This window comes from Tetrao urogallus, assembly GCF_951394365.1.
Source record: "Tetrao urogallus genome assembly, chromosome: Z".
Classification (NCBI taxonomy): Eukaryota; Metazoa; Chordata; class Aves; order Galliformes; family Phasianidae; genus Tetrao; species Tetrao urogallus.
In genome coordinates this window covers 61931582-62075760 of record NC_136816.1, presented here as the reverse complement: position 1 = coordinate 62075760, position 144179 = coordinate 61931582, and the positions used below count along the sequence as shown (strand labels likewise).

Genomic DNA, 144179 nt, shown 5'->3' with positions numbered 1-144179 from the left:
AAGAGCCATAGGAGCTCAAGAGAGAGAAAACAGGCAGTTGTGGCAGAAACGATCTTTTTTCCTGAGGGGGAGAGCCATTAGGAGAGGGCAAGTCCTCTTTCCTACTGAATACGTTCTTCCTTCAACATCATTTTCCACAACATAAAATGTAATAGAACTGCTATATTAAATCCCAGCTAGACTAAGTAATTTCTTATGATATGATTTTCTAAGACAAAATAAAAGAAGCTGAACTTCTCCCCAGACTCGAAACTCACTGCTAAGACTGTTAGACATAAAAGTAAACCTAAGGGCTTTGTTGTGCCTCACTCCTTGCATTGTGCAGCCCGACACATTCCCCTGCCTCTGTCCGTCCACACAGCCCTGTGGCCAGGCAGGCTTGGGCTGTTTGCCCCAGGTGATGCTCTGCATCAAGCAGCAACAGAAGCCTTCCAGGACACACATCCTTCTGTCTCAACAGCATGAGCATAACAGTGGGGTGATAAGCAGCATGAGGGGGCAGTTCTTCAGCTCAGCAGCCTCTTCACAGTGGTATCAAGCTACTGTTTGGAGTTTAAGCATGACGTCGATTGAGACTGGCAACAAGGGCCTGGTCATGCTTGTAGGCACAATGGGGCACTACTGTGGTAATTTCTCAGTGTGGCAAGAAACAAATGGGACTCATGCCATTTCATCATTTAAGCAATAAACAGTATCAAGGACATCAAACGTCCCTTTAAAAAAAGTTGAATTTGAGAATTTGAGTGAAAAAAAATGTTACACTTCTACACTTCAGTCTTGTATGGAATATGGTGCCTTTCGCCCAGCCTGTTCCAAGGGCTCTAATTCAACTATCTTTATTTACTGATTTGCTCATCTTTTAAAATCCAAAAAAAAAAAAAAAACAACACCAAACAACCCTACATATTTAGGCATTAAGTTTAAATGTATGTGTGTAAGACCACACAGTCAAAAACAAATGTTATTTTTTCTCTTCATTATATGATCCTAGTCTTTTACAATCATTCATTAACATAAACTCATTTTATATAAATAAAAGACCAAAATGCCATTTCAAGTCATCATATTACAAATGAGAAGTCCAGAGAGATCTGAAAATCCAGCAAGAGAAACTGAGAGGCACAGTGAAGCCTGGGGGTAAATACCTGTAAATACCAGGAGTCACTCCATCTGCTGCCTTGGCTAGCATATTCCCTTACCCTATCGCAGAGTGTGGATACATACAAGGGCTGCTTTGAAAGCATTCTATTATATGTTGTTGCCACATGACAGATGGCAGCAGACAGGCAGTCTGACAAAAGGGCATTTGACATGGAAGTGCAGATGAAGTAAAGATGCGTCACTGAATTCTTCCACGAAGAAGAAATGGTGCCCACTGACATTCACTGTCACTTGCTGAACGTTGATGGAGACCAAACAATGGATGTGAGCACAGTGAGGCGGTGGGTGGTGCATTTCAGCAGTGGTGACAGTGACAGTGCTGACAGTGGTTCACCTTCACTGCTGCAAATTCTTACAAGTGGGGATGCAGGCTCTTGTTCATCACTGACAAAAATGCATAGCTAATGGTGGCTATGATGACAAACAGTGTTTTGTAGCTGAGTATTTGATCTATCAAATACTGTTATTGTGCTGTTTGTATCTGCTGTATTATGGATGGAAATAAATAGGAGGCATTACTTTGGAAGTGACCTATGGAGTGTTTCAGCGGTGTATCAACATGTCAATCTCTGGTGACAGCTGCAGAATTGTATTCCACTGTCTTTGGAAATGATCAGTATGTATGTTTCCCGCAAACTACAGTTTCAGGGCTCTCAAAGTGAAGTCGGGTTTATTTGAAGTATGCTTTACTGTTTTTCTGTCCTGAGATTTAATCTTGAGGCAAAGACAAAAGTCAAACTTCCAATGACTGGATTGTCTTAGGATAACCTATTAGTTATATAATTAATTAAAACACTTTTTAAAATTACTACGGGGGATCTATGTGGGGGATGAAATACTGCAGGCCTTGAAGAAATGTTAAGCTTTGAAGGTCAATATAGACTCATTTTGCAATCTTCTGACATGCAATGGTCAGTAAAGACAAGTCACCCCTGTTGCAGACTAGGAATAACAAGAATGGATGAAATGCATTTCCACCTCAGACATACAAGGACACAGAGTCTAACAGGTGAAGGTGCTGATAACTGGAACAAAGCATTGAGAGGCAGAGATGTTTGGCTGTCACTTGGTCTCTCTGAATCAAGGCTGGCTATCTTTCTGGAAAATAAATCTTAGATCAATGGGCCAGGATGAAGCTTTATTGCACATGACATATGGGTCAGACTAAATAACTAGCATTATCTTCCAGCCTTAATATCCATTAGTCAGCCAGTCAGAACAGTGAAGGAAAGGAATAGTGTGTGTTCCAGTAAAACCATACACAGGAACTGATTGTCTCCCTTCAGGAAACACGCTGGGTTCAACTCATCAGTACTACTCCTAAATGGCAGGGTCTTTTCCCCAGTAAAGTTTGCTTCTCTGCATTCAGATTTCTGTTGTTTTATAAGACAAAACACACAAACAGTACATGACTTTCTTTTGTAGCTCATGATTTCATATCCTATATCTGAAAATGAAATGTAGCATGAAATTTACTTTTTGTTCTAATATGAAGTTGAATAAAGTAAAAGCAATTTCTGTATCTTAGTAAGGAAAGTTCCCTAAAAATTGGTGAATACGGTTTCATTCAGTTAAAAAAAAAAAAAAAAAAAAAAAAAAAAGACATATTTGTACTTTGGTTCATAGTGATTTGATTGCCATCTGATGTAAGACAGATGATATGGAATTACAGAATTACAGAAGAAACACCATACAAAAAAAAGAAAAAAAACCACCAAAATTATTGTGGTTTTTTTGTTTGTTTGTTTTTTGGTTTTTGGTTTTTTTGGGTTTTTTTTTGCAGTGATGTACTGTCTGAACCTTGGCTCCCTCGGAGTCTGCATGCAGCTCCAGTTAAAAAAACTTCTGTAGTGAAATACTGACTCTGTTTGCAGAAGTAGAAGACAAGTTTTCCTTTAATAACAGAGCTCCTTCCAGTCAACAGGAAACAGCATCAGTACACATCATTTGTCAGAATAAGGAGAAATGTACCCATGTACCTTTAATGCCAGCTGTGCTGTGCATGGGGAACACAACTCCTCTTGGAGAGCAGCTCCATTTGCATTTCACATCAACTTGCAAAGTGCCTTGAAATGCTGTTAAACCACCGAGGCTTGAGTAAATGAACAAGCAGTCCAATTTGTGATTAGTGTAAAGCAGAATGACAACATATAACAAAAAGTAAGATCTCCCCCAGACCATAATGAATTGTTTCTGACATGGTATTGAGGAGTGATTTGGCTGCGTGCAAGAATAATGCAGGATGAATGGCAAACTTTGAGAGCTCTTATATGCCAATAAATTAAAATTATCTGTGTGGAATACATAGACACACAAACTCATATGCACACAGTTTTGGCTGAGAAAATTAGTCCTGATCTATGCCTCTGGAGAAGTGATGGTCAAGTGATCAAAGTTTCAAACAGCGCTTGACTAATCCTGCTTGGGCAGCCCTAACGCAGGAGAGGATTAACCAGAAGCAGCAGCTTGAGCAGATGCAGACTGAGCTCCCAGACAGCAAAGCTGGTATTATTTTGAGGAATACTGTTGCTGTGGTTTCTGCAAAAATATTCCAGGTAGCACTGAAACATTTGCTCATCCTTTTTTGGCAATGTTCCCTCCTTCTGAGAGCATTGGCACAACAGCAGTCCTCACTGTGGTGGCTGTGGCTTTAGGGTTTGCATCACAGGGCTGGTGACCATGGGTCGAACTCCTTGTACTCTGTAGGCAGAGTCCTGGCTGCATCTGGATCAACACCTAGCAGCTGTAGGAAGGGCTGTAGGAAGGTACACTACAAACTCTGAAACCTTGAAAGCACTCTGTTTCTCTCCTTGCCTGTCATGTTTGTTCACCAGCACTTCATTTCCTTGCTGTGCCAGGGAAAGATTCTGTGAATACTAAGAATTGCCCAGAGCCCCATGACAAGGCCTTCCGTGAGGAAATTTCGCCACTTGAGTCAGCTGTACCAGCCTCAGTGCTTCAAACAGCCATGGATTCTCCTGCATGGATCCTCCCATGGACTTTCTCCTGCAGTGAAACTCCAAGCACCACCTTGCAAGGGACCATGAAATACCCTTCAGGTGGTCAGAGTGATTGTGTTGAGGCCTCTCACTCACCAGGTCCTGGGCTTACCTCATCCAGTGACTAATCTTAAGTGGTATTATTATAAAATATAAAAAATGAATAGCTAACATAATATGATTTTTAAGTGTAATGGATACACTAGAATCCATTTGTCTTCAGTATGGGAGAATGCAAACTAGTGCAGATGGAAATAAAGACAGGTGAGAGCAGCAGGCTGGGCTCTGCAACAGCACGAAGTGTCCCAAAACAAACCATGGGCAAGGAGCAGTGGGATTTGTCTCTTGGAATACAGGAGCTGCACATAAAGACACCATGGCAAAGAGCTGTTACAGCAAAGACTTGTGTTTCTATCACAGCAAAAGGCACAAGCTATCATTAACAGCATCAGACAGGAAAGAGATGGAGACTTCCAACCACCAGAGCCTCAGCCTGGGATGGCAGAGCTATGTGTCATAATGGGCCTGGCAGACGCGTGAGTGAGAAAGTGGCAGGGCGAATAGACTTCATGGCACAGGCAGGCTTGACACTTCTCTGCTTATCTGTGGGCAAAAATATTCAATCTGAAATTATAATTTTTCCTCACTGTTTTTCTGGTGCTGATGCCAAGTCACACTGAACTGTGAACTGTGCTTTCATCCTTTCTGTGTCTGTCAGTGATTCATTCCTATCCTTATACTGGGCTTAGTTTTGCTTTCACAGTTCATTACTTTTGCCACCAGAAATATAGCCAGGCAGTATTAATAAAAAAAAGAATATAGTAATACTATACCCTATAGTAAACATTTCTATAGTAAAATATTCTGCAGCTACAGTGTTTTCCTGTAAAAGAACATCACAGAACAGGAAGAATGGCCCATGTCTGAATGGAGTATCTTGGAAACCTCTTAGATACTCCAGAGTTCTATGAGAAAAAAAAAACAAATCCTGTAAAATCTATACAAACCTGATTAGATATGTGTACACAGAAGCAACAAACAGAGTTAGCACCACACATCAGATCTTCTGCAGAAACAAACTGCAAATTGCTTTATGTGGCATCTTGTGAATTTTGCTCCATACTGCTCATAAATCTGAATGTAATACAGGAAATAACAGTCTCCAATTCAGACTTTCAACGAAAACATTGTTTAATGTCATTAATATTTATGTAGGTTGCTCCAAAAGTAGTGCCTCGTATGTATTGCCATGCAAAATAGAGCAGATACTAACAGCACAATGTGCCTTTTGATTAAGCAAATTCTCAGCTACAAAACATTGTTTTTCAGTATAGTCACCACCATTAGCTATGCATTTTTGTCAGCAGTGAAGAAGAGCCTGCATGTCACTCTTGCAGATACCTGCACCAGTGGAGGTGACTCACTGTCACTGTCACCACTGCTGAAATGCACCACCCACCACTTCGCTTTGCTCACATCCACTATTTGGTCACCATCAATGTCTATTAATGTCAGTGGGTGCCATTTTTTCTTCATGGAGGAATTCAATACACATCTTTACTTCATCTGCACTTCCATGTCAAATGCCCTTTTGTCAGACTGCCCCTTTGCTGCCATCTGTCACATGGCAACTAAATGTTGTGGGATATTGGTGGGAAGGTTCAAATTCTGCTGCCGTACCATCAACATCTGCCTCTGATGCTGTGGGCCAACATCATAAAATAGGAGGCATTAAATTCAGAGCAGGCCTTGTCTCATGTAGGAATGAACTACATGCCCAGTGTTTCTAGTGTAAACCTATCAAGCTTTGTAGACTCCAGTACGTGTTTTTTAAAATTCTTTTCATCACTTGTAGTATTTTTGTAGTCACATCTTTTGGAGAACTAATAAAATTATCTTGGCACCATTTTCACAGCCTGACATTGGGAATTTTGTGTTTTTTGCTAAGTAGACTTCCACAAAGCATTGGAGTGCTCAATACCAGTAAGACCCAGGTATTGGAAACATTCAGCCAATGTTTTTGTGTTTTATAAACACAAACTGCAGAGTGCAATTTGTGTGAGAGAGCAGATGGCCATGAACCACAGGTGATTTTGGAGAACAAACAAATAAAACTGGGCTGCCTACTCCACCTGGATGGCCATGGGAAGATTCTATTTTCTGTTCGTAACCCCAAGGTCTTTTGGCAGTGACGCTGGTATTTTCATCACAGTGCAAGTCTGCTGCATGTCCTCTCATGAGCTGAAAGAGGGAACTCATAGAGTCACAGAACAGCTTGGATTGGAAGAAACCTTAAAGATCATTTAGTTCCAGCCTCTCTGCCACAATCGTGGCTGCCACCCACTAGATCAGACTGTCCAGAACCCCATCCAACCTATCCTTAAATGTCTCCAGAGATGGGGAATTCACAGTCTCTCTGGGCTAACTGATGCGGTGCATCAGTGTTGAACAGGCAGGTGTGCCAGGAGCCAGTAACTGGTGTTTGAATGCACTGAATTTATTTATTAAGGTATCCATGATTTCTTTAGTAACTAAATCATAAGACGGTGCTTACAGATAATAAAGTAAGGCTAATTATTCTAAGTTGTATTTCCAAACAAAAAATGTTCTTCCCTACTGAAAGACACAACATTTGTAGGAAATATTATTCTGAAAAAAGGGCACTATTCACAGGGGCATGGGTTCTCATGTACCTGTATGCATATTCACAAACACTTCCATACAGTCCCTGGCTTTGGAAGAGTGGAACTGCCCAGAAACCACCTTGGTCTCCTTGCTGGACAAGTCACCCTTACTTGTGATATGACTCTTTGGACATTTCCTAAGGCAGTTTCCGTGACTGACAAGCTAGTTTGCTCTTTCATCCCCAAGTAACCAAAACTGATTACAGGAGTCTAATTCTGCATGCTATGTCCTGCTCCAACATGTACTACAATGCAAGGAAGTGCTAGACAGCAAGCAGCTGGAGGTTCCTATTTCCTATACTAAGCTGATGACTTCATGATGACTTTATTCACAATCAAGTTTTTCTTCAGCTTTCAACCACTTCTGCAACAGCCACTTGAGGAGTAAGAAGATGGTCATACTCTCTGATCTGTGTTTCTTCGTAGTCCTGGAAGTTGTAGGTGTTGCATGCCGGGCAAATGTAGCTCACTCTCTGTGGTGGTTTATTCATGATGTTTTCAGAGAAAATTTGAACAGGTGACATAAAAGGATACAAAAAGAACCTGCCCTTTTAGGGCAGACCACCCTCTCAGTTATTTTACATTCTGTTCTCACAGAACATTTCAGTCCTCTGACAACTCACTCTTGTTCCATAGTGCACAATACACTATCAAAACTGCCACAGTTTTTTCTTTTATTTTGCTGTTTTTAAAATGACAGACTTCCACATCCAATAGCAGTTGCCTTCACTTTAGTTGCAGAATCACAGAATTGTAGGGGTTGAATTGTAGGGACTTATAGAGATCCTCCTTCCAGAGATCCAAATCCCCCTGTAGGGGCAAAGCAGGCCCCTACAGCAGGCTGCACAGGTAGGCATCCAGGCAAGTCTTGAATATCTCCAGAGAAGGAAAATCCACAGTCCCCCTGGGCAGCCTGTTCCAGTGCTCCGTTATCCTCACTGTAAAGAAGGGTCCTGTCGCATTTTGGTGCAGAACTTTCTACGCTCAACTTTCTGGCCACTTCCCCTTGTCCTGTCCCCACAGACCACTGAAACGAGGTTGGCCATGTCCCTTTGACTCCCATACTTAAGATATTTATAAACATTTATGAGATCACCTCTGAGTCTTCTTTTCTCAAGGCTGAACAAACCCAGGTCACTCAGCCTTTCCTCATAGGGGAGATGCTCCAGGCCCTTTATCATCTCTGTGGCCCTGTGTGGACTGTCTCCAGGAGATCCCTGTCTTTTTTGTACTTGGGAGTCCAGAATTGGATAGAGTATTCCAGGTGAGGTCTGACCAGGGCAGAGTAGAGGGGGAGGATCACTTAAGAGGGCAGAGAAGGAGACTATGAAGTTTAACAAAGACAAGTGGAGGTTCTTGCATGTGAGTTGGAATATCTTCCATGTACAAGTACATGCTATGGGCTGACGTTCTGAAAGGAAGTTGTGCAGAGAAAGGCCTGGTGTTCTGGTGGACAACAGGTTGACCATGAACCAGCACTGTGCCCTTGTGGACAAGAAGGCCAATGGCATCCTGGAGTGCATTAAAATATGTGCCAGCAGGTTGAAGGAGGATCTCGTCCCCCTCTTCTCTGTCCTGGTATGTCCACATCAGAAGTACTGTGTCTGATTCTAGGCTCCTCAGTTCAAAAAAGACAGAGAACTTCTAGAGCATGAGTGTTCAGCGTCCATCCACTGGAGGACAGTGAGGGAGATCAGGGACATTACTCATATTTCTGGCTTTCTGATGATTGCAACCAAAGAAAAACTGCCACTGCATGGATCTACAACAGAGCCCGTAGTTGTGGTAACAGAGAATGCACATGAAGTCCTCAGTGTCCCTCTCATTTAACATTTATACACCATCAAAGCAAACATCCAGCAGCAGGATGCATGCTGGCACAACCCTGTTTCTGCCACGTACTGGTGCCAGCTGGAGGCCAAGTAAACATGCTCATCCCAGCATGCTGAACAGCTGAAACCAAGTTTATTGCAGCACAAATACAGTGTAAGCAGAGGAACCTGGTCGTTCTTCAGATGCTGTTTGGTTTCCATTCGATACAAATGAGGTCTCATGGCACCAACATCATCCCTTTCCTTCAGTGACTCCTCACATATCCTATTCTGCCCCATGCTCAGCATCACAGAGCTACCTCTTGCATACAATCCCGCTTTCCCCAACCAAAGAAAGTTGTCAGAACTTTCCAGATGTCCAGACCATCTCCTAATTTACAGCAGCAATTTATTCATGATCAGTACGTAGCCATTTGATCCTGTGCCAATAACATCCTCCAATTCACAGAGCTCTCCTCAGCATTTACCACCACACACATTTATAAAGAGGTATTACATCCCTTCTAACCTTTGTTGGTCTGGCTGATTACGCTAAAGGCATCATAATTGTTTTAAAATAAAATTACCATTTCTGCCACTGAGAGAGAATAGAGAGACTGCAAAGTCTAGGGGACTTCAGTAGTAACAATTATAGCACAGATATACCTGGAAATTAGCTGGAAATTAATTTCCTGAATTTGCATTTACCCATGCAGTACAGTCACTCAGCAATGATTAGGTCTCCCATTAAAAAAACTAAGGAAAATTCTCTTTATGCTCCATAGCAACAAACTTGCATAGCATGTATCTGCCTGTATCAGAAACACAAAAACAAAGAAATGAGGCCCCCAAACTACCCCATCACCTTCCTCAGAGAGCTGCACTGTAAGGTGGAGGAAAACAGGAAATTCTTCCCATCTGTTTGTGTAGACAACTCTTTGCCCATTGTCACACCCCACCCATTTCCTCCCCTTCTCCAGGACACCTCAGAAGGTGCCTCCACAGGAGGCAGAAGTGTGATATGCTGAGAGGTGATCCTACAAAATTCACTGAATGGCTGCCCACTGATGTACTGTCGGACACGCTTGGTTCTGCTTCCAATCAAGACATTTTCATGAAAAAAAAAACCCCACCAAACATATGTATATATAAATCATACTTTCCCTTCTCTTCTTTTACCAACCTGTGATTTGAAGATATTTATGTTTTTTGTTTTTTCTTTTGTCTGACATACTGAAGACTGAATGGCAGGAAAATGAACCAGGAAATTCAGCCCCACGTTGTGGAAGTGACCTGTCATTAAACAGGGTGCACTCAAAACGACAAACACTCACTAGCCGGAAAGGAGAAAACTCTGAATTTAATGGCTGTCTTATCTGAGGAGTCACTGTGCTACATCCTAATGACTCCTTCAGCATCTCTAAGTGCCTGGGAATTGCATTATATGCATACATCCTCACGTACATATATCGGTATGAAGGATGCTTCCATTAACACTAGAGGAAAATACTTCCACACTTGCAAAGAGGAATAAGGATGCTCTGGCCCTGTGGTCTAATAAGCTTATAAAGGCTGTAGGAAATGATGGTAGCTATACAGATATTTAACAGCAGAACAAGGTCAAGTCAGTAAACTACAAAGTTAATCCACTCTGAGTGCCCTAGCTATTCTAGTTAGTAGCAAGGGTGGAGTGAATTTATTTGGAATTCACTCTCTCCTCTCTTTACTTCCCACAGAAAAGTTACTACTTTTCTTTCTCTTTTTTCTTAAGCATCGGTGGCATTACAAAGTTACCAGAGGCCACAGTGTGCACTCCAGAAATAAGAGTAAGGTTTTGCCTAAGTCATCTTTAGTGAGTTATCACATGCACACAGAGAGCATCAGCTGGGGCAGAAACTTTGCCCAGTTTGGAAAGGAATATCCACAGAGGTGGACTGAGTTTGCACTGCTCTTCAAGTAGGAGGGAGTTGCAGGCATATGTTGTCTCTGGATGTGAAGATGGTGAGATGAAGAAAACAAAGAGTGCTACGTGTGGTGGGTCACTGCCAGCCCCTGTCTAGCCATAGTGTGCCAGAATAAAAGCCAGGGACATGACATCTATTAGATGTTCCTGGCTCATGTCAATTACTGAGGCATCACCATAAATATCAGAAATGTTCGACCCTGTTGCATAGTAGGGAGGTTACAAGAGAGGACATGGTTGGCAGCATCCAGCAAAAGCTACAGGTGGACAAATGGCACCTGGCACACCTGGACATCACATGGACAAAAGAGTTGCTGAAACACTTCTGAATCACACAAAATGCTGGAGTGGCTCAGATAACTGCCCCATTTGTTGCCTGCCCCACTGTCCACCAGGCTGCACACCTGGAAAGGGGATGGGGATGGAAGAACATGGGGATAGAAAGAGTCCTATATACCCATGGGGATTATCTGCATGCACTCCTGCATGGCAGACATTCCTCCCATTGTTAGACTAACTTAAGCTTGGTCTTTGCTCTGATCAAGCAATAATGAGCACTACTGAGTGACACAGCTTTGAGCAGCACTCGAGGCAGGCTGTAGAAATGGGGCACCCATTTGTCTCAGCCTCAAAAGACTCAGATGAAAACAAACTCTCATTGTTACCTTGGTACATGTCTGAAGCAAGTAGGTACAGCCTTAATTAGAGTAGATAATGCCAGAAGTATAAAATCCTGACAAAAGATAATGTCTCTCGGTGGTACATAAATGTCAAGACATTCATGGAAGACAAGTGTTGCAGCAAAACAAATATCTATATTTTCATTACACTGAGTGATGGATGAAGATGCAAATGTCACCATATGGCTGAGGGTGCCAAGCAGATGAATGGAGGTGCTTGCTTCCAGCATTCTGCCTCAGCTGCCTTGCAGGTGCTGGAAGGGAGCTGGGTCTGCCTCAGTGCTTGGCAGTGGCCTGCTGCCTGTACAGCACAGGTATCTGAGGAGGATGGCAGCACTGGATCCTTCCTTGGCTCTCTGTGCTGGAACTGCCCATTAGGGCATACCAGGACTTGGATTTAGCATGTGTGCTGAACAGTGTGTCTGTCCCCTGCTTTCCTTGCTGAATTAATCCTTGTTCCACTGATGAGATGTTTTCCATAACCACAGAGTTTGCCTGTGCAATAGAAAAATAGAGGGAGAAAGGGGAAGCAGGGCACCAAGATCCCCTTCCTTGAAGTTCATAATGTGTGAATATTTGAGTTCCAAGACGCGTTGAGGATACAAAGAATAAATAATAACAGGATGCAACTTGGACACAGGGCTTCATGGTGAAGCTGATGTGACTTCAGATAAAAATCAGCTTTTTTTATTCACAGCCATTTTCCAAAGTCTCTAACACTACAGACAGAAGAGATAATACAGCAAATCACAGATGGATGATGAAATAAGAAATGAAGAACAAAGAATGTTTTTACAGTCAGCAACTCCTTTCTTCCTTTAGCCTCATTTTATTTACTATTGGCATTGAACGGTACTTTGCATTTCAGAGCTTCTTACACAGGCCCTGATTCCATCAGCACACACAGCTATAATTGCTGAACTCAGTGGTCATGGCCCTGAGCAGCCTTTTGGCTCTCTACAACAATGGCAGCAGTCCAGAGCCTTGCTCTTCAAGATATTTTGGAAGGTCTTGCAGTTTTATACAGCTACTGAATCCCCACGGGGAACACTCTGGGGTGGGAAGAGAGAAAGAAATATTTCTGCTTTTTCTTCAGGTATGAATGGATCCATCGAGTAGTGCCGCAATGGAACAAAATCCTCCTGATACTGAATACTAAAAAAACCATTGAGATTTAACTTAAATAAAACAGACCACAAACATACATCATTCAGAGCCAATTGCTGTGAAAAGCAGAGTTTTCTTGAGCAGTCTGTTTAAGCAATAAGTGAATGACTAAAAACATTAGCTGATGGTTTTCTTTTAAGAAATGACAGATTGGACTGGAAAACACTGTGTTAAAACAGACTCTTGAACAAACCAGTCAAACTTTCTCTTTTTTATTACGCATTAATGACTTTCGTTCCTTTAACAAAACGTTTATCATGGTTTTGGATATGGCAGAGATAATTTTCTTTGTAGATGTACAGTGAAATGCTTTGGATTTTGGATGAGAATACAGTTGGTCCCACTGTGGTGTGTTATTGCTGGGTGATACTTACACTCAAGGACATTTCAGCTTCTCACACTGCCTGGCCAGTGAGGGGCTGGGGGTTCTCAAGGAGCTGGAAGAGAACAGAACCAGAAAAGCTGATCCAAACTTCCCAATACTGCATCCCATACTAGATGGCATTGTGCTGAACAGAAAAGCTGGGGTAAAGAAGGAGGAAGGAGGGATGTATGGGGTGATGACATTTGTCTTCCTGAGAAAATGCTATGCATGCCGAGCCCTGATGTCCTGGCAGTGGCTGAACACCTGCTTATAGATGGGAAGCAGCCAACAAATTCCTTGCAGTGTTTTGTTTGCTCTCAGGTTTCTGCTTTACCCTGTGAACTGTCTTTATCTCAGCACAGGGGTTCTTGCACGGTTACCTGCCTGATTCTGTCCTTCATCCCACCTGGACAGTGAGCAAGCAGCTGTGTAGTGTTGAGCTGCCCACCAGAATTACAGCATATTTTTCCAGCAGTGCTCCATGCTGTGAGTAATCCACAACACAATGTGCTTATTTTTAAGGTAAGTGATTTAACAGAAACATTAAAACAAGACAGAGCCAAACAGTTAAATTCCTTTCCTGTAAAGGACCAGAGGTCAATCTTCCTTACTGTCATCACTGCAGTCTCTAATGCATTTATTTCCTTAAGATTTTTTTTTAATCAAATAATCCTTCGGATCATATAGTCCTATTTTTGCTGCTATGACTGTTCCAAAAGAGAATTACTTTCTATACCCCTTCCTCAGTTTCTGCAGGTCTTGTGCAGAGGATATAGTGCTATCTGGCTTTGCCTGCATGTGAGTTTGCCTATCAGCTGCAAGTGTAATAAAATACAAGATGCTTGGTGAACAGTTTCAGTGCTGTTTGTGCACAAATGCACACATGGCTGGAGAAGGAAGGAGGAACACAGCTCCAGTTTTCCCCACTTCCTACAACCTGAGCTCATCTGCAGGCGGACCTGACCCATCCCCAGCCAAATCATGTTTGTTGGGCTGACCATGTTTCATCCAAGATAAAGGAGGGCCACATGTCAGCCACCTGGTCACTACTTGCTCAGGAATGCAAGAAGTTGTGGGAAAACCACTAAAGGCTGAGCAATTCCTGGAAGAAAGGACCAGCTTGCAGGATGCAGGAGAGAAATATGTATTTTTTAATTCTACTCTCTGCTCTGACTGAATGTTGTATTTTTCTTCAATTTCAGAATTTGTTGCTCCAGCTCTGGACTTTGAGGAGGGAGAGGTGCCTTGGCTGCCCTTGAAGCTGAGGCTGGATGGAGATATCTGCGAACATTTCCCCAGAGGCAATATGAAAGGCACATAGAAATAAAAAGAAACACCAGACGTTTTAAAACTCATCATTTGTGATATCCTGGAGCGATTTAGGTGGGAAGGCAGCTCTATAGATCATCCTGCCTAAACTCTGCTCATGCAGGTCAGGTCCGGCGTGGTTTTGGGCCTTCCTAGAATGGAGGCTGCATATCCTCTGAGCTGCCTGCTTATGCATCATAAACGTTTTCATTTCAGCTTTCTCTATTGTGTAACCATGTAAACGTAGTCACTACACCGTGCTTGGGAACTTCCCGTATTTCACCACAGAAGTCAGATTTCATCAACATTTCAATGCATCCAATCAAATACATTTTCCCCTAATGAAGTCAGGAGACATAGAGGAATACATGCACAGACCAGTAGAGGCCATGCGGTTGTATATAAACCACAGCTCCTCTTGCAAGAGGATATTTTTGTCCCACAGCCATTTCCCTTCTGCCCGTTGCTGGGCGAGCAGCCTGCTCTGCTCACACTGTCCTTTGCATGACAGTTTCTGCAGTGCCCAGTCATGCTGACAGGATGACTGTTCACATGGGTGGATAGTGACAGGACAAGGGGGAATGGTTTTAAACCGACACAAGGGAGGTTTAGGTTAGATATTATGAGCAAGTTTTTCACACAGAGGGTGGCGACACACTGGTTGCCCAAGGAGGTTGTAGATGCCCCATCCCTGGAGCCATTCAAGGCTGGATGTGGCTCTGGGCAGCCTGGTCTGGCTGCCCATAACAATCCCCATAACAGGGGATTGAAACTAGATGATCTTTGTGGTCCTTTTCAACCCAGGCCATTCTATGATTCTATGGTCCTATGACCTGTTGAGATCCTGTCTCGCTCCAATTTATAGGAGGGAGATGAGGTTCTTTAATATCTGTATACCCGGTGTGTGATTAAGAAACAACGGTTCATATGTTGTTGCATCCAGTTTATTACTAAGACCTAATCAGGGAGACGGGGAAGGGAAGGAGGGCGATAGAAAAGATGGAAAAGAAGCAGGAGTTGCGTAAAGCGGGGATAGTCACCAGCAGGATCCAGCAGCGGTCCCGTTGCACGGTGTTTGAAGGTCACGGGCAGAACGCAGCAGAAGACGGGGAGCAGCAGCGTGGCCGGACTTGGGCAGCAGGCAGGTAGACGAGGAAGTCGAGGAGCCAATTCTTGAAGCAGCAACAGCAGTCCGGCAGCAGGCTCAGGAGAGTTCAACAGTATGCAGGAATCACCTCAATCTTCCGGAATCCCTCTATCTTCCGGAATTCCTCTCTCTGCCTGAATTCCTCTCTCGTGGTTTTCAGTTCCTCTTTTATCCTCCTTGTTCTCCTGCCTACGTGACAAAGATGGGCTTCGAGCAAGAGTCATTGAGTACCCTCTAAGATGGCCCATCATCCTGAGATAGGTCCACACAAAGGAGCACTTCACAGCTATTTAGCTGCAGTTCATCTCGCTCTCGTTGCCCCTGGCCTTGCCCATCTGCGTTCCCCCAGACAAAGGATTTCACAACCTTTGCCTAGGGCTTGCCTGGACTTGTCCATCTGTCTCCTTAAGACAAAGGTTTTCACCGTCCTTGCTCGGGACTTGTCTGGACTTGAACAAGTCCATCGGTGTCCCCAGCAAACTTTGAGACACAGACGTTGACAGCTTACAGATCCTACACTTGTCTTTTTAACACAAGAACACCATGAACACATACAGAATCTTGCCTTTTGCTCAGACTTGCCCTTCAGAGATTAAGTCCTCTGTTCTCAGTGAGGTAGCTTACAAGAAGACTCAAACTCTTACCACACCTCCAGGCAATGTTGTCATTACCTGTACATAAGTCCAAAGAAGGGCAACAAGGCTTGTGAAGGGCTTGGAGAATATGTGCTATGAGGAGAGACTGAAGGAACTGGGGCTGTTCAGTCTGGGGGAAAGGAGGCTGAGGGGAGACCTTATTGCTCTCTTCCAATATCTGAAAGGAGATTACAGTGAGAACGGGGTTGGTCTCTTCTCACTGGTGACAGGATGAGGGGAAATGGCTTCAAATTGTGCCAGGGTAAGTTTAGGTTGGATATCAGGAAACACTTCTTTACAGAAAGGGTTGTTAAGCACTGAAATAGGCTCCCCAGGGAGGTGGTTGAGTCACCATCCCTGGATGTGTTTAAAAGCCATTTGGATGTGGTGCTCAGGACATGATTTAGCAGAGGGTTGTTAGTTAAGGTAGTATGGTTAGGTCATGGCTGGAATCGATCTTTAAGGTCTTTTCCAACCTGAGCAATTCCATGATTCTATAACATAATGCCAGTCATACCCTGGGCTGCTAACAATTCCTTTTTCCACACACGTAACCTACTAAAAACCCTATCTAAATGTATCTCTACACAACAATCAGAGTGCAACCTTCAGTGTGTCAGTGCCCACCAGCACACCCTTGTCACATTTGATGAATATGCAGGAGAAAGTGACTACTGAGTCACTGAATTCAAGTTACTAGAATTTATTTCAGGGACCTTTTCATTCAGTATTTCTACAAGGACAGAAGAGCAAATAAAATGCAAAAAAGAATCACACCTGTGCCTTCTGGTTTGAACAAGGCTTACCTGAGCCTGGAGTTACTCATGTTCCTTCCTCCTTCTTCCCTGAGGTGCTCAGTGGCAACACTTTGAAGAAGTCTGTTTGGACCCATTAAAAAGCCATGAGCATCTGCCTGGTTCCTCTGCTCTAACGCATGCAGTCACTGCGGGCTGACATCAACAGCTGTGTTTGAGCTCCCCCAGGATCCAAAAAGTAAAATTTCAGTTTCCATGCTTACAAGCTCCATGGCACAGTGTTCACATACAGTGCAGTACATCACATTATGGATAAGGTAGCTCTGTGAAGAAAATGGGATTTTTCTTTCTGTGTGCAGATGTGCTGAAGGCTTGACTTCTTTCTTCCCTAAACATCTCCAGGAATGTGAAGCACTCAGTCTTTTGAGTCAAAACCCAACACCAGGAATAGCCAGTTGTCCCAATAGAGAAGGGCAAGGGCAAGATTTAATGATGAGGGGCTGTAGTTGCATCACCTAGAATCAAAGCACCATAGAATACCTTGAATTGGAAGACAGCCACAAGAAACGTTGACTGACTACAACTCCTGGCCCCACATGGGTCCACCTAAAATGTAGACCTTATGTCTAAGAACATTGTCCAAACACTCTTTGAACTGAGGCACAGAGCCATAGCAGCTCCCACTGCCCTGCAGGCCACGCTGTGCTCCCAGCTCGGGTGCTCCCTTGTGCAGCTGTGCAGGCCCCATCACAGCCACCTCCTTTGCCCATCCAAAATACGAGAGCTATTCGAAAATATATGGACTTAGGATGCATAAACCAGAGATTGAGCAAATCCACCCCTGTTAAAATTGATCATTGTTTTCAACCTGAATTAACATTCACTAAAAATATCTCTTCTGTCTTAAAACTGTTCTGTGCATTCCTTACTGTTTCTTTCACATTTTTAGCCCAGCCAATAAAATATGTTCTCTCAACACCACACTGATAACTGAATCTCACTGAATTTTTAACCCATTTCCATGACACCACTCCTTTCTCTTTCTGTTGCAGCCACAGTAGCACTGACTAGAGGAAATTCGTGTTCTACAGAGCGTGTTGTAAGTTTATCTAGATGTGCATGGTTTCTGGAAAGATTCTTAACAGAATTTAAAAACAAAACAAAAGAAAACCCACAAACAAGAACAGAAAAAAAACATCCAGCCAACAAAAAAAGTTGGCACATTTTGCTAACTGTGAGCAAAAAAATTTTTGTGTTGCTTCTCCCTGGCATTTCCTATTTTCTCTTAAGAAATCTAACTTCGGATCATTATGCCATAAAAATTTCATGGTAATTGCTAATTTCACCGGCTTTATGTACAGAGAAAATGCTCCTTAAAATCCAGCGATGAGTTGCTCTGCTAGTTGTTCAGAACAACATTGTTCAGAAGATCTGAACAATGATATGTTCAATTAAACATATGACCCTCAGAAAATAAGAAAGGGCCCATGTAGAGTCTGCAGAAGAAGCAGGATAAATTCAGTGTAGAAAACTGGAAGAGTGAAACAAACATGAGAAAATTAGCCCACAGTATCAAGGAGTGGTAAGTTGTGGGAGGAAAGGTGAATCATGTTGTGGTAGGAAGGCAGCAATTAAAAAAGCTATGAATATTACAAAGCAATTTAATTTGCTTCCATCAGTCACTGCTGCAGCAGATACCATATGACACCCTACTGGGAGCTATTAGTTCAGAGTGCAATTTTGCTGTGGTGCACCTCCCTGCAGGATGATTCCCACCACCACCAGGCACTGACAAGCTCTGCTGACCTTCTACCTCTGCACAGGACGCTTGGCCACTGGCACAGACTGAATCTGTCAGACTTCTAGCCACCAGGTCTCCTTCCCCATCACTGTGGAGCCAAACTACAGCCACATCCTTCCTGCCAGACCACCACTCTATGAGGGAGGGCATGAGAATCTGGCTTTTTCTTGTGGGAAAAGAGAAAAAAAGCCAAGCCTCTCAGACTATGAGGGCTGCTCTGAAGATAATGCCTCCTATTTTACTATATTGGCCCAGAATGTTAGAGGTGGATGTTGGTGGTATGGCAGTAGAGTCTGAACCTTCCCACCTGTGTCCTGTTACGTTTTGTTGCCATGTGACAGAAGGCAGCAGAGGAGCAGTCTGACAAAATAGCATCTGAAATGGAAGTGCAGATGAAGCAAAGGTGTGTCAATGACTTCCTCTATGCACAAAAAATCCTGGATGCATTTGAGTTGGAAGGGACTCTTAAAGGTCATCTAGTCCAAATCCTCAGCAAGGAAACACGGAAACCTCCAGCAAGAACAGGCTGTGCAGAGCCTGGACAACGTGACACTGAATGCCTCCAGGATCCTGGGCATCCATTACATCCCTGGGCATCCTCTTTCTGTGCCTCACCACCCTCACTGAAAAACACTTCTTCCTTGTATCCAATCTAATTATCTTCTCTTTTAGTTTGATATGTTTTTCCCTTCTGTCACCACAGACCCTGTGAAACAGTCTGTCTTCTTCCTTCTTATACCCCCCTGTAGATACTGCAAGGCCATTCCCAGATCAGCCTGGAGCCTTTTCTTTGGCAAGCTAAACAGCCCCAGCTCTCTCAGCTTCTCCTTGCTGTGAAGCTGTTCAACTCACTGCACCATTTTTTGCTGTCCTCAGGATGCACTATAGCAGCTTCACATCCCTCCTGTGCTGAGGACTCCACATCAGGATGCAGTACTCCAGGTGAGGTCTCACCAGGGCAGAGTAGAGGGATAGAATCACCTCCCTCAACCTGCTGACCACAAGTATTTGATGCAGCCCAGGATATGGTTGGCTTTCTGGGCTGCGAGGCTACAGAGCTGGCTCATGTCCAGCCTGCCATCTACCACCACCATCTACCAAGTCTTTTCATCAGGGCTGTGCTCCATGCTGGTGTCCCCCAGCTTGTACTGATAGCAGGGGTTGCCATGACCCTGGTGCAAAACGTTGTGCTTGGAAAAAATGGCACCCCCTGACATTCATCAACACTTGTTGAACATTTCTTGGAGACCAAAGAGTGGATGTGAGCACAGTGAAATTGTGGGAGTATGTTTAAGCAGTGGTGACAGCAGTTTACCTCCAGTGGTACAGATTTTTACAAGCACGGCCTGCAGGCTTTTTTAATGACTGGTGGAAGTGTATAGATAATGGCGTTGACTGTTGAAAAACAGTATATTGTAGCTGAGAATTTGCTCTAACAGTGTTCTTCTGCTGTTTGTATCTGTTGAAGTTCCATGGAAACAAATAGGAGGCATTATTTTTGGAGCATCCTACATATTTGGTGGCACATCAGATTTGATTAAATAAAACACAAAATCTGCTCTGAGGCTTGCTGTAACCCCTCATTTCAGGATTGCCCATTCTCTCCGCCCTGTCCTCTGACCATGGAACACTGAGGAGGCTCTCAGTGTTGGCATCCACATGGCCACACACAATCTTGTTGGCCATTTCCACCAGTGCAAATGGTTTGTGGTAGAGAACAGATGTTCAGTGTAGTCTCACAAGAAATCTTGGCAGTATAGTGAGTACATAATAAGAAAAAAAGCTCGTTAAGCATGGTTTCTGTGTGAGCTGTGATGTGTCGGGGCAGAAACTGAGCAGGGCTGAGGCAGTTTCTGGGAAGGTTGTTGCCTTATTAGCCCTGGGAACTCTGAGCATGTGGGTGTTTCCAAAATCTATGTATGGTGTTTAAACCACATTTTGGAGTGCTGAGTCCAGATCCTGCACCTCTGCACACATCAGTTATGAAAATGATGCAGTGAACAGACTCCACGTCAGCAAAGGCTGAGCAAAGCTTTGGCATCTCAGGGCGGGTGGTGAGGAATGTTCACAATCTCTCCAGTGCATCTGAAGGAGGACAGACAGCTCATGAGCTCAGCTCTATTGGCGAAGCAGGGCACAGGCAGGGACAGCTTCTGCACATTTTGCTTGATCATCTGCAAGTGCTTTTGCTGCCTGTCTTTGCCCACCAATTTCCCCATGGAAGAAGCCCCCAGGAAAACACCAGCAGTTTCTCTGGGGAAAAGAAAGTTCAAGCAGCTGTAGAAGCAGAACTTTCCAGAGAATATCTGGAAGCTGCTTGTTTTAGTTTACAAATACACTGAAAACAAATGCTTTAGCTGCACTGAGGAGGAGCATTTTGATATTTCATGTTCTCAAGTGGCTTTCACTTCTGAAGTGTTTTATTTTGCATTACACTTTATTAAAAATAGAAAATCTATTTCACTGAAACAAAATGTTTAAATTTAAATCAATTTGAAATTAATTGCTTTTTATCTCATTTTATAAAGGAAACTTTGCTGTGAAAACAGAGACATTGTGGGGCTTTCCCAGGAAAAGGGATATTGAATTTCAACAAGTTCTTGTTAAAAAATTTCAGCTGTTGCATTCACAAGCATATGAATTGAGGAGTTTCATCCATATCTATCTACAAACAGTGATTTTTCATTCCATTTCTCCTGGAATTAACAAAGATTTGTGAAGAAGGGTAAGAGCCTGGGGAAGAGTCTAACTTGTTGTTTCTTAATGGTACAGATCTAAAACATTATCTTCATCCCTATTTACAGCTAATAGCAAGATAACATACCCAGGAGACAAATCATAGTCTCTTCTAAGTGCTTGTTAGCTCAGAAACACAACATCCCACAGCACTCAGCAAATAACAAAAGCTTGCAAAGGCGTTGTTAAGTTTATTTTCAGAGAGTAAAGATGATGTGAATGGACACAGGACTATAAATAATACAATTTCATGAAATGCTGCTGAAAATTGAATATGGCCCCTTCATGGATGACAGTAGAAGTGAACCCTGGGAAGGACACTAGAGGCAGTCCTGCCCCAGCTGCTCCAAAAGCCGGTGGGAGGATGCTCAGCCACGCCAGTAATACTCTCTAAAGGCACTCACAGCCTGAAATCTCACCCAAATCAGTGCTGCAGTGTGAGGAATTTCTACAAATAGTCCTGTAATATTCCCCTCTTTGAAATGGTGGCTTGAGAACTTCCATTTTGAGCACTCTTGGAAATGGTCTGGATCTTCAGTATGAAGAAAAGAGTGGTCAGAGCCTGGAATGAGCTGTGCCGAGAGGTGGTGGAGTCACCGTCCCTGAAGGTGTTCTAGAAATGTTTAGATGTTGTGCTGAGGGACGTGGTTTAGTGAGGAAACATTGGTGGTAGGTGAATGTTTGGACTAGATGATCTTAAAGGTCTTTTCCAATGTTGGTGATACTATGATGCTATGAACAGCAACAAGGTCAGAGAAATGAGCCTTTTATCCTGCCCCATTGCTTCTCTCCTGGAGCAGATTCGTTCCCCCAGAGAATGACCTGCAGTGGAAAAAAAGGGTATCAGTCCAACTTGCCACCCCTTGGAGATCAACGGGACAATTTATTATGTAAAGGACATATCACAAGGGAATATATACATAGCCAAATCTACCTCACACTCAGTAAGAGCTGAAGCAAAGGTTAAATGGAAGGAGGAAGTTTTAATGATGCTGTCAGATGGGAGGAAGCATAATAAATCTTCTGGCACCAGGAAAACCAGCAACAGTTTGCCAACAGCTTCCTTTACAACAAGTTCCATGTGGCTTCTTCCAGACATGGGCAAACACGAAAGCATTCTCTTGGCCTTGGAAACCACTTCCTCTCTGAAACTCTATTTGAATTGTAAAATGAAGTGGTTCACCCAAATATTCTCACATTTTTATAGAATCAAGGAATGCTATGGGACCTTTAAGACCATCTCGTTCCAGTCCCCTGCTATAGGTAGGGACACCTCCACTAGAAAAGGTTGCTCACAGCCCCGTCCAGCCTGGCCTTGAGTGTTTCCAGGAAGGAGCATTCACAGCTTTGCTGGGCAACCTGTTCCAGTGTCTTGCCACCTTAACAATAAAGAATTTCTTCCTAATATCTAGTCTAAACCCTCCCTCTTCCTGTTTAAAACCATTTCCCATCATCTTGTCGCTACATGCCCTTATAAAAAGTCCCCCTTTGTTTTGTACTGTATACCAGGACCCCTTAGGTTCTGTGTACCTGGTTCTCAGAAGAGAACTACATACTAGTTTTCTGATTCCATTTTCCATTCAGAAGGAAAGATAAACCTGTTCTAATATCATGAGACATTTCCTCTTTCCCCTTCTGCTGATCTCAGCAGCATGTGAGCTTCCTAGATCGTCTTGCCTCAGCATTTGAGTAAGGCCTTTAGCTTTCAGACGCTTTCTCTCATTTTATTTGTTTTACTAGCTTCAATCCTAATCATATTGTATTATATTGTATTATAGTGTGTTATCTTCCATTACAACATCCTATTTAGTAAGTTAGTTTTGTTTCTCCTCAGATCACTGTCACTGTTTTGTTTTTAGGCCCATCTCCCTGTCCTTTTCCACTTTTCCCTTTTCTATTCCCAGGGTGTGGGTCTGTGTATTTCCCTGCCCCATTAGTCATGGAACTGGGCCAAACCAGCCAGTAAACCATTGACACCCATCCCTGGAAACATTCAAGTCCAGGCTGGCTCAGACTCTGAGCAAATGTAGGTTTCCCTGTTCATCGCAGAGGAGTTGGACTTGATGACCTTCCAGCTCAAACAATTCTAGGATTCTGTTATTCTCCACTCACTGCCCGTGTGCCCTCACCATGCCATCTTTTTGAGTGGCTTCAACACCAAACCATGGATTTTCAGTCACTACTGTTCATAATATGGTACGCAGCCCCTCTTCCACATAACTCAGCGCTGAGCTGGCTGAAGAGATTTTTAATTTTTTTTTTTTTAAATGTAGCATTTCTAGTCCTGTGCCACTTACCATCATTGTAAGGTGTCTGTCTTCTTCTTCTCTGCCATTAATTTGCACTTGCGCATTAGCCTGAGACTGTGCTGGTAGAATTTATGGAAGAAAACATACAAATACAAACTCTTTCTTGTTCCAAGTGAGAATCTGAAATCAGTGTATATATAAGTTTGCATGCAGTGTGAAACGTGAAAGAAGTTGGTGTGTCTGCACATGGCAGGTAGGGAAGGGAAGTCAAGGGGTAAGGTGCAAAGAGACATTTCTCTGTCTGCACTCTCTTAAAGATGGCTGTCGGCTGAAGGGATTTTTTATTTACTGAGATTAGCAAATATCCCTGAAATCTTATTTTGTACTATGCCACAACAGAGGACTGCGCTTCAGAGCCCTCCAATTTCATTCACCTCTTGGACACAGCAGCTTGCTTTCTCTGTTGTCCTGGGCCTTTGCGGCAGGAGCCAGTTGAGAATTTACCTTTCCTTCTGTCTTTTTCAGCCTGTTTAGACACTGCATATCCATGGGTGCAGACCCAGGTGCTGTCAGCTTTGTCTCCAGCTTTGGCTGTGCCCATCACTCATATGCAAGGTTGCATACGGAATGGATCTCACCAGGGTAACAAACAGCAATAAAAAGTAGACCCCTCAGCAGAGAAGATGAACAGCGAACAGCAAAGCTGATGCTGACAATGTGTTCAGCAAACTAAGTTATCTTTTTTTTTTCATTTTCCAACTTGAAGGTTCAATAACACTAACCAGGAGCTGCATTCATTTTTACCATAGGTTGTTTCACCTGCAAAGGTGCATGGTGGAACTAGACCTTCTTTCCTGGTATGTGTTACCCCTGTGTAATTACACAGGTGAACAATTGCTGCCAGGTATGATTGTCCCAAGTCCTACTGAGTTGTGAAACACTGTGAGAACAGATGAGGCTTGGAGTGCTGGGCAGCAAGGAATTCCCACACAAGTCCCTCTCCTGCCCTCATTCTTTACTACCTTTTTACAGAACTCCTCAAATTACATTTAGTTGTTAGGGTCAGGATTAGGGAGAGAGATCTGGGGGTTCTGGCTGTCAATTCAACCTGCTGTCCCTAGAACCAGACAGGGGTCTCCTTCCCACCACCAACACACCAATGCTGCTGGTCGGGGAGAGCTCAGCTGCCTTATCTGCATCACAGGTAAAACCCTCTTAGGAACAAGCTTTGGGGAGGGCACATTCTCAAAGGGTTTGTTCTTCAAGGGTCAAACAGCTGGGCAGGCAGAGGCTGACAGAGGCAGTGATACAGGCAATTACCCATTGCCACCTCTCTGCCCTCCGCAGTGAGGCTATCAGTGATTCTCACCGTTCTCTGGTTCCCCTGTGACAGTAGAGATTGCTGCTAGATTTTTGTCCTCTTTGACAGAGATTATTTCCAGATTGCAGCACTTTTGCAGCTCTACGCCCAAAGCAGTCTGTGCAAATTATAAATGGGGCTTTGCGAGGCAGTGGTTTATTTTCTATTGATCTGCAGTCTCTTTTCCTCACTGCGGCAGTTAACATATCCTAAAAATGTTGGCTTGCTCTTAATGAGAACATGGATATGCTTTGCAGACTAATTTCACCATATTTCAGTTTTACAGCTAGCAGATTTATGCAGGTTTTTTTATATTATTTTTTTTTCCAAGCTGTTGGTTGCCTTAGGGAGAAAAGAAATGAAAATGTCCATATGAATCGATACAGCAGCAGAGTCAGCAGGCGGCAGCCTGTAAGCTGGAAGAGTAAGGAGATAACAGCATAACCTGCTCATAGAATCAACAGCAGGATGGAGAAGTAGTTCCCCTGGGCCTCAGCCTTTTCTCTGAAGAAGTTCTGGGCTACGCACAGCCAAGGTAGATAGATGTGATACAGGCCTGTCCTGTCACTGTGCAACACACTGGAAGTGTGTGGCACATTTGCAGTTATTGGAGAACTGGTACATGTTGGTAAAGGCTGTGCACTCTCCTTGGAGATCTCCAAAAGCAGCCTGGACACAGCCCTGAGCACCCTGCTGTGGGTGTCCCCGCCAGAGCAGGGCTGGAGCAGATGGAACAGAGTTTGTGCCAGCCTCAGAAATTCTGGGGTTCTGCAACTAGACAGCAGACCAACTCTGCTCTTCTGGTTGTGGACATACAGACACACACTTGCACCTTTCTGCCTGCTCCACGGGAGGAGGCCAAGCCATCAGGCAGGCTGCTGGAATGGAGCAGCCCCAGCAGCATCCCGGCAAGAGGAGCTGCCCCTCCAGGAGGACACCATAAGGAGCTGATGGTGGGAAGAGAGTTACGATTTACTGCAACAAACGTGAGATGGATAGACAGAAATGACTGGCAAGACAGTGTTTCTGATTATAGCTTTAAATTTTGTATTTTTAGGGAAACGTATTGGACAACTTTTTCTGCTCTGGCTCCACATAGCTTGCTTTATTCACAGGCAGATATGAGAAAGTGTTAATTGCTCATACCAGCAGATTTCCCCATCACCACAGGGGAGGGGGAAGGACTGCTTTGCCAGATATAGGCATCAGAAATAATTTCTAGTCTTCACTCACTCACCACCTAAACAAATGAGATAGAATTTGTCCTAAATAATGTATACTTCATGTAGGTGGTACCAAAGTACTCCTTCTGCAGCTTGCCTTTATTTTTTTCAGGTAACCTTTAATTCTGCTTTTCACATTGCTTTTGCTATATTTATGCAAATATTCTAATTCTTCTGGCTGCAGATCTGCACTGCTTTTTGTAACATGTTTCCCTGCATTTATAAAAGTTTTCACTTCCATTTTCTACCCACATAGTGTGTACTTTCTGGCTGATAGATCCAAAGGGAACATTTAGGACTTTACAAAAGAAAAAAAAAAGAAAAAAGAGAAAAAGAAGAGAAAGGCAAAGAAGAAAAAGAAGAAAAAGGGGGGGAGGGGAAGGAGAAAAGGTGAAGAAAAGAAAGTTCTCTATGAAGACACTCGGTAGGATTTGCTTAACATAAGCAACTTCATTGGAAAAGGGAAAGCCTCACGGGGAACTGTGTTGAGATGCCACCGCACTGCACCACTTGGACCGCTAGGTCTGTTAGTATCTTCAGGATCTCTTCTGTGCTTGCTATTCTGGGACAAGCTTTGTGTGCTTTGAATCTTCCTGAGAAGAGTTAGGAACCAAACCGTGACACTCCCCTCACTGGTTTCACACGGAGAAAGAAGCACGATATCCATTTTTAATGAAGTTGTGGCTGTGCCACTTAATGTTGAAATTCGCACAAACCTGCCTACCTGGTGAGAACCTCCTGCAGTCAGGCTGATGGACATCCAGTTTGAGAACCTCGTACAGCCATACGGTTGGGACAAATATGATGCTTTGCTTTGCAGCAGCTGCAGTCTAAGTGCCTACCACAGCTGTACAGGAATTTAACAGTTTCTCTGTGGAGTGCTTGCTCAGGGGACACCTTTCAGAGCACAGAAATTATAGTCCTAGATTTCTACTGGTGATGGTTCTACTCGTTTCTGCCAGACATTACAAAAATAAAATCACAGAATTATAGACTGGCTTGGCTTGGAAAATACTTTAAAACCCACCCATTTCCAACCCCTGCTGTGAGCAGGGCTGCCCCCAACCAGCTCAGGCTGCCCAGGGCTCCATGCACCCCAGCCTTGAGCACCTCCAGGAATGGTGCACCCACAGCTCTCTGGGCAGCTTTGCCAGCACCACAGCACTGAGTAAAGAATTTCTTCCTAACACGTAACCTGAATTTCCCATCAGTTTAAGAACATTCCCCATTGTCCCAGTACAATCAGGTTGTATAAAAAGTCAGTCTCCCTCAGTTGGTTTGAAATAAAATAAAAATGTGAGTATCATGGGAGTCACACTGGGATTCCATTGCCACTGAAGGCAAATGCTTCTTCTGAGGCCTGTATCTAGGACAGTGTATATCTAAACATGTTCTGGAATGCAAACAGAATAGCTACTCTTTATCGGTGCTGCTTTTTGATTTTACTCTCAAAATCCGATGTTACGTAAGTATGTTTAGGTGAAACTTCCTTCCACCCACAGCTGTCTCCTGAAGTTGCACCATATGACCATATGGTGCAGGAATCTTCAAAGCTAAGACCCCTACTCTACAGCAGTAGATTGGCATAGGACTGCACTGCATCAGAAACAAAGGGATACTGCAGAACAGGCAACAAGAGAAGATATGCAAGATGCCACAAAACTGCTCAGATATATCTGTAATTCAGTGGTTGCATTTTCCTCCTTTTATACCTATACTCTGAAGGGCACAGAAGGAGACTTCACCTTCTGCATTCACATGAGTGTATTTCAGAACCACAAGTACTCTCTTGGTGGTGCTATCATTTACCTTAGACTGCGTTCCTGGGGATGAGAGAATGCTGAGTTTTGACCATACACATAAATTACTGAAGAATCTCATTCCAGAGCAAGTCATCAAGGTTTTTTTCCTGAGACCAAACATTTTTCTTCACTTATCAGCTTGCTTTCCTATGATATGGGAGATAAAATACTGTGACACACATACACATATATTCTGTTTGAAACAGTGACCTCATTCGCCACAGACAAGCATTTTCATCACTTTGCAATCATCCAATTTATCATTCACTAGGTGGATAATGGAATTGGCTTTCATTTGTCACCCAGTACTATTTTCAGAGTGCAGCCACACACTAACGTCGATAATAAACATCTCAAATGCCATCATTTCTGTGGTAGTTTCAATCAAAAGGTAAAAAGCACTTCTCTAAGGACTATATATATGCAGTCCATTATTTGACTTGATTGAAAAACAAGTCATTACACAAATGAATGTGATAATTATGTTTGAGATTGACCCAACACAGAAACTGACGAGAAGAGTGCATGTGAAGCACGCAGCCATCGGCTGAGTTTCAAACTTTATTATTTCTATTTAACAGACCCTTCCACCTCCAGCCAAGCAGCTGAGGGTTTTTTATGTGTGCTCAGGTATGACGTGCTGGTATGAACACAAGCTAATCTTTTAATGCTCATAATGGCAGAACAGAACACCATGAAAAACAGTAATGACAGATGTAACCTGGGATTTTTAGTCTTCATTTTATTGATTGTTTTGCAAATAGAAGGACTTTGATGTATAGCTTACAGAGCTTACAGTAAAACATTTTACATCATTTGTTTCTTGCTTTTTCAGGGATGAAGTCAAGAAAAACAAAGTAAGTCTAACATAGGTAACAATAGAACCCCATCTTCTTCCCAACAAAAAGCATCATCTGTCCTTGTCTCAAGAATGCTGTGAAGCACCGATAACCTCAGTGATGCCTCAATAAACGTTCTTGCATATCAGCTCTCTTACAGCCATGGAAGAGAAATGAGGATCTGCCATCTGTCTGATACCGATCATCACAACTACTGCTTAAGAGTATAGCTATGAGCCACACTTGGGTCCACAGAGAATTAAATCACTAAAAGTGTTTTAATTTCTAATCCTGCTTTACAGATCTCAGCTAAAAAAACTGGAGTCACAGCTTGTTGTAATTAGCTGGTGCACATGCAAGCATTTTCATAATACCAGTATTCTACACAAAACAATGTCCTCAAGATAAAAAGTTCAAGTGTGACATGCAGATGTGTGCACCACTGGTGTATACGGAGAGCGCCTGTTCTCGCTTCCCCAGCCCTCAGCACCACATCCATCTTTGCTCTTTTGCATTACACCGATACAAATAAGAAACAGAAATCAAACATTTATCAAGTAAAAAAGCTGCTCATCAAGGCTGACCTCCAAGCTGAAAACATAATGTGTTTCACAGATCTTTGCTAATTATTCTTCCTGTTAGGGAAGAAGCAAAACATCCCCTTTTCCAGGAAACAAGAGCACAGATGACAATTCTCAAGGCAATACATGGAGAACTGGAAAAGCTGAAGTGCAGTTGTTGGCTCCTAATTCTTTGAGCCAGAAACCAACGTCCTGAAGTCCCAAACATTATCAATCATTAGTCTTTTTATAAGCCATATATTACAGACAATAATGGCTTCTGTGCGTATGCCAGCAAAGCATAGTTCTACAGAAGAAGCAGCATAAACTTGATGCCACCCTCGGACATTTCTCCCATACACTATATATCCCAATAATTACATGCTGTAATTACCTAATCAGTTCTATGACTAGCATAACAGAGATAATTGCAACAGAACAACATTTATTTTCTGGATTTCTCTGAGACTCCTCCCACTATGTAAATACATTTTTTTCTGGGTAAACTACTATTGACTCCCCTCTCCTGTACACAGTTTTTATATACCCTTAAAAACAGCATCCATTCAGGGTGCTCCCCACAAAAGCTTTAAATGACAATGAAAAAGAAATCTTCAGAGATCACACCCACCCAACTCTTTGGCCTGAAGGCAATGTTAGGCATCTTTTACTGTGTAAAGCACCACAAGGGTCAGAATTGTCACTGACCTGTTTTTCTGGAGTGTGGCAGAGGTCTCTATGCTGCTCTATCTGAAACCAACACTGTTTCATAGAGCTGAAAATCACCCTTTGTTACACAGAGACTTAATCTGCAAAACCTCTGTGAACAGAAATTCAGTCTGCATCTTAGATTGTTCCACAGAAGTAGAAGTAGCCAAACTTTAAGAAAATTACTAGACTGAGGGAATAACACAGAGAGTAAATAGAGAAAATATGAAAACCAAAGCTAGGTAAAAATGCATGCTAATCCTGGATTAAGGTATTCTGGAACACTTTGATCAATGCAGTCTCATGTCTTGCATACAAATTAGCTATTAAAGAAATCACCTGCAAACTGTGGAACATTAGAACATATCTAGTGCATGTACAAGACATTTCTTTTCATGGGCTCAGCATTATAGCCTTGCCTACACATTCAACCTATTCAATGGCCTACCACCCACTACTACATATTAGATCAAGTCATATAACTTAGTTGTTATGGGATTATTTTTGTATTAGCATGAAGGCGCTAAAACAGGTATTTTGTTTATTCCTTTGTGTGAAGAACAAGAACATATTCTGTTATTAACAAGAGATTATCAAAGAACTGCTTAGCAGTTATATACAACTAAACAAAAGTAATCTCTCAAATCAAAACAGTTGAACTGCTATAAAATCCATGTATGGGTCAAGTCTAATTTTATAACTATCCCATGGAAAAGTACTATTTCTCATTTTAGAATGGAGAAGTGCAGCACATTTTTCCAGTGCAAGGTTACCAGTACAGTCCAAAGGCTAGTAATAGAGCTAGACATTGCAGGAATTTCATATCTGGTTCCCTGAAAATTATTATATGCCTTCTACACATGCACTGAAAGCCTTGTCCACACAGTATTAGAATGCCCTTCTACACCATGATCAGATGATTAGGGTTCTGGAATACCTTCCCTACAAGTACAGGATAAGAGAGCTGGGGTTTTTCAGCCTGGAGAAGAGAAGGCTTCAGGGGGACCTTATAGCAGCCTTGCAGTACCTGAACAAGGCCCACCGGAAAGCCAGGGAGGGACTTTTTATAAGAGACAGGATATGGGGAAATGGTTTTAAACCGAAAGAGGGTAGATTTAGACTAAATATTATAAAGAAATTCTTTATTGTGAGGGTGGTGAGACACTGGAACAGGTCACCCAGTGAGGCTCTGGATGCTCCCTCCCTGGAAGCATTCAAGGCCAGGCTGGATGGGGCTCTGAACAACCTGGTCTAGAGGGAGGTGTCCCTGCCTGTAGCAGGGGTTGGAACTAGATGATCTGAAAGGTCCCTTCCAACCCAAACCTTTCCATGATTCTATGACCATATCCCAACACTGCCTATTGCATGCATGGAAGGCATATTTCTTCATGCATATACTGTTTACACATTTTTAGTCACTTAATCTGTTCCTGTTCTGACATAAAACATACATCAGGAATTATTTTCACTGAAGGGCTTTAGGTGTTCCTATTTAGATGAATGACAGAAATCATCCTATCTGGAAATGACACTATCTTAGTAAGCATATATTTCCCGTCAATTCATGCTCTGTATAAGGAAAACCCATTGTGCTAATAAGGGGTGAGATCTAGTGAAGTCATAACTACGTTACTGATTTGCAGAAATGGTTGTCCATAATTAAGAACAGAGAAAATAAGATCTGAATCAAATAGCAGAACCTGACTTATACTTTGATTGTCTCATGGTATGCCTTCTAGTTATCATGAGTTTGGGTTCCAAACTCTGTAGCTGATTCTCTGATCAGCAAGTGGTGCAAAGTTATTGTTTTTGCTTTTAATCAACTGTATTCCCTTCTGAAAAAATCTCCCAGATGCCCACAACATTTTTGTCCCCTGCATCTTTGTGTAACACTGGAAGAACAAACCTCACTCCAGAAACAGTCTTCATTTGCTTTTGAATGGAGGTTGGAAGAAGGATTCTAACTGCATTAAGAGTGGGTTCAGATGGAACAGCTGTACAGCTAATCAATTGTCTGCAGGGGGACAGAGACATTTTATCTTCCTCCTGCAAACTATCCCCATTCTAGCTTGTACAGTTTAAACAGAAGGGTTAGAGGTGGACTCTGGGAGGTGTCTTAATGACAACAGACACAGAGGAAACAGCAGATACATTCAGGGCTAAGGACCCAAATGTTTCCATTGATACAAAAAGTTTTGTCAAAGACTTATTCAAAAGTTCAGGAAAAGAGAAATCCACACTACTGATGTCTTTCTTTAGCTGCATGCATTTGCTATACGCCGCTCCACAAGAAAACCCACACCTTTAGAAGAGAAAGAACATAGTGCTGTAGTTACAGAATGATAGGGTGCTCTGTAAGTTCAGTGACATCAGCAAAAGCAGAGGCAATTTTAAGATTGCATGGTCATTTTGTGAATCTCTGTAAAAAATGTAGTATTTGGCAGTGAGACTACAAGGCATTTTTTTCTGACAATGTTCACTAACTTCTTAGTATAACATTATTTGAAATCTTGGGAATATACGCACAATTCCATTAAAATTGGTAATGCTATGGAAGAAAAATTCCACTTAGGCTGATAATCACAGCCTGAGCTTAACTATCTGGAAACTACCTACAAAGTCCTTAAATTTAAAAAAAAAAAAAAAAAGAAAAGAAAGAAAGAAAGAAAAAATTAAAACTGCAAAACAGTCATCGATTCCTCTTCACTGAGCTTCCATTTCGAAACAAGCCTTCTAGCAAGTCATGCCCAGATTGTGCTGCAGGTTTAAATCTGCCTCATTGGTATCAGTTTTGGTGAAACCTAGCAAGGAGAGAAAAAAAAACAGAACAGTTGGCATACAGATATAGCAGTACAACTCATAGTTCACTTTCACCTCTAATTACATGCTACTGAAGAATGAAGACTTAAACTCATATACTTGAGGTATTTCAGGGATCAACACTTGCACCACTAAACCTTCTGATGTATAAGTATGGGACATTCGTGCTGCTAGTATCTAGTCTTTAAACTTTATTTATTTTGAGTTGACTTCTGATTTAAGAATGCAAGTAAATTAAATCTGGACAGATGAACCTGCTTGACCCTGCTAACTGTGTGGCCTTCTTGTAGGGCTTCCAAGAAGGTATAGCTCAGGTCAGGTGAAGCAGTTACTCAATTACAGTGTACAAGATGGTATGAACTTATAAAAAAAATAGCTAATATATTGGCCAATAAGTGGTTATAGTCTGTGTACAGTGCTTGCCATGAACAGCAATCTGACAGATAGCTTGAGGCACAATTGCTTCAACTATCATCTCCTAATCCACTTGTGATAACGTACCAATACACTGAACAATGCAGGGGCAAATAGGTGATATCAAGCATATGACTTAATTATCACAGAAGTGTAAAGCACACCAAGGAACCCTACAATAATAATTACACTTTTTTACTCAGTAGCCAAGTTCATTGTGGTTTTCATCCTGACACACCTAGAGAGAAGATGCTGTCTATCAATGATAGGTCTGCTCAGAAGGAGTTAAACAAGTTGTGGAATGTGCATATTATCAGACAACATACAATCAAATGTATATGTTTACTAATTTTAATTTTTTTGCTTTAAAGTTGCCTTCTTCCATTCATTGATTCAGAAAGTGGGAACTAGGAGAGTGATCCCCCTCTTACTGTAAGCAAATGTTCCTACTCCTACTGTAATCAGGTTCATGACCACCTGAGGAACCTGAATGTGCATAAGTCTATGGGTCCTGATGAGATACACCTGAAAGTCCTGAAAGAATTGGCTGATGTGGTCGCCAAGCCACTCTCAATGACACCTGAAAAGTCACAATGGTCAAGTGAAGTCCCTGGTGAGTGGAAAAAAGGCCACTCGATATGCATTTTTAAAAGAGTAGAAAGGATGACTCAGAACTACAGACCTTTCAGCCTCACCTCAGTGCATGGAGGATCATGGAGCAGCTCTTCATGAAAGCTATGCTACGGTACTTGAAAAAGAGGACGGTGATACGGGATAACCACCATGTCTTCACCAAGGGCAGGTCCTAACTGATCAACCTTGCCGCTTTTAATATGGGCACAACTGCATCAGTGGACAAGAGACACTGATGTTATCTATCTGGACTTTAGTAAGGCCTCTGCACTCCAAACTTCTCACTTCCCTCCAAACTGGAAAGATATGGATTTGACGGGTGGACTGTATGACGGACAAGGAACTGGTTATGAGATCATTCCCAGAGAGTGGTGGGTGATGTCTCAATATCCCAGTGAGATCAGTGACAAGGTGGTGTCCCTCAGCAGTCACTGCTGGCACCAGTGCTCTTTAAGATCTTCATCAGTGACACTGACAATGGGGTGAAGTGCATCCCCGCCAAGCTTGCAGATGACACCAAGCTGTACAGTGCAGCAGACACACCCAAGGGATGGGATGCCATACAGAGAGATCTAGATATGCTGAGCAGTGGGCCTAAGTGAAACTGCACAAATCCAAGTGCAGGGTCTTGTGTCCAGTTATGGGCTCTCCAGTTAAAAAAAGGACAGGGATTTTCTAGGAATCCAGTCACAAGGCCACAAGGTTACAAGGATGATTAAGGGCCTGAAGCATCTCCTGTGCGAGAAAAGGCTGAGTAACTTGGGTATGCTCTGGCTGTTGAAGAGAAAACTCAGTGGGGATCTGCTGTAACCATTGCTTAAACATACTCCCACAATTTTACTGTGCTCACATCCACTCTTTGGTCTCCAAGAAATGTTCAACAAGTGTTGATGAATGTCAGGGGGTGCCATTTTTTCCAAGCACAACGTTTTGCACCAGGGTCATGGCAACCCCTGCTATCAGTACAAGCTGGGGGACACCAGCATGGAGCACAGCCCTGATGAAAAGACTTGGTAGATGGTGGTGGTAGATGGCAGGCTGGACATGAGCCAGCTCTGTAGCCTCGCAGCCCAGAAAGCCAACCATATCCTGGGCTGCATCAAATACTTGTGGTCAGCAGGTTGAGGGAGGTGATTCTATCCCTCTACTCTGCCCTGGTGAGACCTCACCTGGAGTACTGCATCCTGATGTGGAGTCCTCAGCACAGGAGGAATGTGAAGCGGTTGGAGTGCATCCATAGGAAGGCCACAGAAAATAGGAAGGTCCAAGGAAAGTAACACTTTCGCTATGAGAACAGGCTGAAAGAGCTAGGGCTGTTCAGCCTGTAGAAGGGAAGGCTCCAGGGAAACCTGATAGCAGCCTTTCTGTATCTAAAGGGACAACGTAAGAAGGAGACAGACTCTTTCACAGGGTCTGTGATGACAGAACAAGGGGAAATGGTTTCAAACTGAAAGAGGGGAGATTTAGACTGGTTCCATGAAAAAGTCTTCTACAGGGAGGGTGGTGAGGCATTGGAACAAGTTGCCCAGTAATGTGGTTAACGCCCTGTCCCTAGAGATATCCAAAGGCCAGGCTGGCCCAGGCTCCAAGCAATCCTACCTTGCAGTAGATCTCCCTATTCATTGCTGGGGAGTTGGACTAGATGTCCAACCCTTAAAACCCTTAAAAAAGGGTCCCTTCCAACTCAAACAATTCTGATTGCACAATTCTAATGTTGTAATTCTATGCATCTGCAAAATCCATTTGTTGTATTGTAAGGTCTCCAGCCAATGAAAAATAAATAAAACACAGTAAGCTTAAATAGAGAGGATGAAGAAAGAAGGTGTAAGTGGAAGCAATACAGAGCAGACTTTGGACTTCACTGTTAAACATGACTGCAGGCCTGCACTACATCTTGAGGAAAACCTCTCCACAGACAATCCAAGCCTCATTAAATACATCCTGCTTCCAGCCTTATTTATATAGGTTTCCCAGGATGAGATCTGAATCAATTCATGTGATCTTGCTTGTTCAGGATGACAGACAGTTCCACAGATAGTGGGCTTCCAGTTGGTTAGTTTGTCCCACTGAAACACAATATACTGTGCTCCTGCCTCCTTATCCCATCTTTTTCACTTAACGGTACTGAACAATTCAACTTACTAAAGAATGATATACAGAGGCCTTTTTCACGCATAGGAAGGCTGTATTTCCAGTACGAATTCAATTTCTAAGTTATCCTTCCTCCAGCCACAAAATGTCATCACTTACATTCTTATGAGAATAGTCATCAAGAAAAGCTTAGTTCATGAATGTGTTTACTATATCAAATGCTAATGAAATATTTTCAGTGGATGGAAACCGTTTATTGATTTTACAAAGTTCTCTGCGAACTAGGATAATAAACAGATGTAGAAGTTACAAGTGTAGAGAAGCTGAAAAATTCCCTGAGTGCATAAACATTCCCAGACAGTTCCAGAAAAGTTTCAACATTTCCAACTCAAAGCAGGTATGTGCCTCACTTAATTTGGGCCTCACCTAAGAATAGTGGCATTGAGGAAAACACCCTTGCTAGAGGATGAAGACAGCACCATTAAAACTCGAATACTGCAATGGCAAAAGACAATTATTGGAGTAGGCTATTGCTTTTCTCCCGTCATAGGGTTGGTACCATCAAAACCTCTAGTGTTTTACATTTCAATGAGCATACTACATTAATAGCACTGTCTGCACATTTGATGCTAACAGCTGTCATTTTTGCGCACCACTATTCACCTCTGAAAAGGTCTGATCCCCAGGAGAGTGAAGTGCCACAGTGTCTGCTGAACATAACAGAGGTAATGAAAGACCATACACCACTAGGAACTGGATGCAAATAGAAGTGTTTGCTTTAAATAAATTCGGTTAAATAAGCAAAAAAAAAAAAAAGCCAAAAAAAAAAAGCCCCCCAAAAAACCCCCAACCAACCAACAAAACAACAAAAAAAAAACAAAACGGTAACATAAGAAAGGAAAACAAGTCTCAAATGCAGAAAGCCCTCTGAGCATGCTGCTTTAAATCGCAGCAGAATCATCCAATCAGCACAGATTTTGATAAAGGTTGAACATGCTTAACAATGGCTATTTCACAGCACAAAGATGCATGTTTATTACTTTCTTATAGTACATCCTAAGCAGCACACTCTTAGTATTATTTCACTTGCTGGAATTACAGCTCATCATGGATGTTTCAACATGCTTTGCTGATGTTTAACAGGCAGGTGAATGGGCAACAGTATACTTTGTGGTCTGGTTTGCCTCAGACTTGTAAGAGGATGACTGTAGCTGAGGACTCATGGCCTCAGGTACTCCCAATGCTCCCAACAACTCAAGCTTGTTGACTTCCAGAATTCCAACACACAACATGTCCATGGTTATTTCATTATGTTTATCTACACCAAGCAAGTCTTTCAGGGCCTGATCCTGAATGGTGCTGAGTCCTAATAACTTCCAGTGTTATTATCAGGAGTAAAAAAGCAAGTTATTACCTTTTATGAACTTTCTGTAAAGCTGAGCACTCATTATTACAAAAATCTAAATAAAAATAAAATCTACAAATTATGCTTTCTCAGTCTCTGCTTTCATGGTCTCACCAAAGGTATAAACAAGTACAAGCCAAATATATTTATCTGTTAAGGCAGTCTATTTCCTAAGGAGCAACAACTCTCATTTAAATATACAAGATAAGCCAATGTGTTGCCTTCATAGCACAGTAGAATTCAGGGTGAATTTTTTATTTTACAACAGTCTACAATCAAGACTCTTGATTCTAAATCCTTTCTTTTTTGTAAAATGGAAACATACAGCAAAATGTGTCTCAAAAAGCCATAAGGACTACAAAGCTCTCCAAAAAGAAGTAGTTGCATAGGGAGATATAGTTACATATGAAGGTATAGTCATTCCTTAGTCAATCCCATAGTTAAATCTATGCTTATTTTAGTTTAGATAACTCTGCATCCACAGAGAAAAGCTGTCAGGAAAGGGTCAGCTCCGTATTTTTTACCCATTAGTTCTGTTTCAAACTAGCAAAACGAACCAAGCAAAAAATCTCTGCATTTACTGCTGTAATATAGTATCAATGAAGTTTCTGTCGCCAGTACAAATGAGAACAAGATGTCTCATTCAGGGAACATAAATAATCAAAGCACAACTGTTACTCTTGCAAGGGAGCCTGAGGCAAAGTCTTGAAATGTGGAAAAAAGACTAAGGATACTATTTTCTAAACAACTGTCTACCACAGTGCTCAAATTGCTGTTCTCTCAACTTCAAAATTAAGCTAGGGATCTGCACCTGTTCACTGTATTAAAATCAAGTCCTCAATCTAGCATCATGCAAGGGTGACCTAGTCTTGCAGCCACCAATGCCAATACAATAGCAGTTTTGGTGAAGATTTCAATGACAGAAGGACAGAGTCACTGTGACCTGGAAACATCCTTTAGGAGGGAAAGGAACAAAAAAAAAAAAGTGGGACAAAGGAAGAGCTAGTTCCAAGCTCTTCCAAACCACTGCATTAGTTAACAAATCATTCTGGTTCACTCTGTGTGTTTGCAGAGCTATAAAAATTTCAGGCATTTTTAAGGAACTATCGCCCAATAGGTAATGCTGACCCACACACATATTCTGGCAGAGGTCAGCACAGTACGTGCTTTGCAAGCATTTATGGAAGCTGCTTGCTTTCAGATAAACACAGAAAAGCGTACAAACCAAGGAGCATCTACATTTTTCATGCCCATAACTGTCCTTTAGTGCAGCTCATGATTTCATCATGACCAAGGCAGCTGCACAAAGCAGATTGCAGTGGAGTCTGTCTTCATGAAACAGGAAACGGGTGGCTGTGAAGTGACCCCTCTAGAGCCTGGTGAGACAGATTCCAGAACAAAGACAGCACTACACTGCTCACCAATTGCTAACTTCAGGCCATCCTTAAAATTCCAAGTTTATACCATTTCTTTGTAACATTCACAGGGAAATGCTAATGGCTCAGTGAGGTGGTGCTAATTCTTTCTTAATAGTCCTAATAGTTTTGCCGTGTGCTATTGCAAAGCTTTTCTCTGCTAGACCATCGTTTTGAGCTATTCATTTCTTTCCCTGAATACTCTGGATCCTTCTGTTTCAATTGCCTCCAGCACAGGCTGCAAATTACTTCGGGTAATACCAACTCCCATATACATACATACATACATAGATCCTCTGAATCAAAAAGAAACCAACTCCTTCCAAAAAACAGGTTCAAGACTGTGAAAATCCTTCTTTGTTTTTTTTTTTTTTTTTTTGGCTCAAAGCTTGCTTCCTGAGGCTTGCTTCCTTTCTTTTTGTAAGACTCTGATTGATTTGTTGAGGAGCCAAGTAATGGGTGCTAACCGTGTGACAATCGACATCACTTCGGGAATATTTGAAAGCCCCCTCCTCCAGAGCTGCTTGCCTCTGGAAGAGAGTGCTCAGGAGTGTTTACTGGCGGAAGATCTGGCCTGTGACTAAACAGCTCCAGCTAGGTATGGGAAAACTGGGGAATGATACCATTGTGTTCTGTGAAAAACAGGATGCAGATGGGCATCCCTGCTCCCGCTTATCTGCTTGCAAGGCCTGGAAGATGGGAACAAAGGAGTTTCTGCTGAGATCCCAGAGCCAGAAGCTGCCACTCCGAGGAGAGCTGACTCAACCACTTTGGATTTGAGCTGTCACTCCAAAGACAGCTGACTCAACCACTTTGAAAGCATTGAAAAGGGGTCATCATTGCCATAGTCCTCGTTCTCCTAGTCGTCATCAAAAGAACAATGCCCAACGACCCACCACTACTGAAGATCAAAGACTGAACTACGAACCACGCTGCATCCATGGCGGTGACTATATCTTGCTTCCTATAAAGACTCCTCGCTTCTTCTTTCCTATCTCCCTCCTTCCCTTCCCCATTACCCTAATTCATAATAGTGTTCGTCCTCCCTTACCCCATTTCCCTAATTAAGATTTGTAATAAACTGGTTGGATCAACATTTGAACTGTTGTTTCTTAATCTCACACTGGGTATATAGATGTTAAAAGAACCTCCTCTCCCTCCTATAAATTGGAGTGAGACAAAGACACGTAAGAGCTGGTGTCTCCTTACAACAAAGTCATTCTCCACGGTTTCATTCTATGCATATGGTTACTAAACACAGCACCCTTCAAATTCAACCTAAAGTTAATCCTCACATTAAATACATCTTTAAATACATCTAGCAATCTTGTAAACATGTGCTCTAGGTCTGGAAACTGCAAAGAGGAAGATTGCTATCCTTCATTATCAAGTATTCCCAATTACCTTCACAAGACAAGTGTATATTGTCAAATTCACAATCCTCACAAAAAAAAAAAAAAAAAAAAAAAAAAAAAAAAAAAAGCTGACCTCTCCGCCAGCTTTACAATACAGAAGAAAAAGCTTTATCGTATGAATGCATGAGGCCATGAAGAAACTACGTTTGTTATTGACCACACATATGGAATCAGTTATGTTCCACTGTACTTTCTACTAGTAAGTCAGTTTTGTGTTAACATTAAATGATATTTAAGAAAGAATGTAAAGGTAAAAAATCAGTGATTTTATGGATTAATGACAAGGCCATGTAAAAGGAACAACTGTATTTGTTTGTAAAATGACTTACTGTGAAGTCACAGCCAGTGCTTTTCTTGATATCATCCACTGACAGTCCTTCCCAGATTTCCACAAGGGTGAGTCCCTTTTTCTTGTCCACATCAAACACAGCCTGTCAGGTTCAAATAGCACCAAATTAATTTTTATTATTAAAAAACTGAAGATCCAAGTAGTAATATCGTACAAATCAATTTGCTAAAAAGAATATCGTCAGTAAAAAATGATACCGTTATCAACTGGTTTCACATTTCAGACTGACCAGTAGAGATTTATTCATACCTGAAAGAATCTGAAGTGTAAGATGTGTTGACTTCGTGGGAAAAAAATGGGCAACTGCTCTTCACTGCATGAAATAAGGACAGTGTCTCCTGCTCTGATGTGGTGAGAAATGCAAGATGCAAGGGACATGGCTGAGACATTCTTTGCTACAAGACAATGTCTGCCAAGAGGTAATGAAAGAAAACAGGGAAAGCCATCCTCTTTCTCATTCTTTTGTTTTGCTTTTAGGACTATAGGGAGGTAAAGGGTGGCTGGTCAACTTATCAGATGATCAGCACCTCCAACAGCTATTAAACATTACAAACTTCAGTATTTTTGAAGCTAGCTAAGAAAAAGAAATTTTCTTGTTCTATTTTTAAAATGAATCCTCAGGTGATGTAGCTGAAGGAGCCTTTTTCCTGATGCCTTCCTAAGACAAGCTTTCCACTTTGAAGTCTCTCAAGCACGTAAGAACACCTGTAGAACAACACACACTATAATGGTGCCCAGAGAATACACAGGTTGCAAGCTAGCTGCCACAAAAACCACCAAGTCTACATTCATTTTCCTAAAATAAAATAAAATTTTAAAAAGCCAATAGCAAAAGTCCAGTGAAGATTGAACTTGGAAGGAAAATGGTACCAGAGCGCAGTGTTCCTCAGGGTCATTACTAGGAATGGATTTATTTAATACCATTGCTAGTGGAATGGACAGTAGGATGGAGTGCACCCTTAGCAAGTTTTCAGATGACGTCAAGATAAGTAGTGTGGTTGACATGCTGCAGGAAAGGAATGCCGCCCAGCGGAACTTGACAAGCATGCAGGGTGGGCCATATGAACCTAATGAGATTCAACAGGGCCAAGTGCAAGGTCCTGCACCTGGGCTGGGGCAAACTCAAATATGAATACTGGCAGGGTGATGAGTGGATAGACAGCTGCCCTACAGAGATGGACTTCACTGCTTCTGGTAGATGAAAAACAACATGAGCCTGAAGTACACACCTGCTGCCCAGAAAACCAGTTGCATGTTGGATTTATCAAAAGAGGTGTGACCAGCAAGGCAAGGGAGATGATTGTCACCCTCTGCTCTGGCTTATGAGAACCCACCCACAGTACTGAATTTAGGTCTGGGCCCCCCAGCACATGAAAGACATGGGGTGATTGGAGCGAGTCCATTGGAGGTCCATGAGGGTGATCAGCAGGTGGGAGCACCAAACCTATGAACCTTATAGCAGCCTTCCGTTACACCAAAGGGCTATCACAAAGTGGAGTGATAGCACAAGGTTTAGTGTCATTAAACTAACAAAAAGGTAGATTTAGATTAGATATTAGGACAAAATTCTCAGCTATGAGTACTGTTGAAGCACTGGAACAGCTTGCCTACAGGAGCTGTGGATGTGCCTTCCCTGGAAGTGTACAAGGAAAAGTTGGATGGGGCTTTCTGCAGCTTATTCCAATGGAAGGTATCCCTGTCCATGGCAAGAGGGTTGGAACTAGGTGGTCTTTAAGGTCCCTTCTAATCCGAAGGATTTCATGAATACTATGGGACTGAAATTGTACTTCTGAGTCTTAAAAGAAAAGCTGAATTTAAGGAAAACAGACACTAGGAAGCTAGCAACGAAACAGTCTATAATACAATCTAAATAGTGTTGTACATTTCTGTCATCCTTCATTAAACAGCGAGACCTGATGAGCACTGAGGCTCAGAAATTTTCTGCACATTTTTATTTGTCAGTCCTTGTTCAATGCCAGTTTTCTACAGAAAAACATCCACATTTTCATTTCTTCTCCCTTTGTTTGTAGAGGAAAACTTTAAATGACAGTAGCAATACACCACTGAGAGAAAACAAATTCTGCATCAGCACTTTTGAAGCATTCTACTTAGTGTGACAGATGGCTCACAGAGGGATTACTCAAAGCCTTTAAAAATGTACACATTGATAATAAAAGGAACATGATTACAGCAAAAATCCTAAGTCACGTACGCTGCTGAAAAGATCCACTAATGCACTTTGAACACTGGCAATATCAAACAGACTTGCACTGGACAATAAATCGCTTCACAAATGCAATCAAGTGAAAGCAAAAGATAGCAACAGGACAGATCGTGTCTAAGTTTGTAATATATACCAAGAAAGATGCCAGTTACCTGACATGAACATTTGAGGAAAACGTGCATTTCATGATTTGCATCTTATGAGGCAAGTTTTCAGGTATACTTTGGAAAAAATAACCAAACATGTTCCTTGCATATTTCTCATGGATAGCATCTCTGTTCTGATGGTCACTGTGATAACCATCCAGCATGATGTCAACAGTGAAAGATTTAAAAGGAAAATATGAGCCAACATGTCTCTGGAATTGAACTCAAAAGGAGTCTTTCTCCTTCACAAGCAACAGATACTGAATATATTCTTTATTTTTACCACACTTTTTACTGCTTTCACTTAGTGTCACTGAGAGGAGAAAAGAATTGAAAAGAATTCAAGAAAAGAACTTTACCTTCTCTGTAATGATGCGATTTACACATTGCTTCCCAGTAAGTGGTAAACTGCATTTTTCCAAGATTTTATGGACGTTGCCCTGCGTTTAACAGTATACAAACAAATGTTAATTTTAAAAAACAGTGCAACTTTCTCTGAATTCAAGTATGTACATTAAAAAGGAAAACCACAGCTGCAAGCATTCAGTGTTATTGAAACATTCACTGCACTCAGAACATTATCTGAACTCACTTTCATGGCAGATTACAATGCTGACAACTTGGGACAGTTCTAACTGAAGCCCCGACTATAATGAGATGTCTAATAAGATTCTCAGTGTACCACTCAGCGGCTCCTGAGTTTAGAAGTTCAATAATTTCCTCTTCTACTGCAGTGTGAGGATAAGTCACACATGGGACCTTATTGATGACATGTAAAGGTTAGAGAATGACATTGTGAACATAACATTACTCTGCCTCATTTATTATAAGCGATATGTGCAGGACCAGCCATACTCATAGGCATTTTGAACCCCTATGGCTCACGTGCATACTCATGCTTTGAAAATAGTAAGGCCAGTTTCTTTACCCACATTCCATTTCCTTCTCCTCTGTCACTCTAGAAAAGCACATAAGCAGACTAGGAGATGAGCAAGATATGCTCATCTTCAAGTACTATAAGAGAAGCTACAGTGCCTTTACTTTTGTCAGTACCAATCAGCCTATAAATACAGTACAAAGTAATGTGTATAAAGAGATCAGGACTTGCTTTAAGATGCTTCCCTTCCTAGATATCAAAAGGTAGCTACTTTAGATAGTGGGTAAAATACTGCCTACTGAAAAGGCATAGCTACTGACACAAAGCTGGACGTATAAGGCTTAGGTGCTTAGGTCTGAGGGCTTTTTTGTTTGTTTTTCCTCTATCAATTTCCAGTTATGTCTTTCAAAACTTTTGGAGTATTGCATGTCTCATTTAACCATGTGAATGCAATACTTTTTAAAAATGCAATCATCAATTTGCCTTAAGGCTTAATATGTTAAATATTTATGTTATATAAATAATATGTATTATTATTATCATATATATTACATATTAAATATATCTTAGTTTTATTCCTGAGTAAAAACAAAATGGACTTGCAGAGATGACAGCTTGAGTGGCTTCCATGACCCTTAAAAGTGATACATTCCAGCTTCTTAACATTTGAGATGAACATTATTGTAGCATGAAAAGTGGCTTTCAGAACTCATCCATCAGGGCATTATCAGTATGGGAATCCAAGTGGAATTGCAAGAATTTTTACTATCTGAATTTATACAGTATTTGTTCAGATAAAGGAAGAAAAGTCTGTTGTGTAGATCTCCACAACCTTAGGCTGTTTCATTCTGCTTTAAATACATAGGTTGCTGGGAAAGTAATGCCTCCTGTTTATTTCCACGGTAACTACAACAGACATGAAGAATAGCTAAAAAACACACTTCTTCAACATAGTCGCCATCATTAGCTATGCATGGATAATGAACAAGAACTTGCATGCCACTCTTCTAAAAATCAATATGGCCATACAGAACACAGCTTCTTTCACGTCACTGCTGAAACACATCACCCACTGCCTCACTGTGCTCCCATCCACTGTTTAGTCTCCAGAAACATTCAGCAAGTGTTGATGAATGCTGGTGGTGCCATTTTTTCTGCGTGGAGGAGTTCAGTGCCACACCTTTGCTTCATACACACTTCCATGTCAGATGCCATTCTGTTAGACTGCCCCTCTGCTGCCATCTGTCACGCAGCAACAAAATGGAATGGGATACTGGTGGGAAGGTTTGATCTCTACTGCCATCACCCAGCTCTGACGTTGTGTGCCAACATAATAAAATAGGAGGCATTAATTTTGGAGCAGTCCTCAAAAATTCTGCTGCATTTTTAATGGACACTTATGGACAAAAAATACCATAGTTCTGTACAACATATCAAAACAAAAACTAATCACAATGATGGAAAATCAGTGCCCCGTGTTTCAGTCATGACTAAAGCACATGCTTAAAAATAGTTTCCATTATACTGTTTTAGTTGTGTAGTCAAGTCATTATGCCACCTGAAAGTCATTACGCCATCTGAAAGTGACCAGCACTTTATGCTATTTTGCAAAGTACATCGATAACAGTGTGGATGTAAGGACTTCTATATCTTCTAGGCAGTATTTACCAGACTGGGCACAGGTGCACAGTGACTGTTCAAAGATTAAATAACAACACTATATTCTGGTCTTTACAGTTAACCAAAAATCAATTTCACAAAAAATACACCAAGAACTATCATAGTAAATTAAACTGAATCCATCATCCAAGTGTCTTGCAGTGGCCTAAACAGATAGAGGAAAAATTGAGCCACCCTTCATCAGCTATTCCCTCCTGGTTCATGACACGCTGTGATGGTTAGGCTTTCTAGGCTAGTGACTGCTTCTGGGCAACGCTATTTAATTGTGACTGGCAAACTCATAAAATAGTTTAATCCCTTTCATATGGGTGTAATGCTTTGAGCTCCTATAACATTCTGCTAAAGATCCACAATTTCATTAGCTGACTCTGAAAAATACTTCTTGTTTCAAACCTGCTGGTTGCTAGTTTCTATAGTTTCAGTTGGCTACCCCCCCTTTTTTTTCTTTTTCCAGTAAGGCAGTGATTAGCCATACTGCATCTGTACCTTCATTATCCCTCATATTTCTACTGTCTCACTGATAGTTCTTACTCTGAATTTTTCTACATGTCATTTAAATCCTGTCATTTTTCTTCTGTATCTTTCAGCTTTCATGAAATGTAAATATTTAAGTTATCAAAAATTAAAATACTTGGGAGCGAAGGATGTTCATTATTATTCTTAATATATTGCATATCAGAATAAATTATTTGGGTGGTTCTTTGAGTGTGAAGAGAGATACCAGTTTCACCCTCATAATTTAGTGTAAATTGTATTTTGTCTGCACTGGATTCAGCTTATTGCTAAGTTTGAAAATTGCAACATGCATACTCAGGATATATTCTGAGCAATGTTTAACAAGCTGTCGCTATTATATATAAAACAAACAAACAAACACCAAGAAGTACAAAAAGAGAAAAAAACAACACTTGAAAAGGATTAAAAGATCCATTACAAGATGACAGATCAAACAAAACTAACTACTACAACTATTTATTATTGCATATATCCTGTGGCTTTCCACTGTATTTCAGTCCATCAGACCTGGACTCACATTTATTTACTGGAGGCTTTAATGTCTAATGATAAATTTCTTGTTATTTATTTGGAGAGTAATACAACAACAATGTCCCTAATCAAAGAAGCCTGCAGATAAAACAGATTCCAACAATACAGGCATACATTTCTTTTGCTCAGTAGCCCACCTGACTCTTGGGAAGAGGAAAGAGGGCTCATCTAATGCTTAGGTATGGTTGAAATTACAATTTGGGAGAAAATCTTCATGCTAAAGAAAAAAAAAAATCAGCTCTGTAAAAGTCACCCCAAATAAAGGCTTCTGACTTTCAGAACTGGCATTATAGGTCATACAATTGCTTGGGCATCACTCTTCCACATTTTCTCACTAATACCTACTTAAAAACAAACAAAGAAACAAACAAACAAAAAACCATCTAAAACATGTAACAGAAGCTATAGATGGTTTTGCTTTTATTTTTCACATTCAACTTCTATACTTTACCTTCTTCATTTTTGGGCAAAGAAGCAGCAGCCCCAAAAGGGTGCAGTTGTATAGTTAGGATGAAAGAGCCCTCCATTGTAAAATAAGAATAAATAAAAAAACCTATATACTTGGATTCACTGTGCAGTATATTCCTACAAAAGTAAATATGTAAGTTATGGAAGCCCGTAAAGCCTGAAACAGGCTTTCTAGAAGTACATACTTGCAACCTCATATATATCAAAATCCAAGTTATACAGATGTATGTCAAAAAAAGAAAAAAGAGAAAAAAAAAAAAAGCTATAAAAGCTAAGCCTGGCCTACTTATCTGAAATATGTGCATAAGTGAAGGGATACTCAGACACCCAGTTGTTGTGGGGCTGTGATAGGGATGCAAGTCAGACAAATTTGCTTTGCTCTTTTGATTATTTATTTACACATATGCATACAAGAACCACTGGGTCAGTCCCAGTTCTGTTACTTACAATGCACTACTAGAAATCACAGCTTCTATAAAAACCAAATCAGAAAACAACAACAAAACCCCAACTTGTTGAAAAATATAGAAAGTGAAGATTCATTCCTTAAATCACATTTAAAAGAACTCCACAACTATTAATATAGTTATCTTTCATATTTACTGCCAGGCAAATTCCTTATGCTTACCCCTACATATACCGGCAGAGATATTAATCTTGAACATACCTCTTGACTTGCACTGATTTACAGGAGGCTTTGGTGTCTACACCAACAAATTATGAATAACAGAAACAAAAAAAATGAAATAGAAAGTCATTTTTAAGCATTTGTTATAGTTCCTTGGGACTAAAGATGCTGTCCTTCAAACAGCTTTTCTCATAGCTAAGACTGTACAATTTTTTAAATTTTCAAAGCTTTCTATGATCCTCTGTGGAACACTGTCTATATCTACAAACCTATCTCTACAACGAGGTCTCTAGATTAACCTCTACCACGTAACAGTAAAACAAGTAAGGCAGCCTGCATAGTATCATGCCAAAAAGATCTGTTTTATCAAGCTTTCAGTACCAATTTGACTGATAGCTTCAAAGGTAAATATTTTCCCAACACAACAAATATTGAGCCATTGGGAACCTCATTTCCCAAATTATTCTGACGTGAAGAGTAAAATTTTCAGGGTAGCATCTACTGTAGCCCTGCCAATTGTAACTCTCATTAAGTTTGCACAAGCAACGAAACAAGTATGCAGCTTTTAAATATCAAATTAATATTTAATTTTTTCCATGATAAACAATTAACTTTCATGAGGCCAAGAAGTACAATTGTAACTAGTAATAAATCTGTAAAATCCTTACAAAGTGACAGAATTAATGTAAAATGTTTGTTTTGTTTTTCTAGCACGAGTGAGTCACATAGAAGACACAGCCTTACCTTGGCTGAGTGCTCCATGGTGACAACCACTTTTGTCTGGGCACTAGATACCAGGTCCATGGCACCTCCCATTCCCTTCACCATTTTACCCTGAAATCGAAATTTTAATAGAAATGTAACATTTGTACTAAAAAGGAAAATAAAAAGACACAGCAAAAACAATACACAGGTTGCAATGGCAGGACAAGATAATCAGCTTTCTTCTGAGCAGTAAACCCTTATCTCACCACACTGTATTAAAAAGCTACTGTTTTTCTCATTTTGGGGTCTACATGTGATGCAAACAGAAGAATAATAAGTGGAACAAGGGCTCACTGTCACCTGCAATGTCACAGTGTAACATATCTGAGTGGTGCCAGTGACTTCATGGGAGCCCTAACACTCAGAAACAGTGAATCTTGTTATAGGGGGGTCTATCACTTATAATGAAGCATTCATTCTCACAATTATAGAAATGTCATTATTGCCTCTAAAGAAAATCTTTGCATTTGAACACAGCAACAAGGACATCTTAGCACTCTTTACCTTGAAGTTTAGAAGGACATTGCTTGTAACACTATATCATCACAAACCACTCCTTTTATTCCACTGCAGATGTATTTGGATGTCATTTCAGATCATGGACAAATAAATGAGTTTGGAGCATTATTCACTCCAGTTAGTCCCTCAGACCAAGCAATGCATTTTGCCTCTGAGACTCATTCTTCTTTTAAGGAGTGTCAAAACTGCACCTGTTGTAATAGCAGCTGTATTATGGTGTGCAGATATGCCTAATTCTGCTTTTTATATTGCTATGGCATTCAGTCCCTGCCTGCTTCCACCATCTTAAACTGAACACATATGATCTTGGAAGGTAAGCAGTTCAGGCTTGGCAAACTTCTGATGTGCAACATTTGTAAGTACAATATTCTGTTAGTACAAGGAGAGCAGTTATTTTTAGACTGCAAACGCCAGACAACCCAACAGAAGTCAATGACCTCACATCACTCCTGAGTCACTTGGGAGAGGACCTGGTATGACAGTGAAGGTTAGAAGAAGCATGAGGAAAGAAATTTTGGAGATCAAAATAAACTATTTTTGTCCCAAAAGCTTTGTATTTCCTCTGTTTTCACACTTGCTATCTTTCATTAAAATAAATTGTGGACAGAAATACGGTTATGCTGTCTTAAATATGAAGTCTAAAAGTATATGATTCAACAACATGGAACTTCCTACTGTAAAGTTTTTCTCTTGTGCTTCCACTTATTAGGCAGGCAGTTCAGTACCTTACTAGCTATGGCTCATGATACAGAGCATATGGAAGAGATTTGTCTCATTAAGCTGTCAAGACAGCAATTTAATGAAAGCCTCTTCATCAAACCAAAGGCAATATATATAAAAAAAAAATTGTTTTCCACAGTGAAGAATAAATCACGTCTTCCAGTATCTATAAACAACCCCTTCAAAATTTCTTGTATCAGAGTAATATTAATCACATTAATTAACATTACTACTAAATACTCTTTTGCAAATACATAACAGCAATGAGAGGATTTCTCTGTACTTAACTTCCTGCCACTGCTCTTATAATTCTCCAACCTACTCTGAAATACAGAGCTCTCACAGAAACTGCAGTGACCTCTTGTCAGCCTGCCAAAGACTCACTGACGAGTAACTGAAGATGACACATTATCTCCGCAGTAACTCAAGAATGTGTTTGCACTCAGGATTATGCTATCAGTACGCTCACCCTGGCAATGTCATTAGCTGGTTGTACCAGGCCTCTTAGTTCTAATACCTAAAGGGCTACAGCAGCTAGGAAACATCTGAAGAAATAAAAGCAGATGAAAGTACATTTTTTCTCATCTGACATCTTCACATCTGAACACCATTTGGGTGGTCAAAATACAACATTAAAGAGCCTAAGTAAGCCATTTTGTTTAACAATGATTCCTAAACAGCAGCCTTTCTGTAGGTCTGATGGGAGTACCAGTGATAACCTACAGCATTCAAACAGAAGTCTGTGAGTACTCTAAGGTACTAAGTACCTCAGAGGATGAGATAGTCAAGATACAACATATTTTTAAGAGAATGAAGTTTTTCCCAAAATGATATAGTAAGTCATAAAGATACTGTATAGAAAGATGGTTACTATGCATATGGGTATTTCAAACAGAGTAAAGAGAGGGGCCTGATAGAAAAGAGGAAGCCTTTTCAAACACTATCAGAGTCTTGAATCCATCCTCTTGTTCTGCATGCTTCCTATTTCTCCTGAAGGCCAGATCTTCTCTTCCATAGCTGGTATTTATGGCTACTCTCAACATCATAGGATAAAATGCATCTCAACTGGTCTGGCTAAGTTAAAAGAACATAATCTTTTGAAACAAACAGCACATAAACTGAGCAGCAAAGCAGACACTAATGATGCATTCAAGAAACAGTGATATACACAGCACAACAAAAGAGATAATCAGAATCACATGCAATTAACCAGAAGTATCATACTTGACATTTTTCATACTACCACTGATCTTAGCATTATAAAAGATGTCAATCAGAAGGTAACATCAAAAAATATGCATAAATCCACTCTAACTGAATAGAAACCACAATTCTTTGTCCACTGCTCATAGCCATGTGCTGTGTTTAAAAGAAAAGTAGGCTTATAGTTGATTCCAAAATGAAAGCTACACCTGCTATTTCACTTTCGACTTCTGCAAAAAGATTGGATGAAGACAATCAAGAAAGATGGATAAAGTTGAAGAATGTTGAAATTTATTGAAATATACTTGGTTTGTCCTTTTTCCTCCTCTGATTTTTATGACTTTGTGTTGCAATTACAGAATTAATGTAACTTTATTATCAGCTATGACTGCTGGATTAGATTCTACTGAGTACAACTGAATAAACATTAGTAAGAAACACCAGGAAACTATTAAGAGTTTTGAATCAGCAGAGTGAGCAATGGAACACAAGCATTCAATACTGACTGAATGCAACTATTTGAGTCCAGCACTGTTATGCACATATACACAACATGCTGAAGTTCTTTGTTTGTTTGCTTGTTTTTTTAAAGGATGTTTAAAATAATGTCTTAGTTCCGTGGCTTAGCCATGCAGAGAATTACCTGATTTTCAAGAATGTTGACCAGGTATTTCCTGTCATACATAACAGAAATTAAAATAAAAAATTCAGTAAAACCTTAGAGAAGATGGAATACAAGTTCTCAAGTGCCCAATAACTCTTGGCAAAATTTATTAATACATTTTCATTACAATGTAATATGCACAAATAAGTGCACTAACTATGGCTTGGATTGAAAGGGACCTCAAGGATCATCAAGTTCCAATCCCCTGTCACAGGTAGGGCCGCCAACCACTAAGTGAAGCACTAGATCAGATTGCCCAGGGCTCCATCCACTCTGGCCTTAAACTACTCCAACACCTCACCACTCTCTGAGCAAAAATCTTCTTTCTTCACATCTAATCTAAATAACCCCTCCTTTCATTTAAAACCATTCTCTCTCCCTATCGCTATCTACCCACATAAAAAGCTGATTTTCGTCATGTTTATATACTCCCTTTAAATTCCAGAAGACTGCAACAAGTTCTTCCCCCAGCCTTTTCTTTTCCAGGCTGAACAAGCCCAGTTCCTTCAGCTCCAGCACTTGGATCACCTTCAAGGCCCTCTTCTGGACCCACACCAAAAGCTCCAGATCTTTCATGTGTTGGGGGATCTAGACGTAGATACAGTACTCTGCCTGGGGCTCGTGAGGTTAGAGTAGAGTGAGACAATCACATTCCTTATTCTGTTGGCCAGCCCTCTTCTGATGCAGAACACCATTGGCCTTCCAGGCTGCAAACTCACACTGCTGGCTCATGTAAAGTTTTTCACCAACCAGATCCCCACAAGTCCTTTTCAACTGGTCTCAAGGAGTTCTTTTCCTAGTTTGTATATATATCTGGGATTACCTCAACCCAAGCACAAAACCTTGCACTATATTGAACCTCATTAGATTCACAAGGGCCCACTTTTGAGTTTATCAAGGTCCTTCTGGATGGCACCCCCTCCTTCTGCTGTATCAGCCACACCTCTCAGCTTGGTGTCATCAGCAAATTTGCTGAGAATACATTCTATCCCATTATTTATGTCACTGATAAAAATACTAAGGAGTGCCAGTCCCAAGATGGACTTCTGGGGGATACCACTCATTACTCGCCTACATATTTATATAGTTACTTTCTATGAACAGAAAATGAAGACAGCATAATGCAAATGCAAAGAACATTAGTCAAATTTTATCTACTTCCTATAAAACTAACCTGAAGTAAATGCTAGCAACAGTTTCAGATGATTAAGAGAAATTCTAATGAATGCACTGAGAAACCGTATCTCAAGAGCATCTCAAAAGAGATTGTGACATAGTTCATTGACATTGATGGACTTCATAATGATGAATATTATTTCAATGCAATGCAGAAGTAATGTCTTCCATTTTCCTCTGTATAACATTCCCCAACACACAGCACATTGTGCAATAATTGAATATTGGCTGCATACAGTAGTCACCATTGTTACCACTAACCCACAGATCAGGAGTCTTCTGGAATTTGTTAGTATTTTGAGGTCAAACAGAATTTCATCAGCTGCTCTCATTACACAGATGCCTACTGCATACCTGCCAATTTCCACAACAAAAATTTAAGAGAGAATATGAATAAAATATGAAGAGCGGGTTCCTACAGTCCCTCCATCATGGAGTCTGACAAAGAAGAATGAATACAAATTGCATAGAAAAGCCCTCAAAAAGTTAGGAGAGCTACAGCCAACACAAAACTCTTACTTTATCCTTTAAGGCTCCCAACACTTCCAACAGTAGTAATTTCATGCTACAAGGGCTTTGCAGGGCTTCTAGGCAAAGGGCTTCCATCACTCTGCGGGACTTCTATCTACTGGGATAGGAACAGTTACTTGATATATTACTGCAGCCTTTGATCCAAAACAGTTGTCCCTGAAAAACCAACATCTAAAATGTTAGGAAATTGCTTTTCCAAAAGAGTGGTCAAGCACAGGAATGGGCTGCCCAGGGAAGTGGTGGAGTCACCAAGCCTGGAGGTGTTCAAGGAATGTTTAGATATTGTGTTGAGGGACCTAGTTTAGTGAAAACTACTGATGATTAGTGGACGGTTGGACTAGATGATCTTGTAGGTTGATCTTTTCCAATTTTGGTGATTCTATGAAAACAAATTTCATATTAAAATAATATCCCACTGAAACTTAGATTACAGGTAGCTAGGTAACTGCAAGTTTCATTCTTCCTCTTTGTTAAACTGCTACTGTATATGCTCTACTCACATCATGTCATAAATAATCATTAAATGAAGTCAGACTATTAGAAGGAGATGGTAACAGTAATTAAAAGTAATTAATCTGTATGCTTATATACAATTTATCTAATTTGTAGCATTTATTCAGTTTACAAACAAAAAAATTGAAAGAAACACTACTAAAAATATTTCTTACACCAACATTCTGTACAACTTGAAACAGAATGCTGACAGCTTGATGCACTCTGTGCAACAGTTACAAGACAGTGTGTTCGCATTAAAAAGGAAGATAAAGTTTGTTTAGCAATTCTTCTACTTAGGCAAACAGGCACATAGTCTCAAACTGGGCTTGTTAGAGAAGAACATGCAATACATGCAGGTATTGAAGGATGCACGTCCTTTCTCCCAGCATTAACAATAAAACATTTCAAGTCAGAAACATGCTTCTTGTGAAGCCTTTTGCTTTTAGGTTAGGTCCTACAAATAGTAATTAAAAAGAAATTCTCAATCCTGAAATCACAGACTCAGATAACTTCTGCCAGTTTACTTTCCTTTTCTCTTTTCCCTTTCTCTACCAATGAAACTTCAGTTCCCCTTAAGCACAAAGTCAAAAACTTGCAAAATATGAACCTTGAAGTCCTGTAAAATAAATGCAAAAGGGCAACCAATGATGTATAAAACTACATTCTTACTGTCTGACATTATACTGACCTCTACAGAGAGCAATTTAGAAGATTTATTACTAAATTTTAATTGCTTCCTCATCTTTTCAGATAGATAATCTCCTCTGATAAAGCTTAAAATCTTTGTGAAATTTGTCTTCCCTTTTGACTTACTTCATTATCAACTCCTAAATCCTTTAACTTCGGCTACTGCAAGACTGAGCATTAAAATTAAGGCTGCTGCTTCTAAATTAAAGGATGATTTATTTTTTTTCCAAAAACAATCCATGTTAATGCAGCCAAACTCAGCCACCCTGTACAAATTGTATCACACTCTTACGCAGCCCCTAAATGCATTATCTCAGCAATCAAAACATTAATTTTATAATCCTGCATAATACTATGGAAAGTTAATACTAACTTTCTTAATCAACATTTGATTTAGTTTATACTGCTTGTAAGGAATAGAGGTGCTAATAGTACCAGTCCCAGCATCATCTCCAAAACTGCCATTGCTAACAGAATAATAAAATCACAGAACTGTAGGAGTTGGAAGGAACCTCTTGGAGATCATAGAGTTCAACTTCCTACCAAAGCAGATAACCTACAGGATGTTGCATAGGAAAGCATTCAGGCAGGTCTTAAATATCTCCAGAGAAGGAGAATTCACAACCTCCCCAGCAGCCTGCTCCAATGCTGCATTACCCCCATGTAAAGAAGTTCCTTCGCATATCGTGTGGAACATCCTGTGCTCAAGTTTATGGCGTTCCCCTTGTCCTGTCCCCACAGACCACTGAAAAGAGGTTGGCAATGTCCCTTTGACTCCCACACTTAAGATATTTAAAAGATGACCTCTGAGTCTTCTTTTCTCAAGACTGAACAGACTCAGGTCGCTCAGCCTTTCCTCACAGAGGAGATGCTCCAGGCCCTTTGTCATCTTTATGTCCCGCCTCTGGACTCTTTCCAGGAGAACCCTGTCTTTTTTGTACTGGGGAGCCTAGAACTGGGCACTCCAGGTTAGGGCAGAGTATATGGGGAGAATCCTCTCCCTTGATCTGCTGACCACTCTCCTTTTAATGCACCTCAGGACGCCCCTGGCATTCTTGGACACCAGAGCACACTGCTGGCTCCTGGCTAACCTGTTGTCCACCAGGACACCCAGGTCCTTCTCCACAGAGCTCCCTGCTAGCAGGTCATGTCCCAACCTGTACTGATAATTGCAGTTATTCCTTCTCAGATGCAAGACTCTACACTTGCTTTTTTAAAACCTCATCTGGTTTCTAGCTTCCCAGCTCTCCAGTCTGTCCAGGTCTTGCAGCATAGCCTTCAGGTATGTCAGCTACTCCTCCCAGCTTTGTATCACAGGCATACTTGCTGAGAATGGACACTATCCCCTCATCAAGGTCACTGATGAAAATATTGAATAAGACTGCACCCAGCACCTACATCTGTGAAACAACACTAGTCCCAGGTCTCCAACAAGACTCTGTGCCACCAATCACAACCCTCTGAGCTCAGCCAGTCAGCTAGTTCTCAACCCACCTCACCATCCACTTATCTATCCCACACTTTCTCAGCTTTGTTATCAGGATGTCATGGGAGACAGCATAAAAAACCTTTCAACCTGTTGGCCACATTTTTTATGCACCTCAAGACACCACTAGCCTTCCTGACCATAAGGGCACACTGCCGGATCACAGACAACGTGTCATCAACCAGGACACCATGCCCTTCTCTGTAGAGCTCCTCTCCAGCAGGTCAGCCTCTAACCTGTATTGATTAGGATTATTCTACCTTAGGTGTAGGACTCTGTATCTGCCCTTGCTAAACCTCAACAGGTTCCTTACTGCCCAATTCTCCAGTCTGTTCAGGGCTTGTTGAATGGCAGCAGAACCTTCTGGTGTGTCAGCTGCTCCTTCCAGTTTTGTATAATCAACAAACTTGCTGAGGGTGCACTCTATCCAAGTCACTGGATGAGGATTGTTAAAAAAGAATGTAGTGATTGCACAGGAACACTTTCTAGTTACAGGCTTCCACAACAGGACTCTGTAGCACTGATCACAACCCTCTGAGCTCTACCAGTTGCCCAGTTCTGTCATCTCTAATTTTCCCTTCGTGAATCTGTGCTGAGTACTCCCAAAATGCCTGTTCACTCAGCCTGTGATATCAGCCTCATGGTTCAGAAAAAAGACAGCTTCCCTGGCAACACCACATATATTCCATTCAGCGCTGTGGACTTGTAGTTGTTTATGTTATTTGACTAGTCATCTTCTACAGTAAGTAACAGCCTCACTTCCCTGAATTCTACCACTAGCTACAGAAACCATGCCAATGAAGTCTAAGGCAAAGATGTTGAATACTTCAGCCTTTTCTTTGTCCTTCATTCTATGATATGTTACCGGCTCATTATGACATGCTTCATAATTATACTCCTCCCTTTTATCTCTATTAAGTTTCCACCTCATGAAATGTGATGTCACAAATTATATTCATTTTACTCTTTTCATATTCGTCAGTTTCCTTGCAGGGCTTCTCCACTATGAGTTCAATGGTTTTCTGCTGGTAAACTGTGTCAGCAGTATCAGTAACTATATTATTAATGCTGTGAAATGGCATGAGGACACTCAGAAATGCATGTTAATATTCAATATTAATAACTAACAGTAATAAGAGTCTCTGGTGTCATAGTAGGACATTTCAGAAGTTCTAGTGACCTATGCCCAGCCTCTAATACATGCCATAGTGGCTGCTGGAGTGATACTCCTTCCTGATGGCTTTCCATAAAATCCTTCTATTAGTCCCATAATAATTCTTCTATTAGCATCCCATAAAGTCTCAGGGAGAACTCCAAGACTTTTAATCTTTAATGGGACTAACTGTCACAGGAGCCAGGGCTGCTGCAAGTCCATACTGCTGCTCTGCAAGGATGCAGTAATTTTCGCTAGCAGCAGTTTTTAGCAGTAGTTTAAGAGAAACATCATGTCATATATAGGTCTCTACCCTTCACTTGTGAAGTGAAACACGGCTTCCAGTAGTCATGGCTCCTATTCATTCCCACCAGTCTGCCCTACTCCACAGCCACATCCTCAGCATTCCTATGCATCTCTCTTGGCCACCCCCTCCCAGCTGCACTCTGTTACCAGGAGCTCCTCATAAATTTGCCACTTCCTTCTTTCCCTCCTCAGAAACCACCTCTCATTAGCTTGACAAGTCACAAAGAGAGGAAGACAAGAATCCATAAGTTATATTTAATGCAATGAATGCCACTGTTGAGAGATTAACTTCAGCATATGCAAGCTAACAGCACAGTTTACTAAACATGCTTGAAATATTAAAATATTCCTAGTCTTCTCTAGCCACATACATGAATGCTGGTAAAAAGGTGCACCTTAAAGGTAGTAAAAAGAACAAATGAGAGTTACTCAAAGTTTGGTATTTGGTTGTTTTTTATACTTCCCAACTCTGACAGCATATATGTCATTCCCAAATGTGGGGGAAGGCTAACTGAACAGAATGAAGATACATAAGCAACAGAAGATATAGAAAATAATGCTCTCACCATGGATTCAAAACGAAAGTCAGCATGGTCTAGAGAATACCAAGCATAAAAGAAAGGAATACGCAAGTCTACAATCTTTTGAGAAAAAAAACTGAAAGTACAATCTAAGATTAAAACACTTAGAGAAACGTCTGTAAAACAATCTCTTCTACTGCAGAGTGTTGGCTTCATCTTTTGATAGCTCAGATCTTGAAAAATAAGTTCCAAAATGCTATCAGTAAAGAAATTTCAACATCACAACCAGAAAAAATACCTCTCTATGGCAAAGAAGCAAAAAGCACACAGAGTTACTGGAATAATTAATACTATTTAGTTGCAGAAAGCATTGCATTTTACTACTACTACTACTACATGTGTTATTTGTAAATGCTGTACCTCTGAACATTGTACATTTTCCTCAGTTTCCAAAGTTTAACAGAAGAGTCTAAATTTAGCTTTTAGAAGTTCAGACTGTTCAACACTTTGCTTCAACACAGGTGTTAGTACCAAGTCAGAAATAACACTGAAACAATTCTGATAGCTTCCATTTCTGATTTATCTTTAGCAACCAATGCTGACAGGAATCAAACAAGCTCTGCACACTAAGCTAAGTACAATAGTAAAATATTTGTGAGGGGGAAAAAAAAAAAAGCTTTATTTTGATAGGCCTTTCAAAAAGTTAATGTTTAATTCAGTATCTAAGTAATACCAAACCTATTTTGTTGTACTATAAATTGATGTAGATTATCACATTTACTGAAAGCAGGAGTGACTAATGTTGCAGAACAGAAAAAAAACAGCAAAAATTAGCATGAAAAAAAATCCTGAACTACACATTGATTTGAGCTGGAAGTTTTTTTTGAAACAAATAAGTCCTACAAGTGCATAAAAACAGTGCAATCAGTAACAGCCCAGAATACTGCTTACTAAACAGTTTTGGAAGATGGCAGGAAAGGCCTACCAATAATTAATGGGGGTGGACATAAAAATATAATTAAAGAGATAGAACAGTTGGGTCTTTTCTGAAAAACTAGAACAAAAAAACGTAAAATGAAACCAATCATCAAAGCAAGTAATGAATTGCCCCTGTTCATGACACTGCTTTTCAAGAATGAAAACTAGTTAATAGCTTTTAGATTCAGCACAGATGCAACTGCATGAAATTTAATATCCTGTTGAATTTAGAAGCACTTTTTATTTGTCATCAAAACCTATCTACTGATGAACTAGGGGGGCTTTTTTTAAACATTTCAACTGTGAACTATCATATCTACATTTTTCCTGGTTTAGGAATATTGTAGAGTGAGGATCTTTATTACTTGTTCACTTGAGTATTTTGAACAATGCTTCAATCTAGGAAAGAAAAAAGCCCCACAAAACAAAAAACAAACAAACAAAAAACCCCAACCAATCCTACTACTGAGAATTTAATCTTTTCCCTTCCACTTTCTTATAAGCCTTTCAGAAACAACTTTGCTAAACAGAAGGCTATACTAGATAAAGGAACATTTACGATAGCTTTTGCAGAGCCAAAGGACTGGAAAAAAAGAAAGTCTAAAGACTTAGGTAATCTTCAATGTAAAAGTATAGGGACATGTTAATATTGTGACTTAGAATTTGCAAAAGCATAAAGGGAATGTCAGACTGTGACAAACCAGCTAAACAAAAGAAAAAAATTATCTGACAATTTAAACAGATACATAGATAGATTAAAACCATATTGAACTCTACCTACAAGAATACTTCAAAATACCTTAGGGCAGGCTAATAATGCCTGTTTTCCATGTAATTCCGATACAAGCAATATTCAAAGTCATTGAAAATATCTAACTTGTAAACGATTTGAATATTGTCTAATTTTAAACTATAAAATGTGTCCCGCACATGGCTCTAGGTCATCTGCTTCTTTAATAATACTGAGTTTGGCTTATATTTTTTAAGCTTGAACCCTGCAGGACTTTTCACGTAAATAAAATAAAGCAAAGTTACTTTCCTCTAGGTGTACTCAAAATACCAATGCTGTGATCAACAGTGAGAAAAATAATGCAGGCAATGTTTCTTGTTTGCTCGTTTGCTTTCCACTTGATGATGAGCTCAACAGTATTTCACATATTTTTTCAAAGACTTTGCTCCAGTTACAACTACACGAGTGCTGTTGCTCCCTAAAGATAAAGAATCAGTCCTCATCTCAAAAGCTTGACATTTGAATCCAAGATGAAGATGAAAGGTTTACATAAATCATGTTTAATTTTTCCACAACACTTAACATAATAGTGATTTTAGATGGGTGGATTCTGAGAGCCCAGAAAAACTGTTAGACATTCTCTATGTTAACTTGATTAGCTCATCAAGACCCCTTATGCTTTGAATCCTTTATCTTTTTTTCCTCATAATCAGCTACAAATATTATTCTAAATACAGTATACTATCAGTAATAAAAAGGCCAACTTACAGGAATCATCCAGTTGGCCAGGTCACCATACTTAGACACCTGCATAGCTCCAAGCATTGTCAAATCAACATGGCCTCTGGCAAGAGAAACACAGTGTGTAATCAGCAGATTATGTTCAAGTAACAGCCCACAAATCTTTATGAGTTTTTATTTGCATTCTCATTACAACAATTTAAAAACTGCGTACCACAGAGGTAACAACCATTTTGTCACTCACAGGTTTTTCTCTTCCTCTAAATGCACTGCTGATGATTTTTCTGTCTGCCTACTGAGCCTCAAAAATGCTATTATTTTTGTCTGGGTTTGGTTAATTGCATGCACAGACAATCAGCTCTGAACTCATACTTTTAAGTGCACTCCTTTACATATTTACATACACTCATTATCTTTTCAGAGCCATTACAATTTAGTGTTTGTTTGCATCCAAACTCCTTCCCGAAAAACAAACAAAAAACAGGTGCAGATGGTGAATTTCCATTAGGGAGGTGGAATGAGGATCACAGTTCCAAGTTGAAGAAAGATAATACACTGTGTGCAAGTACAGATTAGATACTTGGAAATGACCAAACAGTAATTGTTAAAACCTAGTTATAAATATGTTTATACATGGCCAGGTGGTGGGAGACACAAGCATCACTATGGTGTCTGCTGGTTACAATGTTTTTCAATTTCCAATTGCTGGACCTAATATTCTGTAAATCATCACTCATTAAGTCCATGACCATTCTGCAAGCTGTTAAACATTAACCACATTTTGAAGAATTACTAATGACTTCAACCACTGAGTTTATTCTTCTAATGTCTTGTTACATACCCTCTTATCATTGCAAATGATTCATCACTAGAGAAATAAGAAGAACCAGGAAGAACAGTGACTGTCTCCTTACCTGTAAAAGAAATAAGTTACTGTTTCTATGTATTTTGTCTCTGGTAAAATAAACCAAAACTATTAATGAAGAAGAAAGGTTTTTTTTTTATGTATTAATTTTTTTTTTTTTGAATTCTGTATTAATATGGACCCAATTACAATTATGAAATCACACATAAGCCAAATCAACCACAATAAGCTAGAAAGCAGTTTGTGTCTTCCTCCTGTTTGACCTCGAGCAGTACCGTGCAAGATAGCACTGACATCAGAGGTTAAAAAATTTCTATTGACTTCAGCTTTCTGCACTAAGGTAATTCTCTTCTGAAAGACAGAAAGAACATCTTCAGGAGACAGCAAGATTGCAAGGAAGATTGAGCAGATCAAATTCAACAGAATCTACAGTGATAATGATTTAGAAAACAGAAAAATAAGTGGCAGATTTTAATTTTGCTTTCTTAAAGTACAGACAGTAAAGCTCTTTGTGATGTGAAGTACTTAGGTCAAGCAAGGGAGCTAACACAGAAATGTTTTACTTTGATTCTGTCCAGAACTCTCTTACTACTGCCAGCACTTTGGATCAGACTGAGAAATAAACCATGTATATAAAGTGCCTGTGGAAAGTCACGAGAAACACAGCCGTGGGTAGAACTATCAACCAAGCGTAGAAAATTTAGAGAATAAAATTTTAGACTTCAGCACAAGATGACAGTGAGAAGTAACAACAGCAGGGAACAGACATTAGACATCATTAAACATTTTCCAGAAAACAGGGAAAAAGAAGACAACAAGGAAACAAAGAGGCTGAGAAAAGTAAAAAGGAAAATTAAAACTGACAACTAAGTTATCTGTTGTAATTTGCAAAATTGACTTTATGTCTATTATACCATGAAGATTTTCTGAGGAAAACAAATTTGATAGACTAAAATAGTATAGAATTAAGGTCCTGCAGTCAAATCACAAAGAATTCAGCAAGCGAAGAATTCACCCAGACCAGTTCTGAGAATGCCTGAACTGTCCACCTATCAGGCTCCCAGTGAATGGGAGCGACGATGCAGTCTGTAAGCTGTAACCTGGAGAAAGAACCACACAAGAAAGAGGCAACCTACAGCAGTGCTGAGAAGAATGGGACACAGACTGAGGGCCAAACAACAGTTTAACAAGAATGCCATATTAACAGTTCTTGAAAATGCTCTCATAAAGTCTGTACCTGTAAGTAATTCTACATAAGGCAAATGCCTACCTTGAAATTACAGTGAACATAACCTATCTTGAATTGAGACATTCAAGAAAGGGAACAAACAACAAAATAGGTACTTCAGAAAAATGCAGTTCTATTTGCAGATAAAAATTTGCAAGAGCCTAAACTCAAGTTTATTTTGAAAATGTGCACTTTGAGGGCTGACACTGTATCATTACAGGCTAGGTTACGAATGTGAACAGAAGTCCTATTCCTTTGCCATTTAGCTTCTATTTTTTTCAAATGCTTTTATAAATTTGGTTGAAAAGCATCCAGAGCAGTCTTAATCCAACAAAGTGTCAGTAAGGCTCTGCATTTTTCAGCAATAATATCACTGATGTTTTGGTGACTGAGCAGATTCATCTAATCTTGTGTCCTGTCTATTGCCCCTTCAGAGAAAGATGCTAAGATGCTTAACATTGAATTAGCAGTACTAGAATAATCTGACTTCCATGTCACATTCTAGTATCTTACATTAGCTACAACATTCTCACCTCAAAAATATTTATCAACCAAACAATAAGTCAAGATCATCTTTACATCCATATAAAAACACAATATTTTTTTCAGTCTTCATCAAGTTCTTGGCTATTTTTTCCTTTGTCACTCTGTTAGTACGTTCATTACAAATATATCAATACCAGAACTTATCATTAAGCTCTAATGAGGGTGCAGAGTTTTACCTTCTGTGATACTTTTTGCTTTCAACATTCTTTTCCTTCCAATGACACTTTCACTTAAACTCTCAAACTCAGTTAAATCATCAACTCAGCTCCCATGTGTCTGACATTTTCCTTTATACAAAGTATCTCAGCAGTTACCTACCTACTGTTGAAACACTGGACTCAATTCCTTAATAATTTCTAATTTCAGATCAGAAGAATGCCTTAAATAACTTATTTAAAACATAATACTGAATGGGGAAATAACATAGCAGTATGACAGTGGTATCAATTAGTTAAGCCAGGTAGCAAATGTTTCAAGTCAGCGGACAATTGCTGGACTGCACTATGATACTAAATTAAAAGCTTGTTTGATGTCAATGATTTATCTCACTTGGCTATTAAAGAGTTTAATTGTACTAGCTAATAGAGATAGAAAGGTACTTTCTACATACATACACATGTATACGCAGGAATGGTAGGGTAAGGAATTACTAATGAAATAAGTCTAAGCTTGTCAGGCACAGGCTCACGTTTTATACCATTAGCAACGATAAGAGCTTATAAGATGTCACATAGAAGAATAGGTAAGGCTTACTTCATAGAATCACCAAGGCTGGAAAAGACCTCCAAGATCATTTACAACAACTATCCACTTTCTAATACTTCCTCACTAAACCATGTCCCTCAGATACAACATCTCTTGAACGCTTCCAGGGACAGTAAGTCCACCACCTCCCTGGGCAGCCTATTCCATGCCTCACAGCTCTTCTGGAGAAGTAGTATTTCCTGATGTCCAACCTAAATCTCCCCTGATGCAGCTCAAGGCCACTCCCTCCAGTCCTACTGCTAGTTATATGGGATAAGAGGCTAATCCCCACCTCACCACAACCACCTTTCAGGTAGTTGTGCAAAGCAATAAAGTCTCCCTTCAGCTTCCTCTTCTCCAGATTAAACAACCCCAGCTCCCTTAGCTGCTCTTCATAAGACTTGTCCTCCAGACTGCTCACCAGCTTCATTCCAGGGCCTCGATGTCTTTTTTGTAGTAAGGGGCCCAAATCTGAGTGCAGCACTTGAGCTATAGCCTCACCAGCACTGAGTACAGAGGGACAGACACCTCCTTACTCCAGCTGGCAATGCTGTTTCTGATATAAATCAGGATGCCCCTGGGCTTCTTGGCCACGTGGGCACACTGCTGGCTCATATTTAGCTGAGTTCTTCCACACAGACTTCCTTGGCTGTTTCTTCAGCTTATCACAGTGCAATATAGAGGTCCAATTTTATGTGGAAACAGAACAGATGCAAGCACAACTTTCCATTAAGAAAACAGAAATCAGACCTCATTCAGATGCAATAAGCCATAACAAGATTAATGGCTGCCTCTGTAAGGCCCCTGAGCAGTAGGAAGTAGAGAGAAGTTCAGCTGGAGAAATGCAGGGGAGGCGTAGCAGGCAGTGTGACAGGAAGGTAAAGTTCTTCCAGACAGAGCTGCTCCTTTGTGGACCTCCCCATCCCTGCTTTCACTATAGCACCTAGGACCTGTATCCTCTCTTCAGAACGGGGAAAGCAGCCATCCACCTAGCCTCATCACATGACCGGCACCTGGCAAGCAGGCTGCAGCTGCCTCTCCAAGCACACATCTGGATATCATTTACACAACTCACTAGGCAGGAGGAAGCCAGGCTACTATGTAAAGAACCTTCACAAGCAGTCCCACAAATAAATCACTGAGAACCATTTTCTTGAAGACGCGACATGAAAAGTAGCAGGAAAAGAAGAATGTACATTCATGTAACAGCTTCACCAAACAAGCCCACTTGTGGAAAGGAAAATGATAATCTTCATCACCTGGACTGGAAAAGAACTCCCTTCAGTTGCTACGACAATGAACAAAAGCATAAGCTAGAATATTTAATCCCTCTATTGATCAAAGCCAATCTTCGCTTAAAAGACTACAAGAAGTGAAATGCATTAATTTATACATAAATAAATCAGGAGCTTAAATACCAAATCAAGATATAGTTTTTATATCAACAAAGGAAAGTCACCTACCAAAAATTAAATTCATTTAAAAGATTTTACCTGCATTAATCAGGTCTGGATCAACTTCACTTTCAAGTGGATAAGGACCCTGACAATAACGCAGACATATTATTTAATAACTTATTTACATTATGACTCGTTTGATGTACAATTTCTTACTGCTTTATTATTTCTCATGCTTATTACTGAAAACAAATCAGCACAAACATGCATTCACACATTTTTTTTTTCACTTTTGCACAACACAGTTCTTGATACAAGACAAAATTTACATCAACTAATATATCAAGACTGATAGATATTGCCCAGAGGCTGCTAGAATTACTACATAACCGGAGAGTGGAGGTACTTGTTTTTGCATTATTACAGCAAAAATATTATTCAATTTAATTTTTTTCCCCAAAAATTATGCTTCATAAGCTATCCTAAAAGGAGTGGTCTTGTAAACCAAACACAAGACTTGGTCTCCAGGTTCTGACTCCTTCCCATAAAACAAGTATTTAGGAACATACTTTAATTAGCACTATAATGCTGAAATGAGCATTTACACAAAGACTTTCTTGCACATACAGAATTTTATGATCATGCACTACTGAATAAGCTTGAATATGTTTTCTACCATAATTATTTATGGTAGCTTATGGGCAGCTTAGGGGCAACAGGGAGGAATAAAACCTAGCAGTACAACATCGTAAGCACATTGCTATTAAGTGACTGTGATATATTCTTACCAAACCTAGGACTCCATTTTCACTCTGTAGGTGAACAGTTATGTCTGGACTGATGAAGTTACTGGCCAACAAGGGGATTCCAATACCCAGATTAGCTGAAGAAAATTGGTCAAGGCACAAATAGGAACACACAGCGCAAACAAGAAGTTATCACTGTACTGTCATAAGAACTGTTGTCCACAAACACTCCTATTTTTAGCTGGATGTCTCACACTTGTGCTTGAATTACTTTCCTATTTGGACTGGCTAGTTGCATTCTGTCAAATATTTATTTAGCTAAAAAAAAAAAATCAAAACAGTTCAAGTAAGCTACATCTGTATTGCACTTAACTTTTCAAAGAAATTCTTGTCAAACATTCAACACTAATGAATATGACTTCTTCTATATGACTGAAGAGGAACTACAGACGTGCATGCTTTAATATCCCATCTGTTTCAATCAGGTGTTATTGAGAAAAGGGAGTTCCAGGCTCTGTGAAAGACGAACAATGAGTGTGATAATTAACTTCCATTAAACATAAGTAGCTGCAGATATTAGTCTAGCAAGACATCACTTTAACCTATAGTATGTCTGGAGGATACCATACATGCCGTCCTCAAACTCTAAAGCAGCCCGTCTGATGATCCTCTCCCTCACATTATCTCCTGCCTTTTGTTTGGCTTTTGAGTCTTCAGGCTTTCGGATTGATAAGCGCTGCAAAACAGGAGGCAATCATAATCAGAAATTAGCATCCAGATTCTTGCATCTTATAATGCAGAATCCTGATTTGTGATTGATGAGATACTTCATCTAAGAATAATTTTATTTATCCATCCCTTAGAAAGAATGACCTTTTATTCTAGCAGTTCAATCTCACATAAGCCAGTGGAATAATCAAGATTGTTCTATGGCTATCACTGACTTATTTGTTTATATTGTCAAGTCTGAGAAAGTATCTGATAGACATAACTTGTTAAGAAGAAAAAGAGGGAAAGAAAGCAACAAGCATTAGTGCAAATACTAGCAAGTTTGAGTATCATTACTCCAGAGATATCCAAATAGATTTTTGAAATGTCAGCCTAAAATTCAAATACTGCTCCCTCCCTGTAATCATTCAATTCAGTGATGACATTCTAGACATGCACGAGATCAACAAATGCCAGTTATACAAAAAAAAAAAAAAAAAAAAAAAAAAAGGAGCTGGGCAACTGCATTTTCACAGTAAGTCTACATAATCTCACATAAATCTGTTTGGTATGTCTTCCAGAGACTTACTGGCCTTTAACTGATGCTCTCTAAATCACACACATAAAAATACCACAGTATTCAAGAAGTTTCTAAGACCTTTTCTGTGAATATTTCTTTCACATAAATGGTTTTCTCCATGGATTTCTCCCAAGTGTATAATGCTGCTCTAAACAACATCCTCTGTTGTACTCACTCACATTTTCTCTTCACATATCTCTAAGACATAAAAAACAGATCTGGCGAAATTATCCTCTATTCCTTTTAAGGAACACAAAAGAAATTTTGCACTTTTTCCTCTATGTTAGAAGTCTGTCTCCTTTTCAGCAGTCAGGATCAGTCATTATCAGCTCTCCTACACTTCCTATTAACTTTCTTTTTATGTCCAACGTATTTTTCCTAGAATTGCTTCACTTGTGCATTTTGAAAAAATTAATCACGGAAGATTTCTGTGTAGCAAACAGAAAGCTGGATAGAAAGGATGACAAAAATATGATGAGGGACCATGTGTGAGCCCAATTAGGCATGAACTGCTATTTAAAGTCAGTATGAATTATGACAGACTAGGTTCTCTTCATTCCTTTTCTCCCCATTAATATTCATCCTCATTAATGCTTTCATATGGGTAGACATTCCCAACCGATGTCGGTTGCTCCAAAAGTAATGCTTTCTATTTATTTCCATGGAAACTGTAACAACCACCAAGAGTTCAATAACACTACATGATAGAGCAAATTCTCAGCTACAAAACACTGTTTTTCAACATAGTCACCACCATGAACTACACATTTTCATCAGCCATTAACAAGAGTCTGCATACTGTGTCTCATACAAACTGCATTCGTGGAGGTGACCCACCACCTCACTGTGCCTACATCCACTGTTTGGTCTCCAGAAACATTCATCAAGCATTAATGAATGTCAGTGGGTGACTTTTTATCTGCATGGAAGAACTCAGTGACACACCTTTTCTTCACACACACTTTCATTTCAGACACCATTCTGTCAGGCTCCCCTCTGCTGCCGTCTGTCACACAGAAACAAAACGGAAAGGGACACCGGTGGAAAGGTTCAGCCTCTACTGCCATACCTCCAACATCTGTCTCCATGAGCAAATATAACAAAATAGGAGACAATGCTTTTGGAACAGACCTCATTCTATGATAGAAAAGTATGAATAAAAGCATTAAAAAAAATTAATCCCTGTTACAACTTTGTTGTATAGTTTACAGCAGCATTTCTCCTTCTTACTTCATTTTTTTGGTAAGAATGTAGGGGAGGGGGCAGGTGCCTATGCACGTACCCAGTCCCCTTGTTCAGACTAGATAATCAAGCAGCTCATGTACTTTTTGTAACTGTCCTCCTTATACAAAGAATCAACACTTTACCCACTGCCAAAGTCCAATAAAAACAGAAGCTTATTAAACACAAAACGGATTTCTTCCATGAAAGTCAAAAGCTTTTAAACTGTGATATTTCAAAAGGAAGAAGCAGGGCATTCTAACAAAATATATCCAAAGAAGAATTTTTTAAAAAGGCTTAGTATCTCTTGCTAGTCAGATCCTCAATCACCTGCTTTTGCAGAATGAGAACTTACAATAACAGTTACAATAACAGATACAATAATAATGTCCCTTTATACATTAACCTAAATCAGCTTACTTAGATCAAAGTCTTTGTAGGACTACTTAGTATAAATTTAAGAATAAAATAATTTTAAAATAAAATAATTATATTCCCTTTGTTCAGCTTTTTCTTTCTGTCAAGGTGTTTCTTCTTTGTATTATGTGTCTCCTCCTCCACGAGCTCGTATAACATTTTTGAATAATCCACATCAAGACTATGGACACATCAGAAAAATACGCAATTTTGAATTACACTTTAAGAGCTTTGTCACATCAACAAAATAAAAAAGATGGACAAAGCTTGAGTGAGATAGAGCCATGGAAACAAAAAAAAAAAAAACCAACAACCGTACATGATGATTTCCTTTCAAGTTTTCAGTGTTTTAATATTATTACCTCAACTTTTATTAAGTATTGGCATATTTTATTCAGACCACAAATGTCACTGTGTAAAAAATGTCCCATTTAATGAAAAGGAAAGAAAGGTTCCAGAATCTCCACAATGTAATGTAATCCATTACAAGGCACAGAAGAAGCTGCAACTAGTTCTACCTGTCCATGTAAAAAGCTTCCCAGTAGAAAAAAAAAGAAACATTACTGTTAAAATCAGCTCTTAGTACAGGTATTTCCCTTGTGTCTACAGGAGGTGATCTGGGAGAAGAAAGAAGAATGAAGAAGGATTTTTCATCATCAGATTTGCAACTGCAATAAAGTGATTGAGGACGCAGAAAGTTATTCTAGCTCATTTAGGGATTGAATAAGAGAGTCTGAGGCATAAAACACAAAGTTCAATTCTCAATACTCCACCAAGTACTTAAGTAAATACATAAGCCCCAGTACTTAGCAAAACCTGGCAAGTTTTCATTGCTAACACTTAATGGCTAGCGTAAGAATCCTGTAAAAATTCTAAAATACAACTGACACTGAAATGTGACCAATAAGATGGGCTACTTACTTCAATTCTCTTTTCAAACTTCTCTCCCTGTATCAGGCGATCAACATAGATTTTGGGAACATGAATATCTTCTGGTGCAAATGCTCCAATATCAACAATTTCTTCCACCTACAAAAGCAAAAAAGAAAACAAATATTTACAAACAATATGAAAAGAGTGATAGTTAACAAGTATGAGCAGTTAAGTGGACTTAACTACAGTGGACACCAATGAAAACCAACAAACTGGACAAAACAGATAATCCCTTTAAAATAGGCTACTTTTCATGGTTAATCTTTCCTCTTCTTTCATACATAGCAAACAGCACATTTCCTTAGAAGGATATTTTACATTTATACTGAAAGCAGTTGATATTTTAACAGCTCAATTTGTACAATCACCATACAGAAATATACCAAGTATATCACACTTACAGTTTACACCCAAATAGAAGGAAATGATAAGCTAGAAAAGAAGTTGTAGTACAAAGCAGAAGTATGAATTTAAAGGTTACAAACTGAAAAGCTACCTTAAAGTTTCATAGAATCATAGAATCACAAGGTTGGAAATGACCAATAAGATCATCCAGTCCAACCGTCTCCTCATCACCATTGCCACCACAAGCACTCAACCATGTCATGCAGCACGTCATCCAGACGCCTCTTGAACACTGCCAGGGACAGCGACTCCACCACCTCCCTGGGCAGCCATTCCAGTGCCTGACCATTCTCTGAGAGAAAAAGTTCTTCCTTATGTCCAACATAAACCTCCTCTGATACCACTTGCAGCCATAACAACTTGTTCTTTGCAAGACACTCAAAACAAAATTAAAACTTCTGAACTGTAGCAACTAGTTGCAAAGATATAGAAGCTTCTACAGTTAGTGAAGCAAATTCAACAGAAATGGCACCTACACACAGTACATTTAAAATGTGACCTAACTGGAGCACCATAAACATTTTCCTTCTGACTATGTTTGAATTCAGAATGCTCTAGGTGGGGGATCTGATATTGCCCCATGCCTGCAGCAGCACCTCAGCCTCATCTGAGGCTCAAAACCTCAAGAACATAGAACACATCTCAACAAAATAAACAACATCTCCAAACAAAATAAAACTGATAAAACTCACACACATACTCTGCCTGCATCCAATCACAGAGAAAATGTGTTATTACTATAATGCTAAAGTCATAAATTGAAGAATGTCTGAAACAATCTACTCATAAGGAAATTAAACAGCTTCCAGACTGCTTCATCATCAGAAACTAATTAAACTTTCAGGAATCTCTGAAAGAAGTCTAAAAATCCCCAAACAAGACCCTGAGCATGACATATCAGTAGGGATACATCATTTAGCAGCCATCACCAATGAAGGAACATTAAAGAATTTAAAATTCGATTTGACATCCAATTGTTACTACACAATGTGATCAACATTAGAATCTATATAGCATTTCTGAAGGATAATTACCTCCCTACTGTGTTTTGTTCTATGACAACAAACAAAGAAATCCACCATAAAAGCAGCAAAGGGAGAAGAAAAAATTAAAAAAATAGAGTACAATAAAAAGAGTGCAGCCAGCATGTCAAAGGAAGTGACCCTTCCCCTGTAGTCTGCCCTTTTGAGGCCACATCTGAAGCACTCTGTCCTGTTCTGGTCTTCCCAGTTCAAAAAAGACAGGAAAATGCTGGATGGCCATAAAGACGATGAGTGCCTGGAGCATCTCCCTTCTGAGGAAAGGCTGACGGACCTGGGTCTGTTCAGCCTGGAGAAGACTTAGAGGGGATCTTAGAAATATCTAGGAGGCATCAATCGTACATTTAATTGTGTAATTAAAATTAAGCATGTCAAAATACTTACATAGCAATATAATACAACCCTGAAAAGGGATTATAAGTTTATGTGTAATGCCTGAAAGATCATTCTGTTCTCCAAGTGAAATTGATCAGGATGTCTATGTGAAAAAGTAAAAACTCTGAAAGGGAGAGCAGAAACATGATTTGATGATCTAAATGAAACACTGAAAATTGCTGGCAGCCTAACTCTTGTAGTGTTGCCTACACTGCCACTGGAGATGAAGCTAGGCCTACAAAAGTGAAATGGAAAATCCGATGGCCATGGGAACCAGCATCTTCACTTTCTAATAAGCACTACTGTGACCCAGTGAGTCACAGCAAGACAAAACCCAAACATCTTTCTAGATAAGAACAATAATCTAAAAATAAATAGCTCTATAGCTGAGTATATTCAGCTCTCTTTAATATTGCAATTGTAATATTGTAATATTGTAATTTAATATTACTCCCTTGTAAGTCTTTTTTGTATCACATCTACAGTCCAATCCTCAATCACTCACAGATACAAAGGAGAACATCTGTACTAATAATCAGAAGGTTGTGCATGAATTTTTAAAAAACATTTTTGTTGTTAAGTTTTACTCTCCATTTTATTTATCCTTCTACTATTTCTCCCACATACTAAATTTACCTTACCTTTATTTTGCCACATACAGACAAATTCCTATACACACCTAAAATCATCATACAACATCCTACCAAAGAGATACAAAATGTAGCAAAACATTTAAAGATAACTAATCAAGGCAGATTACCTCCTGTACCTTTTAAATTGTTAAATCAAAATATTTTGGTTCTATTTTGACTGTCCTAATCACTTGCTCACTTTCAATCTTAATCCCAAAGTGATAGAAGGTAGAAAGTTTGTACAGCTTTCCTGTATCAGCAAAATTAAAGAGTAATCTCAAGACCATATGAGTTCTCTCTTCCAGTAGGCTCTGATTCATGACTCAAATATTCTTTCATTGTTTCAAGAGTTTCACATTATCAGTTTCCTTCCTGTGTATATGTCCTTGCAAATCTTGCCTGATTGTTGCCAATGGAAGTCATTGAAGTCACATGGAAGTAGAATGAATAAATTCAAACTTTCTGAATAGTAGTTTATCTGCAAGTACAACATAAAAGCTGTTCCCAGCTATGATTCACAAGAGCGTTCTGTCACTCATGTTGGTATCAGCACTCATAGAATGAATGGTCACTTGTTTAAAAATATCACTTCCTTCTGTAATTTACATCCATTTTTCCCTTTTTAAAGTAGTTTGGTTTACTTTCACTTAAGGAAATTCAGCTAATATTCTGAAGTTTTAACTCAGAGTTTCTAAGGACTTCTAGAGAAAGAACGGGAACCTTGAAGGTTATAAGCTTCCAGTAATTAAGATAATGAACAGCATTCTTGATCAAAAACTGGAAAAGAAGGTGTAATTATACAACTATTCATGTAAAAATGCTTGAACCTAGAAAGACTTTTGAGTACTCACTTTTTAACCAGTTTCTGCTGCCTAATTACATGCTTTATGATATGTGAAAAATTTTCAGCTGTTATAAATATGTTTTAATAAAACTGAAGTATAGCCAGACAAGAATACATAATTCTTTGTTATACAGGAAAAAAAAATATAGTCAAAAACAGAACCGGTGGAAAGAAGGAGAATGGCTGAGCATGAGGAGGGGGATGGCAAAATTAGCAAACCTACACATTTCTAAATTGCTTATTTTTAAAGTACCTTTATTAAATCCCTATAAAATTATCTCCATTATCACAGTACTCATCAGTTCATCAAACCGAAATAATAAAAATACTCAGTAGAATGGAACTAGAATTAAACATGCCAACAAACAATAGAAGAAATAAATTTGCCCCCTTAGATGCTAGGTAGAACCTAATTTTAATACTTCAGTTTACTGCTCAAAGAGTCAGTATGTCTCTGCAAAATTCATTGCAACATTTACAAAATCATTAGAAGTTTAAAAAACAAAAAACAGCTAAGAGGAAAAGTCATGTCTGTCTGGTCTACTGAAGAAAAGTCTGAATGAAGGTAGTCAGAAACTGTGATCAAACATTCCCCATGGCTAATGACAAACAATTAAAAAAGTCTTAATTATTTTAATTATTTAGACTGAACTTTCACAAAAAGCTTTAGTACTGTAAAACAATGGAATATACTCTGAAGACTGCCAGAGAGATGGAGGAAAGAGCAAAATAGGTTAATATTCAGTCATTTCTGTCTGAATTCAAGGAGGTAAAAGAGATGTTCTGAATTCTGTTCTGTGCTTTCCTAGATCTAAGATCAGCCACACCATGAAATTTCAATTCCTGCCAGCTTTCATTGTAATGAAACAGCCATCAGTCAATAAAAATTCCTGAAGCACACTTTCAAATACTGAAAAGCAAGCAAATGCTAAGTCATCCGATAAAAGCAGGTCTTAGAATGAATGAAGTTGCCAGACTTAGAATAAACTTTTTAATAAGCGTACGGAGGAGGTGCAGGGGAACAGCAGAAATCTAAAGTTCAGTTCAGTTTCACACTGAGGCTAATGGCACTGATATAATTCACTCTGAAAGACCTTTCAGTCCAGTAACCCTCTTTCTTGGTAAAGAACGGAAGCTTAAAGAACTACTTTTGATTATTCTACCTGGTTTCTTGTCAACATGCAGTTTAGGAATCTCTGTGGTCAAAGGCTTGGCATAGACCACCTTACGTCATAGCTTCTGATGAACTCTGAACTTGTCAAAGTTTCCTTGGCACCCAGAACATTTTGTACCACTGCATTTCTTGCGCAAAAATATTTTTCATCGTGTCTTGTAATTTCACTGGGTGCTTCCTTTTCTTGCAATACAGGAATAGCAGGTCATTTGTCTGTTCTACATCAACAAAGAATCTATGTACCTTAATGCCTTTCTGCTTTCTAGTAGACTGTTACTGTCTCTGAACACTGCAGATAAAATGCAGTGAGACATGTGGCCAGTATTTCAATTCTGACCATTACAGAAGCAAAACTGACATGAGCCTTCTAAGGATTGTCACCTCATAGCTATATATTCTTATAATTTATCCCCAGCTACATTATATTCCTTTCACCTTTCTTTTCCCTAAGTCTTTAGAATTAATTCCATTTTTAGTTGCCTCTGTCTTACTAAGTCAGTTCTTTCACATTTCCTGCACCTGCTAACCTCTGTTTCCTGAAATGGCCACTTCTCATTTCATGCGTTTAGTGTTTTCCTCTACATTGTAGTTTGACAGCAAAGAAAACACAGGCTGAGCTATATACACTACCTGCTCTCTGTACTCACACGTAGCAGTTTTGGGGTAATAACTAAAAGAAAAATACTTCATTATCTATAAAATGCATCTATCTGTAAAGCTATGTGCATGTATGCATGAATGAAATAATCTGAAGAAAATCTCTGGAGAAGCTCCACCACACAGAGTTATACTTTCCCAAACATTTAGGTGTTAGTCAAATTTTAGCACAACCAATACACACAATATTCTTAAGTTTCAAGATCATGACTGAAATTAGTAAATACAGAAATTTCTTGAAGGAAGGCCTTTTTTTTTTTTCTTATGAATGGATAGTTTTATCCAGTACGTACAGTTGTGAAAGAGTAGTAGTTTTCACAATAAATGTCTGGTATTAGATCCACCAATAAACGTGTACTGTAAAAATGACTCTATGTATAAACTGAACCTTATAAATTTTTCCTGAAGATGTTTGTGAAGTAGATAAAGAAAAAAAAAACACTGTCTGCCAATTTTTATTTACTGCTGATGTTACTCCATCAAACTGGAAAAGACAACTTTGGAAAGTCATTTTTTAGATTGCATTACGCAGTTTTCAAATTACTAAAATAATGGGAAATAAAGAACTTGTAAAAAATCCCATCAGTGAACAAACTGTTCATTTGTTAAGGGCTACCTAATGACCAAAGAACCTGCTTAATCTGTAATGTCTATGACCGCTGAATAACATTATTGAGCATACTCCAAATCTTCCATCCTGAACAGTACACTGTCAGCAGTATAAACTCTAAACAAATTATTCCTGTATTTCACTTCTTATTTTCAAAATACATTAGATTGAAAATCACTGAGTTGATTACAAGTTAAAAATAAGTAAGTGACTTTCTTTTTAATTAAAGTTGTTCATATATCATAGAGAAGAATTGAAACCCCCAAAATCTCAGCTTTAATCTCTACAAAAGATTGTATTTTCTTACTCATATCAAAGAAATGACAAATGAGACTGAAAGATCTCAAACCTCCTACACATCTGAAGAAATGTAACTTAAATGTCAGGAGATAAATTGAGCTTGACTATTAAAAACGAATTAAGAGTAATTACAGTACAGAAGGAGGAAGTGAAAAATTTAAAACAAAAACAGAAAATTCATCTGCAGCACCTAAGAAGGAATTCTTTGTATTTCACAGTTTATGTGAGTCCTCCTAAACCACTCCGAAGTCCAATGAAAACATCTTAAATAAGAATCAGAGAAGAGCATGCTAAGCTTGAGATATACAGGAAGGCAGTCGAGGTAAAATCATGCAGTAGTAGCTATTTTCTAACAGGTCATGTTATATTGGTGGTTCTCTCTGGAAAGAATATAAAAATGAAAGCAAAAATAACAACTGCAATTTCAACGAAGAAGACAAAAAACACTTCATCTTGAAATGGCACATTATTTCCACACACATAATTAATTAGTTGTCCTTCTTATTTCAGAAACTCCTTATGAACAGCTATAACTTACAAGATTTCTGAGAATTCCAGTACATTCTACTACTTTCTTTTTCCCAAAGGTGGATCACAGAGATACATTTCATCTTCAATATCACAGCAGCTATCCAAAAACAACCAATCACCAAAACCCAAAATATTCAAGACCAATACAATTTTTCTGCATTGTTGAAGAGGAATGAAGTCTGAGTATTTTCCAAGGAAGAGGCAGGAAGAAAGCAAACAGCTGCATTCAGAGAATTTCCACAGTTTCATCAGAAACTAGAGAAATTTGAACATCGAGATTTTAAGCAACAACTTTTAAGAAAAATAAAACTTCTCTTGCACTTAAACACTACCCTTCCTGAATGCTGCCCAGGAAGGAGATCACTAGACATGTGATGGGAGCAAAGAATAACAATAATGAAGTGCTTTACAGAATCAAAATTATTATCTGAAGCTGAAACTGACATAAACATGTAAATTCAATGTTTCATATTATAAGAATACATAAAGTAGTTTTGTTTCTCATATCCAACAAGAAAATTATTTCATTCCTGCTAGCAACAGTGCAGAATCGTCTTTAGCACATCTGAGAATAAGTCATAGCAAGTACAACCTCTAATCTCCTGGTCATACTAAGTTTCTGTTCTCTCTGTATTTATTAATCACAGGGAATAACTACTGAAGCAGATCAAGGTAATACTGACTGGCTTTATTTCCCAACTCTTACATACCTTGAACTATTTTTCCCCTTGTTTTTAGTACCCCTTCCCTCTTCAGTGACCTCAAAATAGAAATACATTAATTACAGATATCTTTCCTGTATCGATATCCGAAAATTTCAGCACTCTCAGAAACCTACACATTCATTTAGCCATCTTTCTTGTGACTAAAATTTCAGTTGTTGCTTTGAAGCGGATGTTGGAGTGGCTAACTCCTCTGGTCACCCTTTCCCATGAACTTCCCAGAAAACTAGCTTGGATACAATTGGTTAACATATATTCAACCACTAACAGCACATTTCTACTTGTATGGTAGCAGAATTGACTCCCTTAAATCTAGTGCTTGTTTAGATCCCAGATTAGATATAATTTTGAATAAATTCAGCACCTTACATCTACCACCACATATCTGTATAATAGAAGGGTAAAACACATGTAAAAACTGCTTTTCTGAATACACGAATGCCAGGAGAAATGGAATGTCTATGCATTCAGCTCAGGAAATCAAGAGGTGGTCCATTTCTGGGCCTTTTCTGGTGGCTGGTGGCATAGACACAAAGCACAAAATGCTCTCCAAAATGCCTCACAAAATTTGACCAAGTATCACAGCATCAAGAATGTGCTGCTGTGCAAGCTAGGAAGCCTGCTTCTTACCGGGCATTATCCCAAGATGCTACAAAAGCTGTAAGACACCTCAGACATAAATACATAGAAAACAAGAACAAAAAAACACACAAACAACAAAACGTATCAAAGCAACAGAGCAAATTAATAGAAAAGAAGGTGCATAAGAGCTTATCTAATTCACTTAAAAAATACAAGGTGAACCTTAAGATATCAGTATGCTTTCCATTGGCCTGGGATTCAAACAGGTAAAAAAAATTACCATAAAAAATACAAGTTCGAACTCGAAGGTTATAGAGGAAAGAAACAGTACCCAGAAATATTTCTACTGAGAAATTGTTTATTTAAAAAAACCTAATATATGTGTTAGTCAATTCATTTGCAGCTCTTGACCCTCAGTGTTTGAAAAAATCAGCTCTTCTAGTCTTAAATGTAGAACTTCACATTTGAACTTGCAATTTGGAACAAACATTCTTTCCAAAATCCATATGTATAATTAGATCAGAAGCCAGCACAGCACCAACTGCATGCTTACACAAAATACTGTCTACACACTTCCCCTGTTATGATCAGCTCTCCTCACTGCTTGTCAGTGCTTTATTCAATGAGAAGAAGAAATGAAAAGATACACCTCCAATTTATTCCAAAGATTTACAAAAAAAAGTGAAATCTGTGTATTTTTTCTATAATCTTAAAAAAAAGTTTAAACATGACGTTATTAAAAAAACATTTAGCTCTTGCTTTCTCTGGCTTAATCACAAGTGGCAAAAAAGTCAACACATAATTCAAAAGAATATCAGTGAAAAGAAAGTGCATTTTCACACACTGAAATTTATCAGTTCAAGTTCATTTGAAACAATTTAATATAATCTGGGAATGTATGGAAAACTAGTCTGCTTTCAAATGAGCACCAGGGCATCATCTGTTTGGGAGATGGAAATAAAAAGCTACTTTGTGGTCTGCATCCATTGTGGGCCACCATATTTTGCACCTTGCTAGAACAACAATAAATGGCCACACCAGAAAAGAAAAATCATCGTTCCATGAAGTCAAAACAGTACTGATATCTCAGTTCTTCACTTAGCTTTAAATCATTGAATCATAGAATGGTTTGGGCTAGAAGGGACTTTTAAAACCATCTCGTTCCAATTCCCTGCTATAGGCAGGGACACCTCCCTCTAGACCAGGTTGCTCAAAGCCCCATCCAGCCTGGCCTTGAATGCTTCCAGGGAGGGGGCATCCACAGCCTCACTGGGTGACCTGTTCCAGTGTCTCATCACCCTCACAGTAAAGAATTTCTTCCTAATATTTAGCCTAAATCTACCCTCTTCCAGTTAAAAGCCATTTTCCCCTTGTCCTCTTGTTACACTCTCTTACAAAAATCCCTCTCCAGCTTTCCTGTAGGGCCCCTTCAGGTACTAGAAAGCTATCATCACCTTCACTGAGTAGTTTGTTTTTAAAGCACTTGCAGGGAAGAGTGCGGCAAGAAAAGATTAAAATCTGTTCTGCTGATTCAAATGACTGCTCAAAAATTCTCACTGCATTAATAGTTACTAGACTGCAGCTTTTTAAAACTCAGTATTTTGGCCACTTATAAAATGCATGTTTCATGCTAGTAGGTATTACTCACACTGTGAACCATCTTTTTCTAATGTTTTCAATTTGGATGTCAATTTTTTCTTTTTTTTTGCTAGGAATCTATCAGAAATGACAAAAAGTTATTAAAAGCACAATAAAAAAAAAATCCAAGCTTTAAGATATAAACAGAAACATACATGCAAATAAATTCCTTGAATCATGCCTAAAACTCTCACTGCAGCATTTTTTTAGCAAAATAATCATGTGAAATGTGATTTTAAACAAAGACAGAAATTGTTCACTGATCAACACATTTGAAACATGACAGGGCATAAGAATTACCACAGATTCACTGTACGTATTATTACAATGAGAAGTTCAATCTATAGTATATTTAAAACCTATTCATTTTCAAATCCTCATGACACAGAATGTGAGCACTGATAATGAAATGTACTTCAAATGTAATTGTAATGTGTTGCATATTTGGTTTTCCACAAATTATTATGGAAAACAAGAAAAAGAAACCAACCGACAAAGCTACCCTTCTTACATGCTTCTGATTTTCAAGAGAATAAACTTCTAATTATGTGGGTTCAGATTTGGCACTTCATTGCTGGAGTACTGAATGCTAAATGGTTAAAATTCATAGCAGATAAGATTGTTACTGACTGCTACTCAGACAGCTTTACCTCCCTACATAACACTGTGCTGAAAGCTTTGCATCGTTTTTCTTTTTTTCCTTTTTAAATTGATACATTCTTGAGTTAATATCATGATCTTACTTAGCAGTCAGCTTCAGAAAATCATTGCTGATGTGATGAATATAATATTCAATGAAAAACATCCTCTTATACTTGTCACTCATATTAAGAACAAATGCAACATTCAAAAAGAATATGCTAAAGCAAGTCTGTAGTCAATCAGTAGATGATAACATTTGCCGAGAAGTCAGTGCACTGATGAAACTGATAGAAAGCCTATGCCAGATCCTAAAGCTAAATTAAGGGTGGCTTTGTAGGTTGGTTTCTTTTTTCTTTTCCCACAACAACTGGTAGATAACCAAATATGCTATGCACTGTAATTACACATTTGAAGTACATCTCATCTTGTCCAGTTTATTTCAATGCTTCTCAAAACATCTCAAGATGATCTGCACAATAGCTGTAAAAATGTTTTGCTGTCTCATTCTCCCTTGCACAGGCCTAAACAGTGCACCCACATGAACCTAATGAGGTTTAACAGGGCCAAGTGCAGGATATTGCACCTAGGTCAGGGCTAACTTAATTGTACGTACACATTGCGAGAAGAACTCACTGAGAGCAGCCCTGAGAGAAGGACTTTTGAGTTTTGGTAGATGAAGAACTGAATATGAGGCAGCACTATGTGCTTGCAGCCCAGAAGGCCAGCAGAATCCCGGGCTGCACCAACAGACAGGCGACAGCTGGGTGAGGGAGGGGATCGTCTCCCTCTGCTCTCTGCACTCATGAGGCCAATCTGAAGTACCCCATGTGCAGACCCCAGCCCACAAATGATGCAGAGCCATCAGAGTGGGTCCAGAAGAGGGCCACAAGAATGCACCACTCTTACAAAGACAGGCTGAGGGAGACGGGCTTGTCCAGCCTGGAGAAGAGAAGACTCTGGGAAGAACTCACTGTAGCTTTCCAGTACTTAAAGGAAGTTCATAAGCAGGAGGCAAGATAATGATAGGGCAAGGGGGAAACTAAAACGGGGGAGATGCAGATTAGATGTTGGGGGAAATTTTTCACTGAGAAGATGGTCACTGGCGCAGGCTGCCTAAAGAGGTTACCCCGTTCTTGGAGGTGCTCACGGCCAGGTTGGATGGAAGGGGCCCTGTGCAACTGAATCTAATGCCTAATGTAGTGGTTGACAACCCTTCCCATGGCAGGGGTTGGAACTAGATGATCTTTGAGGTCCCTTCCAACCCTAGCTGTTCTATGATTCTATGATTAATATATACACAGATACTAGGAAGGAATCAAATACCATGAAGGGCAATAACATCAACAAAAAAGCACTGAAGTCTGACAGTGGACTTCCTTTTACCAAACTAAAATTACTCTAGCAATGGTACGCAAATGTTCCCATGAGCTGCTTCTCCAAGACATAACCCCTGCAATTCAACTCCATCCCTACTCAGACTTGTTCTTTAACCTTCTGTATATAACAGCTAAAATGCTTTTTAATATTACTGAAAACTGAGGTAGGAAGAGCTTTAAACTGATCAGCTTTCTTTGTATGCTGTATTGTTAATTTTACTCTCTTGATTGAGTCTCTGGTCAGCCCACTATGTATGTATTCCTAATGATTTCCTGCTACCTTCACATTTTCTTTAGTTTGCATTGGGTTGAATTTTTTTGAGTTTGCTTCAATGCATCTATGTTTTTTTGTTTGGTTGCACTTTTAATATTTTGCCTCGGATACCTGACCTTGTTCTCACTTCCTGTCATTTTTCTTTTCTGCATTCGAGATAGTGCCAATTGTGTTCAAAGTGAAACTCTATTACTCTTCCAATCCTCCTTTATCCTAAAGAAACTGTGTTCATGTTTACTTAAATCTGCATCCATAAACATCTCTGATTCAGAATGCAGCCACAACCTAGTTATATCAATCCTCTCATCCTATGTATGTACTGACATACCCGTAGATGCTTTAGATTCAAAGATTTCCATATATATATATATATATATACACATCCAAACTTTTTTTTTTTTTTACACTAGCATTTATATATATAAGAAAACTACATTTCTATTGTCATTTGTGCTAAGAGTTGATGTGACAATGGTAGGGAATAAGGTCAAGAGTCCATTCTGTGCCAAATAAAACATTTGTCCACTGTAGTCCACTGGCGGTGCTTTCACCAACCAACCCCTAAGTACAGTCATCCCTGAGTACCTAGACAGCTAATGAAAAAGGCTATATCAATACAGATCAGTAAGTGTCCAAGAGGAGGGTGTATGCCTTTGTTCCACATCCTTCTGGATCTCAAATCCTGATTTGAAGTCTCCCATAAAATCCTAGTGCAAAGCCAGAGCCTATCCCAAACTGAGAGTGGCTTCCTGTAAAAGGGTTTGGCTTGAGTTCTATCGCTGGAGCACCAGGGCGAGGAAAGAGATTACTTTTCCACCTTAAAATAGTATGTAAAGGCATTTAACTATAAATTGACACTATGTAAAAGCCTTGCAGAACTCCTCAGAAGAAGGCTGTGCAGAACAAGGAGAGTTTTGCTGGTGTTAAAGCATTTGGAGAAACAGACAACAAAAAAAAAAGTTAATTTTTCAGTTTCCTCAATAAAATGCAATGCTGTTATTTAGTACAGATAACAGGATACAAATGGCTTATTTCAGCCCGCTTCTGTCCCTCAGTGCACAAACCATTGTACCTGAGATAATGACGCTCACTGACGTGGCAGTGTTGTTACCAGGCAACCAGAGATAAAATACAGGGTTTAATGATTTTTATTTAATGTATTTTCATGAGAAAGTACATTCTCTTTTTTCCTCTTGTGATGTTATTTGAGGTGGAAATGCTGTTTACACAGACAGATACATTTAACCATCCTCTTGCAATTTGATAAAGAAAATAATTCGAACTGGATATTCAAACAGTGAATAAGTATGTCGAAATATACTGAATGTTGCCACTCACAGACACATCATGGCCATGGCTGAGATCTCAAACTGCTATGCCAGAGTTGCATTCAGGAGATCTCACAACACAGAACAATGGTGGGGAACAGACGCAGCTTAAGGATGTGTGGGGCTGTTACAGATGTCTGTATACTTGTCCAGGACAGAGAATAAAAACCTACGCCTAAAATCATCCCTCAAACTCTTCAGCACTGTCATTATGCCATAGAATCATAGAACGGCCTAGGCTGAAAAGGACTTCAAACATCACCTAGTTTCAACCCCCCTGCCACGGGCAGGGTTTCCAACCACTCGTAAGAGCTGAGTAGAGAGGGACAATCACTTCCCTCTTCCTGCTGACCACCCCTTTTTTAATGCAGCCCAGAAACACAGTTGGCCTTCCAGGCTGCAGGCACACACTGCTGGCTCATGTCCAGCTTCTCATCCATCAGGACCCCCTGTCTGGGGGTCTGTCAGGACAAACAAAGCTGAAGCTCGGATATCTCAACCAGAAATTTGTTCAAGGTAAATTTTAAAATCCATAACCCTCATCTGTGAGCAACAGACGTTAACCGACAACAGCACAGCCTTATTTCTTCAGCCTCTTTCACTGCCCTCTCTAAACACAGACAGCTTTGTTTAAGACAAACAGTATTTTTAAGTAAGCAACAGCTACCATTCTGTGAACCACTGCTCTGCTCTTATCCTCCACATCAGGAAGCACTGCCAAGTTACCTTCCAAATTCTCACAAAAAATAATATTTCCCATTCTTGAACAGAGTAAAATGCCATATTGACCTGAACTCAAGCATATTTAATACATTAAAGAAAAACATATTTTCTACTGTGCATGCATGTCAAAAGATCTCAGCTCCACAAGATATCTTACAACAGGTTAACCAATGCAATCAATTCCTCCTGCACTTTAAGACTGGATCTCCAGCACTTATATCCCCTTGGAAATACAGATCTCACTAAGTCTAGTGTCATTCCACTGAAACGGATCTGGGAAAAGACTGGTGGACTAATAAAACCTAAGACAGAAACATTATCATAGAACACAAGATAATTCTAAAGCAAAATACAACATCTGTTAACAATAAATACCTGTCATAATTAAAGAATTCATGCTGGAAATCATTAATTATACCTTTCTTAAAGTATGTCAGAAAATTATTAACAAGATGTAAGCAGCTAACTGCCTAGGCAACCCGCATGAAATGATCAGCAGAGTCTGGGGGTGCACAAGCAGGAATGCAGCAGAACTGGGCAGAAAAATAACTCTACCTTAGTAGCTGACAGCACTATTATCAGTACTGAAGACATTTCTGTTGGTCACATTTGTGAAGTTTCAGAAAACAACAGAAAGAGGAGGATATAAAAGGGGTAGGGCTGAAAATATTTTATAATTAGAATCATTAAGACTTCGATCTGTTTATCACGTCAGCAGAACTGAGAAGTTATCCCATGGTAAGCAAATGCCAGCTCCAGAAAGGTTTTCAATCTAGCAGAAGAGAGCAAAAGCACTGGATGGAATCTAAATTAATTACAGTAAAAAGACATTTATACCAGTGAGAGCGATTAACCACTGGAACAAGCCCAAAGAGAATGATAGGTTTTCCATCTTTTACTTTGTTCATGTCAGAGCAGGATACATTTTTTGATCAAAATTAACTCCCAAAATTCAAGTTATACTGTTTCACTGTACTTGAGAGAACCGAACAGAGACATACTCGTATAGAATCATAGAATTGCTCAGGTTGGAAAAGACCTTAAAGATTATCAAATTCAAATGCAGCCAAACCATACTACCCTCTACCTCTAGCAACACTCCACTAAATCATGTCCCTGAGCACCACATCCAAATGTTTTTTCAGCACATTCAGGGATGGTGAATAGCCTAGTATCCATCCTTCCAATTTAACGCTTGACAAAGCTCTACTACTGAAAAAGAGACTGCTTCCAAAAGACTGAATAAAACTGGAAGTACACAAACAAGCAGAGAAGGGAAACAAGTAACCCAGCAGAGTAGCTACCAGAATTAACAAATCATGTTTTTGTGTATCTACAGCATTCACTTTAAACGGAAAAATCTCAAAACCAGAAACACAGAAGGATGTGCTTTTTATTTCTGCTACCTAGTTACGTAGGTAGCCTCAGCTTGGTGCTTTGTACTAGACAAGCAGATGTTGCCATCATGAGTCTGGTTGTACAAGAATAAAGCTCCGAGTTCAAACTCAGAAAGGGAACGTCAGATTGAGAAACTGCAGTCCTGCATATCCCATGCTATTACTGCATTATTCTGGAGACAGGTCTGACCTGTAGCTCACAGTGCCAGGGATGGCTTCAAATCTCCACTCCTGCCTGTTTACATTAAGTTAAATGGTCTGTGGATGGGGAAAAAAAAAAAAAAAAAAGAAAAAAAAAGCTGGGAACAGGTATCAGGAACCCCAGCTGTAAAGGGAAAATCTGAATTACTGGCCTACTGAATTTTTTTTTTTTCCTATCTCTCTGTGAGATTGAGAATTTCACCCTCCAGCCTCAAACAATGCAGATAAGAAGCCCAATGAACTTTTATGCAGTCACCTCAGCTATCTTGAGATTAGCCCTAGACAGCCGCAGACTGATAACCCTCAGTACTCCAGATACAGTACTGAGACATCTCTATTCAACACTATGAATTTGAACTCTAAAATCCTGAATACAGCATTTTGAACTCCATTTCAGAAGAAAGATACTTAAAAGTCAACTCGAGGTATTGTATTTACCTAGCAATTTCTCTTAAATCTCTGCTTATGCCTCTTTGCCCATTAATTAGTTGTACAGAGTTGTAAAGTAATACTAATTATCTTGCCAAACCATGTCAGTTATAGCAGTATATAGCCGCACCAAGATCAAAGACGGACAAACTTGAAGGCAGATCTTTCAAACATTACATGGAACTATGCCAAGAAAAAAATGTCACATAGTTGTTGCTCCCTGTCAAGAAAATTCTACACTATTACATGTGGATAGAAGAGTAGAGAGGGAAAATGAAATGGCATGCAGGTGGAAGACTTTGATCTACTCAGATTCTCTAAGCACCAGACTTAAGTATGAAAAGCGAGCAGCTAGAATGAAGGGAATAAAAAAGATTTTTTATTTCACTTCCAAAAGGAAAAACACTTTTAAGCCTCTCTGAAAAAAACAGCTGTAAAAATTCATAAAGTTTTCACAAGTCAGTAGTCACTTAACAAATTCTATGGTATATTATGCTATAGTATGGTATATTTTGCTATTATACTACATCAAGAAATAACTCCCTAAATGTGTTATCTGGGGATGTTTCTGTACCAAATATCTTATTCTGGAGGTTTACAAAAACAAACAAACAAGAACATGAACTAAGAAGAGACACTTCCAGTTCAACACTCTTCTTACAATTTACTGAAAGTGCACTACAAAAGTTTCTTTTCATTTTACTGTCAATCATATTTGGCTTTTATTAAATGTATAAAGAATTTACCAGAGAGTTATACCAGTGGTATAACCCAGGAGGTGACTAAGCACCACACAGTTGTTTGCTCACTCTTCTCCTTCCTGTGGGATGAGAAAAAGCTAACAAAGCAGTCACCAATATTACTAAGTTCCAACAACTTTCATGTCACCTCCAACATAGGCTGCTCCATATAGTTTTAGACAACAAAGATAAAAGACTGAAAGACTGGAAGAAAATTATAGGTAACCTAGCCCAACTTCTTTCACAAGGCATAACCAAATGCCTGCATCTACTTGACTGACATTATTTATTTTTAGAGACCTTGTCTATGATAAAGCCACGATATGCTCAATATATGTTGTTATGTGTTTATTATCAGGTCTTATATAAATAATCTTTGTTATTTATTTCCTTGAGAGAATTCACAAGAGGCCTCAAGCACAGGCTAAGTCTTCTGTTTTTTCTTTAATCCACATATTTTTTTAGTTAATAAATATAAAACTTTTCAAAGGCTCAATACAGCAAACAAAGTCCAAGCCATAATCAGATGAAAAGCGATAAACTGATCACTAAAACTGAACACAAGGTCAGTAGGAGCTAGTCCAAGAGAACAGATTAGACCACAGTTCCGTATAAGAAATTCACCAACTAATTTAAAAAAAAGAACTCTGTCCCCAGAATGGCATGCAAGCCAAAGGGGTTTGTTGACTACAGGGATGTAGAGCCTACTGTGTTTCATCTCCTTACCTCCACCACAGTTGTCTTGGCAGCTTTGCACATTGGTTGATTGAAGTTTCTAGCAGTTTTCCTGAAATATAAATAAATTAATAAAAATAAAAATTATAACTTGTAAAACTTAAGAAGTAAACACATTTCAGAACCAAGTTGATACAAGAATCTCTGAAATATGAATACCACAGATATTACTGTTGAACATCTAAAAGTCTAATCGAAATAAGGGAAAAAAAATATGCCATAATGTCTAAGATACATAAAAAATAAAATTACGTTTTGCTAAATCAGAGAATATTTACAGCTCTTTTGACTTTTAATCAACACATTGTCCAATTGAAATTGGGAATGCTACTGATATCATTTATCAGATTCAAGAGCAGCAGCAAGCTGGGCTGTATAAAGTACTGTCATGTAACTTTTCTGCACAAAGAATAAAAATCATCTCCACAGGGAAGCAAGCACACCATCCCAAATCCTACATGTCTTCATAAATTAGACTAAGCAGCTACATGGACTTAGACTAGCATTTTGCACAGTAGAAAACTTAATTAAATTCTCTTGATTGAAACAGCTGTTCTAGTTTTGGCACCCAATGCAAGACTCTGGCATTAATCCTAAGTATTTCCACTTAGGACTTCTGTAACAAGGAAAAGAACCTCCAGGGAGTAAAAGCAAGACATGATATGTATATAATCATGCTGAGATATGCACCAACATCCTAGACAGAGGAACAAACAAGTGATCCATTTCTGCCCTTCTGTACTTTCCAGAAAGGAAATAAAATTGTGGAGCAAAACGTTTAAGAAAAAAAATGTGTATTTTGATGGGGTTTCACTGTCTTAAAAGGTGGAATTCTGCTTTTGTTGGTTTTATTTTTTTTCAAAATGCATGAAAACAAGACACCAAATAAGTCAGTATCTCCTTTTTCTCCCCCTTTTCATAGGGACAGGTTTTTTTTCTGGACCATTCTTATTTCCCAATACCTTTTCCTCATTTTTGCACCCCTTTGTCTAATGACCATGCCTAATGGCATATCTATGCTGAACTTTGAGATGCTGCTGCCACCTCGTGGCTGCAGGAGGGGTAGGGAACAGAAACGACCAAATCCCAACGTGCCATGCATTTTTACACTAATTCCTACTGCAGATACCCACAGAATGGAAGCGATGTCCCAAAACACATATCTTGAGAAATTCTCTTTTATTGGCAATACACATAATCTGTGAAGTCTTTAACAGACTCTTCAGAAGGGACAGTCTGTGGCTGTGTTAAAACAAATGAATGTAAGAATAGAAAAGTATGAAAGAAAAGATTTTGAGTTTATATCCTTTACTTAGTTCTTGAATACAGCATTAGCAGTAGTGATTATAGGAAATCAATCCTTCAACCAGGCAGAATAGAAAATAAAAAGGAAATAAAGTTTCAAAACTGAATTAAAATAGCAAGGAAATTAATTTAGATGGGAGAAGATAGACAGAAATAAAGAGTTCAGTGTGTCATCCCAAGTGACTACTTTTCTGAGCAAAAGATGCTTTCAAGATCATACTGGATAATCTGACAGTAAAAGAAACTAACATAAAATTATTGTTAAATAGAGGTAAAAAGTTACTAGAAGAAACATTTCAGCATGGAAATGAGAAGAGGTAATGGGGTAGCTTGCAACTCTGTTCAAAATGCTTATTTACGGCCACCAATTGTCTGAAGAAAGGCTGAGGGACCTGGGGTTATTCAGGGTGGAGAAGAGAAGGCTCTGGGATAACCTCCTGCAGCCTTGAATACTTCAAGGAGCTCATGATAAGGAGGAAGATAGATATTTTACACAATCTGAATGAGAGGAACTTGTTTTAGATTTAAGAAAATTGTTTCAGAAGTAGTTGTCTCCTGTGAAAGAAAAAGGTTTTACTCCTGAAGAGCTCTCTCCATCATATTTGAAAAGTCATGGTGTGACTGGAAAAAGGGAAACATCATTTCCATTTTTAAGGAGGGTTGAAAGGAAAATCTGGGAAACTGCAGGCTGGCAACCCTCACAAATGTACCCAGGAAGATGATGGAACAGACTCTAGTGGAAGACAAGTTAAGGCACATATGAGAAAGAGGTTATCTAAGACAGCCTAGTAGCTTCACCAGGGAACAGATCATGCCTGACCAATCTGGTTGCCTTCTACAACAGTGACAGTATCAGCAGACAAAGGGTGGGACTGATGCCATCTACCTGGATTTGTGCAAGGCCTTTGACATGGTCCCACACCACATCTCTATTTCTAAGCTGGAGAGATATGAATTTGAAAGCTGAACTATTAAGTGAGTAAGGAATGCATAGAGTGTAGAGTTGCAAGTATAGAGTCTTGCACCTGGGGAGGAATAACTGCACTGACCATAGTAGGACAAGGAAAGTGATCCTCCCCCTCTACTCTGCCCTGCTCAGGCCTCACCTGAAGTATTGTGACCAGTTCTGGACTCTCCAGGACAAAAAAAAAAAAATGCAAGAATCTTCTGGAAAGAATCCAGCAGAAGGCCTCAAAGATGATAAAGGGCCTGGGGAAAGGCTATAAGATCTGGGTCTGTCCAGCCTTGAGAAAAGAGTCATGGCCTGGGTTGAAAAGGACCACAAAGATCATCGAGTTTCAACCCCCTGCTAAGGGCAGGGTCTCCAACCACCAGATCAGAGCCACATCCAGCCTGGCCTTGAATGCCTCCAGGGATGGGGCATCCACAGCCTCCTTGGGCAACCTGTTCCAGTGCATCACCACCCTCTGTGTGAGAAAAACTTCCTCCTAGTATCTCACCTAAACCCCCCTGACTCAGTTTAAAACTATTTCCTCTGGTCCTATCACTGTCAACCCATTTGAACAGCCATTCTCCCTCCTCTTTATACACTCCCTTGAAGTACTGGAAGGCCACCATGAGTTCTCCCTGGAGCCTTCTCTTCTCCAAGCTAAACAAGATCAGTTCCCTCAACCTTTCCCCACAGAAGAGCTGCTCCAGCCCTCTGATCATCTTAGTGGCCCTCCTCTGGACCCACTCCAAGAGCTCCACGTCCTTCTGTACTGGGGGCCCCAGGCCTGGATGCAGTACTGCAGATGGGGCCTCACAAGAGCTGAGTAGAGGGCGACAATCACCTCCCTCTCCCTGCTGCCCACTCCTCTTTCAATGCAGCCCAGAACACAGTTGGCCTTCCGGGCTGCAAGCGCACACTGCCGTCTCATGTCCAACATCTCATCCACCAGGACCCCCAAGTCCTTCTCCACAGGGCTGCTCTCAAGGGGCTCTTCACCCAGTTTGTACAAATACCTGGGATTGCCTCAGCCCAAGTGCAGCACCCTGCACTTGGCCTTGATGAACCTCATTAGGTTCACATGGGCCCACTTCTCCAACCCGTCCTTTAGACAGGCTTCCCTTCCCTCCAGTGTCTTGACTACACGGCTCAGCGTGGTGTCATCTGCAAACTTGCTGAGGGTGCACTTGATGCCATCATCTGTGTCGATAAAGATGTTGAAGAACACTGGTCCTAAGACCAACCCCTGGGGGACACCACTTGTGACTGGCCTTTATCCTGACAAAGAACCATCGATCACAACCCTTCAAAAGAATACTGAGAGGGTATCTGATCAGTGTCTATAAATACGTAAGGTGTGGGAGGCAAAGGGACAAGGCCAGATTCTTTTCAGTAATGTGTGGTTACAGGACAAGGGGAAATGGCCACAAACTGAAGCATAGGAAGTTCCACACAAGTGTGCATGAGAACTTCTCCACAGTTTGAGTGACAGAGCACTGGAACAGGCTGCCTAGTGGGTTTTGGAGTCTCCTTGTCTGGAGATATTAAGACCCACGTGCACACCAACTTGTGCAACCTGGTTTATGGTGCCTGCTTTAGTAAGGGGATGATCGAGTCCTGCTTTGGACTCGATGATCTCTAGAGGCCCCTTCAAGCTCCTTCAGTTCTGTGATTCTGTAAATTGTTTAGTTACCTATGCCCAGAGGGAGGCCAGTGATGAGTAGCGACCCCAGGGATCCATCTTGGGACCATCTCTCTTCAATATTGTTATCAATTACAGAGACAGTAGGAACAAGTGCACTCACAGCAAGTTTACTGATGACCTACTGATGACCACTGAGCTGAGTGGTGCAGCTCACACTACAGAAGGAAGGGATGCTACCTAATGGAACCTAAACAATCTTGAAGGGTGGGCCCATGTGACTTAATGAGGCTCAACAAAGGCTAAGTGAAAGGTATTGCACTTGGGTCATGGCACTAGACATGGAACTAGACAGCAACCCCGTAAAGAAGGAATAGGAGATCTTGGTAGACAAAAAAGGTGGTCATGAGTCAGCAGTGTGCACTTGAAGCCTCAAAGACCAACTGTATCATGGGTTGGATCAAAAGAGGAGCAAGCCAGCATGGAAAAGGAGGTGATTGTCTCCCTCTGCTATGCCTTTCTGAGGCATCATCTGGAGTAGAGCGCCCAGACCTGGGGCCCACAGCATAAGAAAGATAGAGAGCTTTCAGAGAAGGTCCAGAGGAGGGCCAAAATGATAACCAGCGGGCTGGAGCACCTTTCATGTGGGGAAAGAATGAGGGAGCTGGGCTTGTTCAGCTTGGAGAGGAGAAGGTTGCAGGGAGACCTCATTGGAGCTTTCCAGTATATAAACAGGAGGGAAATCAACTATTTACATGCATAGAGAATTATAGGGAAGGGGTAATGATTTGAAATTATGAAGAGGAGATATATTAGATGTCAGGGTGAAATTTTTCACAGAGAGAGTGGTGAGGTGCTGGAACAGGCTGCCAGGAGAGGCTGCAGATACCCCATCCTTGGAACTGTTCAAGGCCAAGCTGGATGGGGCCCTGGGGAATCTGATCTAATGCTTGATCTAGCAGTCAGCAACCATGTCCACTGCAGTGGGGCTGAACTACATAATCTTTGTGGTCCCTTCCAAGCTGAGCCATTCTATGATTCTGTGTTAAGAGTTAGGTCAATTAAGCTCTCTCTTCATTTTTCAAGTATTTTAATATTACATTAACTATATAATGCATAGAAAAAATGCAGTTATGGAAATACATGTGTATGTATATACTTGAATACATCTACAAAACAGTACTCTAACCCCTATCTTTCATACAGATTTTTTTTTTCCACTTACTCCTTGTTGCTCTCAATATATACAACAAAAAACTGCATTATTCAGCACCTTCATGTAGTAAACTGCAACTAATTGCTGTAACACTTACCTAATCATCTGAGAGCCATAAAACAAATGAATAAAAACCAGGCATTAAACATATGCAAATCTCTCCTGCTACAGTTCAGGAAAAAACAGAGGACAAGTGTAACAGCCCAAATAAATTACGTTATCTCTAGTGTAGTGTCTTTGTTCTTCACTAAATAGATGTATAATCAAGATGCTATAATTGCAATATAGTTGTTTAATCAACAGATATCAAGATGTTGTAATCACAATATAATCGAGAGAATCAAGCAAGGTAGACAATGATCACAAAGAGAATAAGCAGAAGAGCTTACCCTTCGGCTGAGCTCACCAGAAGACACCAAGAGAGGGGATCTCCAGAAGAGATCCTTCCCCTCTGGTAGCCAGCTCTTAAATAGGTCTAGGAGGGGTGGAGCCAGGCTCCACCCCTTCCAGCAGCACAGGTGAATTGCCTTCACCTGTGCTCCTCTGGCTGGCTCATGGCTTGCCTCAGGTGATTAATCAGAGGTTCAGGCCATGACTCAGCAGTTCCCATACAGTAGATGTTTAAATTCATATGATGTCACCCCCTGGACAACTGAGAACAAACAAACTTAAAATGCACTTCTCTGAGGACAGAATCAAGCATTCACAACACTATCTGGTCAGAAAACTGACTTAGCTTCCTTCTGTTCTGATATACATGATCCTACACTTCTTGTATCAGCCTTCAGCTGCACAATAAAAGTGGCCCAAATTAACAGAAAAATGGAAAGAAACAACATCACTACCTTTCTCCACAGTCAACATTATGAATATGGAATAGCAGACCAAAGTTATAACTACTAATGTTTTATTTAATACTGCGTTTGAATTCTCAGACATCATCATTCTACTCTGCCCTGGTGAGGCCTCATCTGGAGTACTGCGTCCAGTTCTGGGCTCCCCAGTACAAAAAAGACAAGGATCTCTTGGAAAGAGTCCAGCGGAGGGCCACGAAGATGGTGAAGGGCCTGGAGCATCTCTCCTGTGAGGAAAGGCTGAGTGAACTGGGTCTGTTCAGCCTTGAGAAGAGAAGACTGAGAGGGGACCTGATCCAGGTCTATAAATATCTAAGGTGTGGGGGGCAGAATGGCGAGGCCAGACTGTTTTCAGTGGTGAGTGGAGACAGGACAAGGGGAAACGGCTGGAAACTGCAGCATAGGAAGTTCCGCACAAACATGCGCAAGAACTTCTTTACAGTGAGGTGACGGAGCACTGGAACAGGCTGCCCAGGGAGGTGGTGGAGTCTCCTTTTCTGGAGATGTTCAAGACCTGCCTGGATGCCTACCTGTGCGACCTGCTGTAGGGAACCTGCTTTGGCAGGGGGGTTGGACTCGATGATCTCTGGAGGTCCCTTCCAACCCCTACAGTTCTGTGATTCTGTGATTCTGTGTGATCAGAATAAGCTTTTTTTTTTTTAATAGCAGTACAATTTGACAGTAAGGAAAGACAACATGAAAGAAATTGAAATCAGTAAGACATTATTTTGGCATCACACGAGACAAGGCTTCTTATCTTTTGTAATCTCAACAATTAAAAAAAGGTTTTCCAACTAGTAAACAAGTCATACCTGAAAATGATGTTTCCTGCACGATCAGCCTTCCATGCCTTCACGAGAGCAAAATCTCCTGTAATGGACTTTTCCAGAATAAAGTGACGACCATCAAACTCTCGCACCTGCAGAAAAAAAAGTACAATATTGAGATGTAGATTTCTTCAAATAGATCTCTCATGTATTTATTTTGCAGGGATGATTTTACAAACTATTTTATTTAATGCAATTCTATCTGAATAAATGTAGATCAAGTGTATAACCACAGAAAAGCACCAAGAGGTAATAAACCTCTGGTTCATCCTAAGGTGTCTGGTTAGCAAAATACCAGAAGAACCATACACAGAACAGAATAAAATACATATTCCACCACTCCATCAACTGGAATTAGACATGCTCTTTGCAAATAATTAAAAAACAAATTGCTAAAGCAGAAGTATTGAAAAGCTTTGTAATCACTGCCCATCAGCAGAAGCCTCAAATCTAAATAAAGAAAATTTGATTCTGAGTACACGATTCAGATCATCTGACAGGCTGAATTTCATTTGGTTCTCACTATCTTTATGATCAATACTTGTAACAATAATGTGCAGAAAGTCAGAACATGTAGCAGATGAACAGGTACTATGCTAGCAGCTTTGTAAAACGAAATGCATTTTTCAAGAATAAATACAAAATTTTGTTTTTCCAAGACAAAAACTCTCCTGATTGACTAGAGACCAGAGACACACAATCTCTCATAACAATTGGGGTTGGGAAGCAAAATATCGCATGAATTATATCCCACATAGAAAACTAAGTCTAAGAAAATAGTATTCTAGCAGACATCACTAGATTATTTTAAACTTAATTACATTTTCTTCACATTCACAAGAGAAGCTCAGAACTGAACCACTTTAGAGAAAAGAATCAGAATTGAATTCAAATTAGAAAATTCAACAGGGGTAAGCTCATTTTTGCATCCATTAGTTTACTGATGTCCAACAAGACTTTGCTAAACAATTAGAATAGGACATGGTCATACTTCCATGGAGGGAGTTCAATCTACCAAAGACGAGTTAGATGAACTGTCTTTCCCCTCACAAGTTCTCTGTTAAGAGCCTGAAACTACTGACGATCCTCCAGCCACAATGTGGCTTCTTCAAGAACGTTGTTCTTCTTCATCTGCCTTTGAATGAGAGTTACTTAAATCTACTGGATTCACATTCAAGACCTCGGTTCCAAACAACACAGATATACCCAGGAAAATCAATATCTAATCTCTTCATTAGGCATTCCCATTATTAGGTATAGCATTGAATCATAGCAGAAATGAAAGAACAACAGCAAGAAGAAAGAAAACAACAATTTATTGTCCTAGAAAAGATGCAGTGAATATTTGGTGATTGCTGCCATCGAGTAGACAAGACACAAAACATACATACACTGAGCAGCATTTATTTAAACAATACAGAATGTTAGATTATACACAGTACTGCTGTAGCATTATTTAATACTTATCAGAGGGGAGAAAATCTGGTAAAAGCATATCAAAAGTTAGTTTTGTGGGCCTGTGGAGGCAGATTTGAGATTTATGATATGTTATTTGCACTTTACACTGATTCAGTCAAGTCACATAAGAGATGTTACTGGCTTTGCAAAAGACTGAGAAGAACAAGAAGTATTCTTAACAAATACTAAAGGTAAACAAAATTCTTATCAAAACCATAAGGTAGTTCAACAAACAAGATTCCTTCAAATAGGAAAATATCATAATGCCATAATAAGAAATCCAAGGAAAAACAACTATTGTAATGATTCAATAATGAAAATATCAGTGCATAAATCAATGCCATCCAAAGGGACCTAGACAGGATGGCTACGTGCGGCCATGTGAACCTAATGAGGCTCATCAAGGCCAAGTGCAGGGTGCTGCACTTGGGCTGAGGCAATCCCAGGTATTTGTACAAACTGGGTGAAGAGCCTCTTGAGAGCAGCCCTGTGGAGAAGGACTTGGGGGTCCTGGTGGATGAGATGTTGGACATGAGACGGCAGTGTGCGCTTGCAGCCCGGAAGGCCAACTGTGTTCTGGGCTGCATTGAAAGAGGAGTGGGCAGCAGGGAGAGGGAGGTGATTGTCGCCCTCTACTCAGCTCTTGTGAGGCCCCATCTGCAGTACTGCATCCAGGCCTGGGGCCCCCAGTACAGAAGGACGTGGAGCTCTTGGAGTGGGTCCAGAGGAGGGCCACTAAGATGATCAGAGGGCTGGAGCAGCTCTTCTGTGGGGAAAGGTTGAGGGAACTGATCTTGTTTAGCTTGGAGAAGAGAAGGCTCCAGGGAGAACTCATGGTGGCCTTCCAGTACTTCAAGGGAGTGTATAAAGAGGAGGGAGAATGGCTGTTCAAATGGGTTGACAGTGATAGGACCAGAGGAAATAGTTTTAAACTGAGTCAGGGGGGTTTAGGTGAGACACTAGGAGGAAGTTTTTCTCACACAGAGGGTGGTGATGCACTGGAACAGGTTGCCCAAGGAGGCTGTGGATGCCCCATCCCTGGAGGCATTCAAGGCCAGGCTGGATGTGGCTCTGGGCAGCCTGGTCTGGTGGCTGGCAACCCTGCCCATAGCAGAGGGGTTTAAATGAAATGATCTTTGTGGTCCTTTTCGCTCTAGGCCGTTCTATGATTCTATGATAAAAACAAACATTATCTTTACCCATAAGATGTTCTTGAGTAAGAGATTACACCTGTTGCAGCATAATGAGAACTCAGAGCGCTAACCTCATCCTCATTTCTTCAAACACAGTCATAGTACCTGAAACCTATTCCCTTCTTCAAGATTTCCACCTAATTTCAAGTTCATGTTTCTCTGTTGGAGATCACAGAGATATCTTTGTAATTTTGAACACTCACACTAAATAGCATTTCATTTTGTCGAACGTTTCCTGGATGCGTCAACTGAGCTTTTTGTGGTTTAACAAGAAAATGTCCAGTCTCTTCTAACGCTGAGGCTTTGAGTACAGCTGCAGGTATGGCCAGAGAATTGGGCAAAGTGAATCAAGAAAGTTTTTCACCTGAGTCAGTTTCTTGATGTTAAGTCACTCAATGCTCCAAGAACTGTGATACACTTCAGGGGACAGGAATGAGCAGAAGGAGGACAATCAATGTAACTAGTACCAAGCCACACCATTAATCCAACATAGTGAAGTTAAACTTGGCCAGAAAAAAAACTTAAACAGCCATTTATCTTGGAATTCTGTAAGAAATTCATTTTCAAAAGCAGATTGCTAGAAACAGATTGACATCTTACCTCTCTTGGTTGGCTAGCAATAGCAATGGTGCCATCTGAATTATATTTGATAGGTGCCCCCCCTTCCTGCACCAGTGTCCCATAACCTGTACTGGTATAAAACGCTGGGATTCCTGCTCCTCCTGCTCTAATACGTTCAGCAAGTGTACCCTGTGGAAAAAACACATTGAAGACCTAGTCATTTAGAAATAACAGATCAAACTCAGGTGAATTATTTGATTGGAATTACTTATATATTATGTTATTTGTAACTTTGACCTTGTACTATGCAGACCACCACATGCACTACTTCTTCCCACTCTAGCTCTCCTTTGTGGAACTGGTACTGCATATGGCAATAAATGCTTTACTTCTGGTCACCAAATGTTCAAGAGCACACTGTAACTCAACTCAATGTCAACTACCAGGATTATGCAACTCCTCTCCTTTAGCTTTTTTCCCAGTCCATCACTCTTATTTAGAAGAGTGTAGAGCTCTTTTTCCTACATGGATGGTAAGAATTTTTAACTTTTATCATCAGTTCAATATGTTAACTTCTTCTTAAGGTGTTGGATAATTAAACAAATTCCTTTTTTCAAGTTGAAAGAGTCACACTCAATAGACTGAAAAAGGAAGAGTGGTCTGGATACCATCTGCAAAGAATACCCAAAACTTGACAGAACTATTTGATTTGAATGTATTTGAATGCCCCATCTGTACTGTATTCTATATTCATCCACTACATAGATACTAACAACTCAAATTCTTTGTTAGCATTCATTGCAGACTGATGGTCAAAGTTGTATCTGCCTGCTTTTCACTGATGTCCTTTCCCAAATATTTTTTTCTGGACTTCAAGCAAGAAAAGGCCAATCACAGTCAATTATCATGCACGACCGCTTCCAAAACATGGGTTGTGTTTTCCTCAGTAATTTCTGGAAGAAATACAGTGAATTCTTGTAGGTTGCAAAGTGAGGACAGAAAAAAAAAAAGACAGTTATAAACCATGCAATGATACTGAGCTCTGAGTTTCAAGCAGCCCTGGCATTTCTAGATCTCACCATGACCTCTCCCTCACTGCAAAACAAGGACATAGCGCTCTCCAGTTTTGTCTGAAGTCATAAAAAAATCCAAACAGCATTTTCCAAAAGGCTATTTTATCTTAACAAGAACATATAGAATCCCTGCATCTCTTAACACATTACTGACATTCACTGTTCACCAGTGTGGACTGCAGACCCACAACTGTCACTCAGGATCTACTCAGCTCTCAAGTGCATTCCACAAAGCAAATCACAAGCCTAAGGAGTACAAGATCTTTTGGATGGAATTACCAAACATGAAGTAGGAGGATGGAAAAGATGAATTGAGGTAACACAGTGGTGAAAACTGTGACTTCTGAAAAGTGAGAAGTACCTGCTTATTTCCATGCCAGCTGACAGAGTATAGAGATTTCCTGTCCACCCCTGTGCTTCTTAGAGACAGACCAAAAAAATGTAGGCCAAGGACTTCTTCACAAAACTTTACTACTGTTGCTCTTCCCAATGGTTTAAATGAATAACTGTTTAAAGTTCAAAGGCTTTGCTTCACACTAACATGCTGCAGAATTAGATCTAAACAGAATATGACTGATACTCACAATTTCAGACTGTATTGTATGCTAGCTATGCAAGTACCTTGGCAGTGCTAAAACACTAGAAGCAGTCATGTTCAAGCTGTGGTCCACATGCAGCCCACCCCAGCTGGCACTGTGATCCGGCCCCTGCTCTGTGCCATCATCTGCCCCCACCACTGAGCAGCCCGACCTCTCGCACCACTCTGCAACAGACAAACATCAGTGCGTAATGAGTGCTGTCCGAACTGCACCAGGGTGCAGGGAGGGTGCTCAACTCACACCAAAGAGCTGTGTGTTTTGATTCATTGGCCGAACACAGTGCTGAGAACAGCAGAAAATACATAGCCGTGCTTTCTGTTTTGATCAAGGAACTTGAGAACAGGTTTCAAGATTTTTTATTTGCAACTCCATTTTCAGTTGACATAGCCACATTGCCTAAGAATTTTCAAATGGAATGCACGGAGTTGCACAGCATGCAGGCTCTAGCTTACTGCTGCTGAAAATGCAGAGCTAATCATGGTGACTGTTGAAAAATAGTGTTTTGTAGTTGAGATTTTGCTCTATCAAATATTGTTGTTATGCTCTTTGTATTAGTTATAGTTCCATGGAAACACAGGAGGCATTACTTTGGAGCAGCCCTTGTGTACGTGGCGCAAAACAATTCCTGTTCACTCAGTGTGGCCCAGGAAAGCTGAAAGTTTGGACATCCATGACTTAAAGCTATGGTGCTATAAAGTGAAGTTGTAAATATTGGATCATACTGAGATTTAACACAGATTTAACTAACAAGCACAAAAAACTTCAGGTATTCTGAATTTGAAGTCTGTTCTTTCAAATCCTACCCACTAGATGGCAGATACTGCTCAAACACTTTCCCCAAAAGCACGCAAAGCTACCATCACTTGGTTATACAGGGATTTTCTATCTTTGTTCCCCTGTATGAGCCACAGCAGACAGATTTCACCTGTTTATCTACCATCCAAAAGGTCCTATAAAAAACAAACATTGTGCTAAAACATAGATAAGTATATATATTTACTTCAGATGAATGTAAGGCATAACATGCCATAAATCACAAAATTTAACTGATCAGTTCTTAATCTCACAGTTGCACTCTATAACTTAACGATCCTAAAACAGCAAATTCCACCTGTTTTTACAGAGAAAACATTAAGATTGCACATCAATTTTAAAAAGCAGTTAAGGAACATTCTAATCGTTTTTTCATTGAAAACATACCACAGCTCTGGATAGACTACTTACCTGAGGTGTAAGTTCAACTTCAAGCTCACCAGATAAATACTGGCGTTCAAATTCAGCATTCTCTCCAACATATGATGATACCATGCGTTTTATCTGCTTAGTCTGAAGCAGAAGACCAAGTCCAAAATTGTCAACACTGCATAGAAAAACACAAGGCAATATTGGGTGATTAAAATAGTTCTATTGTGTACAAAGCATTGATAAACTTTAATGACTTAAATAGAAAGGGTAGAGCCATCTTCAAGGATTTCTGACATGAGGAATTGGACGGACACACAAAACCAATATACTGATATTTAGGAATTCATTTCTCAGACGTCATCCCCTCTAAGGCATTGAAGAGCAACAGCTATAAACACCATCTTTACAAGTGATGATATGTTACACAAATGCTCCTTTAAAAAACCTTACTACCTAAGAGTCACACCAGATACAAACTGGCTCTTAGTAAACAAAACTAAATTTTTGTTTAGACTCTTCCTACATAAAATTGCCAGTTAAAATGATTGTTCAGCAGCTCAAGAAGAAAGATACATTTATAGTGCTGGACTGTACCAAAATCAAAAGAATATTTATATTGTAACAATAAATATTTCACTTTCTTATTTAGAAATTGTCTACTGTAGCAAGAGACATTAACATTGAAATCAAGAAAATTAAAGAATTACATAATGGTTTGGGTTGGAAAGTACCTTAAAGCCCATTCAGTTCCCATGTCCTGCCATGGACATGGTTGTTATCCATCAAGTTGCAGAGGGCCCCAGCCAACCTGGACTTGAGCACGTCCAGGGATATCAACTTTTTACACAGATAGAGAACACTAGGGAAAGGGGGAATGGTTTGAAATTAAAAGAGGGGAGATTTGTATTACGTGTCCAGGTGAAACTTTTCACAGAGAGAGTGGTGAGGTGCTAGAACAGGCTGCCTGGAGAGGCTGCAGATGTTCCAGTCCTGGAGGGGAACAAGACCAGGATACATGGGGCCCTGGGCAACCTGATCTAGTGCCTGATTTAGTAGCTGGCAACCCTTCAGGCGACACTGGGGTTGGAACAAGATGATCTTTGTGGTCTCCTTCAATACAAACCATTCCATGGATTTTATCATATACGTTGTCTTTAACAATGCCAGTTTAATCTGAATGCCAAACATAACAAATATCCTTTAGTTCCAATTCCTCTAAATGTTTCTAAATTCAAATCTTCTCAAGATAGACAATCTTGAGCACTGTTAAAACTTCTGTCATTCTATTGTGCACACAGATAGGACAAGAACATGAAGTTTTTGTGACAAAGGGAATCTGCAAAAAAAGCTATTTTAATTTGATAAACCATTATGTTATGATATAAAAGCAGGAATAAACAGAGACCATATTACAAACATTTATTTTCTGTTTCTAATACATTATGCAGGATATTGGCAAACTGGTACAAGCTCTTCTACTTTTCTGTTGGTCTCTAACAAATGAGTGGAGAACTCTGGTCCTCCACTCTCACTATAGAAGAGATGCCATAACCCAAAATCAGCTCACAAAAGTAATGTGTATTTGCCATCAATTGTCTCGACCCAATAAGACAATTATTCACAACTGGCTTCATATTTCAGAATAAGAAATAGTGAAAAATATTAAGAGTCCTAAAAGAAACCAGATCCAGTGTTTGCATTATAAACACCCTATGGAAAACACTTACAATTAAAAAAATTGTTAACTGCTTTAATAAAATATATCTCTTCTCAATATTAATTTTGTTCTCCTGGTATTCTTCACCTACAAGAGTTCTACTACTCTAGATTGTCAGAAATTAATTCTTACCACAGTGGCCACAGAAGAAAGTAATGCCTCAGACTACTATTCTTCATGCACTATTCCAACTACTGTTAGGGATATCTCCTAACAATGGTGTTACATACTACAGCAATGGGGGGAAAAGAAAGAAGGAAAGAATACATATAAATAAGGTATGTAAAAGTAATATTAAGAACAACAACAACAACAAGACAACCCTATATTGCACATAAAAATAATTAAATAAATATCATCTTAAAAATCCAGTCATGGTGCTGAGTAAGCTAGGTAGTATTTGTTTTGTACAATACACATGTGCAGATCAAAGGAAAGAACCTAGGAAACACACTAACACTCCATCAATTTAGGAGTGATTTTAAACATTCCAGCTACACACTCCTGGCATCCTTTCAAAAGGCCGGATTCAAAAAGTTACCACATGCACTTTTTTTCTAGAAAAGCAGTATTTAATTTCTATCCCGAAGTTTAATACTGTTTGATTAGCTTACAAAACTGCAGTATTTCAGTTAAATAGTACTAAACGTACTAAATAGCATTTCACACTTCAGAAAGCTCCACAAACACAAATGGATCAACAAAGAGCATAAGCTTACTTCACACAGACTTTCAGCACCTCAGTACGTGAGAAGCTTATTTCCTTAAGTTTCAAGGAGAATCAGGTGAGCAGGAGGATGCTTTTGAAAGTCACTAACCCAAAGTCACTAACGAGATCACATTGTCCCTCTTTTCCAGGATGCACCCAACCCAACTCACACTCTGATACAATAGCACAACACTCTTCAAGCCTGCAAGCATTGCAGTACTGGTTCCAGTGTTGCATGAGAAGGAAAAGGGGCTGAGCAGTACCAGCACCAGCTATTCCTTTCCTACCGCAATACTCGAAACTACTACAAAGAAAGATATGAAGTCAGGCTTCCCAACCGCATCAATAACAGGGATTGTTTTAAGATTTGGCAACCTATTTCTATGCACACTCAATCAATTTGGAAACTACACAGGTAAGTAAAGCAACATTTTCTAGTATAATCTTCTACATTTATTTTACGCACTCTAGATGTAATACTTTCAAAATACTTTCTCCATTCCCCAACTCTGCCCTATAAAAGAAATCCGGCTCTGATGCAATACCATACAGTGGAAACTGTCCCACTGCCAAAGCCTTAAGAAATGTGTGCTGCCTAGAAGCAACCTATATTTCTAAATCCCTTCAGGAAAAACTTTCAGTAATTTTGAAACTAGAAACAAAAATAAAAATATGAAAGCAAAGTAGAATGAGGAGTCTTGGGGGCGAAGAACGGGAGAAAAATAAAATAAGCACAACTATATGAGTGTCACTCAAACCAAGAGAACTCCTAATAAAACCATCAAACTCTAACTTCTCTTTATTAAAAAATAATGAACAAACATAACAGATCAGCTAATATTTGAGAGCGGTTGAACGGGGTTGTATAAGCAGAGTACAGTACAGCAAAAGAAGTTAAATAACAGTCTGCAGAGTTTTATAGTTGAGCAGTATTTTAAACTGTCCATAAACCATAGTTTCCTATGCACCATTCACAAAGTTTACACTGCTCTTAGCATTTCAAAACTTGCAAGCTATTTAACCAAAACAGGCAGACATGAGACTTCTGCATGCAGAGCATATTCTGATTGCACATATCCCTGAGAAAGGGATGGCAACAGACAGTTGTAATTACTGAAGAAATTTCTGCCTCTTTTCACCTAGATTTATACTGTTTGCTTCCACAGTTGAAGCAGCAGCTACTGTAGCATATTATGTTCAGCAGGATTTTGCAGGTCTTCATGCCTGGTCCCATGGAGATACACTTGATTCTCTCATCTGCTGCAGGAAAGTTCCCTCTCAGTGAGAACTCTGAAGCTACAAAGATGTCTATAAGAAATTAAATAGAGTTGGATAAAAGTTCTCACACTCATCCAAAGCTTTTTCTCATTTCTTAAGTCAATCTTTTTTCCATACATCAAAGGAGGTCCATTTAAAAAAAAATAAAATTGCATTGAGGATCAGTCACGAAAGCACACAGGCCATGCAGCCTTATTTTCCAAATACAAAATTAATTCCATTACCAGGGGAATTTCATCTTCAAAGCAGCACTGCAAAACTCAATCATTTTTACTTATACATTTATTTTGTGTGTCAGTTTCTGAAAATAAATATTATGATATCCATCTTTTCTAAGGACTCAATTTGCATTCAGCTGCCTATCTGAATTAACTCTTCCATCTTTCATTCACATTAGCTTTTCTTTCATTTCCCTCCAAAACTTCATTTTGAACATTTCATTCTGATTTATGTTTCCTGTATTTTTTTCTTCCTTTCTGAATATCCAAAGAAAATAACATTTCATGCAAGTGTCTGAAAGCTGCTGTCATTTCTATTCTCTCCACACTTTGTCCTTAACCAGACATCTCTATCCTGGAATAAAATTAAAAAATAACTACTGATTTAGAGAAGTTTATTACAAACTTTTTTCTTCTTCTTTTTCTTCTTTTTTCTTCTTCTTTTTTCTTCTTCTTTTTTCTTAATAGTGATTGTTAGCTTTCCTTTTCCATATTGTGTTGCTTTCTTGGTCTTTTTATTTAGGGCACAAAAGTTTCTTTGAACTTCACAGCTTTGCGCTGAAAACGTTATAACTAAATATATGCCTTGCAGGTTATGTCCCTCCTATCAAATAATAGGAAAATGTCCTTCACTGAGTAAATGGAAAGAGTACATCCTGTATATATGAATCTGAATTCAATCACTTTAAAAAAATGAAACAAAGGTGGGCATAATAAAAAATGTGTTGCCCTGAAGAGGAAGCTTTCATGCATGCCGTCAGAAGGAAAGTGTATATTAGTGCTATACAGAATGGTTTATCCTCAGAACAGCCAAGATTTCTAGAAGATTCCTACTCTATAAGGATGAAATCTGAATCTACAGAATACACGAAACAAAAACTGAATAACAGATCTAAAATGGCACTCATCAAGAATGTAAGTAACCCAAGTTCATAGTCTCCATTCTACTAATAGTGACCAGAAAATGGAATAGCAATCAAGTGTCTCTTGTTTAGCAACACATTACTTTCTATTGTTTTATTCCTCCCAGATCAGTGAAATCTTCCTGTCAAAAAACTACTGTCAGCCCTTTAAATTAAAAAATTAACCAAGGAAGACTCCCAGCTGGATACAGTCCACAAATTTCAAGTATACCTACAAGCAGTCAAAACTACATGCCAATGTTACACTCCAAATAACTTTCAGGTATTTGGCAGTTCTCAGACCTTTATGGCTTTTGACTCTCAAGCAAAATACATTATGCAGCATCACAGGGAAGATGACTATATCAAGTTTCCACGCTTCACACACCAAGAAGCCCCACATAGACTAATAGACTAGAAATTGATTATGAAAAAAGAAAAACAAAACTAAGACTTGGGATGTCAAACTACTTCGGCAAATGACATACTCCCTTTGAGTAAATAAAGGTAAATGCACTCTCCTCTCTGCATTTGTATATATGTCTATAGTGTCCAAGAAAAGTAGATGTCTACATATAAACAGCCAGTTTCCGTACTGGGAACACTTCAAAATACTAGTGAGGAGCATCAATCAGCACTATTACTTTTTTCCATGTCTCTTAAAAACAAGTCTTTCTATATACTTGCTGTCCAAAGATTCTCCAGGATCTGAGGTAGGTATTTCGAAGAGATCACACCAAGGCTAGAAGTCATTGGTCAGAAAAGGTCAGCATATATATTTGGGTTATATTGTATCAAAAGACATGGGTGTAAGAAGAGCTGATGTGTTGACACACCTGACTTTCCTCCTTCAACAGTCTGGGAACACAATTTCTTCCATTTCTGACCACTTAAAAGAGGCTTCATCTTGATTCTTTTACTTTGTAACTTCAGCTTTTCAGTTTTCAATAGAACCCGCTAGAAGCTGCATGCAATTCTGTCTCATGTTCACACTTTCAGAGCAAGTCTAGATCGACAACCCAGCTAAAACAGACAGACCACTAACCACATGTTTGACCCTTCTTAGAAATGCAGCCTTATTGTTGTAGGCTCACAGGGCCACCCTAACATTGGCATAAAACTTGACCAATGTGAAAAAATACATTACTGAAGAAATCAGACAAACTTCTGATCCCCCCCTCCCCCCCCCCCTTCCCCCCGCACCAAAAAAAAAAAAAATACCATGACACGTAATCATGACATTATGAGAATGTGATCCTTTGCAGGATCTGTTTCTGTTTTTCTTTCTATCTTGGACTCCCAAAAAATTACATAGGGAATGAGGGGAAGATGAGCAATGAGAGGAAAACTACAATCAGCCTTTTCCCCAGGATATTTATCCACCTGTCCTAATGAAAAGTGGTTAACGAAGGCAGAAAAGAGAGGCAGAAGCTCTGCCAGAGGGAGCAGCTTAGCAGCAGGAAGAGAGAAGCACTGGAGCTTCTGTGTGCTGAGTCAGTAAGAGGTAGGACAGAAAGCATGGTAGGAGATCACAGCCCCCAGAAACCCTGGCAAATGACAAAAGAAACGATGCAGTGAATCACTTTCAGCTGGAACAACCCTTCCTAATGGTGGAAGAAAAAGGAGTCTATGGCTAGTGGCTAGTCTATGGCTTGAAGAACTGCCTGCAAGACTGAGCATTAAAACTCCTCTGCTCTTTGTCCACAGTATTTGCACTGCACACTTCTCCCTCCACCACTAAAGACTTCTTAGGGAAACTGTCTTCCCCACTCCAGTGACTTCAGTAGTATTCTTCAACTGTCATCCTCCTCAAAAGCACCCCCCCTACCCACAACAGAAACCCAAGCAAACAAACAAAAACAACCAGCATATCACTGATGTAAGAATGACTAGTGCAGACATCGACGCCAAGTCCATCAAGAAATTGTGAAGACAGATAATTTCTAAGGAAGACAAGTACTGTACATTCTGAACTTAAATTAGCTGCAAGGTCTCCTCATTTCCTTGTGTTATGAAGTTAGATACTGCATCATAACAAAACAACAACAACAAAAAAAAAAAAAAACAAAACACTCAATTAAGAACTTTTAATATTTATCTAATTTTTCCTTCACCATTAAGTTAAAAAGAATAGACTTCATCTGTTGAATATTTGGATTTCACCACACATGCATCATACTTCAAAAGCCTCCTGGCTGAAACTTCAGTCAACTTCTGTTTTGTCTTTCCTAAAAACCCAGCTGACACGGTTTTTCAACTGTGTCAAGTCCTTCACCTATTTTTTCTTGTTTGTAACTAGAACCAACAAGTAATCTACTGAACTGATATTTCTCAATATTTCCATTGCAAAGTTTAGTACTTTAGGGCAGTGTGCCCTGCTAAAACCCTAAATAACTTCCAAACTAAAATTAGCAAGATGACCTGCTCAGATCAAGAGAGATTTAAAGTTCATACCAGGTGAACAATCTAACAGCTGTAATAAAGCGTCTGATTAGAATATTTATGAAGAATGTAAGTTTATGGGTGGGGAGGGAAGAAAATTGCCCCAAATACTCAACCTAACCCTAGAAATGTCTTACAGACCTTTCCCATTACTTTGACAACATGTCATAAGCAGAGGGAGAGTCACTGGTTACCACACAGTTCACTTTTGAAAGTATGCTTAATTTTGGATGTTTATTTTTTTTAATGTACATAAAGAAATGACACATGCAGCATAAGATATTCTAAGTATCATCTTGACTATATCTCTGTGTACACACCAGCTTTTTTTCATGCTCTCCAACAGACTTTTTCAGTTATATTTTTAGCTCCAAAACAAGTGATCATCACTTTCATGCCTTGACACCCTATTGATATACGATGTGGAAATGTTCTCAATGTTCTGTGAATTTGGAGCAAAACTTGTACTGGTGGGCTCTGTTTGTTTCGTGGTTGTTTTTTTTTTTTGTTTGTTTGTTTTGTTTTGTTTTAATTTAAAAGGAAGGAACGGATGTATTAACTTACACGGAACAAATTAGGACACGGGGATTACATACACAAGAGCAGTTAGGAAGGCTGTGGCAAAGTTAGCAGACATTTTAGTTTTAAGAGATACATTCAATTCAGAGCAATTATTGACAACTGAGATGAGTCCTAACATTCTGTATTATTAGTCCTGTCTTAAATACAGGAAAAAAAATGCTAAGAACAGAAAAATACCATTCATGCTTTACAGTATGGGGTACCAAGTGATGATGTAAAGTTACTATCTAAACTATGCATCAAAAAACTGACACTGAGCACCTCCTTTTCTGGGGACTCCACAACTGTCCATTACCAAAAATCAGGCCTTAGATTCAACGGATCTGTGTAACTTAGTGAACTGAGGCACGGGGCTAAATGTTTAACACAAAGCTATTTTCTCCTTACTAAAGCATAACACTGAAATGTCAAAAATAACTTTTACAAAAAGAGCACAAGATACAAAAGGTTGGTAATGCCTTCTAAGCAGACAGCTTGTATTTGTGATAATCTGACAGCATATTGCCAGTCTTTAAAATAATCACTCAAATGATTACAAATTAAGATATACTAGCTGCGACTTCTCTACTTTTTATCGTAAGTAAAACCCCGATGTTAAAAAATAATGCATACGTAAATCCCGAAACCAGACAAAATCCAGAGGGAAGTATGCAAGTCAGACCACATATACAGCCAGTGCAAGTAATGGACTTCATTTTTTCATAACACGAACTCAGTATATTGAGATGGGACAGAGAGAGTCCAAGTGTTGATATCAGAATTAGATTATACCCAAAATTAGTTGACTGTTATGTAACTACAGTTAATTTAAAACAGTAATTTGAAACTAATTTATTAAACTGTCCTTTAAAATATTTGTCTCTGCTACCAACAAGAATGTTTTTCTGTTGTTGCTGTTGTAACACAGATCCTGAAAGACTGCACTATGGTAGCCATGGCAAAAACTGGTCTGAAACACTCAAGTCTATTGAAGTCAGTACGTAAGAGATCACAGAATCACAGAATCACAGAACTGTAGGGGTTGGAAGGGACCTCCAGAGATCATCGAGTCCAACCCCCCTGCCAAAGCAGGTTCCCTACAGCAGGTCGCACAGGTAGGCATCCAGGCAGGTCTTGAACATCTCCAGAGAAGGAGACTCCACCACCTCCCTGGGCAGCCTGTTCCAGTGCTCCGTCACCTCACTGTAAAGAAGTTCTTGCGCATGTTTGTGCGGAACTTCCTATGCTCCAGTTTCTGGCCATTTCCCCTTGTCCTGTCTCCACTCACCACTGAAAAGAGTCCAGCCTCGCCATTCTGCCCCCCACACCTTAGATATTTATAGACCTGGATCAGGTCCCCTCTCAGTCTCCTTTTCTCAAGGCTGAACAGACCCAGTTCACTCAGCCTTTCCTCACAGGAGAGATGCTCCAGGCCCTTCACCATCTTCGTGGCCCTCCGCTGGACTCTTTCCAAGAGATCCTTGTCTTTTTTGTACTGGGGAGCCCAGAACTGGACGCAGTACTCCAGATGAGGTCTTACCAGGGCAGAGTAGAGGGGGAGGATCACCTCCTTTGACCTGCTGGCCACGCTCTTTTTAATGCACCCCAGTAAGCCATTGGCCCACTTGGCCACAAGGGCACACTGCTGGGTCATGGCCAACCTGTCATCCACCAGCACACCCAGGTCCCTTTCCGCAGAGCTCCCCTCCAGCAGCTCATCCCCCAACCTGTACTGGTGCATGCAATTATTCCTCCCCAGATGCAAGACTCTACACTTGCTTTTGTTAAACCTCATCTGGTTTTTTTCTGCCCAGCTCTCCAGCCTATCCAGGTCTTGATGAATTTATCTCAGATCTTATGAACCCTTCAGGCAGACACAAAGCAGACATGTGCAAGAAGGTATTATGTGTTAATCATGACTTTGCTGAATTTACTGAATCAGATTTTAAAACAAGGATGTACTGAGTGTAACTAATCAAATTTAAACAGCAACAAAGCAAAGACGAAATGAAACGGATTCTAGAAATTTACTGAGACAGAATCCTCTAAATTAAAGGACATAATCAAATATCATAAAGGAAAATTTAAAGTATGAATAACAATGTTGAAGCAAGTTATAAGAAAGGTGTGAGAGTCTGTATTATTAAAGCACACCTACCCACCATAATATCTTTCACTATCTCTCCAGTTCACAAGTTCCAGCTTCCCTTGCAGCAAGCTGTGTAAATAGCAGAGATACTGGATATTTGTACTGCTTCCCTTTCAAACACTTTGCCTTGTTTGGCTTGGCAAAAGAGTAACTATTCTTAAATGCACCATTTCACTGGCTAGTGCAGAGTTCATACACTAATGCACTGCACAGCAGCAGGCAGTATGTTAAGCAGTATCAAGTTTCTAACTAAGGTGCACAAAAGTGCTTCATACATCACTGTACATCTCATCCTTGGCAAGTCTTTCACAGGTCAAAAAAAAAAAGGCTTTATCTGCCAGCAACAAAGATGAATTTAGGAAGGTCTTGGAGACATCCTCTCCTCCTTATTTTACTTCAGCATCGCACAGTAATGTAAGATCTTGTGTACATACCACTCCCTTTTTAGCTGTTTCCATACACTGCCAAGTATTTCTAAACTTGGCTGAACCTTCCTCCTCCTCTCCACTGCAAGAGGATTCTAAGATGATTAAATGATATTATTCACTGTGATGAGGATTCCAATTTTATTAATGACAACATCTGTGATTTAATCTGGATGCCAAACCCTGCCAATTTACAGCAGACTAGATTCCATATAATAGAAAGACAATAAATAAAAACAACAGGCAGTTCTATTCAGTTAAATTTAAGTTAATTTCAAAATAAGTGATGTTGCTCAACACAAGATTAAAAACTAGATTTCATGAGAACTCCAAACATTCTCAATCATTTTCACATCACCACATATGCTATCTCCTACTAGTAAAGCCCAGCACTACTGCTGCTCCAGCAGCCCCTGAAGGTAACAGGCACTAGCATCTGTACAAAACAGAAGGATGCAGGTGTAAAGCACTTTTAAAATCTGATGGTGTGGAGGCTTGTACTGGAGACAGACTTGAATGCCAACTATGCCTAAAAGAAGGCACAGACCATCACACTCTTCTCTAAGGAGCTGATCAGATTTCAGTGAACTAATTTCAAGCAAAAAGAATTAAGCAATACTTTCACAGCAACAACCAAGCTTTTTGTAGTCAGGTCTCCAGCCACAGAGACACAAAATTTCTCAGGGAAACTCTTTCAAGCCAAATTAATTCCAGCCTACACAATCACCAACTACATACATACTGAGAGAGAGAGAATACAACACAAAATGTCAGCTGCTCTGTTGTATCCTACATTGCTTCTCTTCACTTTTAAATCTCTGTCTGCCCCCCAAAAGCATTCACTCACCCATACAATTCACAAATATGTATATCATTCTGAAATCAGTGTTAGCAAGAGTGACTGATCTCATCTGTGTCACTGGTCTTTCCTCTCATAATAATAACAATTTCCAACACTCCCATTTTTAACATCCAGGAGACTGTGGGGCTTGAGTCTATGTGCTAATAAAAATTATATTTATTATTCATCAACAAGCAATGCCAAGTAGGAAGCAATGAAAAAAAAAAAAATAAAGGTTAATGCATAGTGAACTTCACCTTCAGATGTCTGTTTTCCATGCGTATAGAAACAACATGCATATACATTGGAGCAAAGTCTAAAATAATAATAAAAAGAAAAAAGCCACAGCTATCTTTCTATAAGAATAAATATAAAAATAAAGTAGGTAGTTTATTTGTAAGGTGGCCAAAGTATTCAAACAGGAGAGAATAATAGTGAGAACCCTGACAGAACTAAGCATAAGGATTTCACGTACTTTTATCTAGGAGTCAGACTGTAACTAAGTGACCCTCTATTAAACATATGACATTTTGTAATGCAGCTTCAAGGTGACATACTTAGGTTTTGATTTGATGTACAAACTCAAATACTCCAGAATTTTCAAGATCGCTCTAAAGAATGTTCCAAAATTAGTAAGATTGTATCTTTTGATTGAGGAAAAACATTGCCTTTGATCAAATACATTTTTTATTATATGGAAACTTACAAAATAACATTTTTCAACACTTTTCCCTATACTGTTATTACTAATTTCAATCTAGGCATTGGTATTAACTTATTGTTATTATATATATATATATATATTGTTACTTATGTTTACTTATTGTTACTTATTATTATGACACCAAATTGGCTGGAAGCGTGGATCTGCCTGGGGGTAGCGACGCCCTACAGAGGGATCTGGACAGGCTGGAGAGCTGGGCTGGAGCCAATGGGATGAGTTTCAACAAGGCCAAATGCCGGGTCCTGCACTTCGGCCACAACAACCCCAGGCGACGCTACAGGCTTGGGGCGGTGTGGCTGGAGGACTGCGTAGAGGAAATGGACCTGGGGGTATTGATTGATGCTCGGCTGAACATGAGCCGACAGTGTGCCCAGGTGGCCAAGAAGGCCAATGGCATCCTGGCTTGCATCAGAAACAGCGTTGCAAGCAGGAGCAGAGAGGTGATTGTTCCCCTATATTCAGCACTCGTCAGGCCGCACCTCGAGTACTGTGTCCAGTTTTGGGCCCCTCACTGCAAGAAAGATATTGAGGCCCTGGAGCGTGTTCAAAGAAGGGCAACGAAGCTGGTGAGGGGTCTGGAGCACAGGCCATATGAGGAGAGGCTGAAGGAGCTGGGAATGTTCAGCCTGGAGAAGAGGAGGCTCAGGGGAGACCTTATTGCTCTCTATAACTTCCTGAAGGGAGGTTGTAGTGAGCTGGGGGTCGGCCTCTTCTCTCGTGTCATTAGTGATAGGACCAGGGGGAATGGTTTCAAGCTACGCCAGGGGAAATTCAGGCTGGACATGAGGAAGTATTACTTTTCAGAAAGGGTGGTCAGGCACTGGAATGGACTGCCCAGGGAGGTGGTGGAATCACCGACCCTGGGGGTGTTCAAGGAAAGACTGGATGTTGCGTTGAGGGACATGGTTTAGTAGGAGCTATTGGGAATAGGTGAACGGTTGGACTGGGTGATCTTTTAGGTCTTTTCCAACCTTAGTGATTCTATGATTCTATGATTCTATTATCCAGGCAACAGTTTCAATAACATTAGCTAACAGAAGTCAGAAGTTGATCTCGCTAATTATTAAATGTTCACTTGGAAGGGTAGTACATAAGACCACAGCCAAATTTTTGGAGTTCCCTTGTTGTGACGGTTTACATAAGAAAGGATAATAACTTTTAAAGCAGCTTCTTTTGTTGTTTTTCGTTATTAACTGCTACAGCTGCATATTTTGTAAGATATTCCAGTTTTAAGTCATGTTAACACCAGTCTGATTAAAAACAAAACAGACTGGAATACACTCCAACCTAATTCACTTCTTTATCAAGGCTGGTGGAATTGAGGAAGCAGGGTTTGACATCTATTTTTGTTTCACATAGAGAATCAAGTTCTTTATACCCTCTTTCTGCCTCACACACTCATACATCTCATTTGACGAAAGCACAGAAAACAAACAAACAAACATAAAACCAGTTCCCTCATCCTTTAAAATCCTCATTATGATTTCATCTCAAATGCATCAATCAAAAGTAAAATGTAATAACACAGGAATTACTGTTCACTGAAAATAGGCATCTTTAAAAAGAAAAAAAAAAAACAAAAACACAAGAATTCTTCCACACTGGCTTCCTTATTGTCAGCACTGTGTAACTCCAGTATATCCAGCAGTGTAAATTTTCATATTTCACAAGGCAAGAGGTGAGAATGAGCGCCTCAATGAAAACTATTGCTAAAGAATGTGCAATGCTATTAGGAGACATCAGTCCACACTACTCAAATCTACAACAAACCAAATAACATCAGAATTATTCCGTTGCTGTAGGTGACATTTAATAGGGTAAGTCACTGAACCAAATTTGGGGCCTCCTGCAGATGCTGGTGAACAACACGATGCAAGGAGATGAACATCAATCTTACCGAGCAGACCAATTTCAAATATGTCACTATATTCTGTATGTCAGTATTTTTATTTAATTTCATTTCAGTAATAATGTGCTTCAACAGAAGTGGCTGTAGTTATTTTTCTATGTGACATCAGGATTCACTGGCAATTTCACATGAATTTCTTCACGGGTAAACATTTGAAATAATGAATAAATTCAAGGTACTGCAAAGAGGCTCTCCATCATATTCTCCACTGTTGCTGCAAAGTTTTTTCTTTGCTTTTTAAAGTAGCATATCTACAATAAAATGTTGTCAGAAAGCACTGAAGTGCAGTCAAGAAAACTTCCTATCTTAAAGCCATACAAACTACTGATATTTTCAGTTTAAATCAACAAGTTAAATACAGAGAAATGTACATAATGCCTTTGTTCTACAGCATTTACAATTCTTCCCTGACAAATTTGTATATACATAGAGAACTGTATTCTTGGCCCACTCCAAAAGTAACACTTCCAAAAACAGCACATCTGTTAACATGAAAATGCTTACAATGAGAAGTAATACTTTTTCCACGCATATCAGCATTCTCACAAGAACAGAACATTCAGGCTGTACTTATTAAGCCACAGACACATGTATACCTACCCTGCATTGTTACTGACTGCTGTAATACCCTTTACTCCAGTCTTCAGTAAACCCCCAATGAGATTTTCAGGAATCCCACACAGTCCAAAACCTATGCCAAATGAAAGAAAATTGAAAACGAAGCAAGTGTTTGCAAAAACAGCTTAAACTGAAGTGAGAATGTGCGCTGGTTGATTAAAAACTATTTTCTGAACATAAAAAAAATCACATTAGCTGATTAAAAAAAAAAAAAGAACACTTCTGGAAAGAGCTGCACCCCAGTATTGAAACCTCCCAGTCAGCTAGATGCTTCCAGTCTGGATGAAAGCAGTTTACCATCAGATGTCTGCTCATTTGCAAGTGGCCTTTGAAGCAGAGCTCCAAGATCGTGTCTCTCCTGATGCAGGTCTTAACTGCTCACTGTGCCTTTACACTCATTAGCCCTCCTATTTCTGCGCAACTAACCTTCAAATCTTCACTGCACAGAACAATTTCAAACAGAAGGAGCAAAGATTTCTCCCATACAGTGTAACCTATAATTAGGTGATAAAAATCTGGGAACTTAACTAAGTTCCTGTAAACTAGAAGCAAGACAATCCAGATCTCCACCCAGGCTGAGGTACCTTATACCCCGACTCATTATGCAAAAACCTCATATGGCTAAAATGAAAGAAAATGGTACATTTGATATGTCCTAGGCCAGGCTCTGATGCTATGATTATTAGCATTTTGTTTGCAACTGGATCTCAGATTTTCATTTATTCCCATAAACAGCAACAAAAAAAAGCCCAAAACCCTCTTCCTATTTGTAATTCTGCATTACTACAACGATGTTTCCCATGTTTTAAACATTACGTTCATTACTCTTCTCCAGCACTAAAAATCAGTTATATCAAGCTAAATAAAGAGATAGTCTTTGGGTAGCTTAAACAAGAAATTGTGAAAATTCAAAAGCTCTAGTCACATTGAAAGCTGATGTGACACAATTCCTTAACTCTTCTGGAAATATGACACATTCAGAATAATGTAGATAAGTAGTGCTTTCACTTCCCACAGCCATAAACAGCTTAGGTGATTTGTTCAAGGTCACAGAGAGCCAGTGAAAAGGCAGGTACAGATAGAGAACACTACCATAATCATAGCCTAATCAAAATTCATTTCTTCTGTTTGAAATAATGATGCTAATCCAAAAGACTGAGTTTACTTTCAGTGTTCAAACTGACCCAATTAAAGTCTAATGCTTTATTACCGACAAAAAACATTTAAGGTTCTTCTTTTCCCTCACCTAAGAAATGGGGATATGCTTACTGATAAGGTCTGCCCCTCGATTAGCAGAGCTGGAAATTATTTGTTTAAAGTACCCAAACAAGTATACACATTATCAAATTAGTTAACATTAGAAGAATCAAAACAAATGTATCTCATCTATAGAACAAGAGCTCGTGCTCATAAAGAATTGAAGTATTTACCACCAACAAGTATAGTTGCCCCATTGGGTATATCTTTTACAGCTTCAACAGGATCAGTATAAAATTTGGTGTTGCGATGACAGCTGGTAGAAAAATAGCATCCAAAAGCCTGGAACAATAGTAAAAGAAGTGAATGAATAAAAAGAAATATATACCAGTTCTGTAATTATAACCATGCCCCTGGCTAACTAATCCTGCATCAAGTGGACAATATCCAAAGAGATTTAAAATTCTGGAATTTTATCCACAACTGCTGAAAAAGTTTTACTTACTGTAAGCACATTCACAAATTACAGAATCACAGGGGTTGAAAGCGATCTCAAGAGGTTATTGAGTCCAACTCCTGGCTAAACCAGGCTCCTTACAATAGGTCACACAGGTAGGCATCCAAATGGGTCTTGAAAATTACCATAAAAGGAGACTCCACAACCTCCCTGGCAACCCATTCCAGTGTTCCGTTGCCCTTACAATAAAGACATTCTTCAGCACGTTAGTATGGAACTTCCAGTGTAGAAGTTTTAGGCCATTACTCAGTGTTCCATCTTTATGCTCCTACACATGAGTTACAGCAACTAAAAGACTGCTCTCATTCATATATTACTACTGTAGATTCAAAGGTACACAACTCACTGAGTATACGAGACGCACAAGTAGAGAGCCAACATCAATACAAATTCAGAACAGAGAGGCCAAAGAACAACTACAGAGCAGAACAGCACTGTAGTAACCAGATGTCCTTTGATGACATGATCCTTCCCCAGCCTCCTAATGCAGTCTCAAGTTGTCTTAATGATAGAGAACAACCTAGAATCACGGAGACTGATACAAATACATGAAAAAGGGAGGGTACCTGTGAAGTGTGTACTTTGTGGCACAGCTGCTATACCGAAATCATCACAATTTCTCTACTGTATTCTTAGATTGCAGTGATCCTAAATCCTTTCTTTCTCTTTTCTTTTTTTTTTTTTTTTCTTTTATTATTTTCCACTATTATCATCATGGATAAATACTGCACAGAGCCAGTGCATCAGTAGCAATTGATTAAGTCACCACAATCTCAAAAAATTGAGAGTATTTGGAAGTTAGTATACTAGCTATTGGTGTTTCCTCTCCTACTTTTACAGTGTAAGTGAGAAAACTTAGAGAAAGAAGAAAGAGCAAGTAAATATCAAACAAGTTAATCTACATACAATTTAAAACACAATTTAAGGCATAATTCTTCTCTACAGAGTTGTCTTAAGATTCATTTACAACCAGGGTAGTAATTTTTGGCTCAGTTTCAAGATTACACAAACTGCTTCCCTCATAAAATTAAGGCTAGAAGGGTTTAGACTGCATATTAAGAAGAACGAATGCTTATTTCCTTCCCATTGGGAACATTAATAGTCACTTTGATGAACTCAGAAAAATATTTCTAAGTGGGAACTGCAGTACTGAGAAAGAGACTCTTCTCTGCTGTACCACAGCTATTTCTTTCAGAAATATTTTTTCAGAACTGCAGTCAGACTGGAAAGCACACACCTCCTGGCCCCATTTGGCAAGAGCATGACAAAAGAAGCAGGGCTAGCAGCACCAGGTATTTCAGCACAACAAGTCTGCAGGCAGGCACAGAATGGCAGATGAACGGAGCAAGCGGGCGGAAGGGAGGCTGGGTACTGCTGCATAACCATGCTCAACTCATATGGATAAGAACGTTCTTAAGCAACCACGTGGTAAATCTTCATAACAGCAGAGAACAAAGGAACAGCACATGTATCCAGCATGCTAACAGGCTGTGTGTCTCCAGTGAGAACTCCCACGCTACTACACTAAGTATGTTTTTCTCAGCCCCTTCCTCATTCTCTGTACCACTGGCAACAGTCTGCGACTGCGCTGGAGGAGGAAGCTGAAGCCTCTGTACAGGGCTGCAACTCTGGTAGCCCAGCTTCCCAAGATGCATAGTAGAGTTTTGGTTTAACTCAGCAGGCAGCGCACTATCCTTTGTAGTGGAATGGTGGAGAGAACTGGGGTAAGCAAAGTAAAACCAATGGGTTGAGACAGATAGTTTAATAGATCAGGAAGTAGGGGAGGGAGGAATAATAAAAAAGAATACCTAAGGTGAGTGATGCACAACACAAGTGTTCACCAATGCTTAGCCAGTCTCTGAGCATCAGAAGCTCCCAGCCAACCCCCCAGCTCTATTGTTCAGCATAACACCACATAAAGTGGCACATCACTTCGGCCAGTTTGGGTCAGCTGTCCTGGTTCTGTCCCCTCCCAGCCCCTGGCTGACAGGGCAGCATGATAAGCTGAAACATCTTTGGCTCTGTAAAAACACCACTCAAAAAGTACTAACACATAGCGTGAGAATACAGTTGATCACACCCCGAAGTCCAACACAGCCATGTCAGCCAGACACTATGGAAAACTCTACCCAAGCCAAAATGAGGACAACTGGGAATAGAGGAGTCAACCAGAATGGTCAACTGACTGGAAAGAAGCTTTGCAGAAAACAGCAAGACAGGGAGAAAGAAAAAGGCAAAATTCACAGAAAAGCAGAAGCATAATTTAGCATAATGAAGACTAAAATGATGATCATTTGCTTATGAAGACATGATGTGAGGCAACTACGAGCACTCGAAAGCAAACAAATTTGTTTTTCCATTCAGTTTTTCAACTGAAGCACTAAGAAAAGCCATGAGTACAGCCACCTGGGGAAGAAATTAATTAGCTCTGGCTCTACATAGGCTGGAAAGCACCAGAGCGGCGAGGTTTGGCGCAACCTTCTTCCCGGACAGCGGGGCGAGCCGCTAGGCAGCGCAGGGCCGCGGTCCGACACCTGCGCCTGGCAGCGCAGCTCCGCACTTGCAGCGCGTGCGGAGCGCCGCCCGGGCAGGGAGCGCCGGTACGCAAAGCCTCGTCCTGCGGCCGGATAGCAAGAGAACCGAACCCGCAGCCCGGCCCACGGTCACCGCCCCGCATCTCGCTACCAGTGCTGCTGCCCGTCCGGCTCCCTAGGGCCGGAAGCGTCCTATTAATGGCGAAAATATATATAATTAAAAACCAGTGAAAAGCATCCCTTCGCTAACGCGCACGGGCGAGACCGCCCCTGGAGGCGTTGGCGGCAGGGCGGTCCCCGGCCTCTCGCCTCGCCGCGGGGATCCCGCCAAGGTCACGGCAGCCCCGCCACGGGACGAGACCGCTTCGTCGCGCTTTACCTCGGCGCCCCGCGCCCGCGCGGCGGGAAGGAGGATGCGGCGGCCGAGAGGCGACAGCAGGAATTTGTACGCCGCCATCTTCGGATGCACGACTCCCGGAGAAGGAGCGGAGGGGCTGCGGGCAGAGGCGAGCAGGAGGTGGCGGCCGTCCAGCGGCAGGCGGAAGATCCAAGCACGCTGAGGACGGCGGCTCGGGGTCACGTGTGCCGAAGGAGGGTGAGGGGCTCGGCACCGACGCCCACTGACGTCGGCTGCGCCCGAGGCGGGGCTGGCGGAGGGGCGGTGGCGCGGCGGGGGGCCGCGGCCTGCGGGAGCCGGGGGCGGGCGACCGGACGCGGCGAGCGATCCTATCGGCGGCGAGTGCCCGCTCGGGAGGCCGGGGCAGCCCCCGGCATTGGGGCGTCCCCTAAGGTCGGCCCTCGGCGGCAGCGAGCAGCGTCACGGCCCTGCCCGGTGTCCCCGAGCCCGCGCCCCGCACGCTGAAGAAAGAACACGGCTAGCAGTTCGGCTCTTAAAAACGCTCTGACTGATGGCAAACGTGCATCGATCGACGTGGAGTACTAATTAACGTTACAGATCATCAGTGGTGATGTGTGTGTTCTCTGCTTTACTGGTGGTGCCCTACTGTATAGCAAGACAACTCCCTCCGACAAATGTATCCTTGTTAAGTTTTCTTTCAGGATTTCAGATGTGTGCTAAGTTTATTCACAGATCCGTCTTTTCTTGCACATCCAGTGAAGATCTAACCACCTAACATTCTGTCCTGTCAACTCCTGATCAACAATTGAGACCACGAGCATTGAACTTAGAGATGTGGGCTTTCAATGGTTAAGTTCCAGACTCAGAGCCCTCAAGGTTAGCCAGTCCCAGGCAGCACGTGGGCTCTCCCAGGCAGCTAGATGGTGCCTTTGGGTGGAAAATGTTACTGGAATAGATGTATACTTGTTTAAGCAGTCACATGATGTGAACGTTTTAGTGCCAGCGCTCCTGTATCTGCTGGCAGGAAAATTCAGGGCATGCCTTCACCATTATTTACACCTTCTATAAATACCCCTAAGTGAACAGTTCATATAATAAGCTGTCAAATGGAACAAAGATTCACAGGAAAATGCAAGAAGCACTATAAATGCAGGAAAAGAGAAAACCCCCCAGAGTAGACATTGCATTAAGTTACATTCCCTGCATTGCTGTTCTCATCTGCAGCACAACTAACCAGCCTTGCTGTATTCAGCTTTTGTCAGGTTAATTTACAACAAAGAAGCCAAGCTCCTGAGAATGCTTCTGGTCTCCCTCAGAATTGTTTGTGCACATCCATCTCATTTGGTCAGTGCTGGTCCATCCTTGCAGCAATGCCAATACAGCTACAATTCAGCTAACACACAAACCTCACAGGCAGCAGTGAAGTACCCCTGTTTGGCTCTATGTCAGTGATGTTGGCAAACAGGCAAACTGTTCTATTTGTCTGTACATAAGGAAAAACCAGAACTGAGATGAACAACTTCATTTCTAAACAAATTTTGTAACATTTACTTATAGCTGACCTAGATAATAAGAAAAAATGACAAGATCCTGTGCAATACTATTCCAAAACTTTAAGATTCTCTCAGAGCATTTACAGGACATGTATTTACCTAGAGGAAGACAGAAGGGCTACCACTTGCATGAATGACTGAACACCTCAGTTAACCACGTGAACATAAATGTTCAACTTATTCACAAAGTTCAAGTGAAAGGAAGTTACTACAAAGAAAAAAACATTCTTAGCAAAGAAAAATGGGTATTTTCAGATTTAGTGAAAACTAACATTAAAAATCAGCATGGAGTTGGCAAATGAAAGTTCATACATAATGTAAATACCAAGGGCAAAATTCAACTGGAAAACAAAAAAGCCACATTCTAGTGATTTACAAAAATTAAAGCAAGCGTCAGAATCACAGCATCAAGATTTCTGAAGAAAAAATTATTGATCAGTTTGAGCAGTCCTGCCAACTGACTTTGGTAACAATTTCTCTTGAGGGGTGAAAGCCTAGGATATAAAAATGGACATTAGAGTATGAAGGGATCCTGAAGCTACATAATAAATAAATAAATAAATAAATAAATAAATAAATAAAAAGAATCAACAGCTGTTTCGCAAGAGCAGTTATTTATCCCTGAATAACTTCTACAGCAGCTCATGGAAAGCTAATAAATATTTTTATTAAATTGAGAAACAAACAACAAACAAACAAAAAAACACCCATGATCTGTTGGCTTTGTTTGTTTCATACTACTCCATTTACTCCATTTTCCATTATAACACTCATAGTTTAGGCAAGATGCCATACTTTCTGATACAGAACAGTAGAGTGTCTACATCATGCATCATGTCATAGGATCACAGAATATCTCAATTTGGAAGGGACTCACAAAGATCGAGTCCAACTCCCAACCCCACACAAGACCATCCAAAATCCAAACCCTACGACTAGCAGCACTATCCAAATGCTCCTTGAACTACAGCAGCTTGGGGCCATGACCACTGCCCAGGGGAGTCTGTTCCAGTGCCCAAACACACTGTGGTGAAGAATATTTTCTCAATCCCCGACTGGACCCTCCTCTGACACAGCTCCATGCTGCAATGTTGGGTAATCTTAAAAACAGAAAGCTTCAAACTTTCTGACTACTGTAGATACTAGACTCCATTCAAAACAAGGGTATTTATAAAGTTATACAATACTTCAATTAGGAAATTTTTAATTTTAAAAAAAAGATCACAAAAGTAATTTATTCAACATGATCCTTGGCACCTCTATTCATGTTATAATAACACATATTTAGTAACTGTTATCCATACTGTCTGGATTAGTTAAGTGTAATAACCTTCAGCTGTGACAGACAGCATACCTACTAGCTCTGGAAAAGAGAAAAGTGATTTATCTTTCCTTTACTGGAGGAATGAGAAGGAAGAAAAAAAAAAAGCCCGTTCAGCAGATATTTGCAGACATCATCTGTGGAGGTGATGTACGTTAGTAAATTGGAAGCTGGTTTAAATTCTAATTCAGTAAATGTTACTAATCTCTTACTCTTTCTTTTTGTCAGGATTTCTTTTGCAAGAATGAGGTTATTTTACAATCTACCCTTGTTGAAGGTTAAACATAAACATAACACAAGGGGCTGCAGAAAGAAACTGGAAACAGGAATCCTGAGCATCTGTCACACTGCATGTCAGTTCATGTTGGTTAGCATTGCTGTAACAGGCTTTTCTAGATTCTGCAATGTAACATTACACGGGGTATGTTCAAACAAACCTCATCAGCAAACACAACTTACTTTAAAGCAGGCTCCGGGCAGTCTTTAAAAAACTACTAGTGAAGAAATCTTTGTCCTTGTATTTGAAATGTAACTGACAGAAAGAAATACAAAACATTAACGTGGTAACGAAGAGCCACTTCTGCAGAAATTGCATGCAGTAAACAAATTATACATCCCATAACTCACTGCACAATGAGACTATAAGACAGATATTGGAGCTGGAAATGAAGAAAAGCATGAGCCTTGTCTACCAGTTTCAAGGAGGAAATGAGTTACAGGTGAAACTTGGACTTTGCCATCCATTTCATGGGTGTGGTGCTTAGATCTTGGTAACAAGAATCTGGCATGCAGATCCACACATGCAATACAAATCCATGTATTTGATCATCCACTTTGTAGGGAGACAGTTCCCTGCACTGGGAAAATTGGGTGCCAATCAATTCTTATCTGAATTGCTTTGCTCAATTCAGCTGCTGGAGAAAAAACTGTCTTGAGTTCAGAACTTCCTTCTGCAGTGGCCAGTCCATCAAAACTGGGTCAGTATTCTCAACTGGAAGCAGGATCTGAAGCCTACATGTACATTAGGAAAACGCAACAGTCATTTTGTTTCACATTTCATTTCTCAGTTTCAATCAAATGAACAGAAGAATTACTTACGCAGCTAAGATTTCACATAATCACATAATCACAGAATTGTAGGGGTTGGAAGGGACCTCCAGAGATCATTAAGTCCAACCCCCCTGCCAAAGCAGGTTCCCTATAGATTCCCTATAGATTCCCTATCCCATAAGATACAGGACAAAATCTGATTTTTTTATTATATTCGTTACAAGGTGATTTAAAAAGAAATATTAATTTATCCAATTTTTAGAAGTACTGGTTAGTCTCAGAATTTGAAGATTTCCTTTAGCTCTCTTGATTTTGGTAAAACACAACATTTTTATCTGGCTCTACAAATGCGCACATTTGTGCTAGATGGCTGTTAAGCCTACATCGCAACTGAGTTCCCTGCATTAATGAACATACATCTTTTTATTGTGAAGCTCTTGGACCTTTTGTTCACAATTTCACCAGCTCCAAACAGCTCTTCAGAGATCCAGAATTTTTTTTTTTTTTTTCCAGGGGCCAGTTTGAAAACATATTCTAACAGTTCACAGGAAGTCACCACTCTGTTTTGGGAGCTTTGTGCAGCTTTAGCAAATACAGTCATTTGCGATCATCAGTTCCATGAAACATGCCCAGTTAAATCCCAGAATAGATTGAGCACTGTAGAGATGCCCTGTTACATCCCACTGAACTCTCAAACAGAGCACGCAGTTTGACATTTATATTCCTCCAGATACCATGGACATCCTCACTTAAAACTAGCAGGCCTCAATTAGGAACTACATCTGCAGCAAATTTAGTACAGAGATATTTAAGTAACCACAGTTACCTCATGGACTGCACTGAAACTAATTACTAATGGCGAAAATGTCTCAGATTCTCATATTCCCAAATTCCCAGATTCCCTAAACTGCCAACTAATTTGCTCAACTCTCAGCTATTATACTGCCACACAGATTAATACAAAATTCCCTTAGTAGAATTAATTTACTTTGATCCAAGGAAATTAAGAACAAAAAACTCTGTATGATGTAAAAAAAACCTTACTACAAGTTAGGTGAAAGTTCTCTAAGGTAAGTTACACATTACAGTCTCAAGAACTTACTGTTTCAAACCGGGGGAAAATTGTCTAGGTTGCCATGCAGATTATAGCCACCCATATCAGCTTGGTACTCAGTCAGCATACAAAAAAAAAAAAAAAAAGGCAGTATTCAGCCAGATAAACAATCCAACTTCATGCACCAAACCATTCTGCAACTCTGAAATTAATGCAATTAAGTTCTAGGAACGTGCAGGTAAGGTCTTTTTCTGATCAAATGACATTATTTCTGTCTTAGGTAAAAGTCAATTATGAAATAATATACTAAATTACAAACACAGTAATCTGTAACATTTGGAGACTGAGGTGATGTTTACTGTAAGCAAGTTCTCCCAAACCAACACTTACAGGAACCCATAAATTACATGTGCCAGGCAAAAGAGTGACAAAGCTGTTCACAGTACACAAAGTTCTTTGACCATTAACCATAAAATAGAAAAATCCAGGTTTCCTCGCCTGTTGCCAATAAACGGCTTCACTGCATTATAGATTATTGTACGCTTTACATTTGCTGTTTAAAAGGTACTTAAACTCTCTAGCAGCATCGCTATGTCAGGCTCTAATATACCCTGTTTCCAGGAAGATGATTTTAGAAAAATCATAGAATCACAGAATCATAGAATCACAAGGTTGGAAAGGACCTACAAGATCATCTAGTCCAACCACCCTCCCATTATCATTGCTACCACAAGCACTAAACCATATCACGCAGCACGTCATCCAGACGCCTCTTGAACACTGCCAGGGATGGTGACTCCACCACCTCCCTGGGCAGCCATTCCAGTGCCTGACCACTCTGAGAGAAAAAGATCTTCCTCATGTCTAACCTAAACTTCCTCTGGTACAACCTGTGGCCATTTCCCCGGGTCCTGTTTGTTGCCTGGGAGAAGAGGCCAAACCCCTCCTCATCACAGCCTCCCTTCAGGAAGTTGTAGAGTGCAATGAGGTCTCCCCTGAGCCTCCTCCAGACTGAACAATCCCAGCTTCCTCGGCCGCTCCTCATAAGAGTTCAGCTTCATTGCCCTTCTCTGGACACGTTCCAGGGCCTCAACATCTTTCCTGCAGTGAGGGGCCCAAAACTGAACACAGTACTCGAGGTGCAGCCTCACCAGTGCTGGGTAGAGGGGGATGATCACCTCCCTGCTCCTGCTGGCCACACTATTTCTAATGCAGGCCAGGATGCCGTTGGCCCTCTTGGCCACCTGGGCATACTGTCAGCTCATGTTCAGCCAAGCATCAACCAATCACCCCCAGGTTTCTTTCCTCTCCATAGTCATAAAGCAGTTCCAACTTCAAAGTTCAGCACATGCCGCTTTCTAATAACCAGTAATCACTGCTAAATCATCTTATATTTTCTGAACATGCATAAATGCCAAGCAGGTACCATGTTGCCCACATGCAGATGACCTTGCTATAACAATGAAGATTGTTTTTATTTCATCAAAACACTATCTGAAATATAAACATACTAGAAGCAAGTAAAACAGAAAACAGTCATGCAAGTTTGGAGAAACAAAAACACAGCCACCTAGAGTTCACATGCATCTCCAGAATTAATATATTTCGCATCTGTTGAACAAAGTACCCGATTTCACATTTGACATCACAAATATCAAATATGCTGACTTAAATGTATTTTAGAATGAACACATAGCCTTATGAAGTTGACCAACTTAATTTAATGCTTCCTTAATAGTTTACATGACATGGTGACACTGTGATGTTGAACTCAAGAAATCATTTTCACAGAATTTAATTCCACAAGGATGAAGGAAAGCTCTGATCACTATTTTCTTAGCACTGTTCGGACTGAATTCCAGTTTTCCACTCCTTCTGCAGTAATTCTAATGAGGAAGAGTATGTCTCTCTGTTATTCAGAGAGGCATTTGAAAAGTGATACCACGATACTGACCATCTTTCTTACAGATATTAGATACAGGAAAGTCATGAAGCTCACATACTATAAATACACATAATAGTTTCAGTGCATAATGCAAAATATTTTCACTTATTTTAAAGAGTAGAACTATTTTTTTCAAACAGGGATGAAAGACATGCAAAGGACTATTATACTATTCTATGCATACAATGCACTTCCATAAAATCAGTTTCTCTCAACTATTTATGCAAGCAAAATGCATACACCTTCAGCTAGCAGAGTTGGAATTCCAACATCTAAGACCGACTGCAACAATACAATCTTGACCGAGGCAGCTTTGTCTATGTGACCTGAAAAACAGATTGAGAAACTGACACATCCACTTGCCTCTTTACTCACTAAAGGTCATCAGATGGTGCAAAACGATCCAAGACTGAACTAAAGTAACATATTTTGAGCAAACCTTTATTATTTAAACCCACATCAGTTATTAGAGATACAACTTACCAGAATATTGTCCTTCATAAGGCAGATAAACTAGCCTAATTCCCACTGCACACACAAATTCTGAACTCACACTAAAACAGTGCAATTGTATTTGCCTTTAATTTAGGTTATCACTGTTTTTGCACATTTTAGAAGTGTGTAATCTTTTTAATTGAAATTAATTAATTAATCAAAGCCCAAAGGTGAGTCATTTCTCATTGATTTCCTCATGAAACTTTGCCATTCCTACCCAACACTTTACAAATATACACCAAACTTTAGTTATTAATCAGAAATCAAGTACAGTTTCTATTAGAAGCTCATAGCCTATCCAGTCATTACTAAATCAACTCATTTTTCTCAGTTATTATTATTACATTTAAATCAGAAACAGCTTACAAATTACCTTACAAATATTACAAAAATCTGACATATTATTTGTAGTAAAACTGGGTACTTATTTCAATGGATCTGAAATATATTGATTCTGGAGAGGCACATGAATGCTAACTACTCATGGAAATCATAGTAATTTACTGTCACTCTCTGATACTTACAAGTTACTGCATTATAAACTTTCTCAGATACTACAGAACTTAAAGCATGCTGCTCTAAACAGAAATCAGTATATCTGTTTTAATGTATTTGCTGTTCATTTCAAAGCCAAATTTTGACCATGGACTTTTAAACTGCTAGGAATTGCTGGGTAAGGGATATTTTGAAGAAAAGTCAGTTTGTGACCAAAACAGACTATTCAGTGGTACCTTCATCACTAGTTACTACTAAAATATACAATCAAAGTACACATATTTTCACCAAAAATCAAAATGACTTCTTTATCACCCAATTTATGTGTCATAGCTCAAGAAAATTTGCACAGCCTGGAAAACTTCAAAGTTCTTGAGACTGCTTGTAATGATAAAAGTGTAAAATTCGTTGCTGTGCAAATTATTTACTTGGATATTTCTGTACTTTTAAATGAAAACAAGCATTTTCTTACTACATGGTTTTCCAGTTCCTCTTTTTAAAAATTAGTGGGGGTAATACTAAGTATACAGAGGAACCACATAGTTATCTCTAATTTCTTTAGCTTCCAGAAATAAAAGAGGTCACCACTTCTAAAACAACATAGATTACACACATTCAAGATAGTTGTTCTGATATATTCATAGATTTCAGATATTCATAGATCTCAGGCTAGCCCACTTTCCCAATTACATTTATCAGGATAGTTAGCCAATATTGCCAGAAAACCACAGGACAAAAATAATTCTTTACTGGTAACCAGTTACAACCAGTGTGTTTCTCTAGCAGCATGCACATTTACAAATTTCAGAAGGACTAAAGAGTATTAGTACTGATTTGGAAGGAAAAAAAAAAGCAGTAGAATTTACTGTGGCAAATAAATATGAGAAAAAATGCATACCCAATGAGAACAGAACCTACTGAATATTTTGGAACTACAAATTTCTGAGACAAAAATGATAGCTGTAATTATTACTTATGTATGTGGCATGAGCCACAACTGTTTACATACTGTGAAGCTTTTGGTTGTGCTTCCACCAATGTAAGAACAGAGCCCGTTTTTAAACAGCCAACATCTTACTAGTAACAGTATATTCAAAATTAGGAAGCACTAGAAAGCAAATTATCACAAATACTGGATAAATGCATTTACTTGAAACTTCTTTTTCACGCTATAACAATTCCCTAAAACAATTCTATAGAGAAAAGCTTTTTTGCTTCAATAAGATTTGTGCTGGGAGACACCTAGAAATAATATTTTTCTTGAACATATAGAAAAAAAAAATATGAAAGGATGCAACTTACTTTGTAGAAAACTTGGAGAAACTAAATTTTACTATTTTCCAACCCTGAAAAGAAGGGGAAGAAGTAGAAAACCCCAAATCAAGACACGGTCTTCAAAGATTGCCAGCGTGGAAACGCTGTGTGAAAAAGTGTGGAAACTACCGCATTTCATTTAAAGCATGAAGCCCTATCTTCTCTAATGCAGTTATTTACCTTAGTACTTTCAGTATGAAGGCAGATGTTCTTTAGATGAAAATATGTATTTGGGTGTGGACTGTGCAGGACTAAATAACAGGATACACAAAAACACTAAGAGATTTAATCTCAAAATCATTATTTTTTTCCTTTTGGTTTTGCTTTTGCATTGCGTTTGATCTGTTTGACTGCACTTCTGTATGGCATACAACTCAGGCAACAGCAAAAGCATCCATGCCTGTACACAAACAGCGGTGCTCTGTTACAGACACCGCGGCGAAGCGCAGGCATGCTTCGGAGGTACAGCAGTGGGAGATGAGCTATATAACTGCCAAAACGAGCACCACGCAGCTTGCAAGGAGATCGCCAGGCGGAAACGACACCCGCACTGCCCGAGCGCGGCGCCGCCGCCATGACGTACTGACGGCGGGAAAGGGTGTAGCGCCACCCCGCGGCTCCATGCTCCACAGCCCCCGAGAGAAGGCGCGGTCCGCCGGAGCTGCTGCGCGTGCGCACGGCGCTGCCGCTGCGGTTATGGCGGCGCCCCGTAGCCTCAGCGTCTCGCGGTGCCGAGCGCGGTGACGAGCGCGGGCGGCGGGGGATGGCCGAGGCGGGGAACGCGATGTCCGCGCTGGGGCCGCGGCTGGAGGCGCTGGGCCGGCGGCTGGCGGCGCCGAGGGGAGCGGGCGGCGATGGTGAGGGGCGGCCGTAGGGAGTGGAGAGGGAGGCCGTTTCCCTCGTCCCCGGCGAGCCGCTGAGGGCACCGCCCTCCCGCCAATAAGGAGTCAGGGCCCGGGGCGAGACCGCGGTCCGCGGAACGTTGAGGCCGCTTTGTTGAGCGGGTGGTGAGGCTGAAGCCCGCCCCTGTGTGGCACCGAGGCGGCTGCTGTGCCCGTGCGGTGTGTGGTGCTGCCCGCGGGGCCCTCTGGTCGGTGACGACAGGGCGAGCAGCACAGAGCCTCCTAGAGAGCTGCGCGTTATCTGCTGCTGAACGCATCACGAGGGCTGACCCTGCTAAGGGTGCACTGTGTTCTTCTTCAGATATCTTCTTAGCAAAGGGCTCTGCTGCTCTGGAGAGACTGAAGGACCTCTGTAAAGAAGGGAAAGAGAAAGCACATCATTCCACGATTCTACAGCTTTACACACAGGTAGTGCATACAAAGCACGTTAACTGCCTGCTTTTGGTGTGTGGGAGAAGGGTAGGGTACAGCAGAAACTGATCTGTGTCACCTAGCATGTGTGGTAACACAGAACGCATAAAATGCCTGTCTGCTTTTATTTGGTTTGGGAGATGAGTTAAGAGTTGACACTAAGTTTTCTGTTACTGTAGGACATAAAGAGACATGAAGAGTTACCTCAGCTGCAAACAACCATACTTTTAACTTCTGACTTTTTAAAATCAAGGATTACTTTAAAATTGTAATCCTTTATAAACTGTAACAAGTGTGTGCTTGTTACTGCGCACTACCATCTGATTAGTTTGCTGGTGGTATTTTCACATTGTGTATCTTCTTGCTTCCATAGGCTGTCCTAGACATTACCTATTTTGAGGAAAGCCAGCTTGTGGATGAAGATTTTGCAGGGGGATCTTCATTACAAAAAGTTAAAGAACTTATCTGTATTCTTTCAGACCCAGAAGACTTAGTGAGGGAATGCAGCGTAAATGAAGAAGTGAGTACTAACATTATTCATCCAGAGAATTAACTATTTATTACTTAAAAATCAAAAATCTGATTTGGGTAGTAGCACTTGTTTTTTTTTTTCCCCCAATGATCTTAAATTTTTCCCAACACAAATACATTTTAGCTGTATTTAAATAATGATTCCTGAAAATAATTTTTCAAGTAACTTGTGTGCCGAGAATTTTCCTTACTAACATTTCCTGATTCCAGACACTTTTGACAACATAAATGCAAAGTATTGGACATATGACTGAGCACTGTTGTTAAGCACAGCCTTTAAAGATGGACGTTTAACATGTATGCATGTGTGAGTGTGTATGTGATAGCTCAGATGGCTTATTTTTTGGCTTATCACAGTTTGCTGGATTTTATTTCAGCCTGTCAACATCCTTAGTACAGACTTGGTAGAATGTCTTTACTGGAGAAAAGGAGCCCTGTTTTACATGTATTGCCATAGAGCAAAAGAAAGGAGCGAATGGATGAGAGGAAACGTTGCTTTATTTAAAAAGGTAAAGGAGACTTTGTGAAGTGCTCTGAGGGTATGAGTGCACGTAAGTACAGTTAAAAGCATGACTTTTCTCTTTTAAAACTTTTTTTTTTCTCCTTTTAAATAAGACTGAGGAAATTCGTATCTGGAAGTATTTCTGGCTATCATTAAATTAATGAGAATTTATCTAATTTTTTTCCTTTTCTTTTAAACTATATTCAGTGTCTTAATGATGGAGTCCATTACCTGATGAAGATGCTTAGCTTTAGATGCCCTCTTCATTTAGATGGAGATGTCTCACTTCAAGATAAAGACACAGCTAGACTACTCAGTGAAGGTAAAAAAAAAAATAAATAAATAAAAATAAAAAATACAGCACACACCTGTAACTGCTCCACTTTATGAAATCTCTATTATGTTTGTTTTTTTTTTATTTCATTTGCATTCAAAGACTGTCACTTTTTAGAACAAAAGCAGCAAACAAACAAAAAAAACAAACAACCAAATAGATATGAGAGAAGTAGGCAGAAGTACCTCTACTGCTTAAAATGTTCAAATGTTAATGCTCAAATAGCATCTTTTTGCTGGACTTGGAAGGCTCGTAAGTACTCTAATATGAATATACCTCACCGTACCAGCATTTAAAGAAATACGTAACTTCTCTAGGATAAATAGGCAAACACAATTAGCAGAGTATTTATATGCCCATCTTAAATATTTAAATATTATGAAAGGGCGAAGTGGGTGAAGTAATGAGCAAGACACATTGTCTTCTGGGGAGCTTCAGTCATACAATTGTAGAAATGTGTGCTTTAGTCTACCTCTCAAATAGGCTTATGTTGCCTTTGTCAGCATTGATTACTGTGTTACTAGAAAAAAGTAACAAACTGTATATTTGTTCACAAGAGAAGAATGAAATACCTGATCTAAATTGTGTTTTGCAGGTATATTTAGTGACACGCACTTACTGGCCATGATGTACAGTGGAGAAATGTGCTACTGGGGACTGAAATACTGTAGAGAGGGAAAGCAGGAGAACCTCAAGATGATGAACTCAGTGTCTGGCAGTGAGCTGGGCTGCAGATCACAGGGTGCACTGGTGGATTTCCGAGAGCTGGGCAAAACCATGTTAACAAAGTACATTGCTGCGTGTGAGGGACCTTTAAAAGACCAAGGATGGAACACGACGAGCGCAAACCAGATGCTATGTTACCTCAGGAAAACCCACAGCTAGAATTGTCGCTGTTGCTCTGTCGGAAGCTGCTCGCTGTGTGATGAGCGCTCATAGGATGACTGCTCCAGGCTAGGACCTGCTGTGCCTCGAGCCTGCCTGCTCGTACAGAATGTATGCTAAGTTGCATTAAAGCACGAGTTCAAAGAACGCGCGGCACGGCGGTCCAAAGTGCTGTGCGGTAGTGCTTCTGGAACGCGTCACCGTTCAAGAGCTCCATCGAATCGCGGGTGACGTTCCTCGCGGGCCTGCTGACGGCGCAAACTCCACGCTGGCCGCGGCGGCGTGTCCTCCTCCGTGCCCCGGGCGGGCGCCGCCTCCGGCCGCGGTGCGGCTGGCGGCGGAGCGCGGCGGTATGGCGGCGGAGCGCGGCGGGCTGGAGGCGGCGGTGCGCGGCCGCCTGCGCGGGCTGCGGGAGCGCTGGGTGCGGGGCAGCCGGGAGCGGGGTGCGGCGGCCGCCGAGCCGGGCTCCGCAGACGGCGCCGAGGAGGCGGCGGAGGAAGTGAGCGCCCTGCAGGCGCTGCCGGTGAGCGAGACCCTCCTTCTCCGGCGCTGCGCGGGGCCGCGTAAGGGCGCGGTGTGCGTGAATAACCCAAATTCCTCGCTGCAGCAAGGGAAGGACTCCGCGGTCTCTAGGCCTTCCGCATCGGGCAGCAGGGATAACGCACCATGATGCGCGGCACCCGTGTCCTACTCTCCCTCTGCGCCGCTCGGTTTGTCGGGCTCCCGGAGCGCTAACCCCCTGCTGTGGTTGTTTGCAGATCGACGTGCAGCTGTATATCATGTCCTTCCTCTCTCCCCAAGACCTGTGCCGCTTGGGGTGCACGAGTTGTTACTGGAGGGTGGCTGTGCAGGACCCCCTGCTGTGGAAGAATTTTCTCCTGCGGGATCTCCCGATTTGGACATCTGTTGATTGGAAATCTCTCCCAGCTGCAGAAATTTTTAATAAAGCCTTTTCACAAGTCAGCGATGAAGCCCTGTATGATTATATGGCAGTGTAAGTATTTCTCTGTTCTCTGATACAATTCACAAGCCCTGCACAGCAGCCCACAGACAGGTTTTATATTTACAGTAGAAAGATTGTGTGGTAAGATGATACTGAATAAATGCTGATGGTTTTTAAACCCATTGCCTGTTTTGGAAATCTGATTTCCTGTTGTATGACAGTTTGGTCAGTTTGGAATTCAGCAGGATGTAAGATGCTTTGAGAAAGCAGAGGTTTTTGTAAACTATACCACAGGAAAACAGGAGAAGCTGCAAATCTGGGTGATGTTGATGAAAATGTTCTTAAGTACAATGGAAAAGTACACTCTTAGTAAAAGTACTAAAAAGTATTTCAAATACAACAAAACTAATGATTATTTGTTATCTCTGAATTAGAGAGATATGGATCTCTTCAAGCCAGAGATTGGACTATTCTGTGGATAACTGTTTGGAAGGTCACAGCCAGGGCGTTGTGGTCGTGACTATGGAGGCTGTTCACAAGTGCTATCCCCCATGGGTCCATCTTGGGACCAGTGCTATTCAACATCTTTACCAGTGACATAGACAGTGGGACTGAGTCTACTCTTAGCAAGTTTGATGATGACACCAAGCTGAGCGTGCGTTTGATACAGTCAAAAGGGGGTGATGGTATCCAAAGGGACCTGAACAAGCTTGAAAAGTGGGACCATGAGAACCTAACGAGGTTCAACGAGGCCAAGTGTGTAGTACTGTGTTTTGGTTAGGGCAGTCCCAGGTATATGTTTCTCCACAAGCTGGAGATGGAACTCATTGAGAGCACCCCTGCGGACATGGCTTTCAGGTTCTGGTGGATGGAAAGCTGAACACGAGGCAGCACTGTGCACTTGTGGCCTAGTTGGCCAACAGAATCCTGCGTTGCAGCAGAAGAGGTGTGGTCAGAGGGAAGAGGGAGATGATTGTCCCCCTCTGTTCTCCCCTTGTAAGGCCCCACTTGCAGTACTGCATCTAGGCCTGGCGGCCCCAGCACAAGAAAAATGTGGAACTGTTGGACCAGATCCACAGGAGAGCTGGGAAGATGACTGGAGAGCTGGAGCACCTCTACTGTGAAAAAAGGCTGAGGGAGCTCAGCTTGTTCAGCCTGGAGAGGAGAAGGCTGTGGTAGTACTTGAAGAGCGTTTACAAGAGGGGAGGATTACACTAGAGGATGGTGAGGCACAGGTTGAACAGAGACGCTGCGGATGTCCCGTTCCTGGAGGTGTTCAAGGCCAGGTTAGGTGGGGCTCTGAGCAACCTGATCTAATGGATGGTGATCCTTCCTATGGTGGCAGGGTTGGAACTGGTTGGTCCTTGAGGTCTCTTCTAATTCAAGCCATTCTAGATTCTTATGCTTTTTGTATTTTATTTTCAAGACTTAGGAGGAAAAAAAAAAAGTAAATATTGAGAGTGCCTGGAATAACGTAGTACTGTTTTAGTTCTGTTGATTACTGGCTAAAAGATAAAGTCTATGATTAGAAGTAGTGTAGTTTAAAATCACAGAAACCTCTATAGTGTGTTTGGATGACTGAACAAAAACTCTGTGACAAACAGATTATTCAGTTGTGGTTTTTTAAACTTCAGTTACTTTGCAGGAAAAGTTTTTCATTTGCAGTTACGTTTTCCCAAGATGATTTCATGAAACTTGATTCATGAAGAAGTGCACTAAGACTCTACAGTCTTTTTGCCCTGCATCCTCACTTTACAGATGGGAAAGAGGTACTCTGAATGTGAAGTAAAACATATTTCTGATTTTGAACATAGGATTTAAATGTTCTTAGGTCTGAATACTTAAGAACATCATATATTTGAAACCATCTGTCACTGATTGCCATTGTGTCACAAAATGGGTTGGTTTAAAACCGTCTAGCTCTAACCCCTACAGTAGGCAGAGTTGCCACCCACTAGATCAGGCTGCCCAGGCCCCCATGCAACCTCTTATCCTAACAGTGCTGTATGCACAGTGTTGGAGTTTCTAATTTTCCTTTTTTTTTTAAATAAACAATAAGATTTATATTAAAGGTTTGAAAAGTCGGTGTTTGGAATCTGGATGAACTGATGCTTTTGCCTGCTTTATGGTGATGTCTGAAATCATCAGTTCGGAACTTTCACCGGTGCATTTTCACCCTTTGCTTGAGTTATAGCAGTAACAAAGCATGAGAAGTGTGGGACCTAAATAAATGTTTATTGATTAATACCACTTTTGTATTTTGTGTTTAATTTCTAGTTGCATCTATTTTAACACAGATATAAAAAAAGCTGTCCCCAGACCAGAAGAAGTTTGAAATCAAGCCGCCCCCGCTATGGTGCAGTCGCTTCCTTTTTGCAATTGCTGGTCACTCAGTCAGAACCTCGCTTTGCTATGTTTGGGCCGGGTTTGGAAGAGCTGGATGACTCTTTAGTACAAAAGATGATGACGTGCCCAGAAATCCTGCTAGTGGCTGGCTTACCTCAAAGACGAATTCATGGTAATGATAGTGATGGTTATTGTTTGTATTAATTTTAATTTTATGAACAGATATAACAAAAAGCAGGGGAGAAATGGAAAAAGATTTTTTTTAATGCTCCCCTTGAGACTCAAAAGCATACTGATTAAAAAAAAAAAACCTCTCTGCATGTATTTATTCAAAAGGATAAATACAATAAGCATTAGAATAAGATTGTTGCTGCAGTAAATTTAATGATTTCATTAAAGAAAAATCAAAGGTATCAAGATTTTGTTATTTTTTTCTATTTTGATCCTAAATTCCATGTCAGAATTGCTGTGGTAATAGAAATTTTCCTTTAGATCTTGCTTGCAGTTAAGTGGTTAAAAACTAGGTTTGTGTTTTTTATGCAGGAATTCAAGACTGATCGTGTATGTGATTCAGTCATCCAGTGTCAAACAGTGTAAACTTCAGAGTTATAGGACCATGAAAAGGAATTTTGACAAAGTTTAAAAACTTTCTTTTTAACGTCTATAATTTCACTTATGTCCAGACCTCACAAAAACTTTATTTCCTTTATTTAAACGCAGCACAGTTGGAATGATTACATTATCACTGTAAGAGGTGTAAAAATATGGTGTGAAAATAGAACTTCTTAGTTACCTTTTTTCTCTCATTTTCAATTCAATTTGTTGTAAATAGTCCAGAAACTTTTCTGTGCAAGTCTAACTCCTCTCTTAGCTTTCTAGCTTCAACCCGAAATGTTAAATGTATGGAAATACCTTCTTGTTTTCTTCTAATGCTGCTTATTTTAGTTAAATTAACTGTCTGTGTGGCCAATTTAGAGCAGGTGTAAAATTTCATCATGAAATAATGTATGCAAACTACCCCTAGCAGCAGCGTGTTTGTATGTATCCATTTTACCGCACCACTGCATTTTTCAACCTGGAACTTAATTGTATTCGATGACAAAGTATTTGTGATCTTTTATGCTTTCTTTCCTGTAGGAATTGGATCAGGAGTCAGTTTTCAGATGAATAATAATCAAAAATTCAACATTGTGACGTTGTACTCAACCACCAGGTAAGATTACTTCTCCACAAAAAAGCACAGTTTTTCAGTTGTTTCATACTTCTCTTGTTTGTTTTGTTTTTTTTTTAATGTGATTCCTTATAAACTGAAACTTCAATACATATCTTCACTCTTTCTCTTCCCTTCTTCAACTGCTACATTTTCATATGGAAGTAATAAACTTATTTCCCTAATTTTATATATTTATCATGCATATTTGTTACACGTAACAGGTCCTCATGTCCCTCTTGATACCTTAAAAGACAATAAACATATGCTAGTTTGTGTTTTTGGGTATATTTTCATATGCATCTCACAAATCGCTTGTCATCTATAAACATACAGTAGAAAAAATGGGTGGGGAATGAAAATTTTTGGTGGCTTAGAATACTTTCCTTCCACTTTACTATGCTGCCTAGATTTTGTTTTGCATTCTCTACTTAATTAACCTGACTACTGAAATATTTTAATATCTTGTAGTGTAGAAAGGAAGAGAGCGAGAGAAGAACAAGCTTCTGTTGTGAATAAGATGTTCTACCAAGAGAACAGCACTGCAGGGAATCAACAAGCTGTGCAGTACAACGTAATAGCTCAAGTTAAAAGGGTGTGCGAAGTAGTTGATGGATTCATTTATGTTGCTAATGCAGAAGCTCATAAAAGTAAGGAACTTCTCTCTTTTTTGTTTTAATTCATATTTTCTGAATGGTATTTTACGGATGGTTGGAATGTCGTAACGATCTGTGAAAAGAATGAAATACATGAAAATCCATGTTCAGATTGCTTCACTTTAGTGCTGTTTCTTCAGGTCTTACTCAGAGGTTACCTATCCTAAACACTTTCCATTATTTTCCTGTGAGGAGTTATATCCCCTGGATTTGGTTATAATTAACATTGGTAAGGCAGTTATTTAAGCTATATCTGGTAAATGATTTGAATTTAAATATATATACACACACATACACAAACTAAACAGAAATATAACAAAAAACCTTGGGGGTTAGGAAGGAGGAAAACCTGGAATGATAGTAGTGATGGAACAGACTGGAAACAGAGCCTTCACCAGAAAGACTGCAGTGTAAGATGCAATTAATCCAGATCAGGATGGTCATATAGTAAGACGAGTCCAAACAAGCATCATGTTAATTGTCTTTACGTACATCAGCTTTAAATGGACAAACAGTGTTAATTCAGGAAATAAGAGGTATACTGAGGCTGCAGACTGTATGTATAGTGTGTCAGTATTTCTCAGTGGCTTGTTGTAGTCTTGGACTCTGCGGGGTACCTGGAAAACACTGTGATGTTAAGGACTTGATTAAGCTGTATGTGTAATTTATAGAGCTCTTTAAATAACACCTAAGTTTGGTGTAAAGACAGATGATCTAGCCTTGAGAGTAGCAAACTGGATAATTTGCCTCTCTTTCTTCCAGTCCTCTTTCCTCAACTCTGAGACCTTATGTATCTGAAAATTAATACACATTTGAAAATTATATTTTATATATCTGAAAATTATGTTTTATATACTTGAAAAAATATATAAATAAAATAAAAACAATTGAAAATTAATATGTATGAATGTTCTCCTTGAGGTTTACATGTATTTAATATTCATGTATTTATTAAAAATTGTTTCCTAGAGCATGATCGTGAGGAGGAACTGGCTCATATTTTGGCTATGATTGATCCAGCCCTTGGGCCTCCTAACAGACCTCTGCTAGTTCTGTCTTGTGTCTCTCATTTTGGTGTGGAAAGGATTCCTTGTGTTCATATGGCACATCAGCTGCAACTAAATCTGCTACCTCGACCCTGGATGGTACTTGCTTTTAAATCTTTATCTTCTGTTTCTAGATGGCTCAAATGCAATGTAAGATCATTATAGTTCCTGAACTATACCTATATAAGAAAGTGTACAGCTTTCAACAATACTATATAACCACTCCACCTAAATGAAGAATTTAGTGTATCTGATCCTGTAAGATAAACATTAGCCAAGCTGACCATACAGGTGGTTTGGCCAGGTGTCCACACAAGAAGCTTCAGATGGAGCCAAAACGGGAAAGAAGTGTGAAGTGCTGGTCTTGAAGGAATTAAGGAAAATTCAGTTAAATTTGAATTTAAATTTTCTGAATCTCAGCCCAAAGCCTTAACTATAGGATGGATTTCTCTGATGTTTTTCACGAGTCTCTTAATTATCACTTGTTTGTCATGATTTGGTATTGAGAGAATGTAATTGTTTAGTCTAGTTTGGTTAGTCGGTTTATTTGAAAGGAATCTTCGGAGACCAACTAGTCCAACTGTGTGATCCCTTCAGGGCTAGCCAAAAGTTAAAATATTTTAGTGAGGGCATTATCCAAATGCCTCTTAAACACTGACAGGCGCAGGCATCAGGCACCCCTCCCAGAGGCCTGTTCCAGCCTCATGGTGAATACCACCCTCATGGTGAATAAACGTTTCCTAATGCCCAGTCAACCTCACCTGGCATAGATCTGTGCCCTTCCCATCCTATCATCTCAGAAACAGAGTCCAGCACCTCCCTCTCCACTTCCCCTCCTCTAAAGTTATGGACTACAATGAGGTCACCTCCTGACCTTCTCTTCTCCAGTCTGGACAACTCAGGTGTCTTCAGCAATTTCTCACAGGACATACCTTCCAGCCCTGTCATAGTGAAGTACTTTAACATCCTTTTTTTATTATTCAACTGCACACAATATTCAAGGTGAGGCCACACCAAAACTGAAGCAGGAGCATCATTTCTGGCTGACTGTGCTGTTCAGTGTCCTCAACAATGTGATTTGCCCATTTGGCTGTCTGGCTCATGCTGAGCTGCTGTCACCAGCATGCCCAGATCCCTTCCTGCTGACTCGCTTTCCAGCCACTCCCATGTGTGCCTATGTCTGGCATTGCTCTCTCCCAAGAGCAGTTCCCTGCATTTCTTTTGTTGAACTTCACACTGTTGATTATTGTCTGGAGGTTCAAGGTATCTGCATCTCTTTTCAAGGCTTTCAGTGAGTCAAAGCACCTCCTGATATTACAGCAAACTTACTGAGAATGTATTTCACTTCTGCATCTGAATCACGGATAGAAATGTTGAACAGAACTGGTCCTTCTGTTGAATCTTGAGTTCTTGACAAATCAATTCTTTTTTTTTTTTTTTTTTTTTTTTTTTACCTGAAGTGCTGAAGTGCTGGACCAATTGTTTCATGCTTGCCAAGTGGAATATTTATCATTATGGCTCAGTTACATGTAACTTGTTTTCTGATAATGTTGTGTAGGAAAAGAAATCCCAATTTGTTTCCTTTGCTTTCTTTAAGAAAAATCTTTAGAAGCTTTTTCTTTTCAGTGTAACATCTGTAATAGGCACTTTATAATGCATTACAAAATCTGAAAAGAAATAATACGTCTTGAATTGTAATTGAATTGTGTTGACATTTTTTTAGAGGGATTTTCAAGTAGCTTCTCATCTGTAACGTAAATAAAATGTTCTCAAGTAGCGATTGAAGTAACTGAAATTAAGTTCACCAGAATATCAAGAATGCAGGGCTTTTCTAATGATTCTCATAATTAATTCTTTAAAAAATGTTTTCATTTTGCACCTTGCTTTCAGGAAACTTGTGCTAAGGGTTTGGAAGTGAGTGGTAAAAATGTAAATTTGATAGATTTCTGACTCTAAAGATAAACATGGAGTGCAGCTAAAATATGATTACATTGCCTGTTAACTGTAATATATAAGATTTAAAAAATATTATTATTTTTACAGGTGCAGGACACTGTAGCTGCAACTTTAAGTGGATTGTTAAGTGGAATTGAATGGCTCTTGGAGGAAGCGGATTGTAAAAATGCACAATAGTTGAACTTATTTTGTTTTACTGTATAGAGGCTTCTGTGTTTTAAAATTCACACGAAATGGGAATGTCATCCTGAGTCAGAAATATCAGAAAGAAGATTTTAAACAAAATCTAGCATATATTTCAATGCACATAAAAAAATTAACATTGTTAATTAGAAGAACAAGTAAGGGTTCTTCGGTTCCTGCAGCTGACGAGGAATTGGCTTCATAAAGGTATCTGGGCGTTTGGTTGGTTTTTGTTTTTTTTTTTTTTTTTTGTTTGTTTGTTTGTTTGTTTTGGTTTTTTTTGGTGTTAGTTTCTTCTTTGAATCTAGGGCCTTCATAGTGCAATCTTTCCTGAGAATATCTGATAATCTAATCTTTTCTGTAAATATACCAAACACTAGGTTAATTTATCAGCGTAGTCGCATTGCACACATCTGGCCTTTAGTTATTTTATTTAGTTAATATAAATTCAGAGAGAGCTTAGCAGTGACAGTTGTCTGACCAAAGAAAATACACTACATTATTATCTTGCTCTTGGCTCATCTTTTGTAGGTTAACAGATAAATAGTATATTTTTCAGAATAATATATTTCTCTCCTTTTTTTTTCCTTCCCCTGAAGTAATTAACTCTGTGATAAGAAATAGCGCTTAGGGGAGAATTATCAGAATTTGCAGAAATGGACAAGTAAAATCCCTTCTGTCAGTCACATGTTTCTTGTTTGTCATCTTATTTGCCAGTACACCACAAAACACTTAAGCATCTTCAACATTCTGCTGCAGATAAATTAGTTTAAACTGACATACATGTTGCCATGAATGAATATTAAGTGGAATGATTAATCTTTCAGTGCTCGAGGACCTGTCAGTTACTCAAATAATTGTTGCTATTTGCAGATGTGAAATATTTGACTTAAAATTTTCTACACAGTTGCAAATATTTTTGTAAAAAGGGAAACAGCACTTCAGATCTGGAATGGTAGTTTTTTTGTATTGTTGTCTTTTGAGATAGTTCTGCTTCTGGTCTTCCACCTTTTAAACAATTTTTCACAGAATCACAGAATTGTAGGGGTTGGAAGGGACCTCCAGAGATCATCGAGTCCAACCCCCCTGCCAAAGCAGGTTCCCTACAGCAGGTCGCACAGGTAGGCATCCAGGCAGGTCTGGAACATCTCCAGAGAAGGAGACTTTTTTTCTAATTGTTGAATGAATATGCAGAGACTTCCCTTAGCTTTTTTTTGCCTATGAATGTATTTGTTCTGTTTTGTTTGTAGTTTATTTTCTTTACCTTTCTCCATAGAAATGCAGTTGTCTTGAAAAACTTTTTAGTGCCTAGATAGATAAATGGCTACATGGTGTAAGTACAACTATAACTACCTTTATCTGGTATGTGTTTGTGCTTAACACAGCTATTTCAGGAACATTCCATTTAGGAATTATCCCTCTCTCTCTCTCTTAATGAAGTAGTACAAAGATGGAAGTGTTGTCTTACTTTCTTGCATATTTATCCTGTATTAACTCAGTTTTCTGGACTTTACCCTGACTTCATATCCGGGCATGTTTGGAGTGAAAATCTACGGGAAGCCATACAATACTAATTCTGCAACTAACTCTGCTTTGATAGAGTATGTGTACTTTGTTCTCTGAGGTAGGATGCAAAACATGGATAACTGGAGAAAAATTTCCACACAGTGGGTGCATGTGAACTTCCTGCTAGTCACAATAATTCTGTAGTGATCTGTCTACTTGAATGCAGCATCCTGATTCTGTGTTAGATACTATGAATGTTTGTTTCTGTCAGATCCTCCTTCTACTTTCTAAAAAATAAATTATTTTTTTTAAATGGCATTTCTATTCTTCTTTCCTTTTATATTACACCCCCTCCATACCTGCACATACACAATGTTTACGGCCATGCTGCTGTAACAGGTAACAAGCTGTCATTGTCATGTTAACCATTAATGAAAACAATATTATTGAACGATATTATTTAATTAACAGATACTTATTCATTATCATTTTAAAAGGTCAAGATAATGTGAAAACACAGTTCTCCTTAACCTAAAGGACTTTGGTTAAATTAATTTACATTAACTTAGTTAAGTGTTTTTAAAGGTGCTGCCCAGGAGACAGACAGAGGAAATTGGAAGTTTGTGCAGCTGCATCAGTGGAATTTCAGAGCTGGTGGCACAGCCTGTATGGCTGCAGTGGAACAATACTGTACCCTGGGGTGCTGCAGGCCCAGCACTGCGACCATGCCAGGGAGGGTGGTGTCCCTCTCTGCTCGACATTGTGAAGCCTATCCTCCAGCAGCGGGTGTGGGTTTGGGTGCCACAGTACAGAAAGGACACACAACTCTTAGTGTGTGTCCAAAGAAGGGCCACAAAGATGGGGGAGCGTCTGGGAGGCAAGGTGCGTGAGGAGTGGCTGAGGGCCCTGTGTGCTGGGCCCAGAGCAGAGGAGCTGACGGGAGGCCTGATGGCAGCTGCAGCTTCTCACAGGGAGTGGAGGGCAGTGCTGGGCTCTGCTCTGCGTGACAGCGACAGGGCCCGAGGGAACGGCATGGAGCTGTGCAGGGGAGGGATGGGGGTTAGGGAAGGGCTCTGCGCCACAGGGCGGTGGGCATGGAACAGCCTGCCTGGAGCAATGGGCATGGCCTTGAGCTGCTGCAGTTCATGGGGCATTTAAGTAATGCTCTCAGAAATAGAGTTTGAATTTTGGGTGGACCTCTGTGGAGCCAGGAGTTGAACTTGGTGATCCTTGTGAGTCCCTTCCAATGCTGTCATTCTATGATACAGCTGTGGAAAATGTGGAGAAGAGTGTGCGCTTCGCATATGAACAGCTCAGATGCCAAAAGATAAACCATGGAATGATTTAAGAAGCCACATGCCAAATGATTATTGCACAGAAGAGATTGCTGTAGATTTTGTTTAGATCTAGTTTTTTTTAAATTTCAGGCAGAACAATTACTATGTAAACTCTGGACTTTGGTGAGCTTACAAGTGTAATGATGCACATAAGTTTCGTAGAATCGTATAACCACCAAGATCGGAAAAGACCTCTGAGATCACCCAGTTCAGCCATCCACCTACCACCAATATTTCCCACTAAACCATGTTCCTCAGTACAACATTTAAATGTTTCTTGAGCACCTCAAGGGCTGGTAACTCCACCATCTCCCTGGGCAGCCCATTCCACTGTCTGACTATTCCTTCAGAGAAGAATTTTTTCCTAACATCCAACCTGAATCTTATCTGGTACAACTTCAGGCCATTCCCTCTAGTCCTACTGCTAGTGTCTCACTCCGATTATCAGAGGGAGAGGAGATTCTTTGATATTATGTATACCCTATCTGAGATTAAGAAACAACAGTTCAAATGTTGGTCCAACCAGTTTATTACAAATCCTGGTCACTAAGAGAAAATGAAGGCATTGTCTACTATGAATTAGGGTGATGGGGAAGGGAAAGTGGAAGATAGGAAAGAGGAAAGAAGCAAGAATTACATAAAGCGGGGATAGTCACCACTAAGATCCAGCAGCATCCCGTTACACGCTGTTCTGATGGTCCGAGGCCAATACAGGAGCAAAAGTGCAGGGGAGAGCTGCACAGAGTGGCCAGCCTTAGGCAGCAAGCTGGTACAGATGGAACAGGCCAGGAGAGTCTGTCAGCAGGGAGGTGTCACGTTGTGAGGCATCTGACGTCAGACACCTAACCTCTTGGTTGTAGGTCCCTTTTCTGTCTTCCTTCTTCTGCCAACATGGCATTCCTGTGCACTAAGAGTCACGTGCAGCACCCCTGAGATGGATATATCCCTCAAGATGAGCCCACACAAAAGACTGCTTCCCAGCCATTAAGCTGCTACCTATCTCTCTCTCCTTGCCTCTGGCCACCAAATCTTCAGACAAAAGATTTCTGCAACTTCAACCAGAACTTTCCTGGACTTGTCCACTTGTGTTCCTCAGCAAGCTTTGAGACAAAGGTGCAAAAGGAATAATCTCTCACAGCTAGTTACATGGGACAAGAGACTGCCTGCCACCTCATCACAACCTCTCATCAGGTTGTGAAGAGTGATAAGGTCACTCATAAGCCTCCTCTTCTCCAGAATAAAGAATTTCAGCTCCATAGATGCC

General features: G+C 40.0%; 3 protein-coding genes across 3 annotated transcripts; 2 read left to right on the top strand and 1 right to left on the bottom strand.

Annotated features, from left to right (window-relative positions):
• Positions 1-32717: 32717 nt before the first annotated feature.
• OXCT1 (3-oxoacid CoA-transferase 1) lies at positions 32718-119039 on the bottom strand (the record flags this gene model as incomplete). Its single annotated transcript, XM_079548108.1, has 17 exons — positions 32718-32753; positions 40475-40576; positions 43224-43304; positions 48309-48398; positions 60267-60342; positions 61081-61153; positions 65116-65164; positions 65808-65902; positions 66390-66501; positions 69613-69720; positions 86971-87031; positions 93758-93864; positions 97024-97173; positions 99881-100016; positions 114317-114407; positions 115765-115873; positions 118962-119039. 17 exons carry the CDS (start codon positions 119037-119039, stop codon positions 32718-32720), a joined length of 1554 nt encoding a protein of 517 aa, XP_079404234.1.
• A 9721-nt stretch (positions 119040-128760) lies between these two features.
• RIMOC1 (RAB7A interacting MON1-CCZ1 complex subunit 1) lies at positions 128761-131732 on the top strand (the record flags this gene model as incomplete). Its single annotated transcript, XM_079548958.1, has 6 exons — positions 128761-129024; positions 129371-129477; positions 129854-130000; positions 130389-130520; positions 130721-130835; positions 131443-131732. Exons 1-6 carry the CDS (start codon positions 128931-128933, stop codon positions 131730-131732), a joined length of 885 nt encoding a protein of 294 aa, XP_079405084.1. The 5' UTR covers positions 128761-128930.
• A 352-nt stretch (positions 131733-132084) lies between these two features.
• FBXO4 (F-box protein 4) lies at positions 132085-140066 on the top strand (the record flags this gene model as incomplete). The annotated part of the gene is made up of 7 exons (XM_079548207.1): positions 132085-132255; positions 132491-132726; positions 134973-135193; positions 136159-136234; positions 136703-136881; positions 137857-138032; positions 139977-140066. 7 exons carry the CDS (start codon positions 132085-132087, stop codon positions 140064-140066), a joined length of 1149 nt encoding a protein of 382 aa, XP_079404333.1.
• Between the last annotated feature and the right edge of the window lie 4113 nt (positions 140067-144179).